Source organism: Antennarius striatus, chromosome 16 (assembly GCF_040054535.1).
Source record: "Antennarius striatus isolate MH-2024 chromosome 16, ASM4005453v1, whole genome shotgun sequence".
Taxonomy (NCBI): Eukaryota; Metazoa; Chordata; class Actinopteri; order Lophiiformes; family Antennariidae; genus Antennarius; species Antennarius striatus.
The window spans coordinates 4,152,933-4,292,260 of record NC_090791.1 but is presented as its reverse complement, the minus strand read 5'-3'; the positions used below and the strand labels follow the sequence as shown (position 1 = coordinate 4,292,260).

Below are 139,328 nucleotides of genomic sequence, written 5' to 3'. Positions count from 1 at the left end.
GTTGAGTGCATTAGTGACCTTTAAAAGTGCTGCTTCCCCTCGTGCTTCACGCACACACACCCCCCCCCCCAAAAGAAGAACAAACGACTAATAGGGCTGCAAAAGCTGACACACTTTAAACACAGATCAAACCATTTCTTTGCTATGAGGCACCACTTTAACCGCATTAATGGGATTCACTTATGTAGCCAAGACAAACAAACATCTTTCCAGGCCAGGTGTGTGTGTGTGTGTGTGTGTGTGTGTGTGTGTGTGTGTGTGTGTGTGTGTGTGTGTGTGTGTGTGTGTGTGTGTGTGTGTGTGTGTGTGCAGGGGGGCCTGAAAGCCGCATCATCTCAAAAATGAACGGGGATTCACGTTAAAACGTACGAAGAGGATGAAAGGGAACCGCTTCTGAAGATACAGACGGAAAGACGGCGAAGGGGGGGGTGGGGGGAAGCAAAATGTTCAATCTATAGCGCTGGTTCAAGGAAACACACGTGGAAAGCAGAGAACTTGCAGAATTTGAAGCATTTGTTTTCTTCATCTACCAAAATGACCCCATTGGTTAGCATCGTGGGAGGCGCTCGGCTCGCACAACATATGACTCTAATTGCGGCAGATCTGCGTGTGCGTGTGTGTGTGTGTGTGTGTGTGTGTGTGTGTGTGCCGAACGCGCTGCCGTTTTGCGTGAGCGGACATCAGACGGAGCTACAGGGCCTCCAGCGGGGGAACCGCAGCGAGGTATACGAGGTCAGGGTTGCAGAGGACAAATGTCAAAGAGGAGATATTATCGTCTACATCACTCCCACTCTGGGTCTCTCGGTGTATTTCAGACATTGGAATGCAGATAAAATAGATATCGATGAGAGAAGTAGCCGCTTTCGCCCGGCAAATGAAGACATAGTTAACCGCCGGATGTCTGAGGAAGACGAGGCAGGAAGAAAAGCAATCGCAAGCATGCTGCTAATAAATATAAATAAATACATTTAAAAAAGCACCATCCTCCTGATTCTTTCATAACTCCGAGCAGCCGGCGCGGTTCTGAGTAATAACTCCCCCAAATTTAGCTCCGTTTTGCTCCTTCACGCTGCTTCTCGGATGCGTGTCTGAAGCTAGTCACGCCGACCGCGCTCGCGTTTGGCGTTTGGCTGTGGGCAGGGAGAGCAATGGGAGGTCGGGTAGGAGGCCGGAGAGTGGGAGAAATTTTTTAAAAAAAAGAAAAGAAAAAAGTCTGTGATTAACACGTACAGACGTGTGTCAGTATGGACCGTTTTGTTTGGGAGGCGCGCCAGGAGACGCTCGCGTATAACCTGCTACTCAACAGAAGTTTGCCCAAAATAAAGACACGGATAAAAGGATTCGGAAGCCCACCTACACCAGTGGAAATGTATTAATCGATATGTGGAACGCACGCCGGGGAGAAAGTCGAGCAGCTGCCTGAGCCGTCGCCATTCCTCGACACGTGCGGTGATTTTCGTGGGAAAATTGCGAAAGAATCTTTAATGGTCAATTAAAGGCAGTTCCATTACTCTTCATGTGATACCATATGTTCACAATCATCTCGCGCAATGTGTGGCTTTGAAAGCCGCCATCGACGCCACGCGCGAGAGGGAGGGATGAACGTAAGTGGTGAAAATCAATGATGTAGATCAAACTCAAGGCCCCCGAGGCGGGGGGCAAATGTGGCCCTCCACGTCATTTTATGTTTTAAACAAAGTTAACGTCCTAACTTGTGTTTTGATGTTTGTTTTTTTCTTTGTTCACTTGAATAATTTGATCCTTGATTGATGGATTTCTGTGGGTTTAATAACTTGATAAATTAAAAAGGATTTAATTTGCAACCAACAAACTTTTTTCTTTTTTTTCTGTGCAACAAATTCAGCATTATTTAACATTGAGGAGTAGTTTACATTTAATGTAACTACTCCAATATAATGTAGCATTTATGTTACATACATTACATGGGGTATTAAATCACATGTTACATAATGTAACATCTTACATTACATTGAGTTACACTGACTTACATTTATAAGTTACATCGGGCCCTCTGAGGACAGCCCTTACGCTGATGTGACCCACGGTGTAAATTGGTTTTGACACCCCTGATGTAGATAAACAGGAAGTACTTTTTGTGAGCTGGTGGTTTTAGGAAACCGCAAACCCAAAATGCAAGTTGTAAACATTTTAAAAGCATCCTTGAACCTCTACTAACACATCTCTCACCAAACATTGTGCACAAAAAACCCCCAAACCAAAACAGAGTTTAAACACAAGAGCAGAGCTGAACAAGAGGATGAGGTTGAATCGGTGGAAGTAATCCACCAAGATGACGGCCGCCCGCTTCGCTGGATCGATTCGCAGACGACAAGCGTTTAACATCTCCCCTATGTAAATACATTAACGCGACGATTAGCAGGGAATAAGACATTTCAAGACGTTTCAAATAAACAGAGGAAGTAATGAGCCTGTGCAAGGTGAAGGAGACCGCCTGGGACGACAGAAGGACGAAGGAAGCCTGAGAGAGGAGGAGAAGCAAAATAAAGAAAAAAAAAAAACCCCAATACCCTCGTCTGCGTCTGCCTCGCAGCCTCCCATTCTGATCCTGATTGTTTGGAGGATGCACGAGAGTCTTTGTACAAGGAGGTGCGCAAGTAGAGACACACACACACACACACACACACACACACACACACACACACTCTCACTTGAGGGAATGGTTGCACAGAGAGATTCACTGAGCCATCTGCCAAATTAGGCCATGAGCCACGAGCTCGCAAAACTTCATTCTTCTATTCATTTTCCAATTACTGAGCTAGAGGCTGAAGCACACAAGGTCTGCATAGATGTATTAACACACACACACACACACACACACACACACACACACACACACACACACACACACACACACACACACACACACACACACACACACACATTAGGAGAATATATGTTTTGTCAATTACGAGACGAGACAAGTGATGCAAACGGACTTCTGTCTGTCTCTTTGTTAGTTTCTGGGTTTCACTTACATTTTCTCGGGTGGCCTTCGCTCTACCGGGAAGAGGCGACTAGATTTGATGAAGACGCTCGAGGTCAAAGTCCAAACCCACACTTATGTTTGTTTGTTTTTTTTGAATTCTGCTTTCCATAACAAGATATAGAATTTCCACAATACACGCATCTGTATTCAACAAATAATTAAAAGGTCACTTGAAGAGTACAAGGCTGCGAATGATTTCCACGTCTTGATCCAGTTCTGCCTCAAATTCTAACAACCTGCACTCGTTTCAAAGGTTCTGGTCCCTCTGGCTCGTGTCTGGCCTCCTATGGCTTCCATTTAAATGACAATAGGTAGGTGTACATTCCAAAAAATAAAAATAAAACTCTTTAACGGCCAAAATGACCTGATTTTAAAAGGGGGGGGGGCACAATCTGACCACAAAACTCCGTAACTTATGTTCCTGTTCAGGTTCTCACCACCCCCTGTTATCTGATATTCTATTGGTGATATAACCTGATACACATCTGTGAGCTAACATCCTGCTATCAGATTGGGATCTCTGTGTGTTTGTGTGTGTGTGTTGGGGGGTGGGGGGGTGGCGGCGTCCGCGGTGGAGTTTCAGGGGCCTTACCTCATCCATTAGCTGCCTCCGCCCTGCTCCGTGATGTCCTTCCTCTCCTGCTGCTCCTCCACCCGTATCCGGCCTTTAAGTTGCTCCACATCCGCCGAGGAGGAGCTCCAGGGGGTCGCCTGGACCCCCCACCACCACCAACACCACCCGACACTATCCTTGAGCTCCTGTTCCATTGAGATCTTTGGCAAGGTGACGCTCTGAAACCCAATACTCCTCATCCAAATTGCAAGCTGTCGGAGAAAACACACAAGACTGGGTTCAACAACACTTAGAAATGCAATAAAACATTAATAATGATGGAATAAAAATACATCCTGCACCGGACACACATTTACGTCTTGTCTTGCATGAACAATGGAAGACAACTTCTCTTTATTTCTATTATAGATAGTGTGGAACCAAGTCCTTCTATCTCAGGTGATGCTAACCTCCGACTGCAGAGGAGCACGCTGAATAAAGACGTCAGTACTGCCGGACCCCTCCAGGAACGTTGGCCCCTGGCGACGACGCATTGTGTCCAGACCCCATACAGTATACAGCGTTATTATTTCCAACAATGCAATCATTCTATTTCAGTCAGGTTATAGGTTCTCACAACACAGAAACAAACTAAGAGGGTATTAGTTATTATTTAAAAGTTTATGTCCTGGGTGGGTGGGTGGGGGGCAATTCAGTGAGGGATGCAACAGCTTGAGTGAGAAATGAAATCCTGAGGTGAAATAACACGGATAGTCTGTTCACAAACATGCAAAGACGCCTCTGTTGGTGGAAGCGTCTCCCCACACACACACACACACACACACACACACACACACACACACACACACACACTAATTCTAGAATGTCAGAGGCATATATAGCAGGGAAGGGCGTGAGGTGATAAATGCACCCGACTGAAAATGTCAGAGTGTCACCCGCTGCCATGACAGCCGGCAAAGTTTGGCAAAGACTGGAATTCTCCAAAGGCCACGTTAGCTGTTCTGGCTAATTGAGCCGTGAGGTTTTTGGTTCGACTGCAGGAGCCGTAGAAAGAAAAAGGTGCTACACTTATAATTAGGAAAAAAATAGTTTTTAAAATGTTCTAAGCAGCTCATGCCGGAGAGCGAGGATGTCGGAGAGGATTAGAGAGTCACCTGAGGGGAGGAAGAGGGGGTGGAAAGAGGTGAGGGCGGGTGACATTTGGGGTATCTGCGGTCATTGTTGATCAGTTGTCAGTAAGCCCGATGCAAAGGTCGCAGCCACATGCCGGAACTTTTAATGCGGCTTATGTTAGCCAGACGGAGTCAAATCGTTTAATTGAAGAAACGGTTGAGTAGAAAAAGACAATATTTTACAAAATAAGAGAACAGTTTGAGAAAGGAGGAAAACCGAGTCAGAATAAGATCTTCATTCATTTTTTTTACATTCAATGGATTAAAGCTCTTTTCATTGGATGAGATTTTTGTTCAAATGCAACTAAAGCGGGCTGTCGGTTGGTCAACCAATCAGAAGCAAGGAATGAAACTATGATTTTTTTTTTTCCTTTTCTGGAACAAATAAAACACATTTTTATTCACTTTCAATTTGTTGGATAAGACCCAAATTAGTCAAAGGCAAAACAGAGAAAATCACTAAATAAAGAAGAAATGTTGTCGCACTAAAACGTTTTTAAAATTAAATGGAGCAGTACCACCAGAGACCACCGGGGGCAAGGTATGTCAAGGAAGACATAGCAAAAAGTCAGCGAACAATGAATAAGAAATAAAAGAAGAGAATCGGGAATAATTTATTGTTGTGTAGCGTGAAGGCGAGGCTTCACCTGTGCAGGTAGCGGGTACTCAGCTGTAAAACTCTACAGGATATATGGTGGTAGTTAAGGTTTTTACTGCCACACGGAAGTGAGGCTCTTCGTCGTGTGACGCTCCCACAGATATTCTCCTGTCAGTGACAGTAATTACAAACTGCTCCTCCAGTTTAACATCCGACGCCATCCATCCACACTCAGGTGGGGGAGAACTCGCTTTGCTGTCAGCGCACGCCCCGCAGGGCCCGTGTAGGATCGTCCTTATTTTCCCCTTGTTGCTTTGTGCAAGAAGAAATATAAGAGAAAAATTAGAATGCACCAATCTGTGAGGCTTGTTGTTGTGAAACAGGTGTTAAAAAAAAAAAAAAAAAACACCTATAGGAATTCTTCCTCCTATTCATGGAGACGCCTCAGGCTGCGGCGTTTCTATGTGTTTTTTCTTTATTATTCATTTTAAAAGATTGCCTGCACTTTTTTCCCGCTAATTAAATTACACAGGGGCAACACATCCCATAATATGCAACTGCCATGTGATGTGGATGGTTGTCACGGGAACACAACAAGTTTTTGACAGCCACAGACAATTAAAGGGGAGAACCCTTCCTTCCTTCCTTCCTTCCTTCCTTCCTACGCGTGTCGGTGTTTGTTTTTTCTTTATTCTTATAATATGGCTGATTCATAAAAACTAAAAGATCACATGATCTCTATTTACAGAGTCAAGAATGAAAGTGATCCTAAAATTTCAGAAAATCTGTCAAATAAATCTGAAATAAGATCTTTCTGAGCCCGCCTTGAACAAGCTCCACATAAAGTTTACATGAAAATCCCATTAAATCCGTAATTTCTTTCTTTTTCTGTTTTTTAATTGTAGGAATACAAACCAACTTTGCGCTGCAGCTCCTGTTGGATTTCTCCAACAGGAAGAAGCCGACTACTTTTTAAAGTTTTAACCGTTGACACCTGTCATCCCTCCTGACGTCAGCCTGGAGCGCCAGAGTCGACCTGAATGACGCGACTTTAACATCTGTCCCGCCTGATCCGATCACACCACATTTTGGAAGTGGTCCGGCATGCATATGGCCACCCCATTGGGTCCTGAGAAGGACTGCCCACTCAACTGATGTCCTCTGCAAAAACAACAGCGCGCCACCTGACTTCCATTTGGTTTCCTGTCATGCAAATGAAGTCTTTGGACTCTGGTACCTGTCAGGATAGGCAGCAGGTGTTTGTGAACACAGAAGCATCTTTATTCTGATTTAACTACTGAACACGGAACCACAAAATCCCCTGACTGCTTGTTACGATTCTGAGTGTTGCAAAACAAAAAACAAAGTTGGCAAAAAAGCTGTAAATTTATCGTATATTTGACATTCTATAATTCCGTTTACACTTATAAGTGAAAGATTAAGAAGATAAGCACGTCAGCAAATGTCATCTATTTATTTGTCATCTGTGAAGAAAATCCTCAGAATCCCAGGAGAATTATAAAATATGTGACAAATTTCTTGATTATTTTTAGTAAATTTGACATAATAAATGGATTATGTTCATTCTGAGGAGCGTCGCTGCCTTTGCTTTCTTCACTTAAGCTCAGCTCAAACATATTTTTGAGTCCTGTCGGGATATTTTTTTTTGTGATATTGAGGCTTAACAGCTGAAATTTTACACCAAAATTTTTTTCCGGAAAACGATGTTTTCCTCCCTTTTCAGAAATAAAACACAAGCAACACAAAACACGCTTGACGCCTGTCAAGATGCTTGCCTCGGTCACATGACTACGTTCTTAAAGGGGCCGCTCCTGCTGCTAACACAGAATACATTACCGCTAAATTCAAACTCGAACAAGAGCAAACAAACAAAAAAAATTCTGACGCAAAGTTAAGAGGATGCTGCTAATAAAGGTGATACACATTAGATTCACATTTATTATTATATTCAGATATGCTTGGTTGCATCATTTTATTTTGTCGCATTTACACCTTAAAGGTCAGTCTGTGAAAATATTGCTGGCCCCAAAACTGTTTGTGGTGCAAGAAGGCTTCTGGAACACTGACTTAGTGTATAAAAACCCAGTTTGGATCAGGTTTTATCAAATTAGAAGTCAGTTTATTGCTAAATTTCCCTTTGTGGAAGTCAAAAAAAAGCTTTTTCTTTAATAATTCAGTGGAAAGGACAGCATAAGATATAGCAGGGAGGTCCTTTGTCTGTTTAGTAACACACAGATATGAAGTGAATTTAGAGGTGGTTTGAACATCAGGAGCTAGAAAACGGTGCCGAACTGATCATAAAGGGTTTCTTTAAATTGCTTTTAGACGCTGTGTGGGCTTTACATTTATTCTGCTGCTCAGGGGAGAGCAGTCTGAACGTCTGACAGCACGGGGATGGGTATTTTTCTCCTGATTTATGTTTATTTCAGCAATATCTTGCAAAAGTTGTGAGCAGTGTCAGCACATTGACTCAACCTTTACACGTATCAACAAATGCTTGCACCCCCGCCCCTTCCCCCACCTCCATCCAGCCTTCAGTTCTCCAGGTAGTCAGTCCAGAAACACATTTTCAGTAAGAATCCTTCACGAAGTGGAAGAATAATTCTGGACACATTCATTTCATGAAAAACACTTTTCTCCACTCGTACCGCTGCTGTAAAGTCATCCTGACAAGATGTCCATAAAAAAAAAAGAAAAAAAAGCACATCTTCTATCCTAGGTCGGCGTCACCGTGGAGACGAGGAAACTGATGACCGTTATTTTAACGCTGCAGATGTCTCGGGAACACGCCGACAACACTTTAACTCTCCTAACACGACCACCTCCCAAAAGGCCAGGAGTCGACTTTGACAAAGGCCAAATCTCTTTTTCACTCTCCTCTTCGTCTTCCTCTTCTCATTCAGCGCCTCTCTCAACCTGCTACCTGTGTTATCCATCATCTGGAATCTAATTATTTTCACACATAATCACTCCTTAATGTATGAATGAAGGTACGCCGCTTCAACTTTTGTGCGTCTCCAACAGCTACTGATCTAATAAAGATAATATAGATATATAATAATGAATGAATCTATACAGGTATCTGTAGATTTTCATGGTTTGTTGCGTTTAGGTGCAGCGATATAACGTGGGAAAACTGAGTTGCCTCAGTGGAAGTTTATAAAAGTACCAAATTGTTTCAGGCAGTCGAAAACCTAAAGATGATAAAAAATAAATTTAAAAAAAATATATATATATATATATATATATATATATATATATATATATATATATATATATATATATATATATATATATATATATAATATGACATAAATGATTTCTCAGGGTTAAAAATCTTTATCTTTGAGGGTTTTGTTTTTTTTGCTTTAAATATGTAAATTATTCCTGTGATTAAATGAATTTCCCTCCTCTCCTCTGACATCTCATATTTTTGCCCCTCGCTGAGGTTTTGGCGCCGTGTGTGGGCTCCTCCACCGAAGGACATCCAGCGGTGAGACGAGATGAAAACATGTGCTGGCATCAAACTCTCCGGGGACATAAATGTACGACACACCTGAGGCTCTCACTCTGTCTGGTTTTTTTTACCAGCTTGTGTTTCTGTCCAGGCCACTGGGTTCCTCCCAGATAAGAAATCTTTTTCCCTCTCTTCTCTCAGTTTCTCCCGGGATGCTTCTCGGTGGCGCCGCGGGGGGAACCGTGGGACCAAGAGCGAGCCTCCGAGAGCAAATTATGTACATTTAAATGAACCGTTTCCTTGAGTCTGCTCAGCTCAGCGCCGAGAAAGAGTTCAGACGGAACGGAGCTGGAGCGGGAGGATGTGTGTGTGTGTGTGTGTGTGTGTGTGTGTGTGTGTGTGTGTGTGTGTGTGTGTGTGTGTGTGTGTGAGAGAGAGAGAGTTAGAGATACATACAGTGCAGCCCTGAGTAGGAGTGTAAAACTTAAGTGGACCCAAGGCCCTCGCTTAGCCTTAATAGCTTTCCTGTCCACCTCCTCCTGCTGCATTAGAGTTACATTTCCACTCTGGGGGCACGTTCCTACCCTTATATATTTATTTATTCTCTCCCTCTATTTGTGCCCCAAATGCGCCGACTCCAACCGCACACTCACTTCACAGAGGTGGTGCTGCAGGGCTCACTTCAAAAGCCGCTTAAACGCTCCGGCAGGGGTCTGACGGCATCGGAGAGACAAGGGAAATTTCCACAACCATCAGTCCTACACACACACACACACACACACACACACACACACACACACACACACACACACACACACACACAGACACACACCTGTGGCTTTGTTTCGCATTCAGACAATGCATCACGGAGCCTCCTTTCTTTGTCAGGCTGTTCCATTATTTACCTCCCCTCCCTCTCCCGTCCACCTGGGCCTTCCAGTGCCATTTATCATCCCCGAGAATCCTTGAGTTTCCTTCCGCCAGAACTTGAGAACCTGATGAATAAGTAAAGTAGTTCCTCCACACTGCCACACACACTTCCTGTCCTTTTCGCAGAAACAAGAGACAGAGAGAGCTTCGGGTTGGAGTGTTCCGCGGCCCCTGAGTGGACGAGGAGCAACCGCCGGGTTTCTCTATTTTCCCTCTGACTCCCGGGGGCATCTGGCTGCTTTGTGAATGTTTAAACGAGTCATTAAAGCCATTAAGCTACGCGATAAAGCCAACTCAGGAGCGGCGGCCCTGAATTGGCCCCCTCTGGATTTCGCCGCGGCTTCTCGCCTTCTCAGCTCAACTCTCCGTCAGCTTCACTTTTCAGCTTCCGCGTTTTCGCGAGAGCATCCATGCGGTTTCTCCACTCGCTGGCTAAGCATTCCTGTCCGTCCGACGAGCTGGAGTCAGCCAAACAGAGATCCGAAGGTAGTTATTCAATTACTCCACCCGGGCCGACCCCCCCCACCCCCCCAGCTCCCTGGGGGCCACCTGGTGACGGCTGAAGAGACGTAGAGACCTCCCTCCGGCCGGCGCCACCCCTCGAATCACCCCCCCTGGCCACCGCCGCAGATGGAACCGCATCGGATCGGATTTAATCAATTAGAAAACAAGAGTTAGTTGTCGTGTCATTTCCCCCCGTTTCCTGTGCGTTCCGTCTCCCGGTGAATGTGCGCGTAAATCCCCCAATCCCAGCGAGCGCCTGTCGGTGTTTCAAGTAATTGATATTGTGGAAGTATTCCCACCAGGACTGTAAGCTTCCAACAACTTTTAGGCGCACTAATACCAACAAGGGTCTAAGCCGCAGGCATACCCTGGATGAAATATCTGCTGTGTCTGCCAGGAGACAAATCTATTCTCTCGCTCGGGGTAAAATACTGTCTATGCGGCAATATCTTATTTGTAGGCAGAGGCTGGAGTCTCATTGGGACCAATTGAAGCTAGCGCCTTCCATCCCTGTGCTTTGTGTGCTAATTACAAGGGTCAGGAAGACTGATGGCTTAACAGAGAGGGTTAGAAGATGAGGTTATCCCTGCCAAACTTCCTCTTCTTCCTCTATTCCGACATTATTCCACCTCTTTTTCACCCCCCTGTCTATCTGTATACTGGATTTTTTATTTTTTTTTGTGCTCCTCCACGTGGATAAATAGATGAAAGATGACATGCCATGATGATGTTTGCACTGCGTGTCACGCTGGTGGGTGTACTGTATACACCATAGAAAGGTCATTTGAGGATTCACTTTGCAGCTTCTCTCTCTCTCTCTCTGTGTTTTTGGGAATCTCTCCATCATTCTGTGTTGATACCGGATTCAACTATCCTCCTTTCGCAGGTCCAGCTCCGTATGAATAACAGATAAAAGCCTGAAGATTCACCTCATGCGACGACTCATGCGACGACTCAATTAACACATATTATTAAGTGATAAAATACCCTCCTCTCCCCAACACATCACCTATTCAAACAAACCGTCGCATTACAGCTACCTTAAATTTAGAACATCTTAACCTTGTCATTTCTATACGAGAGGAGAGTCGAAGAGACTCGCTTTTTTTTTTTTTCCCCTCCCCATCATCATCATCATCATCACACTTCAGGCTTCACATTTTTCTGCCTCTCCTGTCTGGATGCATTTCACAGTCTTTTTTTTTTTCTTCTTCTTCTTCTTCTTCCCTTCCATCTTTGAGAAACATGCAGTCAGGCAGTCCACCAATTACATAGTGGGAATTTAAAAGCTGAGATGTGCATTCTGCAGAACATTTACCTTACATGCATGACGTCAATCATTTGTTTTCAGCATGAATATGGATTATAAACATTCATCATCCCAAAGATTGTCGATATTGGAGCGTCTGACCTCGTCAGCGCTAAATAGTCTTCGAGTGAGATGTCAGGTGGTTTCCAATACTGTGTCATTTCAACAGAAATCAGTGAGGCATCCGCCGAGACGAGACCCGATAGCGTTAGCGGGCCTTCGCTACGTGACGATCCGCTCGGATCAGCCTGCAACTGCGTGCACGCACCAAAACGACGAAGATGCTGATAAAAATGCATGACTTGAGAACAAATGTGAGCAAACATGCAGCCGAACGCGTGAAGGCTTCTCGCTCCAGCTCCGACAGGCACAGGCTGGGGAGGGATTCCCCTGTCCCTGGAGAAAAGCTAGAAGCCGCGGGTGATAATTAGCACCGCTAGCCGAGTGACCTAGCCCAGGCATGATTTCGAGTACTTTAAAGTTTATTTTTCATCTATTTTTACACATCAGCATCGTGGTTGGTTGCGGCGTGAACTTTAACACTTCATGTCGGCGAAAACTGAAAGCGTGGACGAATCGAGCAACATCAGTCGGGAGTCTTGGTGGACATTTTCCACCACGTAAAAGCAATTAATAGATGAATGATGATGTTGTGTTACAAAAGAAATACATAAAGAATACTGATTGATAATAAAAATAACGATTATTAGGATTAGAGTTATAATAATTGCCCATATAATCCTGGTTACATCAAATTTGCTTATCTGTAGCTCATGGATTTGAGAATACGAGGCTATTTTGGGATCGCTCTCTCTCTATGTATGTATACATTCACACACACACGTGTGTGCAAACACACATGTATAAAAATAGATTTTCCTCCTCTGTGAATCAATGGCCGTATAGCGTGCACAGACCGGCTGGATGATCAGGCATCAGAAAGCATCATTATCAGTGGAGATCGCTGGCGTCCATCGCTGCGACTGAACATGTGTGCCTCCCAACACCCCGAGTCCCTCAGGGTCACCTCCACACACCTCGTCTCCCCTCCTCTCCACCGGAGCGGTGGCTGTTGTGACAGCCCCCGCTGCCATGGGAGCATCTATTACGGTGCAGACCTTGATCCTGGCTGACTTTTCCTTCGACTCCCGGTTCTCTGATCGGATGTGTCACACATGAACTCGGAGTGGATCAGCTTCAGGACCTTGAGTGGGTGTAGGTCTGGAGGTAGGGGGCTGCATGTGTGTGGGGGTCTCTAATGGGGAGAAGAAGAACCGCTTCTTTTTGGGAAAGCTCAAACCGAGGAACCGGATCGCCGATAATGACCCTCTCCTGTTCTGAGTGAGTCACCGCCATCTTCCGAACACACACCATCAAACTCTGGTGTTATTGCAGATGTCCCCCCCCTCTACAAGCAGATAATTACAGTGTTAGTGATGGGGTGAGGCGGACGGGTTGAGGTGTGGGTGGGTGGGTGAGTTGGGTTGGGGTGTGTGTGACAGACTGGGGATGAGGGGGTTTGGAGAGCCGGAGAGGCGAGATGATTCATCGCCACGGCGCTCCACGAGCAACCCTCCTCGCCAACATGCCTGCTCCAACCCCCGCCAGCAGTTTGGCAGAGCGCCCGAGAGTGACAAGGTGACACCGACTTCCTTTTTTTTTTTTTTTCTCCACGTGATGCAGCTCCACGCCATCCCAAGTCAAACCGCGAGCGGCGGCGCGTCAGTCGGCTTCACAACAAGACGCCGGGGCCGCTGACTGACAGGAGGACAGGCGAACCGGAGCTGGGATCGGACATAAATCATTCGCCGCTTGACATCTGCCGCCACATGTTGATTGCTTTCCGGTTATCTTTCAAACCCCTTGTTTCATTGTCTCCGTTTTTGCGGCGGCATATGTTAAGAGTAAGAACAGGATTGCGTGTCCGTGTTGCAAATGAATAAATATCCATCCACGCCTCGCGAAATTGTGCACAATAAGCACGTATTGTCGCGTTGCTCCTACTACTTTCACCAGAGAGGCGGTTTTAGGAACCAAAGCGGCGTACAACAAAAGAAGCAACGCAATTAATTCCTATTTTATCTGAAATAGGATATGAAACCCGGAGCCGTCCGTGCTATCAGAATAAGCATTCATTACCTCACACGCTATTCCACGGCTGTTGAAAACATTCGACAATGACCTTCATGGGCAGTTTCAATTTGCGTTTATTGTTGTTGGGTGTTTGTTTATGCCTGTTTGACAATAAAAGCCTGAAGAGCTGGCCTCTTTATTCCCATAATTCAACACGGGACAGCTGGATATTCATTAACGCTCCACAGTATACGGACACGCCAGTTAATCAGCTCCAAGGTTTGCGAGGAAGGGGAATTTTTTACAAGACAAAAAGATAGGCTTTTTTTTTTTTTTTTCCAACCACACTGTTTGGTAATTGGAATCAAAAAGGCGATTAAAAACGAGCGTCTCAAAGTAGACCACGACTCAGCAAGAATAAACACGACGCGAGGGGATTGTTCACCCTGACGCCCCAAAGATTCGCTCTAATTTGTCTCTGGGAGGAAGCGATCGACGGTAGCGCTGTCACTTCGTCGTGAATTGTTTCGGGGTTGACCCGGTTCTGAACTTGGCTTCTCCATTTGGCCTCTTGACAGCTGCATCTCTCCAGACGTGCATCACCATAATGGTCAAACAACGCCGAGCGCATCTCGCGTAAAGAGCCGTCGCTTCATGCTCCGAGGATCATCTCCGTCGCCCAGCGCGACCGAATCACTCACGTGAATTAGCGAGGCTGCGGCTAACGCAGCGCGACGCATCCAACATCATCGAGAGGTGAGGGTTCCGGCGTTCAGTCGGCCATGAACCGCGTGAACCAGGCACGTTTTGTTCAGGGCCTTTCATTAAAAGGATTTAATCTTGTAATACCAGATTATCTGAGATTATATTTCTGCCCCACTGATGTGAAAGCGGTATTTCCTGCAGCTTCACGTCATTATCGTACGATACTGGACAACGACGCCACATCTGTCCCGTTCCGTCCTGCAGAAACACAAATGTTACCTCAGTGAGTTAAATTCATTGTTTTGCCCTTGGAGTCTACATAAATCTATTAATTGACTATTTTTTTTTGCTTGAATCAGCTTCTTTTTTACATTGCACAACTTACAGTAAATGTATTACAGTATTTTCCGCAAAATAGGATGCACAATCAATGAATGGCCTATTTTTTTATTGATTAAAACTTTTAAATATATAAGGCGCACTGGATTATAAGCAGTTTTTGAGAAAATTAAAGGCTTTTAGGTGCGCCTTATAGTGCAGTAAATTACTTTATTTGACTTTTACAGATCAAACTAACACAACGGAAACAAAAAAATGGGTTGAAGTAAGTCCAATGTCAGTGCATGAACTACTTTTATCACTTTAGAAAACCTGTGTGTGTGTGTGTGTGTGTGTGTGTGTGTGTGTGTGTGTGTGTGTGTGTGTGTGTGTGTGTGTGTGTGTGTGTGTGTGTGTGTGTGTGTGTGTGTGTGTGTGTGTGTGTGTGTGTGTGTGTGTGTGTGTGTGTGTGTGTGCAAACACATGTCCAACCACGTCACTCTCTCCCAGAGTCACGCCCTGACAAAGAGTCGCGGCCTTCTGCAGCCTCCAGATACGGCGGCTGCCGGGCGCCGCAGCGATGCGAGACGGATTGATTTCGATGTATGGGGAAAAACAAACTGGCGTCACCTGGTGGGAGGCTTTGTTTTTCTTCAGGTTGATGTTGATTAAAACGTGTAGAAAAAGAGAAAATCAATTTTGCATCTGACAACCCAGAGGTAAGCAGAAAACGATAATGAAGGCTATAATTGAACTCCTGTGCGCGGGGAAATAGACGAGGGGTGACGAACGAGCGCCGTTCAGTAACGGCGTGCCGAAATCTCAACGCGGAGCATTTGTTTTTAGAATTAATACAACGATACTGTGTGGAGTTGTAGCATCTAAATGACATGACAAAGCTTTGTGAGTGGGCTTTTTAATTATGGTTTGGCTAAATGAGGACGGCTACCACACACACACACACACACACACACACACACAGAAACACACACCTTAGAAAGTCATAACTGTGGGAGGTGTTGTCACAGTTTGCCAACTGGAGACATTCACGCTTTGGTGCCTCTGGAAGGGTGCTAGCTCGCGCCCATGACTTCCTATCCCAATTGAGGATCGTGGATGACTCTGTTCGTCATTAGCCATTCGCGCAAAGCGCCAGCTCTGCAGGTGAGCCACCGCACCTCCGTCTCCCACCGAGATCTTACCTCTCTCTCTCTCTTGTCTAGACTTTTCTCTCTCTGTCTCTTGTCAAACCCACACCTCGTGACACGGTGTGCGACCACATGATATGTCATCCACGGATATACCTCTGTTGTCACTGGCAGCAGGTGCTGATTACCGAGGATGTCACCCATTGTGCCCCGTGTTATCAGACGGAGCTATGTGATCCTGCCGAACCGTGTCTGACGAATCCAAGCGGGTAACAATGATTGGTAATTTGCAGCCCTCCTCACACTCTCTGATAATGTCGTGAGCTGATAATTTTCCCCTCGCCGTGTCTGTTGAGAGCCGGTGTCACAATGCAGGGAAAGTTTCTTTTATTAAAAAGCAGCTGAGAGTTTGTGCACCGACGCACAAAAATGAAGTGACACACGTCATCCATCCTGGCAAAAGAAAAAAAAAAACAGAAGCTGGCGCAGAGGTTAGTCGAGGACGAGCAGCAGACGACTGTGATGTGAAAAGATGTGTTCAAGCTGGAGATGCTTCTAAAATAAAAATATAACAAGGCAGGTTGGTTCTTGATTGGTCAGTGGGCGCCAATTTGAACGGTAAATTTGTCACCGCATCCAGCAATTATGTTAAAAACAAAAGTCATGTGGGGAAATCTTACTAGAAATACTTGCATCAAAGCTGTTGGAGGTACTCTGTTCAGTCCGGTACCAGGTCGCTAAGTTTTAAGAGATCAACAGCCCAGAATTGTAGCATACGATTAAAAACCAACAGCAACAACTTAAAGGTTGGATTGAAAAATTATATTTAGGAAAAATAAGGTGTCCAAATCAAGTCTCAAGACTACCAAGGCTGTAATGATAGTCTTCCTGTTGCTCAAGACTATCTGACATCGCCCATGACGGTATGGAGCAGCACCTCCAGCCGAAGGCGAGATGGAGGTTTCACGGCGTAGCAGTTAAGAAGCTGAGAGAACGAATGGAACAGAGCCAAGCGACCTTAAACGAGACATTCGATAAAGACTGAGTCACCCAGACAAAACAGGAGATGGTGCAGACACAAGCGACGATAATGAAAATCACAGCAAAGCCCTCTTTGCAAACAAACACTCATCTACTCATCAAAAGCAAATCTACTCAACTTAATTCCTTAGTTGCGAAACAAAAAAGCGCAGATGGATGACGCTAACGCTGGCGTTTCATGCCGCAGTGACTCATCTATACGGTCAAGTGCGATTCCGCTGTTGTTTACTGTGACACCCCAGAGTTCCTGTGTGATAACGCCGCAGTCAAAGGTTATGACGAATGCCACAGCAGCTGCAGGAGTCCTCGCCACGGTGCTGCTGCAGCTCTAAATCATCCGTGGCTGTGAGCGCCAGATGCCTAATGATCGAAAGGGAGGGAGCGGCGCTCGCTTCGTGCTGATCAGGACATTTTCTTAATGCTAATGCACCGCAAAAAAAAACATTAATAAAATAAAACTTCAGTTAAAGTTAAGCCACAAGTCTCGCATCCTAAATCCAAGTACGATTGTGGAGTCTTCTGAGGACAAGAGTCAAGGGTAGTCATCAGACATTAACATAAAGTTCCATCAGCTATTATGCTGTCATTTAAAGTTCTTTACAGAGGAGGGATCCGACTCAGCTCGCTGGATGTGAGCAAACTTTTTTTTGCCAAAGCAGGTAAGTGAGGAAGTTGTGCAACACGACCGAAGGTGCGTTCAGCACCGTCGCACACAAAGCAGCCAGCGGTCCGTGCAGTCAATGTTAGCAAAGAGACGAAGAACTCCGACGTGAAGAAGCTGTCTGACTGTTCTCCCTTTACGAGGGCGGCGGCCTGAAGGCTCGGAGACTCCCCAAGACTCCCCAACTCCCCAAGCGTGAACAAAAACCAACAAAGACCAAGATTCATTCACAGGTTTTTCTGTCATTGCTCTAAAACCATGCATTGATTGTTTTTTTATGTGGCCCTTTGGTGAACTGGCGATTTGCGTGGGGTGTATCCCACCTCCTGTCCAAAATCAGCTAGGATAGGCTCCAAACTCCACGAATTGACACATAAAAAGCAGAAATAATTAGTGATAATCCACTTTAATGAACCTGTAATCCAACAATCTGTATTATACGTGTATTATACTCATCACCTTCTCTTGCAGTTAAGTCTTGGATGAGCTCAAATCTCACGAACGGCCCAACATCCACAGAATCATTACATGATAAGAAGTTTTATTCAAAGTGACCGAGCTGCGGTTTGATTCTCAACGCTGTGGTTGCGGCGCACCTCCCTCAGCAGAGCAGGAGACGGAAATAGACGACCAATACTGAGCTTCCCGTTTTCATTTCAATCAGTCGGCTTGTTGGTTCAGTTGGCGATGAGCGCTCCGCAAACAAAACCAAATGGCAGATCCAGGCGCCGGCGGAGGCGCAGAAACTTCGGGTAGAGAGCTCGAGAGGAGAATCATACACTGAGGGAGTTTGGGAAATCAAGGGTTTCATCAAAGTGGCCAAACACAGGGTAACTCGTCTTGTCTTTTTGAGCCCCTACAGCGTCTCCGACAAAGACCGAACACACTGTTAAAGAACAGACCTGGCAGACAGGAAGTGCTTTACTGGCTGGAATGGAGCGCTCAGATAAGGTTCTTCACTGCCTATTTAAAAATGGTCCACACGTTTAATAACAGGGGCGTAACCACTCTATGAATGACATGTTTAGACTCATAATGAAGATGAATGGACTCCTCCGACTATTACCCATGCCTGGAACCCTTCTAGTATTGATAACGGATTCATTATCTTTTCTCCTCTTCTTCCCTCGGCTCATCTTTCTAAATGCAGCTACAGGTCTTCCTTCACATGTGTGGGTGTCCAACTGGAAACTCAACGAAAACGCCATGAAGGCGGCCCAGAGGGGGGATGTCGGCGTCAATCACAGCGCTGTGATCTACAGCACGCGTGTGCGGGTCACGCTACTCGCCTGTTCGACTACACGCTAAACAATTAGGGAGGAAGTCTGCCTCGGCACCCCGTGCTTAATTGGGAAAACGTCAAGCTTGCCAGCTGAAGGCGGCCTGACATATTACCCAGATTACTGTCTCGTTCGAAGGCTTTTCTATTACCCAAGGCCCGTCTTCCGATATCTCCATCCCCTTCCTCTCACCTCCTTCTCCATCTTTCTCTCGCCGTCTCACTCCGAGATCACTCTCTGTTCCCTGGTGTCAGGATGGCTGCCCTTTTATCTGAGAGGCCAGAGCAGCGAAGTGAAATGAATCCAGACGGCGGTAGAAAACCTTCAATAGAGAACCTCATCTGGTAGATTTGAAATCTATTGCCTTTCAATCAGTGCTTTCACATTTCATTTCAAGTTGTTAGCCCCATATAATAAGATGCAAATATATTTTAAAAGCACGTAAATTGATCACTAATATAAAAAGACATTGAAGATCTCTTTGGGTAATCCAACCGTATATGTCCTCCACATAGTCCTAGTCCTCCAAAACACCACTGAGGCCTTCGTCTCTGAGCTCGATTCTCTCTAACCGCTTCATCCGCTTGCGCGGGTCACGGGGAGCTGGAGCCAATCCCAGCTGTCTTAGGGCGTGAGGCGGGGGAAACTCCAGGCACGACGCCAGTGCACCGCGGAGCCATTTCCTGTCAAAAGAGGTCAATAAAACAACCATCTGCCACCTTTCGGAAAAAGTAAGGATTCTTAAGTGGGAGTTGAAGTAAGCATAGTGTGTGAGGATTCACATCACAGACCACAGCTCGACCAATCACACGCGAGGATGCTCAGTCTCATCCCGATCAGTTCTCACATTGGGAACAAATAAACCTGCACCGGTTTTAAACTGCTTTAACAAAACCTTTACAGACAGAAATTGGGAAAACTAGAAGCTCTCGTTCTTCCATCTCTTTTCTTTTAGTCTCATTGCTCGTCTTCTTTTCCACTTCCCTGTTATGTTTAACCTACTTCCTGTCTACTACACTCTTTGGGCTCACACCTTAACTCAGCTAAGTGGAGCCTGGGCATCATTGATTATCCAGCGGGGGCGCTCTGTGTGGGAGTAGGTAGCGGCAAAAAAAAGCAATATGGGATTCGATTGATGAGAGCGCTCTCCAAAGCAAGCTGAATGGATTTGATAATGAAGCACCGGATAGGTCAATAAATTTCCGACTCCAGGCTTCGACCGCGTTCTCATCTGGCCCAAATAAGCCCCTCGAAAGCGATGCCAAATAAAACAAAGTCTTAAAGCTGCCCATACATAAAAATATATAATTTTATCTACACAGTGGATAAGGTCTGAACATATCTACTCTCACGACAAACAAAAAAACTTGAGGAATTTTACCTAATTTTCTCTTCAATTTGACAAATTTGACAAGTTGTGGAATAAAATATACCACTTTCTTATTGTGATTAAAAATATGTTTCATAAGATTCATGTTGGCTGCATGTGACTCGTTTTGTTCTAGCTCTCATTTATGTGACACTTTAATTGGTTAACAGTTTAATTAAGCCTCCGATGTGTCAAAATATGAATTACTTGCAGACGCAAGTGTGGAAAAAAACTTTACACGCCATCAATCAGAGAAATATGAGCAAATCCAATGCGTTGAGCTAAGAACTCTTCCCTTCTTTTCTTCATCCGGACCAGCTTTAATCATCATCTACGTATATACGTAGGAGATGATCCCAGATACCAGTGAAGGGAAATGACCCCTTATCCCCTGCAGTTCAAACCTCACAGATGCAACAAACCGACTCTGAACGAGATGGATTTAAGTGGAAAAAGAGCCGTTACGTCTCCATTAATCAGAATCTCTGTAACACAACCTGGCATAACCTAATAACTGTCGCTTCCTGGGTGTGTATGTCGACAAATAAACGTCCAAACCCACTCTACCATCTTCATAAAGTACCAATATAGTTTATGGCTGAATGTCATGGTGCTTAATCTGTTTTCAAAGCATCTGTTTTCAGTTCTCAAGGCTTCGACTCAAAGACTCAAATGCATGAGACTGAGGACAAATAAAGCCCACAGAGAACAGGCGGCATAATGAAGTGCTTACTTCTGCTGAGGTCTCAGATGAGCCCACCTGGGCTGGACGGACGGACGGACGAACCTTGAGGCTCTGACCTTGTTCAAGTGAAGGGTCTTTTCATATCCCCGGTAACCAGTAAATAGTTTTTTTCATTTAGGCCTCTAAACTTTCAAGAAATTAAATGACATAAGGAAATCCTTACCTGGCTAAGCTTCAATTATTTGAAATCAACCTTTTAAAATGATTGTCATTCCCCTCAAACTATTGTTTTAAATGATGAAAAAAAGTCTGGAATACATTAACTGGACATGTGTTGTTTTTATGCATTAAATATCAAATCTTGTGTGAAAAATGTGGCAAATATTAATAGGAAACCGTCAATATAGTAGAATGCAGTCCTGAAGTTGCAAGAGAACATCTAATATTTGGAAGATAAATGCTTCAATTATTCATAATTTTTCTGGGTCAAGACTTTTCCTCATTAATTCTAAATTAGGTGATAAAACAATTCCATTTCTCAAATCTTCTATAATCTTCTACTTTTCCTCTCATCTTTTTCTTCTCCATTGGGCAAAAACAAACAGCACCATTTAATAAATTTTCCTCAAGGCTACCGCTGCACTCGCTCAGTAAACTTTTCAACCGACTTGACACTTTGAAGGAAGGCCAGTTGATGGGAGATAAGGAAAGCTGGAGGCTGAGGCGGACAGCTGACGGACGCTTCCAGACCTCTCGAGGACTCCGTGCATTTGTCTGCTTCAGCTTGTTGTACAAGTCGTTGCTGTTTAATGAAGATGTTACACCTAATGCAATTTCCGTCAATCGCAAGTACAACAGTATTAAATGTTTCCATGCATGGCTGCTGCTTTATATACCGGATTGGACTCAAGGGAGATTAGAATTCGAATTTAGAAGCTTTTACTTAAAAAGAAATGCAATTTTTGTGGGGAGTCATTTAACTTCATCGTCCTGATTGTGAATTCTGAGTTCATTTGTCGAGGTTATTTTGCTGCACCAAACATTTATTCCAAATTTTAAATGTTCCAGATTTGCATTTCTGGCACCTCTGATAAATAAATAAACAAACAAATAATGCCGGTTTAGCAGTTTCACATTAAATAATATCTAGCGGTTCATTCTTCGCGTGTCGCAGCAGCCTGTTATTTCCTTCTTTCAGCAGGTGCCAACCAGATTCTCGTTCAACAAATCAGAACGTAATGTCAGGCCGCTGTTCGGACCTCCGAGGAGAAAATCAATGAAAAAAGGGCACAAGAGCCTCGCGGGAAAAGTAAGATTAAATTCACACAGAAGAAAAAAAGACCCTGTAACAGTTTGGTGAGACTGGATTTAGTACAAAGTGAGACATCTGTCTTCACTCCAAGCATTTAGCATCTTTGATTTAAAAAAAGCACAATTTTCTTCTCATCATTGAAGTATTTTTCACTCTCTTTTTTTTAATGTTTTTTTTTTCAAGCTGTTTTAACATTCTCTTTCTGGTTGTAAGAAGTTTGTTTAATCCTCTGAGCTTCACAATGCAGCAGGAACTCAACTGGTATCCAGACTTTAAGCAGCCATTTGTTCTATACACGCGTAAGTATAGTAGAATCTTCCTGCTACGCTGGAAGTTACAGTTTAATTTACATCATTTTCTGCAACAATCCACAATCCAATTGGAAAAAAATCCAATGGTGACTGTAATTCAGGGTTGATACTGTCATCCCTACAGCTCTCTGTATTTTCCCTGTCAACCTCCTCCTACACAAATTCTGTCTATTAGCCCGTGATGAAGCAGAGCTTACTAATACCAAACCTCCGGCAACAACAAATGGTCCCGTTTAAACTGATTAAGGTAACTCAGAATTCACACAGCTGACTTCTCAATCAAAATATTAAACTATTATAGATGTTCTGTCAGTAAAAACATCCTCGGTCACTCCTTAAATTTGAAACCTGTACAAGATTTAGATGGTTTTTGCAAAGCCTGTGCTGGTTCGGTCTGCTGGATCCTATACATATATTCTTTCCTGTGCAGTTCTATCGATATTAAAAGCAGCCCATGGTGTTTACATATCTTATTATCCCTTCTATTTCTATATATCAATGTTACATTTGATGATTTTTATGTTTAAATAAGCCATGGAGCGTGAAATATTTATTAACCTATAAACCAGGCCAGGAGCAACATTATTTCTAGTAACCTGAGAAAAATAAAAGGAAAGCAAAGGCAAAAATTTCTCATTTAGCTCAAACATGGAATTAAAAGAAAGCGAAGTTGTTCCAAGGTGTCTGAACGTTTCAAAGCCGTTAACCGCGTGGCCTATGCTATGTCAATTAACAAACATTTCAGCACGAAAAAAAAAACCCTCCAACACTGTTCCTCCACTTAGCGTCTGCCATGTTTGGCTCATTGCACACATTCTTGCAGAATTAGCCTTGTAATACCCACAGTATACATTCATCACATCTTAAAGGAAAATGCAGCCGAGGCAATTTAATATGCCCCCGTCCTCTATAGATAAATTTGAATACGTGTTGCAGGACCAGAGGGTTTTTTTTTTAAAGCATATGGAGCATTCAGAGGAGAAGACAAGCCCCGAATAAAAGTCAAATGCTGAATATTTTCTTGGCATCGTTCACTGACCCGTGAAGAAGCTCCTCTCCCAAACATTTTCCTGTAATGTACTGCTCAACTCACAGGAGCCGCCTTTGGAGAGCGGGACCGCTAACATGAGGGAATGAACATCAAATTCCTTTTAGGGAGTTAAAACCTCTAGCGGTCCCATAAAGGATTGCCCTGTTTAAATCTGAGTTCTAAGTATTATTTTCACAGGTAGGATTGAAAACGTAATAAATTACATGGAGTACCAAAAAAAAACGCCCCATATTACCATATTATTACCCATATTATGATCCAATCCAATCAAACAGCTTCTTGTTCACGATGGAGAAAACCTCCATCTTTCTCCTCTCCTGATCTCCTTGTTGAGTGTCAGATTGGCAGAGTAACCCTCAGCAGTGAGTTTGTTTGCACACTGGCATTACTGTAAAATGAATACGTCGATATTTGCATGGCGGGTAACGAGGGATTCGCACAAGTGCACGTTCCTCTTTAGCCGACAACTTTTGTTCGCTTTGGCAACCAACCAACCAGGAGCAAACACTCTACGGTTCACGGTCAGCGTGGAGCTACTTTTATTCAGAAGGGCCTAATTCATTGGCTGGCTTCCCTTTGCTGATCTACTTCCTGTCGGAGTTGAAGCGTCAAAGTCTACGCTCGTGTTCAAAATGAAAATTACCTCCTTAAAGTCTCTACTTATTGAATCGGCCAATACTGAGTCCAATGAAAACCACTCTTCAGGCATCGGCGACTAAAATCTCTTACTATGAGTTGTTCTTGAACAGCGAAGATGAATTTCATGAATTTAATGTGGGTGCCTGGCAGCAAGCGGAGCAACCGATAATCAAAGTGAAGTCAACGCTGTAGACTACAGACTGACATTGTTGTAAATATAGCCAATGTGTAGGTGGTCAAAACTGCTTGCAAATGAATAACAAGCACAGACATGACCCAGGAGAATGAGAGGAACAGCATGAAGCTGCTACAGCATGAAAGATGGTATTGGAACCATTCGCGGGTCTCATCTGCCAACGTACTGGGGGGGACGTCGTGTTTATCGAGTGTCTCCCGCAAATGAAAAGACAACAGGAAACATGGCCGATAACAAAGACGGAACTTTATTTGTGGGAATCCCTCGTGGACAACGCCATCAAGTATATAATTGGATGGGATCGAAATTTGCAAAACAGGGGTGTCGTAGCATTTGTGTCGACTTACTAACCCCACATGTTAACACGCCCCCCCCAACAAATCCGTGGGCACGGTTATTTCTCAGAAAGGAAAACTCAGTCACGCTCACATTTCAGCTAATGGGTAACTTTAAGGGACGTGGAGGAGCGGCTCAGATAGAAATCGATAAGCGCGATCAATCTGTTCCGCATTTACATCTGCCAATGTTTAAAGACATTCTCGACTATCAACCTCGCACAAATGCCACGAGGCCCATTAATCAACTTAAATAGGTATTTAAGTGCCCTTGAATTATCTGCGGCGTCGTTCTGTAATTAGAATATTTGCATTCAAGATGAGAGAGCAGAAGAAAAAGGCAAATGTTCGCGATCTAAACGATCGTGATCGGTTACGCAGACAGGCCTTTACTGCAATACATTGAAAGATTCAAGTCGACATTTGCTCCATAAGTCAGGGGTAGATCGTTCCCCATAGCGCCGATTAAAAAATAATGCATGGACAACATAAATTCCTGCCTCCCCACATACATGATGATGCCTCTATAATAGATGGAAACAAGAAAACGACCAACGGAGACGCAAAGACAAGAAACATTTTTCCTGACGGAAAGTGTGTCTGACAGGATTTGTTGTGCACTAACATCATGATCTTTCATCAGAGATAGGAAAAATATACCATAATGCTTTGTTTTAGTGTTTACATCCATTCTTTACTGAACCTTTTACACTTTTAGGGTTGCAGGAAGTTGAAGTTGATCCCATTGACACCTGCAGATGTGAAGCAGATCTTTTCAAGCTGGAAGGCCGAACAGAGTTGTGACATTTTGACTCTATGTGGGGTAACTTACATCTGAGGAATTTCAAGGGCAGGTAGCAGCAGTTAGCGGCTAACTCAAAGGAGAAAATCAATCATGTTATTGTTAAAAAAATATTTTTTAAAAATCACACTACAAGAAGTGTTGATTTACACAATTTTTCCACTGAAAGTGTGTGGGTGTGCATTTTTTAAAAGTTCTGCCTTCACGCAGCATCGATTGCGGAAATGATCCACATGCGTACACACACACACACACAAAAACAAGGTAAAGCCTCGCTGTGACGGCCATATAAGGTCAACAGCACCATTAGCAGGTCAAATAAAGTCCAATATAAATATTTATGACTCGGTATCAGCAAAGCTATTTGTATTCGCATCAGTCTCAGACGGTACCTTGTCTCTAATGCTAATGCTATCAGTAACATCAGCATGCTCTGGACGTTTTATTGTGAATGTGCCAGAATGCTAATGTTAGCTCAGATTTCATCATCATCTGTTGGTTACAGTGTGTAACTCTGACACGACGGTTTTGCTTGCTGAATAGACTTTTAGTTTATGTGACAAACATCCATCTTTACTGTAACCGGATGATACAGTAATAGGCTGCAATCCTTTATTGAGGTGGACACACTTGCTGATGCAGGTTATGAATATTATTTGTGAGAAAGTGAGCGTTTGCATCGACTGTCTCAGGCGGTGCGATTACATAAAGTCTCCTCGACAGCTGTAACAAACATCGCTTTATGCCTGGATCTAATAAAGACGAGCTCATGGGCTCAGCGTGTTTCCTCTAGCATGCAGTGAACCAGAGTGTGTATAATACCTTATTCACAAGCACCAAATGCCGTTCCTTCGCTCACTGATCCCACATTACCTCACCTCAACTTCCCAACTCCGGGAAAAGTTGGATCTGTGCGAGGCGAGGCGATGATGAGGCGAGAGGCGAGGGTGGAAATGAGCGGTGAAAAAACATACGGGGTCAGCAGCCAGGAATTCAGACATTAAAAAGGTCACGGGTTTGACGCGTTCAGTGATTGGTCGTTCAGGTAGAAGAAAGTCTGAAGCTAGAACTAGGTTTTTTACTAACCAGGCTTTAACTACTTTTTAACTAGTTTTTTTTTACTAACTAAGTTGTAACTAGTTTTAAACAGCTTTTTTACTAACTAGGATTTGAACTGACTAGGTTTGAAACTAACAAGTTTTTGAACCAACTAGGTTTTTAATTAACCAGGTTTTGAAATAACTATATTTTAAACTAACTAGTTTTTGAACTAACTAGGTTTTTAAATTTACTCGGCTTTGAAATAACTAGGTTTTAAACCAACTAGTTTCTGAACTGACTAATGCAGTAGGTTTTGAACAAATTAGGTTCTAAACTAACTGGGTTTTGTACTAACTAGGTTTTGAATTATTATTTAACATAAACATCGTATTTATATTCATGTTATAATTTAAGTATTATTTATGTTTGTTGTTTACGTTTACGTTTACACTTGTATGTTTGCACTTTTACAAACATACATTTTGTATCCTGCTTTATGTACTTCCAATTGCCCCTTGGGGACAATTCAAATTCAAAAACTTTATTTTTGAATTTGAAGAAATGAACGAACAAGAGGAAGAACATATGTGTGACATGACTTCATGGTCTGGTGATCTGACTATTCTTCCATCGCCGACCTCGACATCCAGCAGTTTCCTTCCCTGTAATTATCTCCTCAGTTCTCCTGGTGGTCTCAGCATCCTTTGACTCCTTCGCTCCTCCTGCAGCTTGAACATCTGAGGTGGAGATGATGCTGGTAGAGGGATGACGGACAGCTTCCCTCCTCCAAACAACCAGGCTGCTCATCGCTTGTAATGAAGCGTGACCTGCAGCCGTGCCGAACATGATACACTCCATTCTTAAGAAAGGTCGGTGTTTTGTATATGCGGGTGAAGACACGCCATGTGTGCTCACTTTACGAAATAAACAAGACTTTAGTGAAAGAAAATACGTCGACGTTCTTCTCACAAAGCAACAGAAGACGCCGGGAAGGAAAAGCAGATGAATCGTGCTCTTATTGTGAAGGAACTGCCCGAGGGAGAGAAAAGCGAGGTCCATAATTTATGCATAAAGATGTGTAGCTTCTCATATCCTAAAAAGAGAAACTTCATCCCTCCCTAGACACAGAGTTTCACTCAGCTCACACGTGTGGAGTCGCCTCTGTGGTCACTGCGATGCACCGATGGAGATAAACCGAAGCGACATCCTTATCCTCTCTCCGTCTTCTCAAAGCAAACGTCTCCATTGTTGTTCTCCCGCCTCCCTCCTTCTCCTTCCTCCCATCTCCTGGGATTATCAGTCCAACACCTCCAACAAGACCCATCAACATACCAACTGTCGGGCTCACTTCATTCACACGGGGAGGGAAAATTAGATTTAAAGACGTTGAGGTTCTCAAAGGTGCTCAATTAGACTATAAAACAAAATAATTACCATCGAGGATGAGATGGACAGTTCGCAGTCGTTTGATGAACACGCTACGGACATTCGATCAAAGAACAAGACACAAACGAGGGAATGTCACGTTTTATTTATTAACGTGTGCAGCAGTCCATCTTGTGACCCTCGTACCACATCGCATCATTAAATCTGGGGTTGTTTTATTTCTGTCTTCCCAACAATAGAGCAGACTGTCTTCTTTTAAAAATAGTCCCATCATCAAGGACAACTTCTCTATCCTTTCACCCGAAGTCAAGAATTAGCATACGACAAGTGGACGACAAACAAGATTCTTCTCCTCTCTATAAATGGAAAGACGGGAGGGTTCCAACTCTGGAGCTGACCCCCCCACCTCCCCAAAAAAATAAAATAAAATAAAATGACACGGCATGATGGCTCACTGTCCACCCCCCACCCCCACCCCCCCCAGGTGAGGCTATTTTTACCACAGGGTGGCAAGCATTGAGTCGTTCCTGAGAGTTCTCCTCCTGTAACATCACCGTTTTTATAAATAAAGGGAATAAAGTGCGACTGTGGCAACTTAACTCCGCTCCCTTTGTACGAATGCATCGATGATGTTGTGTAGCCATTAAGAAATGTCTCAAAATCTGGACTCCTTTACCAAATCGATACCCCCATTGTTCTTATTCTGCAGCCTATATATGAAAAAAGAAAAAATCTTTCACATCTCCGGCTAATTCGGTCTCAGTCTTTACAAAACAAAAGTCAAACCGGCGCTACAGCGGCGGACGGGAATCATTTGATCTCCGAGCTTTTTTTTGCAGATGACTCACAAAAAGTGTCGGATCCAGCTTCAGTCGGCGCTAATAGCGCCGTGACAAGACGAAAGGCACAACCTCTCTGTACCTCATCCTCACGGGGTTTCGAGATGAGCCTGAGGGCCTGTATGACACAACCGGCGTCGGAGCTGGAGGGAAACCTGCCTTTATGTGCTCCTTTGCACGCATGGGAGGTTGAGCAAATAAATAATGCACTTGTAAAATGAGTCTCATCACAAATACTGTAGGATGACTGTCGGGACTCGTCTGTTGTGACGGGTCCCGCGGCGAAAAGTGCACCCCCAACTCCCCCCCCCCCCCACACACACACACACACACAAAACCACCACTAGGACATGTGACATGGAAAACTGCAGCAGGGCTGTCCCCGGCAATCACATCTCCCAACAAAAAGGTCAGGGTGATAAAAAACACACACACACACACAGAGTACAGCTTAAAAATAATTACAGAGCCCGTAGAGGTTCCCACTTGTGATTCATCCGCCGAGGCTCCGGATGCAGCGACATACATCCAAACCGGATCCGTTTCTAGCGTGTTTTACCCCTTTCCTTGTCGAGCCTCCTTCACCTCCACAGCGTCGGTTGTCTAAGCAGGAGAAAAGTTTCTCCTTAATTAGAAACACAGTTTTAAGTTTTCGAGTTGTCTGGATCAGTCGTGGAAGACAAAAAAAACCACACACACACACACACACACTATTGTATCCCTGCACCCTCCTATGGGCCTCGCTCTCTATTTTAATTTCTCTTGCATCCCTACTTGCTTGACATCATCCCAACACACACACACACACACACACACACACACACACACACACACACACACACACACACACACACACAATCTGAAACCCGTGTTTGCCCCTGGACACTTATCATCGATGCACACAACATCTTTTCCTGCATCTCCATCGATCCCCTTATTGAAACAAGCTTCATTTGCAGTCTCCTCCTTGACATTTTTTTTTTCTTCCCCTCTCCTGTCTCTTTCTCTTCCAAACTCTGACAGGCTGTGCAGATTTTGGCAGTTTGCTGTTCTCCCCTAATCCTTTGCCAGACTTTCCTCCTTCACAAACACACAAGGATTTCAGAGGAAATGCAGTCAGTCATCAGATGGCCACAAAAACATTCCAGCTTGTGATATACGGTTTTTTTAAAAATCCTGCCGCAAAAAAAAAAGAAAAGAAAAAGTCAGCAACTTCTCTCAAGGTTAGCGAGTTGTTGTATAAATGACGACGGACATCAAGACGTCTTGATATTAAAGAGTGTATTGTGTGTTGTATTGTCACTCAGAGCCGGAGAGTCCTTTTAAAACTGTGACTCTATTCGTTATGAGAACTTTGGCAGCCAGTATTTCCGTTATTTCACATTATAAATTATAATGGAGTGTTTCGCAACTTGGGGAGAAAAACGACACCCAGATTTTAACATTTAAAAGGTCATGTGATTATTAAAATGCATCTGTTTTTGCATAAAATGGCAGGTTTTGGAGACGTTTTTAAATGTCCAACGATGCAAAAAAAACCATAAAATGGGAAAAAAACAAAACAAAACCAGTTTTGTTTTAATTGAAACGACGTCGCCGTGCGAGTTCTGACTACTGGAGCCGCGCCGCCGCGCTCACAATACTCACATGACACGCATCATTCACGTCAATCGTCGCTGAGCACACAATCCTGATTTGTGTGCAACAATCTCCCATCTCCCCATCTGCCTGTCAGCGCTGCCACCGCACACAAAACCCAGCATCCATCCCAGCATCCCAACCAGCATCAAACCCAGCATCCAGCTCAGCATCCAACCCAGCATCAAACCCAGCATCCAGCCCAGCATCCAGCCCAGCATCCAGCTCAGCATCCAGCCCAGCATCCACCTGTAGGTTCCCATTTGGGGAGTTTGTAAAGTTCTGCTCATCACCCACTATCTCTATGCAAACACACCAGCAGGGGGCGATGAGGTCAGCAGAGCCTGGACACCGAAACCCAGACGATGTTCTTCTTCTGCTGCGATGAAAAATATTTCCGAACTGCGAGTTGCGTGACTACAAAAGAGAGAAGTGTGCAAAACAGTGACGAGAAGCTACGGAGCCAAAGGGGTTGAAAAGGGGTGCAGAGATGAGGAAGAGGAGAGGAGACAATAAGATCCATAAAGGTGCGTCTATCTGTGCTTGAAGCAGCCTCCGAATAAATACAGGTCAACATGGTCTTTCATTCATCATCACTGGTGGGTCGGTGGGTTTTAGCTGTTAGCAACGGCATCTGAGACTAAGACAGACGTTGCCGTCTTCACCTTTGCCTCTTCTTTAGAGTTAAAGATAACTTTTTCATCCCCTGTTGGGGAATCATTCCCCCCCCCCGCGGAGCAAACTGGGGGTTCAGGTATAGTTCAAGGACACTTCGCCACTTAAAACTGCAGGGGTGAAGCTGCTGAACCCTCCGAACCACATGTTTTGATTTTATTGGACGTTGTGACTATGTTAAGTTACTAGAACACAACAGGATACACTGGGTGAGACACAATAGTAAACTCTCTCCCTCCTCTGATCATAAGCTACAGCTTCCCGGATACAAGAGAGGAACACTGGCAGTCTGCAAGCTGACACACATTGTCTAACATCTTAAGCTGTAATGCCAAGTCGACCAAGATCCTCCCTCTGAGAATTAAGGTTTTATTTTCCTTCACAGTTGAGAGCCCATATCCACTGAAGAGCAATGTCCTCGCTTCTCCTTTCCTGCCTCGCCTTCACTCTAATCCAGAAAATGCATATTCAGCCAGAGGAAACAAAGGATCCGAAGAGGAGACGAGGAGAGAGAGAGGGAGAGAGAGGAGTCCTGAATCTCCTGCCCTCCGGAGATCAATTGTACAAACTTCTCCATGAGTGCTCTTTCTTGCCCCCCGTGCACTCTGAACCGGACAAATCAATGCCCAGGCATGTGGGTTCGCGTGTGCATGTTATTAAAACAGGCGGATGGGGGGTGGAGGGGGTGAATAAGGGGGGGGGGGGGACAGATACGACGGTAGAAGAGAAAGAAAGAAAACAGAGGGAATGAGAGAAGCCATTTCCTTCCTAAACAATAGGAAACACCTTAGATCAGATGTTCTTAAATGTCACCAAGCTGAAGTGTGTGTGTGTGTGTGTGTGTGTGTGTGTGTGTGTGTATGGGGGTTGGTTTCACGCCGCCCGTCACACTTCTTCCTATTTCATTGATCGTGTCCCAGTTTGAGAAATCCTCCTTTATAATCTATATATTCAGAAACATCGTGTCAAGATTCTGCGTCGAGCCTCCAACGTCGTGAACATTTCAAGGCGCGCTCACGTTCCTCCTTCAACAAAGACGTCTTGTGTGTGTTTTTAATGACAATTGGGAATGTTTATTTCTGCTGAATTGTATTTCTCAGCCCCTAAACGTCTCTCTTTGGTTAAATACGGCCAAGAATGAAGCCGATGACAGAGCGGAGCGCCTCTTTTATTCAGGCCCTCTCTCTGGATCTGACTCTGAGATTTCGGTTCCAGCCTCTCTGCCACGGTTTCAGCAAATCGGCTTTCCGCGACCACGACAGTCATTAGCCTTACCCCTGGAGGTAATCCTCTGGTTTCTATCTCTAATGGAGGCAGGAATGGTTCATCGCATTCACTGCCAGGCCACACAGGGATCCTACAAACGGCTCATCGTCAGAACCTCCTGCTCCTCCTGCTCCACAGCGAGACAAACCGGTGGACGTCAAGACATTCTCCGCTGCAGAATAAGTGCTTTAACTCTTTAAATGTTTAATATACTTTGCGGATAATTTTGAGCAGGACTGCAAAAAAAAAAAAAAGTATTTGAGACAGATTCCTTTTCTTTAAATGAATCTGACTTTGACGAATCAAAAAATAGGATGACCTCAAGCTAGATGGCGGGAAATGTTCGAGGAGAGCTGCACGCGGGCTAGCAGGTTGTTTATTAGCTACGGATGAAGCGCTGACTGGAGAAATGTCAACGGGCGTCACCGTCAGAGTCGGACGCTGATTACATTCAAGCATCATATCCATCAGAGCTGCGGCCGGAGGCTATCCGATGTCGGCGACTGACAGAACCTTGTCTGCGATGTCCAAGCGAGTACACCAGCTGTCCGTGAAAACTCGGTGACAAAGTGCAAATGGTGTAGCGGGAGGGGCCAAGGCCACCGCCGCCGCCGCCGCCGTCCACACTTCATTCCAACCAGGAAGACAAAAGCCGATTGACTTCTCGGAACTGGAAACTTTGAAGTTAAGTATGGGTAAAATCTGAAGCAGCTTGACCTTTTGCCGAACGTACAAAGCTTATAGACATTTGTGCACCAATCAGGATTTAGCTAAATTTAATTAAAAGGAGAGGACGGCTGCTGTCCGCCCACACCCCCCCGGGGCCTGACGGAGTGGGCGTTGGCCTCTGAATTAATAAAACCTGACACTTTTGACTGTGTTTTTTTTTTTTTAATTTTCAAGATGCTTGAAAACCTAACAATGAGCTATATTGACTAGTTCAATTGCTAGCTGGTTTGCCCGTAATTTAAAAATTTTTTTTTTTTTAAATTGTTGTTTACTTCAGAGACGGGAGAGTTACAGCTGGACGCCTAAACAACATACCTGAGAGTCTCTGTAAAGCTCAATGGGACCACATTAAGAAGATCGTATCGCGGGGTACCATGAGTGCTCGGTTTTCATGATGTCATTGAATGCATCGTGTGTGTGTGTGTGTGTGTGTGTGTGTGCGTGTGTGTGTGTGTGTGTGTGTGTGTGTGTGACCTTCATCTCCCGCTCCGTCTACAGTTCAGGATCTACAAATGTCGGTAACTTCATATCTACCACAATAACATCCACCGCAGTTGGGAGCATCATGTGTTGACGGATGATGACGTGACGTGCAGCCCGTTCACGCATCTCGGGACACGGGGGGGGGGAGCAGACAGCAACAGGACGTCCAGATGGAAGGGTGTAAACCTTTCTGACCTCTGCTGAGTCGAGTTGGAGGAGTTCGGAGTGTGTCAAGAACGATTCCTCACCGCACTCGACACATAAACAATCAGATCCTCCCCGCTCAACTTTCACGGCGTATTTACCATTAGCTGTCTCACCATCTGTCAAAAGAATTCAAAGAAAACTTCTGAAAAGTCGGAGAAAAACACGGGTGTGTTTCCATCAGCTGGATGGGAATGTGTAACCGAGATAAAGGCTGTTATCTGAGGATGGAATCGATACGGTGGAGGAAACAGAAGCTGCAAATCTCACGACTTTAAAGGAAAGGGGAACAAAGCCAGTCACCTTTGTCATCTGTGAGAGGATGTGGAGGCTAATCTGGGATTGGGAATCTTATGGGAATATTTATCAGATTAGACAAAAGCCTTTAGTTGTCAAGATGCTCATCGTTTTTCCTTTAAGCTACCCGAATGTGGAGACAGAACTTTTATTTTGTCTGGAGATTCCTTCAAGGGAGATTACAGATTGGAACCGACACAATCACACCAGTGTGTGTGTGTGTGTGTGTGTGTGTGTGTGTGTGTGTGTGTGTGTCTCGTACGCTCACTAATTGATTCGCTCGTTCAGTTTGTTTCCTTTTTTGCGAGTTGAATTGTTCGTTTAGTCTGTAATTCGTTCATCTGTTTATCTGACAAACAAAAGGAAATTGAAGACTTTTTTTCTGTGATGCGTGTAAAAACGTTCACAGCGACCCAACCGTCTCCAATCCTAATCTCATCAAACAAAAGATTTTTCCACATCGGCCCCACGGGACAAAGTTCTATTATTAAGAATGGCATGTCAACCAGTTTCCACTGTCTGTACTTCCTGTTTTAAGATTGATGATTTCTTTCCATCCTCCTTGTCATCCTCCTTTTGTTCTTTTTCATCATCTGAGAGTCTTTTCCGAGGAAGGGGGTCACTCGTTCCTTTTTCATTCTCTTGACGTTTGAACTCTCAATTTGCGTTTGCTCCAAAAGCCATCAAGGTTTGCTTTTTTTCCCGAGGAGCTATTTTGTTTGTATCCGCTGAACGGCACAACCTGACTTTAGTGAATACACTTCTGGCAAGAACAGGACATACGGCGCTCCAGGCTACGCCACATGTGAACCGGGAAAACAAGCTCCAGGGAGGCGACCGGGGCAAGGACACAAGAGCGACCGGACCCGGCATTATGGATGAAAGAAGCAAAGGAACAAGCATAGTATGGAAGCCTCAAGAGCTCACCTGTCACCCTCTTGGCTTTGACAGCCCGACTCCGAACCACTGCTGACCACTCATAATCAATCACATCTTACCCCGGACGCACAATTAATCAATCAATTAAAAACCCACACAAAGCCACAGTGGAGCGATCAATCAATCCAGTCTCTTGTGGACGGCTGTTATTGAGAACCGACACAACCTGATCCATAGCGGCTTGTCCCCGGATGTTACCGGCCTCAGTCGCTTCAATGTGCATGGAAGGGAAAAGGGTGAGGAAATAGAGAGGTGAGACAAAATTCCACGGGTGTGATCCGCTATACCGGGTTGAGAAGAGGCTCTTAGCGCTCCCACGATACACCGCCAGCGCTTGAATATTCATGCTGAGGAATCGGGTTCCATGGAGGCGCTCAGTTATTCATTATGCCTCTGCAAAAAGAAACACACCATTGTCCCACTATGATGGAATATTAATAGTTCCCATTAATAAAATATCCCCCCCCCCCCATTTTTCCTCATCTTAAGTCTTCAACTTTCTCGGCCATCGCGAATATCCAGGACGTTTGGGATGTGGCCATCAAAAGTAAGTAGGGATAAATGGTCATCAGTAATATCTGTAAAGAGAAAAAAAAAATATTTTTCCTCACCTGTTCGACCAGCGAGAGAAAGTTTGTCTAATTTGACTGAAGCCATTCATGTGAAAATATAAAAAAAAATAGTGTGGGAGGGGATGGCGGGAACAGCTCTATTTGCCGTATACTCAGAGGAGATGAATGTTTAATTTAGAGCAGCCTGAAAGTCTGCTGACATTTCGCCATTGTTAGGAGAGATGAATACATGGGACGCTGTCTGTTGCTGGAATGGAAATGTGGATAAAGGATGTTAAAAATGCAGCCGTCTTCCTCACCCCGACAGAGCCGGGCTGGGGATACAGTCGCTAACACAACATGTTTGCCTCTGTAAGTGTCTTTTGATTCGGCCGGGGGGATGCTGCTGTAAATGTCATAATGTTCATGTAGCTCCACATCGGGGGGGAAAAAAAAAAAAAAAAAGACACATATTTATTCCAGGATTCCCACCCCTCCTGCCTTTGTTTTTGTCGAACCCGTGAGCCGGCGAATCCGTCTCTCATCTCTGACCTTCGACATCAACTCGCCTGCATCTACTGCGAAGACCCTGGAACCTTCACCTCCAGCGGGGCCGGCGAAACAGAAAGGGCTTCCCACTTCGCTTTATCTTCGGTGAATACAGCTAATGTAGGTGTGCTTACAACCCGGGGGAGGAGTGGGGGGCCGGGGGTGGGGTGAGACAAAAGAGTGAGAGAAAAAACACCAAAGAGAAGGTCGAGTACCTGCCATTTCTGTCAAACACTTCTTATAACAGCTGAGCAGCGTCCAGCCGGATTTGGGGGGGGATGCTCTCGGGGGGCCTTTTATCTGGTGGAGGTGACAGCCGATGAGATTTCCTCTTCTTCACATTTTTAAGTCTGTAACAATACACCCTTGATTCTGGTAACTTCAAGACGCCGTTAGAACCCTGCAGGTGGTGGGGGGGATGGAGGGGTTGGGGCACCACAAAGGGCATGAGAGATGCTTAACAAGCCACTGTCCATCTCTTTGAAGGATGCAGTTGTACAAACGATGGCCTCATCTCGCACTGGAGAGTTTTTCTGTGCGCGAATCAAAAGGCGATCTTTAGCTCTTAAGCTCAAGCCGATACTTGGTTTGAAAGTTTGTGGAAGCAGAACTATCACCCGGCACACAGGCCTCACCTGGAGAAAGGAGGAGCAGCTGGACCGCCGGCGTGACCGGTAAAGCAAGGAGTCACAGCCCTGGATCGGAAACAGAGGGACAGTCTCCGTCTGAGGTTTCAGAGTTGAAAGAAGCATCTGGCAAGTCAGAGAAACATTCAGACAAAGACACCAGAAAGAGGATGAACCCCTGCCTGACCGCTGGAGCAACGGACCAGCCGACTGTGACTGACTGACAGAATCTGAGCCGAAGATGGCAACCAAGTCGCCGCATCGTGCCGAGCCAACTGGCTCTCTGAAACAGGAACTGCTTTTTTTTCCAACCCCATGGGGCTCGCTAAAGAACTCCCTGCCATCCCCATATCTGAACCCCACTGGGGGCTTCGAAAAGACAGAATTAGGGGCAGCGTTTAGTTTGGGGAGAGTTGTGTTTTCGCCACATGTGAGCCAAATTAATTTCAGGGAAAGCAGTTCTTTTAGAGGTCTGCTCCAGACGGCCTCATCTTTTACGCTCTTTCCACACCTTCCCGGTGGCCCCCCGTCCCCAAGACGAGAGTGTCAAACGACATTTGGTTGAGCCAGAAGCACCTGGCAACCCCTTAAAACCGCCGGGCAGACTGAAATTGCCACAACGGGGGATCGGGAACATGAAGAAAGGCTGGAGATATCTCCAGAGGATGGTTTGGAATTCACAGGCTCGTGGCCAGAGAACACGGACGACAAGGTAGGACGGGTGGAAGGGAAACAAGAATCAGGTGGGAGGGAATGGCAGCTTCAGGGACGACGGACTGATACCGAGGGAGCTCATTTTATAATTTAGATGTAGATTTAGATTTATAGAACGGTCCTCTCTCGACATAGACACATTTCCATCTGAAAAGGGCACATGCATTGAGGATTCTGAAATGTCGTGGGCAACATCAAGGACTGTTCTTCACTGCGGTTGGATGTTTGCCACGTATCCATGGCAATATTCGCCACTTCCTTAAAAAAAAAAAAGAAAAAATCAAGTATAAAACAAACAAGAAAGAAACCAAAGAGAAGCAGAAGGAAAAAAATGATTGAATGATTCTGAGATCGTACTGCTTGGTCTGATGTAATGTCACAACACGACGACATATGTACGTTCTATCGATGTTGGCAAACTGTGATTCCTGAGCCGCAAAAGGGTTGAACTCAATCAATGATATTTTTGTTTTGGTTGCAGCTCCTTCTTTCTGTAACTAAACCTCCCGTCGAGCCTTGACAGATCAATATACAATAAGACATTTGGCGTATTTGCTTCATTACTTATTTCAGCGATACATGCAGCCGATTGTTTTCCGACTAACAAGATGGATGTCGGCTAAATGGACTTTGTTAGACGCATTTCCACCGCCATGTTTCAATTTAGCCCTTTACCAGTTTCTTCGCAAATTACAAACAGCGAGACACATCGATACGGAAAACCACAAAGCGTATTATTCACCGAGTTTAAATTCCGAAACACAAAGTGGCTCTTGGAAGAAGAAAAAAAAATTGCGTTGGTTAAAATGAAGGTAATTGATTATCAATATGCACAGCGCCCGTGAGTGTTTACCGTACCCTCTTCTGCCATGCATCATCAGCATCATTCCCCGCTGTTTAAAACAGATTAATGTGTGCACTTGTCATAAATGATGGATTGTCATGAACTGGATCCATACTCTCAACGACCATTCCGAAGGATGAGCAGCGAACAACGGAGGGGAAGATAAACACAGCGACGCAAACGGAGGCAATTTCTGTTTTCACAAGCGGGATAAGGTAGGTTACACATTGGAAACCGTGAAAAACGGGAAACACATTCAACATCCTGCATGATGAGTATTCTAATTCTTGACAGGTGATAAATGACACCGTTCACATGGGATTTCATTGTTAGTTGAATGGATCGATGAGATCAGTCGATGGTGAAACGAATAGCTATTGTTTACTTGTAATGGATTGAGGGAATCAGTGAAGGAGGGTCAGATGCACCAGTGTCCAAACATGCCCATTATGAACTTAAACTATGTAAGAATGGTATAAAATGACCAAATCAGAGATAAAAGCAGAGTAACGAAGAGTATGTCCAACAGCGTGAGGCATCCAACCAGGCCAGGGTCAACCGGTTGTGACCAGTATGGCAGTCCAGCAATGATGAATTGAATCTCTCTGGGTTAAAATTAGTATTTACCTTGGCACAGGTACAATCTACACAGATCAGTCAGTTTTTAATCAGCTCACAAAATGACCCAAATCAAACACAGGCTCCACGCTGAGCCTGGCCAGCAGGCGGAATGTTGAAATCCTCTTCGTCTTTCCTTCTGCAGTCACTCGGAAATTTTTAGTGAGGCCTCTGTGTTGTTTATGACAATAATCCCCGTCACAGTTGTGACTGCAGATCCTCAATCAGCTGGCAGTGTTTGGAAAAGTTTGAGGACAGAAAGAAGGCAAACGAGGAAGAAGAAGAGAAGACTGATTATAGTGGAACAGAGGTAGAGGAGACTGGTTATAGTGGAACAGAGGTAGAGGAGACTGGTTATAGTGGAACAGAGGGAGAGGACACTGGTAATAGTGGAACAGAGGTAGAGGAGACTGGTTATAGTAGAACAGAGGTAGAGGAGGCTCGTTACAGTGGAACAGAGGTAGAGGAGAATGGTTATAGTGGAACAGAGGTAGAGGAGACTGGTTATAGTGGAACAGAGGTAGAGGAGGCTGGTTATAGTAGAACAGAGGTAGAGGAGACTGGTTATAGTAGAACAGAGGTAGAGGAGACTGGTTATAGTAGAACAGAGGTAGAGGAGGCTGGTTATAGTAGAACAGAGGTAGAGGAGACTGGTTATAGTAGAACAGAGGTAGAGGGGACTGGTTATAGTAGAACAGAGGTAGAGGAGGCTGGTTATAGTAGAACAGAGGTAGAGGAGACTGGTTATAGTAGAACAGAGGTAGAGGGGACTGGTTATAGTGGAACTCTTGCTCTCAATCCTGTTAGGCTTCTCCTCATCCCAGTCCACATCATGCTGGAAGGAGGAGTCAAACCCTCACAGAACCTTTCAGAACTGTTAAATGGCGGTCTGCCCCTTTCCTCTGATCCACATACTTATCAGGAAACATCCCTGTGAAGCTGTGCCTATTCCCACGCACAGATTTTACTCTGACTGTTCCTTCCCAGTGCACAGGGTTGCATCCCGAGCTTCCACGGTGACGGCATTTCCAAACTGTGTGACAAAAAGCCTACGGAAGTCTTCAGACTGGAACGTTTAAAAAAAAAAAAAAAAGGAAAAACCCTTGTTGGTAGAAATCTGTTCCTCCATTTCTTAAAAAAAAACAACAAAACGCTTCACTTGTCACCGCAGACTCCGGAGCTCCTTTAATAAAAGCTCAGAACGGAGATGCTTTGAGTGGCAGAGTGTGAACGTTAAAACCATTGGGATTTTAGAGTAATCCTGAGGAAGACATGGGCATAACCCGACTTTAAAGTCGACTTGTCGCTCCACATCCAAGGGACAAACCTGGAGAGGGACAGCTGAGGGCTGTGAAGTTCTTGTCTTAGAGAGAGTCAAGAGTGAATGTTGGATTTCCAGGGATCCAGACTCTATTTGATGAGCATCGGATTGAGAGACCCGTATGTTTTGGTAAGGTATCGCATCTGACATTAAGCTGAAAATAGAGTGAAATGTGGGTTACATCCACCGAGGAGGTCCCATGGATGAAACTTTGAGGACTGTCAGTCAGTAGTTGCAGCAAACATCAAGTCAGAAAGGCTGTTTGGGATCCAATCAGGGAAGAGATCCCCATTATCAGCGCAATCCTGCCTTCGCACAGCGGGCTCGATCTTTACAGACGGTGTTTTTAAAAGTTGGGAGGAGACGCAAGACTTGAAGGTCGGTTTTAACTGGATACACTTGCTAATAATTACTAGTAAATTCCATCCATTTAAGTTGTTTATCACGTGAAACCAGGGGGGGAAGAAAAAAACAACTCGACCGAACTTTCCCCGGCTGTTTTTCTTTATTTTATTTCTTTCCTCGTTGTCTTTTTAGCAGACAGCTGTCTGAGACGAGATGCTGCTTCCACTGGAGACCTCGCTCTTTTTCACTCACGCTCTCTCTGGCTCCTCGATGCCATGAAGAAGGGGGCGGGGGGGGGGCCCAGAAATGGGGCAGATAACAGTTCAATGAGGGAGCAGAGACTTTGGAGGGTCTGGAGGGAGGTAGCAAGTTTCCAGGGCCTGTGCTGTCAAACTATCAAGATCTTTTGATGCGAAAAAAGAAAGCCTGAGTGAGACGGGGAGAGTGAAACAGAAAATTAGAGGGGAGTATAAAAATGGGAGGAGATGTTGACTGAAGTGAGGGAGTTAACAGCATTTTTTAAAAATTATGCATGAGAATAAAAAGGAAGATCTATCTGTGTTGGGATTATTGCCGCCACCAGAGGTAATTTTAAGCAAAAAAAAAAGAAAAAAAAGGATTGAAACGCTGATGAGTTATGATCAAGACAGTCAATATCTTGCTGGCAGAGAATGACTCACTGAAACACAGAGGGAATCAGCACGATATCTTGTCTCTGATGTAAGAATTAATTGTCTATTTTTAAGACATTAATAGTTTCGTAAGCGCCGCGCTGATGATTAATTACAACACAGTCAGTCAGAGCAAGTGCAAATGATTCTGGCTGGCACCGAAGGCCTATTCATCAAACCGACAAATCAAAACGCAATCATCAAAACCAGACGAAGACTGCATTTTCAGAGGAAGACTGGAGTGTTCTCGCTGGTGGGGGCCTCGATAAATTCAGAGGTCAAAGTGCCTTGAAACGTGAAACAGCCGTACCAGGATGGAATTTAGGATCTTCCGACTTAATTTACGGAAACAAATTGAAAATTAACTGCCGCTTCCTGAGGAATGACTTGAAAACGATGACTTCTGAAGTAGCAGAAGGAAAAAAAGGGTCCGGAGTGGAACGTCTGTCTGGAATCAGATTCTCTGTCGTTGACTCGCCTTCAGAAAGAACAGAGCAAAGATACGGGACTCTGTTACAACACGCGCCCTCCCCAACTGTTTCCCCCAATCTCACCCCAACTGGTCAAAGCAGAGGCTCCGCCCACCTGGAGTCTTGGCTCTGCTGGAGGTTTCTGCCTGTTAAAAGGTAGTTTTTCCTCCCTGTTGTCTCAATATTGTTGCTCATAGGGAATTGTTGGGTAGTGCTATATATGGATAAATCAAATTGAATTCAGATAAAAAATTTCTCTCGATCACAATAATGAGGATATTTAGCTCTCTTATGTCTTTCTTCTTTGTGTCAGTGTGTAATTTCATTCGTCACTCCTTAAAGTCATTGATTGGTTGGTTGATTGATTGGTTGATTAAACTTTCCTTGGTCCACAAAACTGCATTCATCCCTCCTTCCTCCGCTAGCCAACCAGACGCCGTGACTCACATCATTCCTCCATCACTGTGATTACAGCATGCCTTCTATTTCAGACTCTCACCGACTGCTGGAACTCTTCTGCTTGTCTCCGTCCAAGCATCAAGAGACTTGGAAAAGGAAGGGATACGAACAATCCGCCGGTGACACGGAGCCTCACCGTCAGGTTGTCACAAACGCTTGCCTACGCCCACCTCGCCGTCCGCGACAGCTCACGCCACCTCAAAGATGGCGCCAGCTGTTATCAAACTCCTTCGCTCTCCCCTCTGTTTCACTATTTAAAACAAGTGGGAGGCCCTCAGGTGATGATGATGGTGGAAAGCTCGGGGAGACAGAAGGGGAGAAAGAGAAAGTCTGATGAAAGGCCACGGATGAGAAGACGTGGCAAGACACAGATGAAAGAAATATGTCATTCTGGGATGCCATGGGATCATCAAACAGGCACTGCGTGTCCAGCAGGCTTGGTGTTACATGTGAGAAGATGATGGATTACACGGCAGAGGCCTCTGAGGAGCAGCCATGTTCTGAGAAGCAGCAAGGAAGCCCAATTCCAACCATGCTAAACAACACAGCTGCCCTCAGGACGTCAGGATTTTCATGCCATTTGAGCATCCAAATAAATCCTGTCACGCGTGCAGGGCATGAAATAGAGAGAATAAAATACATAAAGATGTCTGCCCCACTGGGATTATATAATTCTTTCTCATTCTGATTTTTCAGTGGGCATGTCTTTTAATTGAATAAGATTTGAAATGATGTTAGGTCCTGCTGAGGCCCAAATCTGTTTGTTCTAACTCCAAATAACCGACGAAAAACGACAATCCAAGTTTGAATCTGCGCAATTTTTATAAAGAAAGAAAAATCTGTGTTTTTCTGAATAAGGTTTTTCGAGCTTGGTGCTGCAGGGAGCATCAACGCTGACATCATCCTCAGCAGAAGGTGCATTCAGGGACACTCGGTGAATGGAGCGTTGAAATCCTGCACAAGAAGCAGCGATGAGAGTCTGATGTTAATATTTTAACTTTGAGACAAAGATGTTGATATTCCAGGTATTTAAAAAGCTTCAAGTTCTCTCTTCCTGTGACATCTGCATGGAAACATCAGGAATTTTCTTCACTGTAATACTTTGTTATTTAGGAGTTTAGAGACTCCTTGTTCTTCACTGTTTCTTAATGTGCAATGAGAGTAATTACCAGCATCTTGAGGAGCCAAAGGAAATTTTACACTAAAGTTATCCTTAATTACAGGTGACATTTCTCTCTGTTGTTACCTCTCTGAAGTAAAGGACGGTTACAGATGGGAAAACAACATAAACGGGAGATTGTAAGCGTTAACGATATGTTTGGAGGTACAATCCAAATCAACGCGCAAATGAGGACTAAACTTTCATCGGAGCAGCGCAAACACAAATACGACAACAATGGAATAAGTCACAAGTCGTCGGGGTGTCATGAAGTCGGATGAATTTGTAGAGGCATTTGTACAGGCTTTGTTTCCAGACCCAAGCAATAGCCGTCTCTTCCTGTTTCCATACCGGGAGAAAAGCCTTGAGAAACTGCTTTTAATTCAGGGATTTAAAAAAAAAGAAAAAACTAGACAAGGGAAAAAAGTTTTGGGGTAAAAATGCTGCCTGTTTCACCTGACTTTGTGAGGCTTTCCTCTCTGCCACATGTAAATGGAAGATTCAGCACTGTACTGCAACACTTCGACTGAAATATGACACATATATTTCTGAACACCATCTGGGTGTTCTTAACATAACCCCAACCATCTGTGTCAGCACACAAGTCCCTGACAAAAAAAAAAAAAAAAAACAGCTTAAAGTGGTAAATATGAGGTAAATTTGAACCTTAAAAAAACAGCAGAGGAACTCAGAGACAGGAGACAGGTGCTCCTTTAGGGATAATAATATATTTACAGTATTGAGCTGCTGTTTCACACAATAATTACCAGAATTAAACAACATAATAGCACAAAATATAAAAATCAGTTTTCTTTTAAAACCATTTTAAGGCGACTTCCCTTCTTTGAGAGGTGTGTCCCATTACTTTTGGCCAAATTGTCTTTTCTATCCCTTCTTTTCCAAGTGATCGAAGCTTTTCCTAAAGGTAGCAATGTACCTCAGTCTCTAAGCTTTTAAGGAGGACGACTGAAATCAAATAGTGAGTCTGATCGACCTTCTCTTACGTCCACGTCCTCCTCCGACCTCCTCTGGGTTCTGGTTCATAGATGTAAATAGACTTTTAAATTGTTTTGCTTCTACTTTCTTTTTTTTTTTAAGTGCGTTACCGCAATCGAGTCTTCTTGAAATAAACACATTAATTAGTTTTCGCTTTCGGAATGCCGGTGCTCGTCTCAGAGTGTTTTGTCGCCTTATTAATGTGGGACTAGAATTAGAATCTACGGTGACTCCAAGACTTGTAAACTCAGATTTAATTCAGGGAGTTCATTTCCCCAGATTACTAAACAGCACTGCCAATGAATAGGATTTCACATATTATTATTATTATTACAGACGTATGCATGAAGATAATGTGAATATCCTTATTCACCTTCAGTCGGAGAGTCGTAGGAGCTCGCCGGCAGTCGGACAAACCTCATCCATTGACTTGTTTGTTGTTTAATCCATCCTATAAGCAAAGTGTCAACCCCAATATGTGTCATTTTTCACAATTTGTTGGACACCTCCTTCTTCTAAACCATCTTTCAGACAGGAGGTGCGTTTCCCGAAAACGTGGAACGACTCCTTTCGCATCGTCGCGCGCCACCGAGCTCTCAATGCGGCGTCGGCGCAGGACGATAACGGCCGACTCCTGAAAATATGACCATCATTCTCTCTGATGGTGCGAAGACAGACGCGCAACTCGATGGAGATTCACGACGCTGCTGAGGAAAAAAGACCTCAGCGCACCGATGATGTCATACCGCCGCCATCCGTTGTGAGTGGATATCTCAAAAAGCAGCCCAATTAGAAAAGTAAAGATTCCGATAACGATGAGTCGGGGTCACTGGCTGGGGCCCATTTGTCTGTCTGATTGTCTCCTGAGCTGCTGCCTTCTGGTGTCTCCCTCTCGCTCATGCTGTTCACTTCTTAATTTAGCTTTCACTAAAGCCAGACTGATTAAAGCGGCCTACAGCCGACCGTGGTCGCACTCCGACGCAGTCAGGAGGGGGGAGGGGGGGAATTGGGATGCATCCCCGGGTTGATAGATGCTGAACGGACCCGATAGAGAACACATGGGGGGCAAGGTCGACATCCGTTAGCCGTGCCTTGAACTCGCAGATGGATAACCCCACAACCGTAAAGCCGTCCCGCGCCAGCGTCGGTGTTGTTATCACCTTTGTCTCACGCTGCATATTTTACGGCGTCTGGTGGCGTAACGTGACAACACACACACGCGTACACACACACACACACACACACGTGCAACAAATACTGTATATATGTGCAGCAGAAATGGGCTGGCCTGCTTTCCTGCATGGATGCCAATGTGTTTGAGTCGCCTGTCCTGGTGTGAAAAACAAACGCCACCAAACACACATAGCGGCAAATCAAGCGTGAAGTCATAAGAGGTAAAAAAAAAAAAGAGACTATATATATATATATACAGGCATATATGCATCACAGGAGGGAAAACTCAACAGCATGATATGGCGTGATCTTTATCAACGCCCGCTCCCCAAAGATGTCATGTGTCGCAATTGGGATAAAACATGTTCACAAGCAAAAGCCATTACTTCACGCATGCAGATATTAACTGCCACTCAGACAATAAGACAAGACCGTGATTATCTCGGGCGAAGAACAAGCCGGCACTCTTTCTTCCCCAAGATAATCCATCCACCTGACAGGTGTGGCACATCGAGATGCCGAACAAACAACGTGATGATTGCTCTGGGGTGTGGAGGATCATCGTCTGACTGATGTCACGCTCCGCTAGCTATGCAAGATGGGATAGGAAAGGGTAAGGGTGGGTTTAACAAATTTGTGCATAAAATCAGAGAAATAAATCTTCCGTTTGGGAGGGAAGAAGTAGAAAAGAGTGTTCCATCTTTTATGTCGGCATAAATACTAGTGCAGGGGAGCGAGGAGTGAACCCAGGGGGAGGCGAGGAATGACCTCTGCATTTAAAGCACTGGCAGGAAGGGCAACTCAGCCGCCGGGCGTGAGGAAGTTTCTGCTTCCAACTAGTCAGCCCCTCCCTGCATGTTGATTGATTTGCTTGTGATTTTTAAACGAAAACATGCAAATAAGATTTATTCGCCTTTAGACCTCAGATAAAGCTCCTCCCCGTCCGCCTGAGGCCCCGATACAACAAGAGATGGACGCTCGGGTTCATACAAGTCAGATCTGGCCATTTTCGCTGCCACAGTCCTCCAGGACCCCCTGGTCCTGTGTGACAATGACGGCGCCAATGTCACGCTGTCACCTGAGCTGAGCCATTATTACACATGCATTCTTAATAGCCCTATAGATTAAAGTCCAGAGGAACAAGACACCAACAGATTAAAAAAAGAAAGATAGGAAAGAGGATGATGAATTGCCTCAGATTGCCAGGCAATCATGCATAAATTAGTAGGATGTGCTTGGGTATAATAACCAGTGCTGTTTTAAGTGATCGCTCACTCTCGGGGAGCTATTGTGTAAGCGGGTGGGGGGGTAAAGAAAGGAGCGGGTCGCTGCTGTCTACTCAATCACATCACCGTCAAGGGTATCGTCCTGACACTGTCTCCACTCCGTGCCCCCAGCATCCACCACAAATCTCCTGATAGACAGATACAGCAGTCAAACAGCACCCTTGCCAACCCCCCCTCGACTCAAGCCGGGCCCCCCCCCCCATGCTTCTCTGGGCATGTCACTGTGCCCCCACCCAGGATGATCGCTGGGAGCCCCAGAAACAAGTGATTATTCAGAATCCAGGCTAAGAAGAATCTGCCATGTGGATCTCAAAAACAACGTTGTGGATGTGAATGCTAGGGGAGTAGATTGGGGGTGGGGGGTGGGGAGTTCTCCTCGGTTTCTATGGAAGCAGCGTTCCTTCAGATGCTGGGGGAGCAGCTTCAGGTGGGGGGGACTCAAACCAGACCGGAAAACGTGGATCTCGGAGTGCACAACCCCAACGCCGGAGATAAAACAGCACATGTAGAGTCTTATCTCTTAGTTCTCTTTAAGTCCGCCCATTTCATGACCCAACAGCAACGTTATCTCCTCCTTTGGTACCATCTGTCCCCTCCTGTGCTGTAACGTTCGCCCTGCCGCATCAGTACAACCGCCATCTGTAGCAATGAAAACGTTTTGGTGGGCACCTCTCCACAGTTGGGGGTTCCTCGCCTGGACCATCTCTCCGACACGGTGTAACACTTCACGGGGCCAGGCATTCATCTACGTTCGCCGCATTTCCTCCCTCATCGCCGTGGCTCGCCGTGCTCCTCGCTTAAAAACATGATGGTGCAATCTTTGAAATCTCTCTCTTAGCGTTTCCAGCCCAGACGCTGTGGTGTTAGTCGACGCAGGAAGCAGCTGGGGAACAAAGCAAAACTTAGCTCGCTTAAACTCGATAGTATTCACAATGGTAAATTAGGGGGAAAGACTAAAGCTGTTGCCAACAGTCCGACCCAATCAAGCATGTGCCCACATAGGACGAGCAGGGGAGCGCGTTTCCCCTCTGTGACTCATTACGGGTCTTATAATAAGCAGAAAAAGGGAGTATGAATGGGCAAACCTGCGAAAACGATAGGCTAGTTAATATTTATATGGCACTTTGTCTCCATACGTCATCTATCATATCCTATAGTCGCAGCGCAGATTGAGAAAAGAGGATTAATAGTCTCGCTTTTCCCTCATTAATCCAGGAAGACACTACAGAGCTACTGCTCCTCCTCTTCGCTCTCCTGTGCTTCTTTTTTTTTCCTTCCTCGCCTTTAGATCTCCAATGACCCTGAGTTCAAAGTAGAACTCCAGAGAGGCGTTTCGCGTCGGTACAGATGGGGTCCCCTCTCCAGCCGTATCTGAAGGAAATGAGAAGGCAGAGTTGACGTCTGTCAGCTCTTGTCTCTAAATAGCAGGTGGTGAAGAAGCAGACAGAACAACGGAGGAAGTGAGGGTTGTTATGCCAGGACAGCTGGGCCTCGGGGATTGCTGGGAGAGATGGCGACAGAGCGTCCACATGAAAAACAACACACTCCACAGCTCCAAGCGCCGCCAATGCGAACGCTCGTGCGCGAGTAAAACCCAAAAGATGCGGAGCGTTCGTTTGGCGACCGTGAACTTAAACCGCTGCCCCCGGGGTTTATCTTAACCCAGCTGCAGTCAGTTATCCAGGCTTTGCTCCCCTGGACGGAGCTCTAAAGGCTAACCGTTAGCAGAAGCCGCTAACCAAAAGAGTCAGCCGCCAAATCACGGATGGATTAAACGCTGTGGTGTGCGATCCAGGCTTGGCAACGCGTACGTCAGGTGCAGCCTGCGACATCACAAATACACCAGACAGGCGTTCAAAGCGTGCGACACACGCTTACTAGCGTCACACAACGAAGTACACACCAGGAGACCCACAGAGGACAAACCCAGCCCAGGTCGGTTTTTAAGTGGAAGCTTGCTATCGAGCCATCAACTCATAAAAGTGTGGGGTTTTTTCCACCATTTGCTTGTCTCTATTTAATTTGCCCTTTAAATTAATTTCCCCGAGGTGCCGTCTGAGAGCCGACCTCAGAATAATGTCGGAATAACACGAGAATTTTCCACCGGAGTTGTACGTAACATTTGCAGGAGTGGATTTTCAAGGTTTTTTTGTTTTTAAAAAAAATAAAATCAGGTTTAAAAAAAAAACAAACTCTACACACACAGACAGCTGTGCCTGAAAACTGCAATTCGTTGCACTTTAAGAGAGGTATTGTTGACAGGAATGTACTGTAACAGCAAAGCATCATGGGTAAAAGGAAAGCCAGCTGAAAAATTTCAAATTTAGAGACAGCCTGTTGAAGCTTTTGGCACAAATGGTGTGAGCAGAATAATTAGGACGCCATTTTTATTCCCACTAAAACATAAATATTATCCTTTCATAATGTTATTATTAGCATTATTAGCACGGTAGCCTCTGTGTGTAAATGGGTTAATGCTGTTTTTTTGTGAAACAGTAAAATAACAGCAATTATCTGTATATTTATTCCTAGTAATAAACTGTAAATGTAAAATACATCAGATTTTTTTTCTCCAGGATAATTATTATAAATTCAAGTTTTTACAGTGCATCTCCGGAGCTCATGAATATTCATGTGTTTTTGTAATGATTACGATCAAAAGGGCCGAATCGATGAAACCGCGGAACAACCAAAAGGCGTCGTCTCTACTTTAGCAGAAGGACGAGTGATAAAAGAGACGAGGGCAACAAGGAGGAGGGCAGGGATGAGAGGGTGAGTTTGTTACTAGGAGACAACAGAGACAGAGGCGCCTGAACCAAAGCGCCGACACTCATGCGTGGACACGAACACGTACGATAACACGTATGTTCCCGTGAAGAACGGCCGTCCAACGTTTCTGCAACGACAATCCGATAGACTGAGCAGCGTAAGTCTGCTTATGGAAGAACAAGGGTGTGTGTGTGTGTTGGGGGGGGGTGCGGTAGAAGGAAAGAAAAACAAAAGCGATTGATATAAATGATCTGCCGGGCCCCGAGAGGCCCCCCAGGCAGGGAGTGAGCAGAGGTCCGTTCGATACCAATTGATCGTGGGAGGCCCAGGCATTCGTCTTAATTCTGACTAATTAGGGCGGCGGCTGACGAGGAGAGAGAGAGAGGGTTTATGGGGAGGGAATTGTTGGTGCGTCTGCATCGCTGAGACCTCCCAGATTACAAAAAAAAAAAAAAATCAAGCTTACGCTTTTTGCGAAAAGAAATAAATAAAAAAAATACGCGGAACGGTTGCAGGATTAAGGAAAATCAGTTTGGGAAACAACAACCGTCGCCGCATTAGTGCTGCTGCCAGAAGAATTCGGCTGTCTGCTGTGGGCTGGGAGTAAATCCGTTCACTTTTTTTTGTTGTTGTTGTTTTTTTTATCTTGTTTGTGTGAGAACTGTCAGCACACACGTCTGGCCTCAGGTAGCCGAGAAGCGGCGGCGGCGGCGGCGATGGGAGGGGAAAGGCTTTGCTTCCCTCGCTCCGATCGCACTGATAAACATCAGAGTCTTTTAATTGGTTGGGAGGAAAAGTTGGGGAACAATTGGGGGGGGGGGGTGTTTGATTAGGGGCCGGATGGTTACGCAGTGTGAAGACGATGCTTGGGGGAGGGGGGGCAGAAGTGGCGTCTCGCCATTTAGAAGCGAAAGCCCTTTCAAAAATCTGAGCAGCTCGAGAGCCTCGGGTTGAGGCTCAGATTTCTATCTGTCAACCCTCCCAGGACGTCAGCGGTGGAAAGTGGAAGATGGCATCGAGGGAGGGAGGGCGGCGGCGGGGGGGGGGGGTTAACGGCGCCAACAGCTGGGACGATTCCACCTGAGTGGAGATAACATTCTGACGACGCAAACAAACACAGACACCATGTGGGACGGCCGGCCGCCGTCCAGGACCGGGCCCGCCAGACAAAAGTGACAAAATATCAGGGAGGAAAAGTGACGGACAGGCGGCGTGTCGGGATCAGACAAGCCTCCATTGTGGAGGAGACACAAAGAGACTCGGACAGAACCGGGCTGACCCTCGCCCCCTTTGTCGCCCGTTCTCAAAAAGGTCAGCAGAGACCGGCGAGATATCACCTCCTCTCGCTCTTTGGAACAAAAAAATAAATTAAAAAAAATCGTTCCCCACCAGCTATTCACATCCCTTTTTTTTCTTTTCTTTTTTTTTTTGCACCGACCCCCCCTCCCCCCTCCCCCCCCCACCCCTTGGGCATCTAGGATATCTTCGTCCGGGGCTGTAAATATCTCACCGGCTCCAGATGCGGTGTCAATTCGCTCAAATCAAAACGAACCAATCGGGGCGGACACGTCCCCTGAATTCTCTACTCGTCACCTCCAGTGTGATGTCCTAATGACTGCCTGCCGCTCGATGGCGATCCACGCAACCGTCGACCCTGAGGGGGGCAATTAGACAGAGGAGGAGATGCCTTCCTTGGTAAATGTTGTCACTGCTGCTATTGGTACTAATAAGCTGTAATTTGCTGTTGTGGAGTCTGATGACACGCCGCAGCAGCACAACCGTTGACAGATGGGTGAGCCCTAAAAGGCTTTACATTAAAGTGACACAAATGCCTTCATTAACTCAGAAGGGTTGGATCCACGGGTATGCATGCAGCGTTTATGAGATTAGGCCTGTGTGACACTCTGGAAAGTCACCAAATGTGCAGTATTGTGCAGAAGAAGAGCGAGGAAGACAAATGTCAGCCCCACCAGGAGGTTGGTTATGTGATTATTAAAAGCCAGAAGTGCTGCAGTTTCTCTGCAAGACCGTGTAAAGGAAGTGGAAGCGGTTGGGGAGGAAGTGGCGCTGTTTAAAAGAGCATTGTTTAAAATGTTACAGGAGCTGCATTCTCCTTTATTCTCCGTTTGATTAGAATAAAATGTATTGTGATGAAAGCTTTTTGTGTTTTTTGATGGATTCATCTAGAATACGTTTGGTTTGTTAAGTATGGCGGGTGACATATATGTATTTAATTATTAAGTACGCAAGAATGTAGAGTCACAAGAAGTAAAACAAGAAGAGTAAGAAAAAGAAAGAGGAGGAAGAAGATGGAGGAGGAGGAGAAAAACAAGAACAAAAGCGAGAAAATGAAATAGGATGAAAGAAGATAAAAGAAGAAATAATCGTGGCGAAGCTATTCAGCAGATTTTGGATGAAGGGATGAATTCCCATCCCTCATAATTAAACCTGAACATTCCAGAAACACGATCCATGATCTGACGCCGGTCAGAGAAAACTCCCACAGCCATGAAGTTTAAAAAGAAGACGGACTTTTCACCTTAAAGAATAAGAACTGTTTATCATGACGGATTATCTGCTGATCAATAACTCGCCTCCTGGTGTCGATTGGCTGCTGCTGATCTTCCTTCGCCTCCTTCTTCTGTGTTCACCAACATCTGCTGTCGAACGAAACAAGCGCTCCTCATCGGCTGGGAGCCGAGGGACCGGATGAAGAATAGCAAGACAGATCATAATAAAGACGCTGTGAGGAAACAGGTGGTGTGTGTGTGTGTGTGTGTGTGTGTGTGTGTGTGTGTGTGTGTGTGTGTGTGTGTGTGTGTGTGTGTGTGTGTGTGTGTGACTGACGACTTCCAATAGAGCGGGGTTGCCTCGGCCCATCAGCAGACGCCAGCCTACGATCAGTGGGAACATCTGAGCATCTGATCTGGACGCCCTCCCCACTCACCCACCCCTGCCCCCACCTCGGTGACACAGCTCTGCTGGAGCGGCGCTGGGAATTGCGTGTTGCTGTCACCGTGACGACGTGACGCCTTCCTAATCTGTCACACGCTCGTTCGCTCGGGGTCAGAATTCATCTCTGACTCCAGGAGTCATGTGTGTGTGTGTGTGGGGGGGTCACCTGACAGAAGCCAACCAGGTGGGTGTGTGTGTGTGTGTGTAGGGAAACATCTGAGCTGGAATCAACATCCAAGACCCCCCCCACCCCCCACCCCCGGAGCTGTTTTGTTAGGAAGAGGCGGGAAGCTGCATTTATCCCTCTCTTTAAAAAGAAGGAGGTGATGCTGCGTCACCGTGACGACAAAGCGCAGTTCCATTCACACCGACCGGCGTGCAGCAGGAAAAATCTACAGTATCTGCTTTCCTTTTTTCATGTCATCTTCTCAGAGAAGCCCCCCCCTCCCATACTACCACCCCCACCACCACCATCATCCTCAAATAAATAAATAAATAAAAACCATCCTTTGTGCCGATACAGAGTCAGGTCTTCAATTTAATTCCCCCATCTGTGGCCAGCTTGAAATATTATCCAAGAAATGAGATCCGTGCCCCTGAATACAGAGTGTGGAGCAGAGAGGAGAGCCGGGTGGAGACATGGCCTGATTCAAAGGCTGAGAGGAGGAGGAGGAGGAGCAGGAGGAGGAGGAAGAGGAGTGGATCCTCTTCCCGAGTGGCACGGCTAAATGTTTGCCCTCCACCACTTGGCTGTAGACGCATCCACTCAGCTTCACCCTCCTCCTCTTCCTCTTCCTCCCCTTCAGATCGCCGATCCGCTCGGAGCTCGGCCGCGGTCATCCAGGCTGGGCGCCAAACCCGCCACCAAAAAAAAAAAAAAAAAGTTTCTCCTCGCCGCCAGAGGTCACAGAAGTTCAACAACCTGGAAAGACGGGGCTTTGAATTTTTAAAACCTCGGGGCCCGACGCGTTCACACCGAGTAAGGGACCGGTGGATGGGGGGTGGTGGTGGGGGGGCTGTCAAATGGTCTTTGTGCTTCGCAATGATTGGTAGAAAGGAACCCTCAGAACTTGACGAACAGTCTCTGCAGACGCCGCTGAGTAGGTGTTCCATATTCATTACCGTTTTTTTTCCTCCACCCCCCCCACCCCCTTCCCCACCACCCCCCCCCACCCTCAAACGCTGGGGTTTTTAATTGCCCACGATTCAGACTAAAAAGCCAGATGAGTGGAGTGAAGGCGGCGCGCCTCCTGAGAGGGCGATGTGGGAAGTCCAGCGACGGCACATTCAACCTGATAAACACATAACCGCTAATAAGAGCCCTCATTAGACGCCGCTAGATTATTACCCAACCCCCCCGGCTCCGGGCCCAGCTTCATTTTTACTCCACCATAGAAAACTCCAATAGGAAATAGGAAAATGGAAAAAATAAAGTTGGGATTTTTTTTTTTTTTTTTAAATTTAGTGATCTGCTTTTTTTGTCGATCACATGTCAGCTTAAATCCGATCTCTGATCTCAAATCTGGTGATTTCACATCAGTAGGACAATCTGGCTTTCTGACATCGCCATGACAACAAGAAACTTGGGTCAATTTTGACATTTGATATTGGATGTACGCTCATCTTTCCATGGAAAACTCAACCTAGAAAATTAAAAACGTTTAAAAAAAAAAAAAAAAAAAAAAGGGAACAGCTTCTAAAAAAATGGCCGACGTCAGGATCGGTGTCAAGGACGTCAAAATCCGAACGGCTGGGCGAGCATTCTGACGACTGGCGCCCCCTTCCTCCCCCCACTGTCATTTTTGTGTCACCTGGTCGGACGCGTCGGTTGCCAACCCTCTAATAATGTCAGCTTAATCAGGAAGCTGTTAAATCAGTCATTCAATCAGCGTGAAAATGAATCGCAAAGCATTTTAAATAGTTTAAGATGTGAAGAAATCATTTTCCCGAGCTTAAATGTCAGCCGTGGTGTTTTGTGCAGCGGTAACGGTGCACAGGTGTGTGTGTGTGTGTGTGTGTGTGTCTCTACAATAGTACCATCAATTTTATAACATTTAAAACCACATTAGCTGAAATGTGACTCCGCCTCTCCGCTTTACATCTCGCCTGATCCAAAAAGCTCCTTCAAAATCACTTCCATATTTCTTTTTTAAGTGTTTTAGCATCTCTACTGCAAACTTTACCCCACCCACCCCCACCCACCACCACCACCACTAGCCATCGCTAGGAGAAGCAAAGCAAACCGTCAGAGGATATGGAGGACGCGTGTCGGTTTGCACACGCCGCCTCTCGTGGCTCCGCAACGCCTGGTTGTTCCGGGGCCCCGGTTATATTCTGTCACATTAACGGCTGGGGTAGAGGATATGTTGACAGAGAGAGGACATTGCACATTGAGACTGTAGGGCTTTTCTAGGGCTGGTGGCATTGGGACATGAAGACAAGTGTGTATTTGTGTGTGTGTGTGTGTGTGTGTGTGTGCAGGGTTTGCCTGTGGAGCGGAGCATGTGGATGCCCACCCACTCAGCAGCCCTCGCGGCCCTCGTCATTTCGCATCAATCCACAGCCCCTCAATATAAATAGGACAGGCGTCCTAAAGCCATGCAGTACTAATAGAGGCAGTGGCATTATGCACCAACCCTGAGACCCCCTCAGCCTGAAATATGACTGTGTCAGCCCGCTGCAATGGCAGCAAGCTCAGAGTGCACACCACTCCGTTAACAGGAAGCTACTGTGGCAGTTAGTATAAATTAAATTAAGGCAAACGTCAGGGCGAGTCAACCCAAACGAACATCAATGTAAGAGAAAAACTCTAAATTTTTATATTTGAAACCAGCAGAATTTGTTTAACAGCTTTTCTGTTGCTGTTGCTTCATTAATTCCTTGATTTTATTTGTTTATTTTTGTTTAAATCGAGGGAACATTCGTGTCCATCAGCATCTTCTTTTTTTGGGGGGGGGGTGGTGGTGGTATGTTTTCCATTTTTGCCTGCGGTATGTTGCAAAAAGAAAGTTAACTCGACACGCAAAGACAATGCACGGCATGATGGGAGAATTTAAGGAGGTGCACGGAAATAGAGAGTACAGTTCCACGCGGTAGCTTCCCTGTGGCGTCACCGAGGCTTCACACTTCATTACTGCGAGGCCAGCGACGTGTGAAGCCATTATGGAGGAGCAGTAGGAAGTGGTGTGGGGTGGGTGTTTTTTTTTGTTGGATTTTTTTTTTTTTTTTTTTTTTTTTAGGAGTGTCTACTAACTCCTCCCTCAGAAAGATTTCTGGAAGCAAGATCAACACAATTTTATTTTATTTTATTTTTTTTTAATTTATGCAAACAGCTGGGAGGTGTTGTCTGTTGTCCCAGTGTCAAATAAAAGAGGACAAACAAACAGCTGGTGGGGCATTTGCTTACTCCACAGCTCCAGAACTTAATAAAACAGAGTCTGGTCTGCATGTGTGAAGCTATTTGCAATGAAACGCGGGTTAAATAAACTCCTAACTACTTTCATTCCGTAGATGTCAAGACTCAGCTGAATTCTGTCTTCTAAGGAGAAATAAGCAAATCTGTGTCCTCTACCGCCACCCGCAGGCCAGAGGCGGAATTACACACAATTCTAAATTCAAACAACTCGTCTTTTTAGCCTTTATTCCATTTGTGCAGACCAGCTGTAGCATAAAAGTTACTGGCTAAAAGTTTCCTCAAGATTAATGCCAGTTTAAGCAGATTATAATATTTGCTCAACCTCTGAGCCAATTATGCCTGCAGCTACCTTCTTATAAATTATTAAATCTGTCCTGACTGGAGGTTAAAAAAAAGTCTTTTTTAATATGTTTACATAACTATTATATTCTGCAAAATATTATTCGACTGCCAGATGCCCGCTGACTTCAAGAAGAGCAGCTGATTGATCTTAAAGCAGCATTTCAATTAGACCAGCGCTGGCACGTCTACCACTGAGAGCATTTCTGAAAAACTGTGGGACAATCGGAAATTAATTTTCAAGTGGAAATGTTGGAATTTGTGGCAGTGTCCCAGGGCACTTAAGAGGAGGTGACTGCCAACGCTGAGCCTTTTGCTCTGATTGAAATTAATTCAACAAGCCAGGCAAGCAGCTTGAGAGTTATCACAGCCATCCTGGTTCAAATGGACGGTTGACAAGTCCTGCCCTCAGGCTGTAATTCAACCGTGAAGGTGGAACTCAAAATCTTTAGTGCCCAGATGCTTACACTGACTTCTTGTCAATGTTGGTCCTTGTATGTGTGTGTGTGTGTGTGTGTGTGTGTGTGTGTGTGTGTGTGTGTGTGTGTGTGTGTGTGTGTGTGTGTGTGTGCGTGTATGTGTAAACAATATATTATTACAAGGCTTTTTCTTCATCTGATGACTACCACATTCTCAAAATTATTCAGAATCCTGAACTGCATCTTTGATAAGAGCTGCATTTGCAAATTGGGGGTTTAAAATCAGTGTCTACGCTTCATTGATTTTTTTTTTCTAGCAGTAGAATCCCAAAGTTGTTGGGGGGGTTTTTTCTAAGACCTTAAATTCTTCAAGTGATCCAAGCCTGAACTCAAAGAAAAATCTTTCCCAGCAGCTAAACTCCATCTAGACAATAGTTTAGGGATGGTGTTACATGAAGTGAGCATGTGAGGAATGGGCTAAGAGTCCCCTGGAATGCTGACCGAAGCTGTGCCTGAAGGACCTCTTATCACTTCTAGGGTCTCAACAAGGTTCGAGACTCCAGTAGTCAGTGAAAGACACGTTTTGTGTTATATTTACGAGAAATACTTGTAATGTCTGTTTCTATTTTTTTTTAAAAAGTAAATCCATTCCTATTTTATCTACATCTGACAAAAAGCTAATAACATTTTTTTGATAAAAGTATTAAAACTTGACTTACACAGCATCGATGCGAGTACATAACTACCACGGAATATGAATACTTTAAATACATCAACTATTAAATATGTATATTACATAATAACAGACATAATTAACTCACTCGTGTCGGAGCGCTCAAACTCGTCGCTGTCTTTTTAGACAGGCAGGGTGGATGGACAGCCGGGAGTCACCGCAGGACCCCAAGGAGCCAAGATGGCCGCGCCCGCGTCAGACGCCGGGGAGTTTGAAAGCTGGCTCAACTGTCGTCTAGACTCGCTGGAGGTGGACCGGGAGGTGTACGGGGCGTACATTCTGGGGGTCCTGCAGGAGGAGGAGGCCGACGAGGAGAAGGAGGACGCGCTGCAGGGGATTCTGGCCGCCTTTTTGGTGAATATTAAAAAAAAACGGCGTGTCGTGTTCAACCGCCGGGGGTGGGGTGGGGTGGGGGGGGATGCATATGTTGCTGTCTGTCTTGTGGACGCAGGGCGGCACCGAGCGACAGCGGTGATGTCAACCAGCATCAGCGGTCTTCTTTTAGCTGCCGTCCCGGTGGCACCGGGGCGCCTCCCGGGCCGTTGTCACGCCCGAACCCCGGTTAAAAAGACGGAACTTCTACCGTTAGTTCTTGTGTGGATCAGCAGGACGTAGAGTGAAGCATAACTCAGTGCTTCGTACAGTTATTTAAGCTGTTATAAAAAAAATAAAAAATCGACTACTCAAAATAAGCCTCCCACCCCCCAAATTTCAATTAAATTGTTATTTCTCTGCAGGATGAAGACGCCGTTGAAGATGTCTGTAAACAGATCATCAGGCAGTGGACGGACTGCTGCAGCCGATCTGCAGCCAAAAGAGACACCGGTGATGGTAAATAATCAATATATAATAATAATAGTAGTAAATAATCAACTGGGGAACAGCTGATCGGTTTGCAAGGGATTGTGGACTCTGTAGTCCTGTGGCTCCTGCTGGTTCTGTTGTGAATTCGTTTTTGACACTGAAAAGTAGTCATTCTTTATTATGTCTCATCCTCATCTCATGTTGTTGTTGTTGTTGTTGTTGTTTGCTTTTATTTAGCTGAGGTCCAAGCCATCGCCAGCATGATAGAAAAACAAGCCCAGATTGTGGTGAAACACAAGGAGGTGTCGGGGGAGTCAACGAAGAGGAAGGAGGCGCTCCTGGCTCAATACGCCAACGTCACCGATGAGGAGGAATATCCTTGAGTTTGTGGAATTGTAGTTGTTTTAATTTGTTCCTTTTGATTTGTTTTGATTATTTCCTTTTAGAAGGTATGGGATATTTAATGTTTATCATCTATCGATTGCTTCCCATAAGTTGTTTCCTTGACATACATCACTGAAGTTGAAGAAGAGGACACGACAGGTGGAATTTGCCTGCCTGGAAATGATAAATGTATCCTTTCTGGGGCTGATTTTTAAAAATCACATGGGATTTCACGTTGAGGTATTGCAGTGTGAAAGAATGATGCAAGATTGTGTCGCTCTCACCTCCGACGTGTGACCTTTACTCAACGTGTCAGCTCTGTTCAAGAACACCAACGTGGAGGAGGTGTTGAACAGACAGAAGCAGAAACGAGCCCAGACTCGTGAAGACGCCCAGAAGAAAAAGGAGATGGACAAGATGCAGCGGGAGAAGGACAAACTAGCCAAACAGGACAGGAAGGAGAGGGAAAAGAAGCGCACACAGAAAGGCGAACGCAAAAGATAAAACGCCGGACTCACTCTAAGATGTTGCTACAGGACAAAATTAAACAACAATCGCCTCTTTTTAGCGTAACCTCATCGACACCTTTGTCACCCTCCTCAGTGTTGAATGTGGTTCTTCCTGTGCGGAACGATCAAATGAGTCGGGAATTTGTCGGATGCGCATGTGTTGATGCAAATAAGTTGTAATCACATCCGTTTTTTTTTCATTGATCAAACGAGACAAAAATCTTATTTGTGAAACAAAACATGGAAGAAATGGGTCGTTTCTTTCAAACTGAAGTATTGAAAACAGTTATTTGACAGTCTATGCATTTTGTCTGAAAAATTAAGGAGTGGTTTCAAAATGATACCTCAAACAATGTACCGTAAATGTTGACAAGGTGCTTCTTTTTAAATAAAAACATCTTGACAGTTTTTATTTATTTTTATAGGAACATGAAAAGGAAAAACATCGGCAGAAAACACAACTGAACATCTTTACAAAAATTAGTATGGATATGAGAAATATAAAATTGATGAGTATGAATGCATTTGGAATTAAAATGCTGAACTGTTTATCTTTTGTTATGCTTAAAAACTTTCAACCACATTACAGATGAAACTTTGTTAGAAAGATAAACAAGCAGGAAGTTGGAACATTTCAGGAAACAGTTTAAATACCACATTCATATCAAACTCCTGACACAGAAGGGAGTTCCATTTTAACTGATTACAACAAACCAAGAGCAAAGACATTTGCAATTACGGTCTAGTTTTAACGTTAATGTAAAACATTAAAACAGCCATTTATTTAAACAATTTGGTTCACTGTACAAACTGTAGAACTTTTTCTGATAATATATTAAGATTATAAAACTCTTGGGTAAAGGTCCAGAACTTACTGAGATCATTTCAGAACACATTTCAATACATAGCGGGTTCATTTTGCCATAATAATTCAATTATCGTTGGGGATGTCCAAAATTAAAGTCGTTTTGTTTCAATAAATAAGTAAAACACTGAAGAATTCAGTGAATCTTCCTCATAAATAGTGGCTTTAAATACAACAGTGATGGAGCAAAATGTACATTAATTTGGAGATGACACTAATTGAAGGAAATGACGTCATGATGCAGCAGGGCGAATCGCATTTCATGCAGTTCTTATGGATGTCGTCCAGCTGAAGCTCCTGGGTGCCAGAAAGCGCCGTCATTATCAAGCTTCAAGTGACAAATCTGATATTCTGGAGTGATCGATATTAGAGGTAGGATGTTTATCATTTTGTTTTTTTTACAATGCCCTGCTACATGTGGTTAATGGACAGATTTTAATTTAATGATGAACTTTTGCTGGTTTCTAGCTAAATTATACAATAAAAGAGAATCCCCAGATGGGAGACTCTGTCACCGCTTCCTCCCTGTTAACATGTTGGTCCTGCCTCCTGACAGGACGCGGTAGAGTCATATGGAGGGCGCTCCACAGGGCTGTGCGGAGTCTCCTCGTGGTCACGGACAGGTCCTTCAGCGCCACGACTACAAGCAGGGTTTCTGTGAAATGACAACCAGTTAGGACCGAGAGCGACTGAGAGGGAGGAGCATCTATTAATGCAGGTGGAGTTACCTCGGTCGTCCTTGAAGCGGGCTCTCCTCTGCTGGTGCTTGAGCATGTTGTCCTTCTGTGTCACCCAGTTGATAAGCAGAGAGGTGATTGCTATGCGCTGCTTGTTCAGCACCATGTGGATGTTGATGTGCAAGGGAACTTTGCTCAGAATCTCCATTCTATGCAGAAGATTTTCAACCTACACCACACACAGGCATAAAAAAGCACTCCATTAGAGATGGGATTCTTATTATGATACTAAAATGACTTTTTGTTATTACAAGTCAACACAAAATCACTTTTAAACAAGATTGCACGAGTTTTCTAACATTTGTTCAAAAGAAGGCAGCAAGTAAACCACTGAAGAACGCTACTGTACCAGTAGATGGCGGTATGGAACCTGTTTTTGGTTTTTTTCTCCCTCACCTTTCCACGTTCTCTCATCTGATTCGCAATAAGGTGGTCGACTACAGTGGCATTTGGTGGAACTCTGGGGAGGCCTGGATCGATCTCTGCCATGGGTCTTTGATTGGGAAACTCTTTATTGAGAATGGCCTCCACCTGACCAAAAGCAAGAGAAAACATATCACACAGCGCCTAACACCGCTCATGTGTTTCAAATTCAGACAAATAGAAGCCCAAAGGGTGCAAAATATTATTTTCATTACTTATCTAAAATTGAATGTAATACCAACTGCAACATCCCACGACACCCCTGAATCAAAAATTTACCCTGACCCACTTGCATAGGTCAAAGATCAAAGCTGGTGCTCTGACCTACTGTCATTGATCAAAGCAATAGCTTTGATCTATGGTCTTACACTGGCCTTCTCCCTCATCTTTCTATCTTATCCGGTTTTTGAGTGTAAAAAGTTTAAATATGACCTTTACCTAGTTTTCTCCAGGTCAAGGTCATCTCATTTTCAGCCCCTTTGCCGCCCGAGTAACATGCTTTTTGTTTCATCTTTCTATCTGCAACGGTTGCGAAGATATTTGGTGGACTAACAGACGAACGAGTGGACCAACACTGACAATTACAATACATCACCGCTTTGAAGCAGGATGTAAAAACAGACTTTGAAAACTTACCCTTTGTCGCTCCTTCTCCAAACATGTCCACTGATCATTGCACTCATTCAGGTAGGAGTAAAACTGGACGCCGGGTCTCCCTCCATTGAGCCACGTTGAAGATTTTAAAGCTGAAAACTCATTGGCTGACATGCCACCTCTGTCCATGCTGGGAACGAAGCCTCCATTGGGAGGTGTGGACCTGCAGTTGAAGTTTGTGTGGCCGTTGGTCACGTTGGAGTGCTTTCTGGGGTCACCTGCTGAATGCTGTGTATTCACAACCTTTTTCATCCCGTTTTCACTCAGGATTTTCTGGGACTGCATGCTCCAGAAGTGATCGAATCTCTGCAAGGGAGCCTGTGTTTTATGTCTTGTGGGGAATTCTTCAACAAAGCCGGGCATATTGGTCCTCTTTTCTTTCTGTATCTGAGGCAGGAATTTGCTCTGGATCTGGCCCTGCTGGATGTGATTCTTTGAATACTGGTTAGTGACCATGCTTGCTGGGAGTGAATGAGTCCCTCTGTGCATCTTCATCTTGTTTTGGTACTGGTTTGGGAAGCCGTTAGATTCAGGAAATGACTTTGGTTGCTGGAAGTACTCGGGTACAACTGGAAAGCCATCACGGGTATGTTCTTGGTTCCTCAATCCTCCGTTTTTTTTAATCTGCACCAGCCCTAACTTACCCGTCAGCTGTGTTGGTGTATGCACGGCAGGGTTCATTTGCGATGGACTCGCAGGGTTGGTGGCCTTCCATTGTTCAGCCATGATGTCTTGGTGGTACAAATCTGTCTTTTTGTGCGGGTCTGAAAAGTCTCCGTCACAGAAGTTATGATGCCCATTTGCCCTGTACGACTGAAAAGCCTTGACCAGTTTGTCAATGTCTTGTGACTCTTGCTGCTCTGTACTGATGGGCTCTGCGCTACTCTGGTTGTAGTGGCTTTCATAATAAGGATTAAAGTAAGAGCTGCTCATTGCACCTTGAGGTTGGAAGACATAAATTGGATCAGGGGAATTCTTCATAGGCCGACTACTCCTTCCATCCTGATTAGCTGACATGCTGTCGTGGTTTTGTACGGTTTGTGACAGGAAGGTATTTCCTGTGTTAGGTACTGGTAAGCCTGGTGGCAGTTTCTGTGGACGGAGGGTGTAGCTATATCCATCTCCATTTGGCAAGTTATAAGGCCACTGCCGACTGGAAAAAATGCCACTGGGCTTTTGATCAACGTTTTCAACGCGTTGATCTGTTGACTCTCCTTGTCCATTACTTATATCTTTAGAATATAAATGGTTTACAGGAAAGTTCTGGTTATACTGCGTTTTAACATCCGATTGAAAAGACTGGAGCAGCTCTTCTCTCAGTGTCTTCAGCGACCACAAAGGATTACATGTAGGTAGGTTCCTGAAAGTACAATTTGGGACTGACTTTAATGTGGGTCCAACTAAAACATGTATTAAATCAATACTTATAAATTAACATTAAAAACTTAAATTAATTTGCTCAAAGCATATAAACCCAACAATCTGAACACATTAACCCTTTACATACCTATTATTCAAGTAGCTGTCCTGTGAATCTGCTTCATCTACAATATTTGACACTAGACCCTGAAGATCTGCCTCCCCATCACAAGTACCATTATTATTGTTAGGATTCCTGCAAATAAAAAATTCCATGTTATAATACTCCATAACCTACCAATGGTAATTAAGCTGAAGTCTTTTGATGCACCATCCCAAATTTATAACTTTGTTGAGGGGTAGGTTTTAATTGTATTCTCTGTTCACTGATCAATAATCACACAATTACCCTTGACACTGGTTAAGATGGATACCTGTTTTCAGTACTGCTCTGGGAGCAGCTGATGAAACCATTAGGATCGTCTTGAGCATTAGACCAGGACAAGTAGGATGTTGTGTCCTGTTCCTGCAGGGAGACACTGGGGGCAGAAAAGGGCAACGCCCCATGGTTGCCCCCACCACCTCCACTTACCTTGGCCTGAAAGAGAGAGTGGCAAAAGTTTAAAGCCCGAAGTTCGTAAAACTATCAAGAGCACTTCTAACACAATGATGCTATAGACCTGTTGGACAATTGTTGAAACTTCACACTATTAACCACGTTGTTGAAAGAGAATGCAAAACCACTGATGAGGCTATTGAAGCAATTACAACAAGAATGGGATGATAGATGATGGAATTTTAGTAACACAAAAATCTAGTGAAGTTAATGCATTTCAGGGCGTTTACATGTCATGTAACTACGTCCTGAATACCAATGGGAGGAAATGAACATTTCTGATATTACTTATTCTCCTGATTATGAATTATCCATTTAATTATCGTCGATTTAACGGTATATTTCAGCCGTGAGCTCTGACAACTTAATGACAAATATTTGACAATTATAGATAATTAAAGTTTCACACAATTTAAATGTCCTGAACGTTTAACTTCGGGCCAACGGCTGCTTTCGGGACACCAAGCTAACTAGCACGGCAGCTTACCTGATGCTGGGATGCGGGAAAGAGGGAGTACGCCAGTGTCGTCTGATGCCCGTTGAACGCCATTCTGACCTCCAGCACCTGATTCTTTACACTATTACGAACCAGGAAAAACATAAACGACCCATTCATATTTGATATTACGTCATAATGGAGTCACACATAAACTACTAGCCACCATTGCTGCCGATTAAAGACAGCGCAACAACTAAGCAACCCAAGTTAATGGCGAAGTTAGCAAGTAAGCTAGCAAGTTCGATTCGGGTCCCTGGCTAAAATGGACCAAACTTCGGTAAAAAAAACTATTAAAGTTACATAACTTCACCAAAACGAGTAAATTTTAAAAAAAATAAATAAATGAAATAAATCGCGTTTTTATCCTACCTCAGTCATTCAACGGTCGGGGACTGCACTTGTTCGATGGTGTTCTTCCCCAAATCGGGCCATTGCCCTCAAATGCCCTCGTGCCCCAGTTTTTTCACAGTGGTCTCGTGACCTGATCGCATTGGCTGAAGCTGATTTTTATTTTTGGTCCAATTAACACCAGGCAGAAGATCCGGGCGCCTAGCAACACCTCCATCAACCTTTACAATGGTGGTCTCAAGCTGGGGTCCGGGGAACCCTGAGGGTCCCGGAGAGACTGCCGGGGGTCGTCATAAAAAAAATATTAATTTATTTGTATTTAGTTAAGTTATATGATAATTAAATTAAATGAATGTCCGTGGAATAGTTTTGTGTTCAATAATCCTTGATGAAAAATGTTTTAAAAACTTTTTGACGTGGATAAATAGATCGACTGGTTTACTTATTGATCGGATTTTGCTGTGTAGTATATAGAAACGCACACACACTCACACACATACTCACACACACACGCATACACGCACACGTACGCGCGCACACACGCACCGTCTCTCCACCTCATGATCGTCTGGTTGGGCCACGCCGTCCAGATGTGGAGTCAAGTTCTACAACGGAAGCACACAAAGCGACTGGAACAAGTGACGTCACCTTCAACATAAAAGCATACATTGCCATGACGATGAGACAGGAAATACTTTTCGCTTATAATAAAAATTAAAAAAAAAAAAAAAGGTTATTTTTTGGTAATGCCTAGTGTTATTAATAAGGAAAAAAATGATTGATTGATTTATATGTGAATGCATTCATTTTAAAACATTTGCGTCAATTTACTATTTTATAAGTTTTTGATGGAATTTAGAAAAGCAAAGCGAAATATTTCTTTTTTATTATGCAATTCCTTTATATTATTTGTTGGAAAATAATGATAATAATAATAATAAAATGTAATTGGGTAATTATTCTGAAGGATAAACCGGAAAACATAATTCCCATCACAGCTGTTTCTGCTGTGCGCGTCGAGTTGTCGAACGGGGGGGGAAAGGAGGAAAAAAAAAAAAAAAAAAAAACGTCACCCAGCAGTGTTCAGATCGGAGTCTAAAGGAGAGAGAGAGAAACTTTCTGCTCCGCTTCAGGGATTTTCAGAAAAGTTTCTTTCGCTCATTTATTCCTCTTGGGACTGAAACGTATGAAATAAGTCGCGATCTAAAAACTTGTGAGGATGACTCTCTGCAAAACTTGGCTTGTTGCGCTCCTGCTGCCTGTGTTGATCTCAGCGCAGTACCAGGGGGATAATGGAATAGTCGTCCCGGAGCATGGATTTTGTCAGCCCATTTCCATCCCTCTATGCACGGACATCGCCTACAACCAAACCATCATGCCGAACCTGGTGGGGCATTACAACCAGGAGGACGCGGGGCTGGAGGTGCACCAGTTTTACCCCCTCGTAAAGGTACAGTGCTCTCCGGAGCTGAAATTCTTCCTGTGTTCCATGTATGCGCCCGTGTGCACGGTCCTGGAGAAGGCCATCCCTCCCTGCAGGTCCATCTGCGAGCGCGCAAAGCAGGGCTGCGAGGCGCTCATGAACAAGTTCGGCTTCCAGTGGCCGGACCGCCTGCGCTGCGAGAACTTCCCCGTGTTGGGTGACGGACAGATCTGCGTGGGCCAAAACGACTCATCCGCAGCCACCGTCCCCACCATCGTGGCCGTACCGGACACCTCCCCCACGCTGGAGAGGCCTTTCCACTGCCCGGCTGTCCTCAAAGTGCCCCCGTATTTGAATTATAAATTCCTGGATGAGAAGGATTGCGCAGCGCCCTGTGAGCCATCCAGGAGTGGGGGGAACATGTTTTTCAGCGATAAGGAGATCCACTTTTCTCGCATTTGGATTCTAGTCTGGTCCGTGTTGTGTTGCGCGTCCACTTTATTCACAGTCACCACCTATTTGGTGGACATGCAGCGCTTCAGGTACCCGGAGCGGCCCATCATCTTCCTGTCTGGCTGCTACACCATGGTCTCCATCGCCTACATCGCCGGATACTTCCTAGGGGACAGAGTTGTGTGTAACGACAGCTTCAGCCCGGACGGCTATAAAACCATCGTCCAAGGCACCAAGAAGGAAGGCTGCACCATCCTCTTCATGATGCTCTACTTCTTCAGCATGGCCAGCTCCATCTGGTGGGTCATCCTGTCCCTCACCTGGTTCCTAGCGGCGGGGATGAAGTGGGGCCACGAGGCCATCGAGGCCAACTCGCAGTACTTCCATCTGGCAGCCTGGGCGGTCCCGGCGGTGAAGACCATCAGCATCCTCGCCATCGGTCAAATCGAAGGCGACGTTCTCAGCGGCATCTGTTTCGTCAGCCTCAGCAACCTGGACCCCCTCCGAGGCTTCGTTCTGGCACCGCTCTTCATCTACCTCTTCATCGGCACCTCCTTCCTCTTGGCGGGTTTCGTCTCGCTGTTTCGCATCCGCACCATCATGAAGCACGACGGCACCAAGACGGAGAAGCTGGAGCGCCTGATGGTGCGCATCGGGGTGTTCAGCGTGCTCTACACCGTCCCGGCCACCATCGTCATCGCCTGTTTCTTCTACGAACAGGCTTTCCGCGCCCATTGGGAGCGCAGCTGGGTCAGCCACAACTGCAGGGGCCTGGCCATCCCTTGTCCCGCGCAGGCCGGGCCCCGCATGACCCCTGACTTCACCGTTTACATGATCAAGTACCTGATGACGCTGATCGTCGGGATCACCTCCGGCTTCTGGATCTGGTCTGGGAAGACGCTTCACTCCTGGCACAAGTTCTACACCAGGCTGACGAACGGCAAACACGGAGAGACCACCGTGTAGAAGCCATGCCGGAAGACTCGTGTGTGTGTGTGTGTGTGTGTGTGTGTGTATGTGTTATTACCTGTTACTCAAGCAACAGGTGAGATCCTGACATCATCTGCGTAAGCCAAACGCATCCAAACTGAGGGTCAGGGGTTCGACAAAAGGGGCAAGCTGGATAAACAAAGACTGAACCTGAACGTCTGAACAAATAACAACGGCGGCTGCAGGCGCCATGTGCTTAAACCCCCCCACCACCACCAGACCAAACTCCCCCCCCCCAACCCTCCCTCACTGGATCTTCACTTAAAGCCACCATAAACTTCAAGGGGGAGTGATGATCCTGCAGTCGAAGAATGTCTCCTTCTTCTTCTCTCTTTCTCTTTCACCAATGAATCTGTAAATAATATTTGTAAAAAAAAACAACCAAAAAACCAACAACAACAACAACAACATAAAATTATATATTTGTATTTAAACCTCTTCGCTCACCTGCTTTACCTTTGCACTGTAAGAAAAGCCACGTAAAAGCCATGCTTTTTTTTTTTTTTTTTTTTAAATGCTTGCTGGTCGTAAATTTCTCATGGGATTAAAAAGAATGTCTACATTTCACATCTGTTGGTCGACGCCCGAGAGAATTCTTTTTGTATAAATCAATCCAAAAAAACCTGATGATGAAATTCCTTCGCTTTGGTTGTGTTTTTTTTTGTGTTTTTTTTTCTTTCAAAACCTTCGGCCTACTCCCAATTGGCAGCGTTCCTTAAATAATGTCTGGATGAAGAGTTATTCCAGTTTATTGAAGAAGAAGAAGAAGAAGAACCAAAACCTTTTTATCTGAACCTGGTTGAGATTCGTCTCGCACCTGAACATCTGCCGCCTCAGATTATCAGGCAGGAACGTTAAAAAGGAATTCCAAATGGGACTGAACTCCCATTTGGGAAAACGTTTTCAACCCTAATTCCAAATCCAATTTGTCATTTTATTCTGGAATAATATCTAACACATGTACGTGTTTAAAGTGTGAGAAATCCCCCTCAGGCGCCGAGAAACCTGTAGTGAGGAAGAGCCAAAAAAAAAGAAAAAAAAAGTGCTGTTTCCTGTTTGTCAGGTGTGAAGATGCTCATTGAGGGGGGAAGTGGGGAGCGAGGAGAGGAGGATTCTGGGAGAACAAGAATGTTCCGTTTTTGGGTGGGTTTTTTTTGTTCATATAGTGGAACTTCTCCTTGTTTCCAAAGCTGGAATCCCCCCAAAGCCATGCCTGGCTGAAACCGAGCCGTGTGTGCGGTGATGTCATGAAGCTGATGGGTGTGTTGGGGGAAAGCTGATCCCTTTTTTTTTTTTTTTCGCTTCAGAGCGGAGGCTCAGGGCGAGGACGAGGCTTGGCACGCACACACACTGAGCAGCGGCGGCGTGCAAGCGTGTACACATTGTTGAGAATGGAGGTGTGGGTGGTGGGGTGGGGGTGGGGGATTGAACGCTTCTTCTTGGGGGTTTGAGTTGTAAATACTGACATCATCATCATAACGTGACATCGGCGGACTCGTCTCGTCTCTTGATGTTTGTCTCCTGTCTCCTGTTGGCGCTGGTGGTAATAATATACAGGTAAGAGTGATTAAAGGCAGGAGCAGATACCCTTTCATGGTAGAGGGGGGGTGGGGGTGTGAGGAGCGGGGGAGGGGGCATAAATCTATCTTTTGCGCCTCCTCTGATTCCACCCTCCTTCCCAGATGAATGAGGAGGAGGAGAGGGTGGGAGGAAGAGGAGAGGCGCTTGGGCCTTCGCCCAGTGACAGACAGTCTCCTGTGCGCCGCTCTGCTTCAAAGCGCCGCTGAAACCTGACTAGCTCCTTGTAAACAGCACCGCCCGGCTCCAAAGGCCCCACTTCCTGCGCTTAACTCAGCTTAATGGCTGGCTTGTTTGGTTTTGCACCGAAGCAGAGAAACGAAACGGAGAGAGAGAGAGAGAATGAAGACAAGCGGCGGCGGCGGTGGCGGGGACGGGCCTGGCCTTGGGGTTGGGGGTGGGGGGTGGGGGGGCTGGCGATGTGTTTTAGGGTCAAGTTGGAGAAAGGAAGTTTTTTTGGAGCGCTCGATGGAAAAATCAGCATTATTTCGTTTGCTTTTGTCTCCCTCCAGGGAAAAACAACAAAGAAAGGAGGAAGGAGGGGTTCTAAATGAAGAGAGACGTTCCTGTGATTTTTTTTTTTTTTTTTTTTTTTTTTTGGGTGAATATTTTTCGACGTCGGATCTCAGGAAATAAATGGAATCAGATGGTTCCCATTTAACCTGTGCCAGGAAAAAAAAAAAAAAAAAAGAAGAAAATAAGTCTTTTCACAAAGACTTTCCTTTCTTATAGCACAAACTTGATTTACGCAGTTACATGACCCATCTGGTGGAGTTTTATATAGACGTCCAGCCTTAATCTGACTGCATGGTTTTGGTGGTGGCTTTGCAGGGTAGATTATATTCCCTTTTAAATCTGTTGCCCGGTGTTTTTAGTGGTTCTCCTGTGCTGCTGAATGCAGGTCTTTTTTTTTTTTTTTTCTCCTGCTTGCTGGAAGGCAAGAACGGACAAGCCAAAGGATCGAGGGGGAAGATGGGAAGAATCCTCCACAAACTGATATTATGGTGTCGCCGTGCCAGAAACAGGCTCACATTGTTAGTCACGGGAAGATTCCAAGGCTCCAGGAAGAGCCTTTGTTTTTTTTTGTTTTTTTTTTAAAAAAAGGTGCAAAACGCACAAATCGGGATTAATTTATTGCATAAGAAGTAAAAGCAGGCGTTTAAAAAACAAAGGGGATAATGATGGAGGGAGAATGTAAAAATAAAATAAAGGTTGCTCAGACATGTAAGGCTGTTTCTAATCAAATCTTGGCTCGGACTCAAGATGAACTCATGCTCCGAAAGGCTAACGCTGGATTAGTTGCAGTCATGCATTATTCGAACCATAGGAGAGCGGCTAAGATTTTCCAGAGCGCGTTCTACATCCATCCGTCTGCGTTTGAAATCTCAACAGGGATTCCAGCTTGTTCTCTCCCCTTCTCTCTCCTCCTACAGCTGCTTTCATTTCCTCCCGTCACCGAGTCGGTCGGAGTCTAACATGTTGACAGGAGACTGTTTAATTTTGCATTTTAGGTTGCGTCTGTGGTTTCGCCCCCCTCCGGGCCATAAATACTGGTCTTGACAGTCACCAGGCCTTTTTTTTTCTTTTTTTTTTGCTGCATTTATCTTGTCAGTAAAATCATCAACCTGACGTCGTCTCGGTCTTGTTAAATTCAGGGGTGTAATTTTCTCTGAAAAACATACGATCGATGCCCGTAAACCTGTAAATGTTCTTTAAACATCAGAGCGCATGGAAAAAAATGCAGCTGCAAGACAAAAAATGATCATCCCAGACTTAAAGTGAAATATTTCTTACATTTTTCTCTTAGTTTTTTTTAGAAATAAATTTGACCTTTTGACCTCGCTTGACGCGCCTTTTGGAGCTCTTAAATCTTTTACGCGTCCTCTTGCGCCTGATGAACTCGGTCAACATACGCGTCTTTTTTCTTTTGTGCGTCAGACGCAAATATAAAGAGAAATTGGGGCGTGGAGCTCAGACCGCCGGGCTTTTCCAGCGTCTTCACGCCTCACGGACACCATTTGTCTGGGATTTTATGGCTCACGAGTGCGTAAAGGCCTCTCTGGGGGGTGACGAGAAAACAAACACGGCGAGACCCGGCGGAGGAGGACGGTGATGTAAGGGGGGTGTTTGTTTCACTCACCGCCTCAGAGGACGAGGGTGGTAGTGGTGGTGTGGTGGTGGTAGTGGTGGTGGTGGTGGGGTGTGGGGGGGCTGCGTGAGGACGAAAAAGCGAGGGAGTGTCCCGGAGAGGCGCTCCAGCTGCTCGGCAGAGAGGTGCCAACAGCTGGGCGACAGATATTTCGGGAGCCCGCAACACGCCTGGGATAATAATGGGCTTTATTGGGAGCAGTGTGTGTGTGTGTGTGTGTGTGTGTGTCCAGACACCACTGTGTGTACACAACCTTGTCACTTTCATAAACTTTCAGGGGTGATCTAGCAGGAGGATGGAGGGGGGGGGGAAAGAGGTGTCTGGGGGTTTTTTATTTTTTTTATGACATGGTGTCAAGTCGTTAATTTCCACGTGTTTAACGGAACTTTTAATTGATCTGACAAAGTACATCTTATCTGAAACATAATGTCATGTATTTTTTTTATTATTATTTTTTTGGTTGTTTGTTTAAACTGTTGCACCCGGATGCGTTGTCTCACCTCCTGTGAGTTTCATTCTGACTCGTAAAACCGCGTCTTGGCCTCCGAACAAAGCCTTTTTACGATCCAAACATCCTTGCGAATCCATGTTAGAGATATTAAACACAATATTTAATTTTTTTCGGACGTGACAACAGGTCGAGTGAAATCTGTGTTCCCAGGAGGTAATTGCTAAAAAAAAAAAAAAGAAAAAAAAAAAAGAAAAAGCGAGTCTAAAGAGAGACAGTTTGACACCTTTGGAAAATAATGACTGTGCTTTTTAATCGATGACTCAATCAACCTCCCTCCCTTTTAAAAAAAACAAAATCATTACTTTTTGGCTGGTGAATCCAACCATCCTGCCTCCGTCTGCAGGTAAACAGGGCGTGTTAGAGACTGAGGCGGCTCCTACCCAGCCTGTGTCTATATTCGCTCTCCTGCGGGCCCCAGAAAGGCTTCAGGCTTCCACGATGACTTATTGAATCGGCTCCTCTCTGGCGAGCGTTGCCCCCCCCCCCACCCCACCCACCCTCCTCCTGTTTTAATGGAGGCGCTCTTAACAGCTCTTTCTAAGGAATTTACAGCCCTGGCCCCATCCCACACCCGTCCAGGAGAGAGAGAGAGAGGGAAGGCAGGGAGGGAAGCACACTGCAGCCTTGTCCCAACAGACCCGAGCAGTGGAAATGTACAGCTTCAGGCAAGGTGGCAGCAGAGCTCCTGTGTGAGCATGTGTGTGTCCATATGTCTCTCTACGACTGTGTGTGTGTGTGTGTGTGTGTGTGTGTGTGTGTAAATCTTACTGAATGAGTAGCAGGGCTCCGGTTCTGTAAGTTTTCTCTGTAATTTAACTCTCTGCACGGCGTAATCGCTTCCATGTGGGCCCTCACCAACAACAAAGTGCTCGGCGGAGAGCGTTGCAAAAGATGGGGAGTTGAACACATGCACACATACGGAGACATACATGCACTCTGATGGAAAAGGGCTGCGGAGGCTAATCATTTGTGTGTGGGAATTAAATCAGACATGATGTTGTAGGGCTGGATTTATGAACAGAAATAGATGTAAATGTTATTTTTTTGCGTGTCAACACACAAAGATTAAATCTATGACATGCAAGAAGAAAAAAAAAATTATTACAAGACTGTCTCTAAACAGGAGGAAGTCCAATACGCCTCATTTGTGTTCATTAGTAGTTTCCCTCTGAGGTATTGTGCGGTTTTCCTGTGTTTTTGCACTCCGGCTCCCGCCTCGTACTTTGAACCACGGACCTGGGCCCCCCCACCCACCCCCCGTCACCCAGGACCTCTGGCCCAGACAGTCACAGTCAATGTGCGAAACCAATAGAGCGAATAACAGCCTGACCTTTCCGCTCAACGGGGTCATCAGCGTTTAAAAGACAACCTCCGCAGAGCTCCCCCGCTATTTGAGCTGCGGGGAAGAGAAATTATGAGGTGCGAGAAATACTTATAGGACAAATGCTATTTTAGGAAGAAAGGAAAAATGCAAAGACATAATAAAAGTGTGATCTGAACCGAGACATCAGCATTTTGAGCTCCAAATATTTCATTGAAACGTCTGATGGACTGAAAGGCTGTATTTAGTATAGTTTTGGTGAACAGCACCCCCTGTTGGTTGGTTCGAGTACTGATAAAATACACATGTTACCAATCAGTCATATAAATCAGGACAGAATTGTCCACCAGAAATAAAGTTCAGCTTGCTGGCGTTCTGGTCGTTGTGACCATGAGAACGAAAAAAAATAAAAATGTGAGTTCCAGAAACACATCAACTTTTGTGAGAACAGCGAGTTTTAAGGTCAGGACGCTTCGCGCTGGTTTGGCCTCTCACTTCTGCAGCCAGCGGGGATTTATGACTGTTTTTCCTGCCGGCATGGGAACTGCTGGGAGAGGTCAAGGGTCACCGGTCAGCTGGTAAGTGTTACATTTATCACTGCACCTTGAAAACTTCGTAACCTTTTCACCTAAAAACTGTCTATTTGTGTGCTTTGTTTTAAATGTGAACATAGATGGTGGAGAGGTTTGTAAGAACATAAAGTCTTCAAATTTTCTCTGATCATTTTGCGAGTCTTTTTTTTTTCCCAAGACAGAAGGCTGGAATTAAATTAGGAAAATGAAAAAATAAATTCAGCGTCAATGCAACAACTACATACAAAAATGCAAAGACTCATTTTGAATGAACAGAATGGTGATTTCTGGTTGCTGTGACTGATCAATGGAGATCCTGTATCTATAAATTTTAAGCATGAAATTAAAATTAATCTTAATTCATCTTTAAGTCTGAGGACAATTTTAATACCTTTGACAGAAAGCAATAAAATATATTTACGGAGGCTCCATATTTTTAACTCATTGACTGCCAGACACTTTCAGAGCGGACAGCTCCCCAGTGCCAGAGATTTTGAGCATTTTCACTGAATTTTGAAGGCCCACCAAATATTCATTTATTAAGCTACATAAACATTCCACCTGAAACTTTAGACTGTCTTCTTTCATCAGAAAACAAGTTTGTTTTCTAGCATCTATGTGTGTTTAGTTATTGCCCGTAGAACACAGGGTGGTTTCAGCAAAAACAGCTGATTTTGACCAGAAAACGGAGATAAATGACGTTTTACTGCAGAGAAGCAAATTCAAGCAAAACTCCAACGTCAAACTTCTGAAAACACTTTTATTTATTGAAACAATATGAGAAAAAACATTTTTTGATGAACAAATGATTTTATAACAATTTTGAAAATCAGACAAAACATAACAGAGAGTACATTCATTTCTCTCGCAACCGGCAGAACTATTTACAGGTGAGTGTATGTATGGGTGAGTGTGCGTGTGGGTGTGTGTGTTCTCAATAATATTTTTTTTGCGTGTGATACGCAGTGAAGCATTCTCCTGCATGCAGGGGAATACGACAGGCCTTGCACCACATCCTGGTCTCACTCCTCCCACCCCTTCTAGCACACACCCGACATTTCCTTGAGGGATGTGCTTTCTTTGTGGTGGCCCTCAAATGTTCCAGCTTGTGCCTGGACATCAGGCCATCGAGTCTGTCGTCTGGGTCTGTGTTTCTGTGTGATCTAATTTGCAGCACGTCTTCCACCTCCATCTCCTCGCCCTCCTCATGTGACACGTACCCCTTTTCAGTCCAGGACCTGGCAATATCCTTCATGAACTCCAGGTGTGTTTTGTTGATCCCTGGGTTCCTGGACCTGAACAACACATAGGCGTTGTACACACAAATCTGGAACAAATACGCGACAAACTTTTTTGTCCAGTTTTGAGTTTTCCTAATGAAGGGGTAGTACGCAATGTTCTGGTCTAGTTTGTCCACCCCATTCATGCAGGAATTGTACTCCACCACACACCCCGGTTTGAGCTGTGCCACTTTGTCCCGCTGACCCTTCTGCCACACCTCCACCCTCTGCATCCCGTCGTTGTGGCAGGTTGTAATCCTTCGCACCAGGCGCTCGTCCTGGCAGGCCAAGACCAGTCCCCGGCCGTTGGTCTGCACCACCTTCCCCTCCTCCCCCAAGTCCGTGTTTGACGGCTCTCTGATGATCTGTGGTTCGCCACGGTTTTTCCTCAGAGTTCCACAGACATTAGTTTTCCTTTTAAATAACTGCTCACACAGTTGGACGGAGTTATAAAAATTGTCCATGAATACTGTGTACCCCTGCTCGGTCAGGCGGTCAAGGAGGGAGAACACAATGTCTGGGAGTGGGCTCGGCTGGCCAACATAAGGCAACATATTATAACAATAACCAGTCTGCGAGTCACACACAATATAAGATTTGATGCCATTCTTGACTGGCTTCTGAGGGTTGTAAACCCTGAAGTTCAAGCGGCCACGCCACTGCAACATCCCCTCATCTATACAAATGTTTTCATGAGGCTGATACAGCTCTTTGAATTTAGAAATAATAAAATCAAGGACAGGACGCACTTTATAAAGTTTATCTCCAGCATCCTGTGAGGCATTGTCATTGAAGTGGAGAAACTTCCCAATTAGCTTGAACCTTTTGCGTGGCATGGTGTTGTTGAAGTACGCAATGGCTTCCATTGGATCCTCACTCCAGTACATGCTGAGGCTGGGCTTCTTTATGTAGCCGGTGAGGAACGAAAGACCCAAGTACTTTTTGAGCTCTGGAACGTTCACCGGTTTCCACACCCTCTCTCTGGAGTGTGGCAGATGTGCCTGTATAAACTGCCGTGCATACAGGTTGGTCTGAGACGCAATGTGACCCAGCAGCTCGTCAGTCAGAAACAGCTCCATGAAGTCAACCGGCTGGTCCGAATCCAGGTCTGCAGCCGCATTCTGGGGACCAGGGGTTGCCACGAATGGGAACTTGGTGGGTTCCGAGCCACCATGACCCCAAACACCTGCATCCACCTCCAGTGATGGACGTCTCCTCGCACTGCTCCCTCTTGCAGGTGCACGTCCTCTACTCGTGTTAGGGACTGTAAAATATAGAAATATACAATTTTACACAACATATATATATATATATATATATATATATATATATATATACACATGCCTGAAATATGTACCATTTTACACAAAAGAGTAATACATTCATGGATGGGGAACAACTTATGCGGGATGGAGGGCCGACACGTGGTTTTTACATCATGCAACAATGGCAAAATAGTGACCTTTGCTCCTCAGCTCCTCCGTGGGCTCCCACGGGTCTGGGGAGGACTCCCTGCTGCTTTCTGACGGAATCCACTCAGATGAAGAATCCGGGTCCGGTTCTGAATCAGACCTGACGCCGGACAGACGCGGCGGGGGGGCCCCGCTACAACCCGCCACGTTTTCCTCGCCTCCGCTCCGGTTTTCGACCTCCTCGGGTGCATCTCCTGCACCTCCCCGCTCCTCACTGCTCTCTCTCGTTTCCCCAGCAGCTACACCGCCAGAAGACGAGCTCTGTGCCAGTGTTCGCTGCTTGAATCGGCCTCCTCCACATGCTTTCGCCTTGCGCTTCGCCATTTTGCTCTCCTCTACGCCTACGCTTCTTCTTCTTCTTCTTCGCTTTATCCGGTGCTCTAGGGTGTGAAACACTGCCCCCTGGCTGGAATAAATAGAATACAACGCTGAAAATCACACAGAGTGTGCGAAAACGCTTTCATCTAACGTTCCCTATAAAATAAGCCTAAGACGAAATATTTCGTCCTTAGCATTAATTTTACTGATTTTTTTTTATTTTTGTAATAACAGTTTGTATTTTTTTTTACATCCTATGTATAATGTGCTTCAATAATTTTGCAGTTTTAGCAACAAAAAAAACAACCTTTTAGCTTAGAAAACAGAATAGAAAAGCACACAAAAGTATATCTGAAGCTGTTATTAAACAGTAACTTTATGTGTAATAATTAAAAATTTTGCATCAAAGGCTGGACAAAGGAATGTGAAAGGTCTCACTTGCAGTCTTTGGTTTATTGTGATTATACTCTTCAATTTTTAAAATTATTCAATATAATTAAAAATGACTTCCTCCTCAGTACAATCCTCAGTACAATCTTTTTACTTATGTGTAATCACAGTGATATATGACACTATTTACAATTTACCGTTGTTTCATAGCTTTCATCATCAAAGATTTAAAAGAATTGTTTTTGACAGTTGAATATAGATGTTGTCACCCGCAGCGCTCTGTAGTAAACTTTTACTGCCGTAAAACGGATCGTGTAACTATCAACGCTGCCACTTACGTCACAACATTTTACAACAATTTAAAACAATTTTTTTAAAAATGTTAATGGGTTGAAATTAATTTTTAAAACACATTTTTTTATCGCACATAAAACGACAGTTTATGGAGTTTTATTTTATTTATTCCATCGTAAACGTTTTAATTTCGGAGCTTCATTTTGGGTTACCGCACGGAGCGCCCGGTGACGTACGCGGAAGTGATGAATGGAGCAGATCCACCACTGATGGAATATGAACACCGCCTGCGATTACACTTCTGCCCTCTGGATGGCGCCAGCATCGTTATTCAAAGGAGATGACTGACATCTGCTAGCAGCTGTTCAGAAGATGTGTAATTATTTTAGAATGCAGTTTATCACCAAGAGGCCATGATGAGTCACAGTTTGACCTTTCCACAACTTTTATACCGAGGTGGATGATTGAATTCCATTCATATTCACCCAACCTGACTCAACCTGTTTGTTGCAGCAGATTGGCATCACTTGTGGTAACACGCTTATTTTGGGGGGGGTGAAATAAATAAATAAAATACAACAAATCCCCAGTTTTTTTGTTTCCTTGGTTTTTAACTTCTGACTCTACTGACCTTAATGTTAAGGCTTTTTTTTAAAATAACAATAATCAGCTTCCTTGTCTTTATATAAATCTTACAATTCAGGAGCCATAATAGAGATTTTCTTTTTACTAATTATTTCAGGATGTGCAATTTTCCAATCATTCAATACCGTTTTCCACAGTTTTTCTGTTAAATAATTAACTGCAAATTTCATACTTTTCATAATCTTACTTTTTAGCTTATCTGTACGTATAGAAACATCCGCAAACATACATGAAAAGCATGCTGACACATTTTTCAAAAGTAGGAAATAATGGTCTGGCAGCACCATCTCTATGCTATTGCAAAATATGTTTTGCATGCAGCATTATAAAACAAATAGTTTGTTTTTTTTAAAATCCTCTTGCTCTGTTAAAGTCAATGTTAATTCAAATTAATGGTATATCATTTTTACTACTCGTGCGCTGCAGAGAACTCTTTCTTCCATCCATTCCCTTACTTTAAACTGTGGTGTCTTGTTTTCTGAAGCCAAAGACTTTTTAATTTTATCACAGCAGTCAGTCCAGGACAAAAACTACACTCGTGACATTAAGTGGGAAAAGCTGCAGCATGAGGAGGGGCTGGTAGATTAATGGGTCAGTCAGGATGTCCCCCTCCCTCCTCTAGAGTCTATTGTGTGCAGTAAGTGGACCTGTGCTGAAATTACATTAATTATGCTCCTATAATTTCGGGCTTTGTGGGAAAAATGCAGTGTTATCTGTCTGCAGCTCTCCAGGTTTGGAGTCTCTGCATGTTTTCCGCTCCCCCCGCAGGAAGCTGTTGGGTCCAATTCAAAGCTCAGACTCAGTCGGTATTATGCACGGTGTCTGTCATGTTGTGTCTCATGTGTGAAACGGTGGTCTGTTCCTGGGCTGAGACGCTCTTGTGAAAGACATCAACATCAACAGTTGCTGCATCAGCTTCACTTGCGTCATCCGTCCTGCAGGTTTGTGAGCCTACGGGATGTAAGATGTAAATGATCTGACAGATTTTGTAGATTTTTTTTCATCTGAGGTAGTTTTGGCTTGTTGGAGCTTGTTGCTATGAGGTAACCCCAAATGTTCTGCTCCTACCAACATTTTTGATCTTATTCTGTGGTTATTCATTTTAGATTTCTCAAATATAGACCGAAACTAGCCTAATTTAAGATTTCTTGACAGTGCAGTGTCGGCAATTAATTTCTCTCATATTTAACCTTCTCTTTTCCTGCAAGTCAACTTAAGGAAGGTAAAAGTATTTATAGATGAGTTTGGCAACATAACCTGTTAAGCGACAAGTCGCTATTGGGTTGATCCTCGCCTGATCTACACACGAGAATGCTAGAATAGCCGCACAATTATCAGGTGTATAAGTGTAATCTTCTAGTTTGTGGAAAGGTAAGACCTCAAAGAATTGATTCCATGAGTCAGAGACATCGTACCTGTCGTGACTCCAGAGGCAACTTCAAATAGAGAAAGAAGAATTAATGATTTTCATCCTTGCCTACTTTTTTTTTCATGATAAAACAAGTTATAACTTCCTTATAACAAAAAAAAATCCGTGGTTAGCATTTAATCCACTGATTCAGCAGCAAATATGACAAATTAGATTAGATTAGAACAAAGGACGTAGATTCTGGAAAGGCTTTAGGGAATTTTCGATTGGGCAGATTCTCCGTTTGGCACATTTTAACAGTCAAAGCAACCAAAGTGTGCCAAATGGGGGTTTTCTGGTTCTAAAGAGTGGATCCTACATGATCTACATTTGCCTGCGGCCTCTTGGTGAATGTTTGATTAGAGAATTCTTCTCCCTCACTGTTTTATTCTGTGTGGTCACTGATGTGGAATTGAGGAAGTTCAGCTGGGAAAGCTGTGGGAAAATCCTCCCACTCAGCTTCAACTGTGTTCACCCGATCAGATCGGACCCCCTTCAGCGGCACATGTATGAACACAACTGCAGGCACACCTCAAGGCGTGATCTGTGTATGTGTGTGTGTTTGTGTGTGGGTCAGGTGCTCACAGGATTTATGAGGCTGTAGATCACGATCGTGGCTTTACGATCCGCAGGCGTGACAGAAACCTTTGCTGTTTTGGCATCACGGGCATCACAAAGTTCACCTGCAGCATTGATAAGCAAGAGGACAAAGAGTAAAACCAATAAAGGGCAATGAGCATCACACAATAGGACCTTTGGCTGGATAGGGAGATAAGCTCAGCCCCTTCCTCCTGTTACCCCTCTTTGCTTTACTACTGTATGTAATGCGTGTCTATTAGGCGTGAGAATAAAGGGGTTGAGCAGAGGGAGAGGCTGAAGCAAAGGACACTAGATTTGTGCTGGAGGTGGAGTTAGTTCACATCGGAGCGTAAAGGAAAGAACATGTGCAGAAATGTGAAGCTTCACCGGAGTGACAAATGAGGAGCGTTGGTTTTAGAGACGGATCAGGGCTGCAGAGGCCCCCCACCCCCCCTCCACGCAGTCGCATCAACCAAAGGAAGTGTGACAATCAGTTTGGGGAAATGACTGTGTGGCGTCTGTGTTGTCGCTAGAGTGATAGAAATGAGCGGCGATGGAAGCAAACAGCGTTACGTGTCCACCTTCTGGATGCACATCAAACCGCACCGGGCATCACCTGCCTCAGAATCCATCACAGGTGGAACTCCAGGTGAAAACACAGGTAAAGGTTGATGGACAGAGTGTGTCGCTGCTATTTGGGGGGTGTTTTTGTTAGAAAAATGTGTGTTGTGTGTGTGTGTGTGTCAGGGTTAGAACTGACAAGTCTAGACAGGGTCATGCCTCCTGGCCACAGATTGCTGCTCATGTGTTATTTGAAACTGATGTCACTTTTTGTGTTCAGCACTTTTCAAGTACATATTTGGTTTTTATGTTGGCCATTTTTTGGACATGTGTGTGTTTTTTGTTTTTGAGCACGCTTCCCTTTATTGTCTTCTTTTCTTTTTTTTTTGGTACTGATAATAACCTGTGACTTTTTTTCTTTATTTATATTTTTGGCTGGTGAGGCGTGATGCGTCAAGTTGTCTGTATGGCGAAATTATTTCAGTGTTTGTTGTTGTTGGGCACAAGCACACACATATACACACACACACACACACAAATGAACACACAAAACAAGCGTTGAAACATCACGAACCTCGTGAAAACAGACTCGCAGCCACTTCGCCACAATGCAGCAGATGAATGTCTTTAACTTCCTGTTTGCATTCATTTCAGCCGAGTCGTTACTAACAAGCCGGGTTCTCTGTGACTGTTGAGAGAGTCAGATAACGTGAAGCAAATGATGATGCTAATGCCGTTTCCTTGGCGACGGTGACCTGACCTGAGGAAATGAAGAACAAATAAAAGAAGGGAAAAAGAGTTGCAGCATTTTTACTTCAAGATGAGGCCACAGAATTTAACTTTAATAAATTAATTTATTCTGAGGCAGACATGTTATTCTTGCTCCTGTTCGCCTCTGACTCCTCACCTCTTTCCATCGCTCCTCTCAGGGACTGCAAATTTCTCCTCTTCTAATCGTCTGGACCCACCCGTCTTCATAAAACCCCTGCAGGACTGCTGCGTGGACGAAGGAAATGACATCACACTGCGGGGAGTTGTTACCGGTGGTCAGCCGATGAAGGTGTCGTGGTTGCACAATGGTGAGCTGAGGGTCTAACACCGGAGCACTGCCGAGGCCCCCTTGAGCGAGGCGCCCTTGAGCGAGGCGCCCTTGAGCGAGGCGCCCTTGAGCAAGGCGCCGTGTGTGTGTTTGTTTGTTTGTTCAGAGCCTGTACACACTAACATATGCATGTGATTGGATTTGACTAACTCGAGTATAATCTTAATTTCCCTTCGGGGATTACTAAAGTATACAAAATTTAAAAAAAAAAAAATCCAAATATTAAGGGAAGGAATCCGCCCGTCTCTTTTAGTTTTTAATGCATCCTTCTAGCAGACCAGAGGTTTTCTAGTGTTTGCTCCTGTTGGCAGGTGAAGCGGCCCGTTTTGGGAATCCGACCCTTAATGGCCGGGAGGTGGGTTTGGTGGTGAGGGAGGCCTTGCCGGAGGATGCCGGTGCTTACACCTGCCTGGTGGAGAACAGCGCCGGGAAGACGTCCTGCTGTGCCGTCGTGTTTGTCAAAGGTAAGGAAGTCGCTGGGACTTCAATAATGAGTGAAAGAGGACATCTATTAACTATATCTTTGTTTGATCCAGGACATAATTACAAAACCAAAGCGTGAGGTCCCTCAGTTTCAGTTCTAATGTTCTGTGGTCTCCTATTCTCCTTTTCTGAAACCCACTCAAGACTTCGAAACCATCTACAGGAAGCGGAACCGTGCCTCAGATATTCTGCCTTCTTCATCAAAGAGAATTATGGAGAACGGAAAGTCGTCCCAATCCCCCCCAACGGGGTCTCCTGCATGCAGCCCGGTCACAACTCCAAGAGGTAAGGAAATAATGATTAATTCCACATATGCATAAAGAATTTGATCAATTTACTGGTGAATTTATCCCCTGTGACAACGTCAAGCCTTCAGGTCATGATTATTTCAAACCTTCTGCTGATGTACATTTGTACATTTTTAAAGGAGCAGGAAATGCATCAGTTCCTGTCTTTGTGGGATTGGTTGTCAAACACAATGATGTAGCTATTTAACACACAGACACCAACAGTTCTTGGTCCCAAATGAAGGCCATGTAGGGGAGTGGAGGGTGCGCTGAAGAGAGACTGTAAACTGATAGCTATAGGACAGAAGAGCACGGCCACACCTCTGTCACTGGCTGCTTAAACCAACCTGCGCTTCAACTGTCTCTGCAGAAGTCATCCCGAAGAAGAGGGCCGATTCAGGGACAGGTGAGACACAGAAGCTTTTTTTCTGAACACCCTTAGGTATGGTGAAGCACCTGCTTCTTATTAGAGCTGCTGCATTGTCTGAATCAGCTCCTGTTAATATACCACATCCATTAGAGTCTGTTTCATCAATGTCAGTGGCTTCTGATGCTTTTGCAGTTTTACCCTGGAGCTTTTTAACCTTTTGTTCTTATTACTATGTTGTTATGAAGGCTTTTGTGCTCCTATGTAAAAGGAAACTTTACCTGAGGGTGTAGGCTGCTACAGACTAAAAGCTTAGACAATATGCTCCTGAGGATGGGGTATTAATGCTGTATTTTATGACTGTTATGCTGTTTATGGTTTTATGAATAAGTAAGTGATGATAGCTGGAGAGGCAGATGAAGGCATTAGCATCAGGCTGCTATGTTCACAAGGTAAACTGGAGACACTAACGCTGTTGAATCACCATTCTGTCGCATTTACGATTCAAATTCATCGTCCTGTCATTTGAATAATGAGCGTTGGAGGCTGCAGCTCATGTATGAAATTTTCTTGTGCATATTAAACATGTTTGCCTTGCTGATTCCTTTGAGGCAATTCATGAAGTCAATAGTCTGAAATTTATTCCGTATGCAAGTCGTCTTCTGAAAAAGCAACGAGTGTCATCGTTCAACACAGTTGATGACACAAGGACTGGTTGAACCTGTGCGAGTAGGTCAGTCGTGTTTTGCATTTGCTTCCATTTGGTCCACCCTATGCTGCAATAATAAGGGTCCCGGGGAAAAAGGATGTCCTTTAAGTCGGCAAAGCTAAAAACCACAGATCGTCCCATCCTGCGTCCGTTTTCTGTCTTTATCTCACAAACCACATTCAGTAATTTCCTCCCACTGCGTTTTAAAACCTTCAACCTAGAAGGAGCAAACACAAGTCAGAACACTTTGTTATGTCTTCGCAGGTCAAGCGTTGCATTTTGAAAATCCTCCACAGCATGTGAAGGTGGAGTCGGGACAAACGGCCCGGTTGGAGTGTTGTTTCACCGCCAGTCCTCCTGCCGTGTCGTGTTGGATCAGAAACAAAGAGCAGGTGCTTTTAAAGGCTGGCTAAAAAAATAAATGTTGTTTTTTTAAAATTTTCTTTTACATTCACTGTTTCTTACCCACTTCATCTCTGCAGGTGGTGGACGGTCTAGAGCTGTGGGTGGAGAACACAGACGTGAGCAGTACGCTGGTTATAGCAGAGGCGAAACCACAGCACACAGGCCGCTACACGGTTGTGGTGCGAGATCGCAAGAATTCCGCCCAACACGCGCTCACCCTTTCGGTCATAGGTGACACATCTCACACCGTGTGGTCATTTCCCAAAATGCTTGAGCACTTTTTTGAACTTCTTTTTCCCGCCAGAGAGGCCACAACCTCCCGTCTCGTGTCCCGTGATCTCCCTCATCACCGCTACCAGTCTCGTGCTGTCCTGGTCGGGCCCTTGCTATGACGGAGGCAGCGCCATTCTGGGTTATGTGGTCGAGGTAAAGAATCAAAGTCGTATCAAACCTGGGGATTGGCGTAAACTTACCGACGACTGCAAGAGCACCTCGTACAGAGCGAGTTCCGGCCTGCAGCCTGAACAGGAATACTGCTTCAGAGTGAGAGCCTACAACGAAGTGGGAGCGAGCGAGCCTGGACCGGCGTCACGAGTGGTTAGGATGGAGCAGAAAGGTGAGAGGATGTGGGTTCTTGGTGGCGCAGGTATAATGAGGCCCGGATATAACAGGTGTTGCATCCTTGTGTGTGCAGATTTAGATCAAGAAGAAGAGGCTTCTCAAGCCTGTACCCATGTTTCTCTTGACTCTACGCACAAAGTTACAGATCACTACGACTTGCAGGAGAAGCTGGGAATGTGAGTACCTGTCAGGAGCAAATCCCATTTTCTAAGCAAATTCAGATTTAAAAAAAAAACCTCATAAATCTCATTCATTCATCAGGGGAAAGTTTGGTTTGGTGTTCAAGCTAACGCACAAGGAGACGAGACGGGTGTGCGCTGGGAAGTTCTACAAAGGCCGACGTGCCAAGGAGAGAGAGGCTGCCCGCCGAGAGATAGAGCTGATGAACTACCTCCACCACCCCAAACTGGTTAGATGCCTCGCAGCGTACGACCACAAGCCCGAGATGGTCATGGTCATGGAGTAGTGAGTACCGTTAAACGAGAGCCACGGACGCAGTGGTAGACGAAAGGAAACCGATATCCATTTGTTCACAGCATCGCTGGAGGGGAACTGTTCGAACGGATTGTCGACGACAGCTTTGAGCACACGGAGCCTACTAGCGTTCACTACATGCAGCAGATCCTGGAGGGGATCGCCTACATGCACCGGCAGAAAATGATCCATCTGGACCTCAAGCCTGAAAACATTGTGTGCGTCGACACCACCGGCACCTCCATCAAGATCATCGATTTTGGATTAGCCATGAGGCTAGGTATGCGAAATAAGATACTCTCTTCATGTTGATTCGTTTTGTTCTGCTGGCAACCATCGGTGCAAAAATGATGTGCTTTATGATTGACAGATGCCAACACGTCACTGAAGGTGATGCAAGGGACTCCAGAGTTTGTAGCGCCAGAAGTGATCAACTACGAACCCGTGTGTTTGGCCACCGACATGTGGAGCATTGGGGTCATCTGCTATATTTTGTGAGTGCAGCCAGTTTTACATGAAAGGAATTGTCTGAGTCACTCCTTCTTCGTATGAAAACAACCCTCTCTTATTTGTCTAGTAAATATGAACTAGCAGCCAATTAGCTTAGCACAAACCTTGGGGTAATGTGGGTTTCACACTGACAGACTAAACAAATAAGATACCAAAGTGTTGAGAAGATTGCAGGTATTGCTAAGTAGAATTTAGACATTTTTTTCATCAAGACTGCCAACTGTATCTCCGCTTTTCAAGCCTTCAAGCTAAGCTAATTTAGCATCTGCGTCAGAATTTCTGCACATGGATAAATGAGCAGAATCATTATTCTTCTACATTTTTTGCCGTTCCAACTCCCAACTTGGTGGATGGATACATCTGCTGAGATCCCATCTCGTTCTCTCCCATGTGTTGGCGGATGGATACAGAATCAGACCGGCTCACATTCTATTTTTTTGCGGAGTAAAGACCTTGTGTGTGTGTGTGTGTGTGTGTGTGTGTGTGTGTGTGTGTGTGTGTGTGTGTGTGTGTGTGTGTGTGTGTGCTCGTGGCTTTTGTTTTTCTTTTCATGCTTTATAATAGTTTATGTAATTTACATATATATAATTAATTATGCACAGACAAAGTATGCATGTCTATTGGTTGATAAAAATGTGTTGTTTTTTCTCATAATCTACGGGGTTTGGGGCTTTTTTATAAGGCTGGAACAGATTAAAATGAGTTTAGTTATTTTAAATAGGGAAATATTTGACTTACGAGTTGTTTGACTTAAAAGTTGTTTGACTTATGAGCTCAGTCACGTAATGGGTTAAACACGTATCTTAGGGTACTACTGTACAGTTTTTCATGTTTTTTTTTCTACCAAAAAATTCGGGGTCCCAGAAAAAAGACTTTAAAAAAAATATTTTATGTCTTTTGCTTTTTCCACCTATCAGAATGTCCTATGAAGCACAGTTCAGATTTGAGGCTTAATTGACAGCGCCAGCGACCCACAGTCCACACCCACTTTTGTTAGGGGGCGTGGTTATGCTCAGCTCATTTACATTTAAAGTCATACACATGTATTGTTGGTTATACCTGTTCCAAGCAGTGTTTTAAGCAAGAAATTGTAAAATATATTTTGTGGACTTTGGGGTTAAATTTAAAGTTATTAAGTGGTATTAAAATGTGCTTTTAACAAAACAGAATTGACAGTCAGTTGTTTGATGTTTCCTATCTTTGATGCCACCTGGTGGATATACCTGTAGGTTGAAACAGTCACATGACACTGCTGTCCTTCTCTACAGACTAAGTGGTGAGTCCCCATTCCAGGGTAACAGCGATGTGGAGACCCTGGCTTTGGTCACGGCTGCCGAGTGGGAGTTTGATGAGGAGAGCTTTGACGAGATTACAGACGAGGCAAAAAATTTCATCAGCTCCTTGCTTAACAAGAACACCAGGTATGTAGGCATGTAGGTTTAGTCCCCAGACAATATCTTCACTAAACCACCCATAACGCTGTATGCTTCCCAGGCGGAGGATGTCCTGTGAGGAGGCACTTGCCCATCCTTGGATGGCAGCATTTGACTCTGGAGATCTGGAGACCAAGAATCTGTCTAAGGAGAAGATGAAGAGGTTTCTAGCCAGGCAGAAGTGGAAGGTAATATCTTCATATATCATTTTTTTTAAGTGCTGGGTTTTAGGTCTTGTTTTTTGTGTCTTAAATAGAACTTGACTGTTTTTCCTGGTTATAGAAAGCTGGTAAGGCCTTGTTGGCCCTAAAGAGAATGGCTCTGTTGTCTAAAGGTGACAGTTCTGCATCCCCCACCAGCCCAGGAGATGGTGAGAAACTTGAATTCTTAAATGTCTCATCAGGTCCATTTTAGGATTCTGGTTTAAAGTTGCTGCACAGCAATCCCATTCTCCTTCGTTCACTGCTTCCTTCCTCCTTCGCCTTCTAAGTTGTGGACTCACCCCTGAGCCCGGAGGCAGAGCACGCCCTGCAATCTCTGGAGCGCAAGATGCAAGGCCCACCCCATTTTACTCAGAGCCTGAAGGACCTGACGGTACCACAGGGATCTAGCGCCCATCTTTCTTGCCACCTCACAGGTACACCGCACTCCTTACTTCATGTTTTTGGTCTCTCAACTTTGTCCCTCTCCTCAACACCTCCCATCAATCTTGGTAGGATACCCTGACCCAGAGGTGGTGTGGCTGTGTGGGCAGGAGCCTGTAGTGGAATCCCCCACAGTACAGATAGAGTATGAAGAAGACGGTCGTTGTACATTGGTCATATGCAAAGTTTGCCCAGATGACACCAACGTTTACACCTGTAGAGCCACCAATGACCACGGGGAGACGTTCTGCTCCGCCAAACTCATCATTCAAGAGTAGACTTGGTGTATTTATGACTGTAATGTTTTATAAATATGTCATTGAGTGCCTTGTTTTAATATACTAGGACTGAACTGTATGTCCTCTATCCTATTATTAGTGTGCAAAAAGAAAACAATCCTTGAATTCAATTCTTCCTTTTTTAAAAGACAAGATGTGATTAATGGTTGTGCTTGTTGTGACGATCTCTGTCTGTCTTGTTTTGTCTTTTATTTATTGGTTTTCTTTCTATGTATATTTCTGGTTTTCTGCAACTGCCATCTTATGGAATTGTTGCACCTGGTCTTGTTTTCCCTGATCGCCTCATTTAATGTTCAACCAGTCTGTGTTTAGTAATTACCATTGTTCACGCCCAGGCAGTGTGCTGATGATTACTTTCACCTGAACCTAATTTAGCACTCTGGTCTGTGTACTTGACAGCCTTCACTTCAGTTTAGCCCTGTCGAGGTGCTATTCAGTATTTGTTTGTGCAGAGAGCCATGTGTCATTCGTTATTGTTGTTTCCTTGGCTGTTTCTGTCTGATCACGAGTTTGCCTATCCTAATCTGTGTTTTCCTGGATTTTGACCTTTGCGTGTTCTCACCATGGTTTTTGCCTTTTGCTTCTCTGTGGATGACATCGGCCTGTTTTTTGGATTACGGTGTTGCCTGCCTCCTGTATACCGTCCAGATTATGATTCTTTGGTTTTGACCCCTGCCTGGTTTTTCACTTCGAGCTTTGGTTATCCCTCTGGTGCTGGAATTCCTGTGATTTTCTGGTTTTGAAACGGACTGATTAAAGGCTAATTTTTTGACACCTCAACTCCTGCGAATGATTAATTTGGAGACCGTAACACTTGTCTATTAAAAAATAACAACTGCTGCTTGCCACATAACTCCAACAGTCTTATTTTCAGTTTGGTGGATAATATTATAGAGTGCTTTTATTTTATATGGGACTCAACAAATTAGGGAAGTGTACTTATAGGCGATAGGCTGAATCTAACATTAATTTCCATAGTTTTAATGGTGCTCAAAAAGAAGACCATGAGAAGTAATTCCCTACACATGGATTCATTATTACAATATAGGACATGTGCAAAGGAAGACGAATCTATGTTTATGTTAACGTCTGTTGACATAGACGTCCCTCCAGGCAGGGGGAAAGGTACACCTTACTAAATTACCCCATTATGACTGTTTAACAAGAAACATACATTTCTAACTACGTTTGTTTCATTTTGGCTAATTATAAGTCTAGAGAGATGAAAGGCCTGTCAAAAAGTTCCAAATTACTTTCTACAGTCAATTATTATTAAAGGTACATTATGTACATGTAACCAAAACAAGAGCATCTATAATGTGTATTAAACCAGAAATTTTATTTTTCATTTTTTAATTATACAGCTACACACATTTTTACTTCCAGGTCAAAACAGAGATGAAGTCACTTCATATGAAATACACATTCGCATTTGATGTCACAAATATAAATGAATTGAATAAAAGTGTCCAACACCTTTTAAAACAAATTAACTCCAAATGATTAAACTAATAGCTGTGACAAATTTGATCATTTATTAATTTATAGTTTATGGGGCTCTTGTTTGCAAGACATGAATCCCTGAAGGCAAAATTCTCTTTCTGATAGGTTTCCTCCAAGCACAAGGTTCAGGAGTCAAAGGTCACATAAAGACAGCTCATGTTTTCCTTCATCTCAGATAATTCAGTCTTCATGGATGGAGGGGCTCTTCCTAACGATGGTGTAGTTGGCTGAGAAACTGTCTTTGGTGAGGACTCTGTTGGGGGTGACGGTCATGGACAGATTGCCGCTAGTGGCGACAAGGCTTGGTTCGTTATGGACTCATGGGTATTATCGATGCAGTACTGCTCAATTTGGGTATCAACTGAGGGAAAAAGAGGAGATGGGGAGAAGAAAATGAGAGGAAATCAGGACAGACGAGAACAAAATATCAGACGACACAGAAGTAGGGCACAAGTAGTGAAGGAGTGGGACGATGTCAGCATCATCACTTTGCTACAGACTGCTTTCGCTACTTCCCTTTTTTGCCCTCCTTGTCCTGGGAATGATTGAAATATTTTTTAGCAAAAACACACCGCGGAGCACTAATGGAAAGGTAAACAACAAATAAAAAGGTGAAGTAAGTAAAACATACACAGTAGTATTTGTCGTAGAACAGTAATGTTTACAGGTTAATATCTCGTTTCAAGCTAAAATAATTTAGTGTACTTTTTTCAGTTGCCCTTTAGTGAGACGTTGTGACGACATCATGGTGTTAGCAGGAGGCAGAACACTGGAAAAGTAGTACAGTAATTACTGATTTTGTAGTTCCCTGTGTTTTGAACGTGTTTCTGAAATTTGACAGCAAACAAAACACTTTTCAAATTGAAATCAGGTAAGAATTATAAGATTTTTAGTTTTGTCTTCTTTGAACTAAACCATTAAAGTTTTCTTCTTACACAGTGTCATTCATTCATGCTTAGCAGCCAAATTATAGTCTAACTTGTGTTTTCAGTGCAATGATTAGGGAATGTAAGTTGGCATTATAGCGTCATGTGCTCTTTTTGGCTAGAAGTTATTTTAAAAAGAATATTTTGACAGGAAGAGACTTCCTGCAGTATTTAAACTCATGTCTGGTCACCTGAAGGGAAGCCATCCCAGATCTCTACAAAATCGTAGTGACAAAAGGTGTGAAATTCCAAATCCTTGCCAACGTCAACTATGATGTCAGACCCGTTTGTGGCTAAGATCATGAAGGTGCAGTGCTGTGGGGTGGAATGATACTTGGGGACATCTGGTATCGTGTTTCAGCCATGATTTTATCAAACCACACACCTTTCTCCTCTGTCTTGTACGTGACAGAAAACCCCGCTCCCTCTTTATTTTTGTCCGTGATGAACTTGATGAGGACACTGTTGCCCGTGGAGATGATCTGAGGTGGTGCAACCGTCCCACAAAACCTTCCCAAGACAGGTGACTGCTCACTCCCCCCATCGTAAACCTCCAGGTAGTCCTGCCTGCAGGAGGACAAAGGTCCAGGCTTGGGATTGCAAATGGGTGCCAGATAAACTCATTTCCCTCCTCCCAATAAAACCAACATTTCTTGATTCATGAAAAGAACAAACTCCATCGGTACAAACAGGAGATATCAAGTTTCACCAGCATCCAGGCAGGACTGAAAGGAAGGAGGGAGGAGAATCGTACCTGCAGTCAGTGTCCGCTATCTCAAAATATGCATTGAAGTTGACAACAATCTTCTGATCGGATTCAGGAGCTGTTAAAACCCACACACACTCCATGGAGGACTCGTAGTTTGAAGGATATCCAGGGGAGGTCAGGTAGCTCGGAGAATTTATGGTCATGTTCCCTCCACAGACTTCACCAAGAGAGAGAAATGAAAGTTGGTATTGTTGGTATTGAGTCTGTTTACTCTTCTAAATCACCATGTTTCAATAGTTAGAACAACAAACCACACACAAATTTTCCCAGAGCTCTGAAGAGAGAACCCCATTCCCTCCGTCTCGTTGTCTGTGACGAACTTTATGAGGAGAATGCTCGAAGTCGAGATGAGCTGAGGAGGTGCAACCGTCCCACAAAACCTTCCCAATGAGGTAGACATCTCGCTGTTGCCGTCGAAAACCTCCACATAGTCATACCTGGAGGAGGAGATAGCAGACCCAGGTATAGGTGTGTGAATCCTGTGAGAAGATCATTACTGATCTCCTGATCATCTAGTCTGTTGCTGGGTGTTCTAAAACCTATTTACTTGGAGGGAGAGGGACGAAGGGGTGGAGGATAGGTGAGGAGAAAAATCTTACTTGCAGTCAGTGCCTCCCACATGAAAATTCTCATTGAAATCAAGGATAACCTTCTGCCTGGGACTAGGGGCTGATATCTCCCACACACAATGCTGGGAGGGTGGCATGGTCATGGGATATCCTGGGGAGGTCAGGTAGTTCTGGGAATCTAGGTCTATTTTCCCTCCACAGTTAACTGTGGACAGAATAGACAGTTGTGGTTAGTGGGTAGAAAATGGAACCCAAGCACCCGAGGTGACGTGAGTCACACCCTGGAGCAGTGCTGCCGTGTTTCACCAGATCAAACCACGTACTAGATTTCTTTAAGATGTCGTACTGAAGAGAGAACCCAACGCCGGCTGTCTCATTGTCCGTGACAAACTTGATGAGGACTTTGCCGCCTCTGGAGACGAACCGGGATGGATTATCCGACCCACAAAACCTCCCAAATAAGTGTGACGTCTCGTCCCCACCATCAAAAATCTCCATATAGTCATGTCTGTAGGAGGACAAGAACCATTAAGGTCAAGGGGAGCTTAGAGAGCGAGAGACGAGGTGAATAGAAAAACCTTACTTGCAGTCACTATTCGCAAGATAAAACTTGCCAATGAATTTGATGGCAATCTTATATTTGGGTTCAGGGGCTGTTAACACCCACATACAATGCTGGTTGGGTCGGTAAGTCATAGGATATCCTTCAGTGGTCAGGTGGCCAAGAGGCTCTATCGCTATATTACCTCCGCACTCAACTGCATCACAAGAGGGAAGCAAAGATGCAGTTAGCAAAATGTTAACTCCGACCTAAGCCAGTTTTGGCAACAACTACTTGCAATTGACTCAGCATCCATAACTGACACTTGTAAGGCTAAAGAAAATTAGAAAGTTGCTTCTACATGTAGGAGGTAGCACTGCCCCCCACTGTCTGCCAGGGGAAGCGCAGAAGCCTCCAGCTACCATCAAAACTTCCAGTCATCCAGGGACTCACTCACTCCTCCTCCTATGGCATTCAGGACTGGCAGAGGTCAAAGTGCCGATCAGTCAACAACAGGTTGTTTGTACAACCTCAGATAACAGTGTGGAAACATTTTTAGCCAGATTCCCCGAAACTGGGAATCTAGGTCACCTTATCTCGTTTGACTCTTTCTCAACAGAAATGTGTGTGGTTTTTTAATTGTACTGAAATCTAACTATTTCTTTAATTTGGCAAGCATCCATTTCAACTTTTCTTTTATCAAACCACGCACCTTTCTCTTGTATCCTGTATTTAATGTTGAATCTCCTTGGTATGAACCCGTTGACAAATTTGATGAGGACCTTGTTGCCACTGGAGATGACTGGAAGCGGATCCCTTTGGCAAAACCTTCCCAACAAGGGTGCCTGCTCACTCCCCCCATCGTAAATCTCAAAATACTCCTCCCTGCAGGGAGACAAAGATACAGACTTGGGTTTGCAATGGTGCAACTTCCCCAGGAGAGGATTTGGAAGCTTTGTGACCAACGGGGATACATCAGGCAGGATGGACATGTAGGAGAAAGGAAGGGAGAGGGAAAGACTCGAGAAAAATCTTACTTGCAGGTTGTTTCAAAAAAATTATACAGCCGCTTGATACCGACAACAATCTTCTGATTGGGTTCAGGGGTTGTTAAAACCCACACACAACGCTGACAGGGCAGGACCCCGAAGGGAGGGGCAGGATGGGTAATGGAGCCTTCGGGTTCTATCACTATATGGTCTCCACATACAGCTGCATCGCAATAGAAAAGAAAAAACATGCAGTTACCGGCCAGAAAATGTATTTTTAAGCATTGACCGGATGTTGGATGCAGCACGTGGTCTCGTCAAGGTGATGGTTCACCTGGATTACGTCACAATGTTAAAAACAAGTCAAATCAAACGTAAAGAACCCACGCACCAAATTCCTCCGACCTCTCGTACTGAAGAGAGAACCCCGCTCCCTCGTTCTCGTTGTCGGTGACAAACTTGATGAGGACCACGTTGCGAGTGGGGACGAGCTGCTGGGGCGCGACCGTCCCACAAAACCTTCCCAACTTGGGTGATGTCTCTTCCCCTCCATCGTAAACCTCCACATAGTCGTGGCTGGAGGAAAGAAGACACTGGGTTAGTGTTGATTCCCAGTCTGTTATTGTGTCAGGACTTTATTGGTAAGAAAAGGAAAAGACTCTTACGTGCAGTTGGTGTCCATCAGCATAAAATATGCATTGAATTCTACAATAATCTTCTTATTGATGGTTTTTAATATCCACACACAATTCTGGGAGGGAGGGTAGGTTGTGGGGTATCCTGGGGAGGTCAGGTAGTTTGGGGATTCGACCATTATGCTGTCTCCACATTGAGCTGCATCACAAGAGGTAAAAGAAAATCACTGTTTGGAATTTCTACAGAATTACATCACAGAAAGAAAAAAGAAGAAGATGTAATTCTTTGCAAATCACTTCAAAATTTTTATGATCCGCTCAGTGGTTCAATAACCGCATGTTTTCTATGTAAAACTAATAAAAATGTGTCTTTGAAGATATAAAGACATTTTGAAGTGTGGAGACTGCGAGTTTCTTATATTGTCAATGCATCCTGCAGGCAGGATGTCGGTTCGACACTTACCGTTCAGCGGAGCCCCCGAAGCAACTTGAGTGAAAAGGAACAACAACGACACGAGAAACATGCTGGATTCTAAACACACTCTGCAGCTGTGCACACAAACTTCTGCGGGCGCTGAACGGCTTCTGTCCACATTTGGTGTCCTGGATGACTGACGGCCTCAGCAGAAATGTTAGGATATAAAGTATATAACATGAAGTCAGCAGAATTTCCGCCCCTATCGTTCCTGCTGCCAGACGACCCGACCTGGAGGGGTCTGGAACCGTTGCGCCCTCTGTGTGCACCCACGCAAACTTGTTATCAGTCCGAATACCTGGCCTCAATTTGGATCGAATGATTTGTTTTTTGTATTTAGCTGCATTGCAATTCATCACTGTATATTAAATAAATATGTAGTCCGAAGACCTGTAATTATTTTAGAAATTTATTCCATATTATTCTGAGGTATTCCTCCTGAAACCTGACCCTGTCCCCGATCTGGATCATAATAATGATCCACATCTGGAACACTTAAGTGACCCTGCTGCATATATTGAGTATGTATTTGGTCACATACTGTATGTTCATAGGTATAAGTTGAAGTTACTAATGGTTGCATTTGTGTTTGCTCATTTTAGTCCACGTTTCAGTGGTTCTTCCATGTATGACTTCCATTACTATCTATAAACTGCTTTAAATAATGTGAGTGGTGTGTCAGGAAAACTGACTGGATACAAGGAAAACAATTCAAGACATTAAATAATCTTTCCCAACTTTACTTCATTGTGTGATGCATCAGTTTTGTAAAAATAGAAATGAACTGAATGAAAGTGTTCAATTCCAAAACAAATTAATGGCAAGCAATTAAACTGTAATAGCTGTGACAACAATTGATTGGGTTTGTTGATGACAAAATAATTGTACAAATTTGATTATTGATTAATTTATAGTTTATGTGGCTCTTTATTGCAAGACATGAATCCCTGAAGGCAAAATTCTCTTTCTGATAGGTTTCCTCCAAGCACGAGGTTCAGGAGTCAAAGGTCACATACAGACAGCTCATGTTTTCCTTCATCTCAGATAATTCAGTCTTCATGGATGGAGGGGCTCTTCCTAACGATGGTGTAGTTGGCTGAGAAACTGTCTTTGGTGAGGACTCTGTTGGGGGTGACAGTCATGGACAGAATGCCGCTAGTGGCGACGACTCGTCTCGGTGTCTTATGGACTTCACTCGGCATGTTATTGACACAGTATTCCCCAATTTGGGTACCAACTGAGGGAAAAAGAGGAGATGAGGAGAATAAATTGAGAGGAAATGAGGACAGACAAGAACAAAATATCAGACGACACAGAAGTAGGGCACAAGTAGTGAAGAAGTGGGACAATGTCAGCATCATCACTTTGCTACAGACTGCTTTCGCTACTTCCCTTTTTTGCCCTCCTTGTCCTGGGAATGATTGAACTTTTTTTTAGCAAAAACACACAAGTATGGGAACTATGTTGTTGTATCCATGAAGGAATCAACTACTTTTTATCCATTTCAGGAACCTAAAAATGCCTTTCTGTCACCTCTATTGTGAAATATATATTCGTTTTTTCGTTAAAACAATCTTCTGGCGTTTGTATAGTTATGCTTTTACTTTGAAGGACACTCCCAGGTACAAGTATGGATTTCCTGCGACATCAAGCACTAATGGAACAGTAAACAACAAATAAAACGGTAAAGTAAGTACACATAAACAGTAGTATTTGTTGTAGAACAGTAATGTTTACAGATTTATATCTCGTTTCTAGCTAAAATAATTTAGTGTACTTTTTAGTGTACTTTTCAAATTGAAATCAGGTAAAAATTACAAGATTTTTACCTAGTTTTGTCTTCTCTGAACTAAACCATTAAAGTTTTCTTCTTACACAGTGTCATTCATTCATGCTTAGCAGCCAAATTATAGTCCCACTTGTGTTTTCAGTGCAATGATTAGGGAATGTAAGTTGGCATTATAGCGTCATCTTGTGCTCTTTTTGGCTAGAAGTTATTTTAAAAAGAATATTTTGACAGGAAGAGACTTCCTGCAGTATTTAAACTCATGTCTGGTCACCTGAAGGGAAGCCATCCCAGATCTCTACAAAATCGTAGTGACAAAAGGTGTGAAATTTCCAATCCTTGCCAACGTCAACTATGATGTCAGACCCGTTTGTGGCTAAGATCATGAAGGTGCAGTGCCGTGGGGTGGAATGATACTTGGGGACATCTGGTATCGTGATGTTGCCTGTAGGAGCCGTAAAGTTCCTGGAACAGTCCCCAACTGCAAGGAGGGAAAATACAGATAACTTCTTACAGTAAAGACAAAAAATCTTAATCGCAGAAAGTATATATTGACCAGTCAGAATACCACTGTGGGGAATGTTCACACCTGCTACACAAACGCATTTAGCTTTGCTTTGCAATTACAGATTTTCCACAGTCTGAAACGTAAGCCCCATCCCAAAACCTAAAATTGGGTATCAATGGTTTGCTCCCTTCTCCTCCAATGACATTCTGGGTTGTAAAGTTTCTTGACCTTGATATTGTAACCTCAGTTATTTTTCAATGTCTAACCCTTACCATGTTTCAGCCATGATTTTATCAAACCACACACCTTTCTCCTCTATCTTGTACGTGACAGAAAACCCTGCTCCCTCTTTATTTTTGTCCGTGATGAACTTGATGAGGACACTGTTGCCCGTGGAGATGATCTGAGGAGGTGCAACTGTCCCACAAAACCTTCCCAAGACAGGTGACTGCTCACTCCCCCCATCGTAAACCTCCAGGTAGTCCTGCCTGCAGGAGGACAAAGATCCAGGCTTGGGATTACAAATAGGTGCCAGATACACTCATTTCCCTCCTCTCAATAAAACCAACATTTCTTGATTCGTGAAAAGAACAAACTCCATCAGTACAAACAGGAGATATCAAAGTTTCACTAGTGTCCACCAGTGGCAGGACTGAAAAGAAGGAGGGAGGAGAATCGTACCTGCAGTCAGTGTCCGCTATCTCAAAATATGCATTGAAGTTGACGACAATCTTCTGATCAGATTCAGGGGCTGTTAAAACCCACACACACTCCATGGAGGGCTCGTAGTTTGAAGGAAATCCTAGGGAGGACAGGTAGCTCGGAGAATTTATGGTCATGTTCCTTCCACAGACTTCACCAAGAGAGAGAAATGAAAGTTGGTATTGAGTCTGTTTACTCTTCTAAATCACCATGTTTCAATAGTTATAACAACAAACCACACACAAATTTTCCCAGAGCTCCGAAGGGAGAACCCCATTCCCTCCGTCTCGCTGTCTGTGACGAACTTTATGAGGAGAATACTCGAAGTCGAGATGAGCTGAGGAGGTGCAACCGTCCCACAAAACCTTCCCAAAGAGGGAAAAATCTCGCTGTTGCCGTCGAAAACCTCCACATAGTCATACCTGGAGGAGGAGATAGCAGACCCAGGTATAGGTGTGTGAATCCTGTGAGAAGATCATTACTGATCTCCTGATCATCTAGTCTGTTGCTGGGTGTTCTAAAACGTATTTACTTGGAGGGAAAGGGACGAAGGGGTGGAGGATAAGTGAGGAGAAAAATCTTACATGCAGTCAGTGCCTCCCACATGAAAATTCTCATTGAAATCAAGGATAACCTTCTGCCTGGGACTAGGGGCCGATATCTCCCACACACAATGCTGGGAGGGCGGCATGGTCATGGGATATCCTGGGGAGGTCAGGTAGTTCTGGGAATCTAGGTCTATTTTCCCTCCACAGTTAACTGTGGACAGAATAGACAGTTGTGGTTAGTGGGTAGAAAATGGAACCCAAGCACCCGAGGTGACGTGAGTCACACCCTGGAGCAGTGCTGCCGTGTTTCATCAGATCAAACCACGTACTAGATTTCTTTAAGATGTCGTACTGAAGAGAGAACCCAACGCCGGCTGTCTCGTTGTCCGTGACAAACTTGATGAGGACTTTGCCGCCTCTGGAGACGAACATTGGTGGATTATCTGACCTACAAAACCTCCCAAATAAGTGTGACGTCTCATTCCCGCCATCAAAAATCTCCATGTAGTCATGTCTGTAGGAGGACAAGAACTTTTAGGGTCAAGGGGAGTTTAGAGAGCGAGAGATAAGGTGAATAGAAAAATCTTACTTGCAGTCAGTGCCCTCCAGATAAAACTTGCCAATGAATTTGATGGCAATCTTATATTCGGGTTCAGGGGCTGTTAACACCCACACACAATGCTGGTTGGGTCGGTAAGTCATAGGATATCCTTCGGTGGTCAGGTGGCCAAGAGGCTCTATTGCTATGTTCCCACCACACTCAACTGCATCACAAGAGAGAAGCAAAGGCTGCAGTTAGCTAAACATTAACTCTGACCTAAGCCAGTTTTGGTAACGAATAATTAGGGTTAATTGCGATAATAATTGTGATTAATGCAGCACCCAAAATGTACACTTTTCAAATTTGCAAAAAAAGGGTCTTGTCAGGCTGAAGAAAATTTGGAAGCTGTGTCTGCAAGTAGGAGGCAGCACTGCCTCCTGTTGTCTGCCAGGGGAAATGCAAAAGCTTCCAGCTCCCATCCAAACTTCCGGTCATCCTTGGACTCACTCCTCCTCCAATGAAATTGAGGGCTGTTGGGTTTATTTACCCTTGCAGAGGTTAAAGCGGCAGTCATTCAGCGTCAGACTGTTTGTACAACCTCAGACAATAGTGTGGAAACATTTTTACCCACATTCTATGAATGGTTATTTTGGGAATCAGGTCACCTTATCTTGTTTGACGCCTTGCCAACAGAGATGTGTGATTTTTTGATTGTCAAATTGAAAGGAATCACTTTGCACTAAATTCTAATTATTTCTACATTTGGAAAGAATCCATTTTAAACCATTCTTTTATCAACCCACGCACCTTTCTCTTGTATCCTGTACTGAATTTTGAATCTCGCTGATACTAAGTCGTTGACAAATTTGATGAGGACCTTGTTGCCACTGGAGATGACTGGTTGTGGCTCCCTTTCGCAAAACTTTGCCAACAAGGGTGCCTGCTCACTTCCCCCATCGTAAATCTCAAAATACTCTTCCCTGCAGGGAGACAAAGATACAGACTTAGGTTTGCAATGGTACAAGAATCTCCTCCTTCCCCAGGAGACGATTTAGAAGCTCCGTGACTAACAGGGATTTATCAGGCTGGATGGACATGTAGGAGAAAGGGAGAGAGAGAGAAAGACTCGAGAAAAATCTTACTCGCAGGTTGTTTGAAAAATTTTATACAGCTGCTCGATACCGACAACAATCTTCTGGTGAGTTTCGGGGGTTGTTAAGACCCATGCACAACGCTGGTTTGGCAGGGAAACGAAGGGAGGGGCAGGATGGGTTATGGAGCCTTCAGTCTCTATCACTATATTGTCTCCACATACAGCTGCATCACAAGAGAAAAGAAATAAATGCAATTAGCGGCCACAAAATGTGTTTTTAAGCACCAACTGGATGCTGACTGCAGCAGGTGGTCTCGTCAAGATGATGGTGAGAAAGCTAGATAGATAGACAGACAGACAGACAGACAGACAGACAGACAGACAGACAGACAGACAGACAGACAGACAGACAGACAGACAGACAGACAGACAGATAAATACATACTTTATTGATCCAGAGGGAAATTCAGTTCACTTGGATTACGTCACAATGTAAAAAAAAAGTCAAATTAAACTTAAAAAACCCACGCACCAAATTCCTCCGACCTCTCGTACTGAAGAGAGAACCCCGCTCCCTCGTTCTCGTTGTCGGTGACAAACTTGATGAGGACCACGTTACGCGTGGAGACGAGCTGCTGGGGCGCGACCGTTCCACAAAACCTTCCCAACTTGGGTGATGTCTCTTCCCCTCCATCGTAAACCTCCACATAGTCGTGGCTGGAGGAAAGAAGACACTGGGTTAGTGTTGATTCCCAGTCTGTTATTGGGTCAGGACTTTATTGGTAAGAAAAGGAAAAGACTCTTACGTGCAGTTGGTGTCCATCAGCATAAAATATGCATTGAATTCCACAATAATTCTCTTATTGACAGTTTTTAATATCCATTCACAATTCTGGGAGGGAGGGTAGGTTGTGGGGTATCCTGGGGAGGTCAGGTAGTTTGGGGATTCGACCGTTATGCTGTCTCCACATTGAGCTGCATCAGAAGAGAGAGTAAAGTCACAGTTATGAATTACATCGCAGGAAGAAAAAAGAAGATGTAATGCTTTGTAAATCACTCCAAAATTACTTCTATGATTTGCTTATCGGTTCAATATGTTAATAACCGCCTGTCTTCTATTTCAAAGTAAAGAAAATACGACTTTGAAGATATAAAGACATTTTGATGTTTAACAGTTTGGAGACTGAGATTTTCTTGAGTTGCCTGTAGATCCTGCAGCCATGTCGTCGGTTCGAAGCCTACCATTCGGCGAAGCCCCCGAGGCGACTCGAGTGAAAAGGAACAACAACAGCACGCGAAACATGCTGGACTCTAAACACACTCTGCAGCTGTGCACACAAACTTCTGCTGTTGCTGAGCGGCTTCTGTCCAGATTTGTCGTCCTGAATGACTGACGACCTCAACAGAAATGGTAGAAATATAAAGCCAGCAGAATTTCCACCCCTCTCGTTCCTGCTGCCAGACGCCAACGCGTCCCGACCCGACCTGGAGGGCTCTGGAACCACTATGCCCTCTGAGTGCACCCACGCAAAATTCTGTTATCAGACCGAATATATGGCCTCAATTTGTGTTGAAGGATTTATTTTCTGTATTTAGCTTTGTTACAATTCATCACTGTATGTTAAATAAATCTATAGTTTTAATTTACTGTATTTATTTTCGAAATTTATTCCATATTATTCCTGAAAACTGGCCACAATAACTCGCAATCATGATCAGGATCTGCTGCATATGTATTTGGTCACATATGTTCACAGGTGTAGAGAGATGTCACAGTCACCGTTATGTACCTGAGCTCTGCAGTTATGATGATGATGATGATGATGATTTCAGAGGGTATCAACCATCATCCCAGCAGAAGATCCAATCCCATTTCACAGCAAGTTCTTTAAGAAGTCAGTTTTGTATTGTGCATTAAAGAGTCATGAAAGCAGAAGGAGAGGGAAGGGCGTAAGAGGTGCTAACAGTCTGCTAACAGTCTAAACGCAGAGGTGCTATAAGCCATCTTAAAAAGGAACCTATTCAGGCTAATCTTAACGTACAGACGTTATAATCAGGGTCTTGCTCTCCTTCTATTCATGGAGACTCTTGAGTGACCCTGAGTGACCCAAACTGCTCCCGGGGGGTAAATGGGCTACAACAAGTTCTTTCACGTATGTTGATGCCATACCTATTTGTAAGGAGAAGGATTTATTCCAAATATAAGATGAAAAACATTCATGTTAAACTTCACGGCGTCACAAATGCTAAAGTGAGACCAGAGGGTTCTATTTTTCTAGTTTCAGGCAATGTGCTTCAAGGTATTTCGACCTATGAATAACAGTTTAATAAAAGTCCAACGTCCCAATAAATCGATTTAATCTTGGCCCGGGCTCATTAGATATCAAGAGTGTATTTGTTCTCGGACGAACTTTGGCGTTCGGGGGCAGAAAGCGACGTATACAGATGTGAATGGTGATTCAGGACTGCCTCCCTCTTTATGATGTGAAAGGAAAGAAGAGCATTTAAAAACTCAAACTATTTTCTTGAAGCAGCAATTTTCTTAAAATTTTGTTTCCTTCGTTTAGATATGGGGCAAGGTTTTATTTCCTTTGACTTACCCACACTATATCTCAATGATACATCTCAAAATAAAGATTAAATATGTGAAATAACAATAATGCTAGCCAGGCAGTTAGCTTAGCATTAATGTGGTTTTACGCCACTGTCCTTGCAACATACCAGAGACATTGGACCATACAGACTGGAGTGTTTCTTAGGGGTACATCTACACTTTCCGCTCTTTTCTAGCATTTATGCTAAGCTACTTTAGCTGTCTGCTACTGGCAGCTTCATATTCTCTGTTCATACATTCATGAAAATAATCAAACTTGACCTGAGAAAGCTAAAAATAAAAAGCATTTGCCAAAATGAACTTTTTTATTCACCCACTTTTTTGCATCACAGTCGGAATATCTATTCCCATTAATGAGGTGTTTAGATGCAGGCAAGATGACATAGATGTCCCTTCAGACGAGAATATATATTTTCTTATTACTTGTGTTTAATTGAAGGTTATTACCCTCGAGATAGTTGACATAAAAATGTGACTTTCTGTCAAGCCAGCTATGATTTAAAGATGGCTCCTCCATCCAAACACAACACATGATTTTACTATAATATCTTCACGAGTTCCATTCAACTCTTCTTTGAATCAAGCGGTGAAAAGCAGAAATCCACTGAAGGTGTTGTAGTTCATGCCGTCATCGTAGACGACCCTATTAGTGCCCAGCTCCACGAAGACGCTGTCTCCCACCTCGAGATGGATGACAACAGCGTTGCTGCCCATATCGTTGCCGTCCGGCCCTGACGTGTCCCAGACCGACGCCAGACGCTCGCCGTTCTTCATAAGGCTGACGACGGAGTTAGCTGTAGGATTGAGGTTGTTGAACATGGAGAACCGAAAGAAGTACACCCCTTTGACCAATGCAGTGAAAATGCCTGCCGGAAGAAGGGGAATGGTTAAAACCTGATAAGTCGTTTGTCCTTACCCTGTCTCCCAAACATTTGCTACCTGTTGAAGGATTGTAGTTACTGCCGATGTTGGAGAAGATCCTCTTGTACCGGAGTGGAGTGGGGGTGTTGAAAGGCCCGATGTTTCCAGAGCCGGAGTCTCTCAGGGCAGCAGAGAAGGCCACCTGAGGCTTACCTGAGAGTCACAAAGAACCATGAGAGGACAAAACTTGTTACATCCCATAAAAACATTTGTGGTTACCTCCCGTCAGACTCCGCAGCTCCAGGATACTGTTTTCCGCATTTTGGAGTTTGGACTCCAATAAGGTTATTTTTTCTGCCATGTTTGCAACTTTTTCTCCAATGGCGCCAACGTTTTGAGTTACAGAAGCAAGGGAGCAGCCATCATTGACTTTACCGCTGTTGTCATTGCTCTGCCCTTCGCATAGATATACAAACACAAGAATCAGAACTGCAACGATCTTCATGCTTGCCCTTATAGGTACTCACTGCCTTTTCAGCCGTGCTGTGAAACCTCTTCCCTTTTATACCAAAAGAAATTCCGCTTTCAGGAAACTCCCGAGTTGTGTAAATGAAATCCATAGAGATCAAAGTACATTATAGTCTTAATGGGCAACGTTTTACAGCCAGGAAAGAATAACAATGATAATGATCAATTGACACATAACACTATACACAATCCCAGATTACAGCAGGAAATGATTATCGCAATTTTGTGAAATGTCTTCACCGAGTGTCCCGGCTTGTTCTTGTTTTTCCAAGGTGAGTGATCAGATAACAGATGGTGAGAATAGGAATGAAATGCCAACATTATAACCTCTAAGTTTACGATTAGAGTACAGTCGCTGGCAGGATTTTGAACTAACAGCATCCGGGTCGGTATCAAATGTGAGGTTGTCAATTATTGTCCAAAGATATTTAAAGTGCTTGCTGACGTCAACAGCCTGACTATGAAGGTCAGAGGAGACTTCGTCCTGAAGTCAGTTCTTGAACTCTGTGGCTCCCAGCCATTTTGAGTTGAGGGAAGACATTTTTGGGTTTACTGTACTTAAAACATGATCTTATCATCAAGGACACATTTGCAGCAAAGGCCATTGGCTACTTTGCTGTTATTAAAAACAAGACTGACATAGATTGACCAAAAAAATGTTTTTAATTTCACTGAAATAAAAAAAAAGAGAACATATTACAAAATATAATTAACATGTGTAGATGTTTTGACACTGAGCAGGAGTCATTGATCTGTAAACATTTATGTTGAACATATTCATTTAAAACCATGCATTTATTCCGGTACTTAAAATAAATACATCTGTACAAGAAAATAAATTAGCCTGTTGTTTTCTGATAAATAGTGGCGTTCCATGTCCATGTCAACTCAAACAGAATATGCTAGTGTGTGCAAAAACGTCCGGCCTCTCGTGTGAGGGATCGGACCGTCACGCCGACCGCCGCTTCATCGGGGCGTCCTGCTGGTTCCAGTAGAGCGTCGCCGCCCGCGACTCAAAGGCACCGACCATCTGCTTCACCACTTCGTCGAAGAAGAGGTTGGCCAACTGAGAGTGCAGCAGAGACTTGAACTCAAAGGATACCTACGGAGGACAGAATTCGTAGGTTATTTTGTCTGCAAAACCAGTAATTCAGAATTTCCTTTAAATCATCCCAATGGACAAAAGGGTCTGCCGGCAGCTCCTGAGATACCGCCAGATAACTTTGTGTAATGAGATTTTGCTCTACACCTTCACTTAATCCATTCACAACACAACGGCAACCACTTGGAATAATCTGGTCTCTGTAATCCCATGAAGGAGGTCACGGATTCACTGGTGCGTCCGTTTTATCCTGTTCATTGTTAAATCATAAACACTCGTCACCCAGCTCAAATTCATCGGCCGAGACTGCCAAACAACATGACCAAAAATAATCATTTCAGTTTTATATACTTACAAAGAATTCTACTTTGCAGGAGTCCGGCTGGTCTTCGTCTCCAGGGGCAAACTTCCATACTGTTTCGAGATGGCTGAAGAGAGATCCATCAGTGCAAACGGCCTGTTTCCAAAGAGAAATGAGTGAGTACATCAATGAAACGATTACTTGTTGTGAACCCAACAAAATTTAGGTGGTTATTTTCTGCCATTACAAGGAAAAGGACTTACTCTAACTTTGTGGTTTGGGACAAGGGTGACCTCTGAGGTGTAGCGCTCCACAATGGGTGGAAAACCGATTTCAAGTTCTGCCAGGAAGTCAGTTTCTCGTTTCTTGATGATCCGAGACTTCTTGCACCAGGGAACGAAGTGGCAGTACTGGTCAACTCTGGACACCACATTGTAAATCTGCTCTGGAGTAAACCTGAAAATAATCACAGCCAATGAGATTTCAGGTCTACTTTGATCCATTTACTTTACTCAATGAGTTTGGATAAAAATCAGTCAGCAATGCCAAATGAACCGAGTCCATGGCCACATAAGCCTTGTAAATGATTACTATGACCTAACAAACAAAGCAAATGTCGATGAATAGCGATGACTGAACTTCAGGAAACTAAACTGAACATGCCAGCAACTGCGTGATGGTTTGAAATCCACTATTCCAAACCAGCGTCAGTTACCACATATTTTTTTTAATCCAAGTTATTCTTTTCAGCTCAGTTCCCAACTCTCAAGTCATAAATTAAACCTCGATAAATTTTTCATTATCTGTGATTTTTAACACATATCTCAGAAAACTCACCCCATCGTCCGGGATTCCCTGTATTCCATCCTGCGGGTGTTGATGGAGGCAGCCAGGTTAATGAAGCTGCGGCTCGGCGTCAGGATGGTGTCGGAGGGGGAGTGAGGTAGGCTGGTCCTTCTCGCCATCAAGGCCGCAAAAGAGCCCAGGTGTCTGGACGGATGTAAAATCACCATGTTGTATTAATGGGAGAGATCAAGGTTAAATCTGACGTCACTGAACAACACGACGTCACTAGGAGGAACAAGAGCGTCGAGTTGCTCGGTTACGATCGCCACCGAGAACACCCCCCCCCCGATCGCTAGGCAACGGTATCGATTACGTCACAGCTTCTGGGTGGTCACGCGAGGCAATTGGGGTCATTGTTCCCTTCACACACGAGCCTGGAAATGAACTCCACGGAGCAGAAGAGCGATTCTTCTGGAATGCTGCGCAAGTAAGTACGTTTGAAATGAAACAAAAAGATCAGAATTTGAGTTATTTCCGTAATGAGTGTTATCTAGAATCACTTACGCAACACGCCGGCGCTCCGAGGCGAAAAGGAAAATTCTCCAGAAGCGCCACAATGGAGGCTCATGACCACCGCTCGGTTGAAAATTCCGTTTAAAAATCCCAACTCTCGAATGGGAAACACGAACACGGATAAAAGCCACGTTTCGGTACCAGCTCGACCGATTTGAAAACGCGAAGTTAAAACGTTCCGCCCTGTTAGCTTAAAAAAACTCGAAGCGTCCACTCACTCACTCACTCACCTGAAAGTTGTTCGTTTCGTGTTTCCACGCAGAACTTTTGAAGAATGAGCTTCCGACATGTCCAGCAGCGCCTTACAGATGAGAGGAGTCTTTTTGCAGGCCATATTTTTAAGTTTACGGTACGTATAAAACTAGTCCGGGTTCTAAAGAGGTAAGTCTGCGGCTACCGGCAGAGTAGGAGCGGAAGCTAGGCGGCGATCCGCTCCGGCTATACTTAAACACCGCGTGACGTCATGGGCGGAGCTATGCGTGACTCTGACCAATCACAGAGAAGCGCTGAGTAAGTTTAAAAATTATGTTTAAATTTCGAGCGATTGAGATTCGTGTATTAACCTGTATTTGCTTGTTTGGTTCGATTGCACAATTACTGTTCAATATATTTATTTGAATTCGGGAGTCAGAATTTGGGTGTATATCCGGTTTAAAAGGCGGAACCAGATTTTATCTTCTAATTTTAGCGAGTCCCCTCCCCCACCCCTTACATTTTCTAAGAATTCTAAGGTATTAGAGTAGTTGTTGATGATAAAAATGGCATAACTGTTGTGTTGATCGCATCATGGATTATAAATTATCATTATATAAATTATAAACCAGATCCAACTGATTTAAATGGGTTTCATGGGGAACAGCATTTAACAGAGCCTTAAACCATCTGCATCTAGGAACAATGTGAAGTTTAGACGTGAGGTTTTCTTGTTCCAAATAATAAATTAATTTGTTGATCTGTGAGTGAGAATCCTAAACTCATCAGCCTTGTTTTGATGATCTAATAGAATTCTGATGGACATGCAGTGACCTTAACCTCAGGTCACAATCTTACAAGCTAGATTCTAGATAAAGCTTGATTAAATTAAAAAAAACAACAAAAAAACAGCTGCAAGCCTTTGATTTATGAACTCCACTGGGTTTTACTTTGAAAACTGCAAAGGTTTCATTCCAACACAGAACTTCTATTTACACTTTCACCCTTGTAGCACACACAGACAAAAGAAAATGCTAATTATCACCCTATTCAGTGTTTGAATCACAAACAAAAAGGGTTGAAAGGAATTTGAGACACTTACATAAGCGAGCCAAAGTACACCACGCTGTGTGGTTGAGCTCGTGAACAAGTGAAATAAGGACATGCTGTACATGTGACACAACTGGACTTTGGTGTCATATGATTAAAGGTCATCGTGTAACCTACATTCAAATCAGCTGTACAAATGTTTAAAGTAGAGCAGTGATGAAAGGATCACCAAAAAGCAGCATTCTAATGCAAGGGCAAATATAAAAGGAGTATTTAATAATAGAGCAATGCTTCTTTTAATTTAATACAAGTTTCTGCAGCTGTTTTTCTTAACCCTTATTATACCGATCTTCATAAAACTCTCTACACTGAAGGGATGACACCTTTAAGTGCATCTGGATTCTTTTAAAGCTGTTAGGTAACAAAGCTGGTGGAGGACGATCCATGTCAGGATCTTTGCATGAGAAAGAAGCTATGTGATTAGCAGGGGATTAAATGACCTACATCTACCCTGTCAAAGATAGGTTGGAAACACAATCCGCAGACGTAGAGACAAGCTAACCCGTCTCAGGGAATACAACAGCACACTCAAGTTTTTTGCTAAAATTACAAATGCATTTATTTATACAATCCACAAAACTAGACAACAATGGCATTGTGATGTTACTGTAGCTCAAGAAGATGTTCGTTCACCTGCTGAGATCAGACATATTAATGACTGACAGGCTTTTCACTCAGTCAAAACACTTGCTGGGAAAAAAGGCTTTCAAATCTCCATAAAAGGTTGCATCAGGTTTCATGTTAGTCGCTATGGGTGAAAACTGAGCTGTAACTGAAAATATGACATCATCTATTCATGAGAGAACAGCTGACCAGAAGGAGAAGTGATATTTCCAAAATAAACAGGCTGTTGTAATCTCTGCTTTCCCCTTCTAACCTTTTTGTAAAACAAGTGACTATTGGTCAGCTTTAAGTTATATCAGCTGAATTTGGAGGTCGGAATAACAAAGGAAACAAACCCTGCAGCAGTTAACCTTTATTTTGAAATGTCAGCAATATTTCTCACAGTAATTAAGTTAGAACTGCAAAATGGGAATCAAAGGTAATTTACATTACTTCAAAAACTCTTGTGTCACTGTTATTTTAAATTTCAGGTTTTAAAGAAGTACAAATAAGCTTTTTTCATTACACATTTCAAACACTCTGACTGGTCTGCATCAACTTATATAAAGAAGCAACTGGAGAGAAAAAATGGTGAGTCTGGATGAGAACCAGTGAGCTGATAAAAAGCAAGATGTGAAAAATTACTGTTCCTCATCAGAGAAAATTATTTTGCTCATTGCGCTGATGTACTGCGAGCCATCTGGTTCGTTCAACTTCAGCTTGGTGAGAGGTGGTACCACGCCACTGGTGAAGTATCTGAGTGCCGGGTTGGGTGAACGGATGGCATCCAAAAATACCTTGGAGGCAACGACAGACACACCATTGTGGTTAGACGCAAACCAGTGTCTGCATTACGAATAGTACTATATGAAAATACTATATTAAAAAGAAAATCGTTTTCAAATACTGAATTGTCTAGATTAAGTTTAAAATATTAAGAAAGGGTCATTTACTTTATTTTTATGCTTAAATTTGGTCTGCAGTTTACAATCGGGCCTTACAATGGTACTTCTAGTGAGACTTTTTTGGCTTCCTTGTGCCAGAATTTATCAGAAAGATTCCTATTTCTACATAAAAAGTTCAGACATGTGTAACAATTGAGGGTTTGAGTGCAATGTATTGTGCAAAAATTGAAAATACATTGAACTCACACTGAATTTAGCTTCTGATTGCGGAAAAAAATGTAACGCTGACTGATCCCAGGAAAGTTCAAGGTTTTGTGAATATTCAAAACAAGTAAAAGTTTCTAACTGCAGGTATGGAAAAACTATTAAAAAAATGTGAAATTTTGCACTTTTTATCAAAATCTTTTGAAAGGCAATGTTTTGGAAAGATTTGCTGATTATTTCTGAATCTATAAAAGTATGGAGACAGTGGAGAGCACTGCTAGCCAGGCTTCAGGAACAAAATATTAATTAATGTCAAGGACAATCATTAAAAATAACTGATACCCATCTCTAATGTGGTTGTCATCTTCAGTAAATATAAAACATACTTTTACGATATCCTCAGTGTCCTGCGCCGCATTTTGGAAAACGGATCCACAGTGCTGCAGGTATTTTTCATAGAGGTTGAGCGTTTGGGTATCGACCAGTTGAAGAGACGCATCCCCAACCTCTGCTTTTTGCAGGTTGACGAGGAAGTCGGTGTTGACGGGACCGCATTCAATGAGACTCACGCTGTAGACGGAAACACTGACTCAATAGTCTCTCCAAATCAACATTCACAGCATCTTCTCTATAAAACATTCAACAAACTTTAAAAACTCACTGGATGTTGAAGTGTTGCAAAAGGATAGCCAGACTTTCACAGGCTCCCTCTATCGCAAATTTGCTGGCGCAGTACACCTCATTAAAAGGGAGGCCTGCAAGGGAGGGTGAAATATTGAGATGGGTTATTATGGCAATTCTACGCATGGCAGGAAGCGTAAACATGATTTTGTGGAATCCTGACAAAAAACTGCACGTGTGGAAAGTTCATCAACCGCTTTGCTCATCTCACCGTGAAGCCCTCCGGTGCTGCCCGTGACCAGGATTCGGCCCTTGCCCTGAGCTTTCATATCTGGCAGGAAAGCCTGAATGGTCTGGATGGTGCCTAGGAGATTGACCTCCAAAATCCGCCTCATGGAGTCCAGGGACTGGCCCTCCAGCGGCCCCATCAAACCCACGCCGGCGTTGCACACTGCAAGTGGTGAGCGATTCCATTAACACACACGTTCCACATTTTACCAGAGTGACAGACTTTCAGGGCATACCCAGAATATCCACGTGTTTCTCTGCAAGCCTGTCCTTGGCATCCAGGATGGACTGCCGGCAGGTCACATCCATTTGGAGAATGTCCAAGGTGTCCCTGTGCAGACCTTTGACACTCTCTAAAAGACGCTCCTTCTTGGCCAGGTTCCTCATGGTGGCGTAGACTGAACAGAAAGCACTGCTTAGTGTTTTAATATAGATAAAGAAACCTGATGACTGGTCAGAGGCGGCTGCGGTTACCTTTGAACATTTTGTTGGGGTCGGAGGCAAGCCGGACGGCCAGGCTGAGACCGATCCCCGAGGAGCAGCCCGTGATCAGCACCACCTTCTTGTCCATGGAGATTGGTTTGCTGCCCCTCTGCTTCAGGAAGACAGCAGCCGGAGGAAGGAGGATGAGACAAACCCTTGTGAGATCCTTCCAGTGTTTTCATATATCACAAGGCCAGTCGATCCTAAACATCATCTCGTTATCAGACACCTGCAGTACTCCCATGTTTTTTCTCATGTCCTTGTTAGCGATATTTGATGTTGTCTATGGAGACGTGGGAAACATCTCCAGCTTTATGTCTCCATTGATATGGGTGAAAATGACGTTTCTTGTCATTTTCTTCTGTCAGGTTGCCTGACCTTTTTTCCTTGAATGTTTTAGATCAGAAGAAAACAGACTGGACCCTTCCTTTGTGTTGTGCCACTAATACGAGCACCAGATGGCAGCAAAATATAATATCACTCCTCATACACACCATTGGTTCAGTCACACTGACCTCTTTCTGCTCCATCCACTACATTGTGGTAACGAAGCTGGGAACGACCACAAGGGAAGGGAATCTTTTTTTCCTAGGATTATGTTGTAAGAAATTCTTATTTTTAAGTTTTGTGATTCAGGTTTTGCCAGACGAACATCCGAATAATGCCCAGAATACTTTTTATGACTATGTGTCAAAGTAATCTTGATTCAAAGATGTGCCATACTTAGTTTTCAACTGCATCTCAACTAATGAAATCACAGAACAATCTAGATGACCTTTGGAGTTTGATGTATTTTCCGAGCACAGACTAAGGAAGACCTTTCCTTTTAAGACATTCATTAACGTTAAAATTGGAACAAATCAATATTTCCAAGAAACTCAAGAGCAGAACTAAGGTATTTTGTAACGTTCAAATTTGTTTCTATTAAAATCGCCATCTGAGGTTTGAGGCGTGTTGAGTGAAGATTACATATATCTAAAGGGGAAGCTCATTTCAAGGCAAGAAATTCCAACCACAGACCAGATTCAGACGTAAAGCATGTATTATTATTCTGTTCAAGTGATCCATCATGGTTCAGAGCAGTGACTGGAAAATATGTGGTGTGATTTCAAGATTATGTCTCTCACTAGGTGGCGACAAATCCTGGAGAACAAACGAACGCTCATCTGTCCATTCTAATTTGAATACATTTAACATGGCTCTCTGTTGGTGTGTATCTAGCTATCTATCATCCGTCTGTCTTTCTAGCCCATCCATCCATCTACCTATTGTCTCTCTGTCTGTCTATGATTTTTTTGGCAGTAGAGTAAAGTGCAGATTGGGGGAGTCGAAGGCAGCAGGCTGGCCTTGTGCTCATACAGTGGTGGTGGTTGTGGTAGATAGTGTGTGGTGGTGGTGGGGGATAGGGGTGGAGGCACAGATGGAGTCACGTTGGGACAGGCGGTCCCAAACAAACACACACAACAAGCGCATGGAGCTCTCAAAGAGCAACTGTCTGTGGCGGGACGTCCCATGTGAGAGAGAGGTGGACAGAAGTGAAGCAGCTGAAAACGTGTTGCGGTGCATGTGTGAGTGTGTGAGTGTGTGTGTGTGTGTGTGTGTGTGTGTGTGTGTGTGTTATGCTGAATAAAGTGCAACTGATTCTCTCAATATCTTGCCAGCGCAGGAAACAAAAATCAAAAGAAATCGGTTTCATGGCATTTTGCAGCTGAGACGATCAAAGGTGCTGCCTCAAACATAAACTGATTAGGAAAATAAATCCCCTTTTTGTTTAAGATATCAGATAAAGGAGTGCAATTTCTCTAAAAAAAATTGCATTATTTACTTTTGCATGAAAAGTGAAGCCATTGTAGAAATAAATGGTTGAAATCAGCGTCTAGATTCATCCCCGTAAACAAACTAAAGTGAACACGGTCAGAAAGGATATAAAACTTTACAAACCTTTTAACTAAAAATACCGGCAGCAGGAAGGGAAAAGCATTGGGAAAACCGACATTTTTATGAGTGTTTCTGCCTCCAAATAAGTCCATTTTATAGCGTTTTCACCTGACAGGATATTAATTCCTCTCTGCCCGTCTCACAGGTTTATGTTTTACTTTATAAAGCTCAGTTGGACCGTTCTGGTCGTGGTCCAGTGGATTTTATCACAATAAGTCCACGTCTGTGTGATCAGATCAAGTTACCATGTCTATGACCTTTCTCAATAGACCACAGAGACATTTAATGCTGTCTTCAAATATAACTTTTATAACTTAGTGAAGTCTACAGCCTCTCAACTGTTTTTATATTTCCCTGGAGGCCGAACTATTTCTGGAGTCACTCCAGAGTGTCTCCTGTTTTCATGTGTAAGTGGGTACTTAAGCTCATTGCTCACAGTTAAAATAAAAATCTTAAAGTAAGCTGTCGATTTTCTAGAGATGATTTGTGCTTGAGTGCCGGAGATGAGGGCTTTAATGTTGGATGCTGCATCAGGGACGTGTGGTAAAAATAGAAAGCATCCTCCCCCCTCGGTTCTGTGAAACCCATCCAGCCTACAGGACAACAGGCAGCACATTGAGACGGAAAAGGAATTCCCTCCTCTGAGAACGTGATCCAGGGTGTTAGAAACTCCAACCCGAGAGCTATAACTCCATAAAACCTACTTCTGAACTCCTGACTGACACCGTCAGTCAAATCCGGTTTCTGTTCCAATGATCTATGGTGAGTTTGTTTTACTGCAAGAGAGAGAGAGAGAGAAAGGCTAATATAGCATTAGCGAGACTCACTCCTCTCTGGTTAAGTCATCATGACTGCAAAAAAAAAAAAAGGAAAGCGTGTGCGGAAAGTATGAATGGTTTGAAACACGTAGAAGCCCGGTCAGCACATTTCCAACTTCTAATCGAGCGAGTGGAATTTCCTGAGCCCCCTTTAAAAGAGCACAAATGTAATTATTGTGGAGCTCGATGATTCTTGCCTAATTGTTTCGCTGGTTGTGTTTACACCAAAGTGAGAAATTTAGCCTGTCCAGAAGTTATTAATGAGAAAAATGCCAAAGCGTGACGCCAGCAGGTTTCTAAAAGAACAAAGAGAAATTTTTATTTTATTTTATTCAACATTTATTTATCCAGGTTAGCCTCATTGAGATTAAGAATCTCTTTTTCAAAAGGGACCTGGAAAAACAATTTATAGTTGTATTTCAAATGGCCTATCAAACTTTCCCCCCGGGTAAAGTCAGGGTTAAAGGTCAAATGTAACTCAGGTCGTCATATACATATGTTCTCCCAGAGTTTTTGTTCATAGGGTGATGCAGGACTTAGGGTCGCCTACTAGATTTGAGGTTTTACGTCAACTTTAACCCTCATGGCCGCCATCTGAGCTGCATTCCTTAAGACCAGTTTGAGCACAAAACCCCCAGGAAATGTCAGGAATGGTGTCATGGGAAATGTCCGCTCGGTCTTTAACCGGCTGTTTCGCTCATATTGGTCGGGGACATCCTGTTCTGTACTTTGGTCTCGAACCAGATCTGACCTTTAATTAATTTAAGAGCACTGATACCTCCGTCAAAGCTTGCGTTTCCATATGTGTGGTGACAGACAAACACATCTGATCTCTACTTTGGAGACTCAAATCAAGCTCGAAAAACACAGAAAACACAGCTGAAGACTGTTGACTATGTGTGACACAAAGAGTTAAATGCATGATGTATTTATCTCCTCCATCCTGGCAGTCACCCTGTTTTCTCTCGGTGCAGCCGGCGGGAACACGAAGTGCTCCATCATGGTGGAATGAAGGGATGGGTGGTGTGTCTGGGCACGACTCATGACTCATCAATGCAATATATGAACACTTTTTAGCTGTACATGCAGGCATGTTTCTTCCCCCTTGCTGCTGTACCTTGGCACAGCTTAATGCTAAATAATCTCTTCTTTTTCCTTAAGGCCTCACCGTCTCATCCTCACAGCTACACCGATGCGATCAGCGTCACCCTCCACCTGTCACCTGGTTACCGTACTCTGTTGACTGTTGAGTCTGGATTTGCTGTTGCTAAGCGTGATGACAAAACATGATGCAACTCGTTAGCATGTGTGCCTTCCCACCAAAGTAGACGCGTTTCATGCCCGATTTTTGAAGAAGCTGCAGATATCTTTAGCTTTTTTGAATGCTTGATTTTTTTTCTGAAGCTCCTCTCTGCATTCTCATGTGCATGTGTCAACCAAATACACTTACTGTGGCTCAAACATGCTTACAAATCACACAAAAGTAGATTAGCATGCTCTGTAGGTGAGATATATGCAGCTCGCTGGTCCCATAATGACTTATTGTCCTGGTATGTTCCTGTTTTTCCTTTTGTTTTTTAGCTTGTCAATGATACCCCACCTATTTTATTAGGAATGCCTGTATGACAAAGCAAGACATTTTGCCACCTCCAGCCAAGAACATAGTGTTAAAAAGATTTACACCTGTATTATGCAAACCTGTTTCAAGCTCATTAATGCTATGCTGAGTATATCAGATGTCCTCAGTGTGCTTTTTCACCTGATCGCAGGAACACAGCGTCCCTCTCCCAAAGCAGAGCCATAATCTTTAATACTTCCACAAATACTTCTCTCACATGCCTGAGTAGACAGAAATGTCGCCCGCCTTCATTTCTGTCATACCTCTTCCTGTTTCTCATCGGCTGACGGTTATTGTTCAGGCTAGTGTGAGAAAGAATTCCCCCTCAATCAATGCTCCACCTGGTATTGGTGGAACTGTTTCAAGTTTCTGGGCGACACGTTTGTTTTTCCGCCCCACCTCCTGCTGTCATTTCAATTAGTCTCTGTGTGTTTATAGTAAACTAAACTATGTCTACCTCCACCCAATCTCGCTTAGCATCCTACAGGTTGGTACGAGTTGAGTACGCGTTTGAAAAAGTGAGGATGCAAAAGATGGGAGCATCATTTAAACTACATTTATACACCTTTTTACCCCAAATATACAGTATGAATAGAAAGGTAACAAACACGCACCAGTGCAATCACTCTGGTGTGTCCTGAATTAAGTGGTGGCTTATGTGTCCTTGCTCGAAGTTTTCATTCCTTTAGCGCCAAAGAAGTGATGTATTATCGCAAGGAGGTTGTTTTTTTTTAAGTTCCAAGCAAACAGAACATTATGTAACATATTTTACATACACAACATGTCAGTTTGAGCTAATAATAATGATGCAAATTGTTCCCAGGGACCATCTGGATGTTATCGGCTCTCAGCATCACATCCTCCACATTAACTGACTGAGACCAGAAGCCAAGTCCCTGAAGTGTGTTTGTTCTCCCTCACGCGAAAAGTCGGCGACACTTCACTTTATTGCTTTATAAAGATGAGAAATTCTCCATCTCCTCATATCCTTCGTGCTTTTATGCTGCTGTCTTTTCACAGGGATTAGAGGGAAGGCTAAAGGTCAAGGTACATTTCGACAGTGATAGAGGAGGTCGCCGTGCCACGGTGAGTTTCTCAGACGTCCTTTTGGTGAATGGTGTTTAAATCTGTCTTGTAGTTATAGTAATGAGATGATGGTGCAAAGGCCAGCAGAGGTCTCTGGGAATCGTGCTGCACCGCACAATCTCGTAGAAGTTGGCCAACGTAACTAGATCATTGCATCGGGAGGGCGGACATTTCTGCGACTGCTTATCACACCAGTTATTATATAAGAACATCTCAGGCTGTAATTTGTTTGGACTCCTGTGGAGGCAGCAGATAGTACACAGGAGGAGGCCAGATTACGATCTGTTGGTTCCGTACGGCAATTTTTATGTGGAGTCAGAATGAATTCTACGAGTGTCGTGTAAAATGACAGTGGCCAGGAATTTCACCTCATGCGAAGTCGATGCGCCAGTTTGATATTCCGGATTCCATCTCCTTTAAGTCCAGTTATGAACTCACCTTTGCAGTCCTTCCTTGTTTATGTCTAATTTCAGGAAGCCGACAGGATTAGAATGGGCGGCGCCCGTTCCCTCACAATAGACTTGAGCGGTTTGATTTAAACTGTTGTTTTATCCCCACTTGAGAAGTTCCTGTGAAGTTGAAGTTCCTGCTGTATGCAAAAAATGAACATAAGGTTTTATAATTTATAATGCCTTTGATGGTGTGACTTAACATTTTTTTATGTATTATACATTGGCGATTAGCCATGTACCCTTAGCCGTTTCATCCAAAACTAAATTCCTCCAGTGCCCAGTGATCAAGGGAGTATTAAGATGAATGAGATGAGATGAGATAAGATAAGATAACCCTTTATTCATCCCACAGTGGGGAAATTATTAAGGTCATGTTCATGAATAAAAAGCGAAAAGTACTTGGTGTCTCGAACTACTCATAAAATGAGTATGACAAGAATGTCATACATAATAATGACATGTCACAACAGGAAGACATGTCCAAGTTTATACGGGGATACCAAGAAAAAGAAGACACCAAGCTTTGGGGTTGTGCAAATTTTTTGAAAGAGCATAGGGATGTGTTCTTTGTAGATAACTCATCAGTCCCAGTGCTGGGATCCTAGTATTGTATGGTTTAACAAGGATGTGGTAGCAGATTCCACCGGCCTGACGTTGCGTCATTCGGAGGATTCTTTGAAATCCGACATTCGAGTGCTGCTGCATTCCTGCCATCCCTACGTTCCCGTGATCTCGGCGCTCACGAGACATGAGTGTCCAACGGCCTAGACAGAGTTGTTTCCTGTCCCCCCAGCCGGGGTGAGGGGTGTGAGAAACATCCTCACCAAGGTCACATTTCCCCAACCCACACTGGCGATGTCGCCTCTTCGACGAACAGTCAATAGACAAGGAAGAGGAACAAAGGGATTCAGTGTCTGTTAACACAAGAGGCGCTGTCTATAATAAATAGGCTATGAATGAAAGATGTGGAGCTTTTTGACCAATCTTGAATGTCCGTCAGTTGTTCCACAGGCAAATTGTTTGAAGCAATCAGGAGGATTATAGTTAAACCTAGCAGATGGCGCAAACGCTAGCCTTTATTTGTGGTGGTGTTGGGGTTTTGAAGGGCAGGTGTCCCTCAGGCTGGCGACACGCCTCCGCTGGGCCAGTGGGCGATCTAGTCAATCTGAATTCCTGCCAGAGTGTTTTATGTGACCCTTCACCCTAAGACGGAACTGTGGAGAAATTAATTTTTTTCCCACCAGTGCAGAATTACAGAACATGTTCGCTAAGAATATATCACGACGTGTTAAAAAGCAGCGTAAAACGATAGCTAGTGTTTCAAGGCTGCCTGACGAATTCCTTCTTGTGGAAAGCGTTGAGAAATGTTTGGTTCACTGGCGGCTGTGGGTCACTCGCCTGATTTGTGATGCGATCATCTGAAAAGCTGACGGGTGCGATAAAGAAGGCCATTTTAGCGCAGAGGCCTGCAGAGTCGCATGAATAACCGGCTGTCGACAGAGCTATAAGTCATAGCTTCAGGGTCCTCAAGTACTAAGCTAGTGGAAACACAAACATACGTATAAGTGCATACACTTATGTCTGGGTGTCTCCCTGGGAGGTCTTGTAGGGGTAAAAGCAAAAGTGCTAAAGAAAAGGGGGGAACGGGATTTAAAATTGTGGGAGTTGGGTTCTTTTTTTAAGTTCATGGGCGTCTCTGGCCGGCCTCCGGATTTATTATGGCCCGAGAAGTTTGGAGATGTTTATGTGAAAGAAAACAAAGCACAGGAAAACAGTTGCAGTCTTCCGGACCACAACCAGCACTCTTCAGAATGTAATGGATGGTAGAGGGGCAAAGGTCCAAACCATTCTCATCATTATCTCACCTTTCTGCGGAAGTTGAGGATGTAGATTTGTGAGTCGTGGATCAGATTTAGGACTCACGTGGGAGTACGGAAAGTATTATTCTAACTACATTCTTAGTTTGTTGGTTTCTGTCCAACTCTTGCACCTCGTACAAATATATTTCACCTAATTTCCTCCAAAACAACACATCACAACTAGGGTGTGTCAAAATACTGTCATGACAGTGTGAAACCATTTGCGTAGTTGTCGGAATGCTGTCGGATGGGTCCTCTCACATTGACGACGGGATCTAATATTTACATAGTATTATTTGAGATATTTTATAAAGATTCATTTTAATGGATAATGAACAACTTTAAAAAAAACAACACAAAAATAGGTTCTAATCCCACTGGCTTCCAACCTAATTAGTCTGTTAGCTAGTGTACTTTAGCACAAAGACTGGAAACATGAATAAATTAGCTTAGCTCTGTCAAAGGATATAAAATTCAACATTCTAGCACCTCTGTTACCCACAGGAAACTTTATTACTGGCATTATTGTGTTGTGTTCAGGCAGAGTCATTTTAGCAGCTTCCCTGTTTCTGGTAGTTGTGCTTTTAGCTTAGCAGCTACTCTATTCATGATAAGGTCTCTACTGTTTAACAAAGGCTTGGAAAAAAAAGAGAGAATAGATTGGCCATGAAGTGTGACAGTTGCGAGTAAAAAAGAACGTTACCCACCCTGTCTGACCTTTGACATTTTCCACCTCTCACCTCGTTCCTCATGGAAGTCACAAAGGGCCACACAGCAGCAAGCTGCCCACTCATCGCATGTAGTCAAACACACACCCAGCAACACAAATCAAACACACACACACACACACACACACACACACACACACACACACACACACACACACACACACACACACACACACACACACACACACACACACACACACACACACACACACACACACACACAACTACAAGCATTGATCAACACTCAGAGGATGTTAGCATGGATGAGTCTTGTCTTGTCTAATTTTTCACACTTAAATAGCATTTTGGCTACTTCTAATCCAACTTTTGAGAAGTACCGCTCTATGAATGAGCTAAAATCTACAAATGAAGCGTGAAATATTAGCAAATTCTTTCTGTGATAGCCGGAGAATAGCCATGGAAAGGCGTGTGTGTGTGTTTCTTGTTGCCCTATCACCACAGCGACACGCAACAGCACAGCGAATTGAAATGGCACGCTTCAGCAGGTAATCATTAGCAGCGAGCTGACCTTTGACCCCTGCCCCAACTCGAATGACATATGACCGCGTCTACCTGCTGTTACCAGAGTTGCTGGGGTGTGTTAGCCAGTGTGATGTAAACGCAGTGACCTGCAGGAAGTTAGATATGCTGCCAGTGGATCGTTGACATAAGTTGCAGGAGCAGCACAACTCGTACTAGATCTATCTGCATTTTTCCTCACATGCACAGTGTGTCCAGCTGTTATCTCCAACAGCTATGCGGGGGATTATTTCATTTCTTAAAATTATTTAATTAATAGGGAAGCTTTCTTGGCGTTCGACCACAAATACCATAAAAATGTTCATAATGTTGACTCTTAATCGACTCCTGATTTCCCTGCAGTCTTTCATGTGGTTTGAGGGTGCGTTCAAGTACTGCCTTGTAATTCTAAATGAAATCTTATAAGGGGATTTTATTTTTTTCCTCTTTTATTCTGTCTTCATCTTGACATTTTTTACACTAATGCCACCATCTTTCCAAATGCTTCCCATCCCACATGCCCAGATGCCAACTGAAATATTTTCTTTTCCATTTCTATAATTTCTGTCTTTTCATTTCTTCATCTTTCTCCTATCTGGTTCTGCATCTTTTTGTCAGAACGCCTCGGAATGGTGATAAAAGTCAAATTCCCTTTATGGTCTGTAAGTTGTAGTCAGGAAAATTGTGTTGCAAAGGCTATCTTTTACAACATTATTTTTACGTGTCATCAAGCTCCAACTGAGGCAACAGCAATTTGGTCGGTCAACAAACTCCACAGATAAGCTCATGACGGATGGCGACGGGTGTGGGGAGGTATCGACCAGTAGTTTTCATCAGCTCTTTTCATCTGTCTTTTAAATCCCCAAAAGTTGTGTTTAATCCCATCTGAAACCATCTGAATAACACCATCATTGTGCTGGCGTGGAGTATGTACAGTGAGCTGAGCTGACGAGAGGTTTGGTGTCGCCCTTTGTTGGGTCAATGATGTGGCTGTTTGGAGGGGGGGTGGGAGACAGAAGCAACAGCTGAAAAAGCTCTTTCGGTTTTTAAGTCATTCTGTCTGGGTCGTGTGTCTTTCCACGGCTAAGCCTAGCTGCAACTGTTAGCACCCACACCCCAGCAGCTTTACAGGGTGGTGTAACATCTAAATCCGATGCGGTTACTTTGGCCAATCCTGACAAGCTTGGTCAAGTTGGTTGGAGACTTCTTGCAGGTGTCAGCGGATCAACACTCTATACTTTACTAGATGATTTAATACCTTTAATCCTATGTGAATACCGGCGCTGCATGACCAGATTTTGTCATGATATGATTTATACAAGTCTTCACTAAGTCATTTGCCTGCCTGTTTATGTTCTGCCCCATTTGCCTGAAGGAAATAAGCAGCCGACCACAATCACCGCTGTTACGTCTGTCAGATGTGTGCATGGCCACGGTTATGAATTCCTCCTGTCTGGGATGTCACGTTGTCTGAGTACCAGGCAGGATGTGGCGAAACGTCTCTTCTGCTTTTACCTAAAGGCTGCTGTTTCGCTCCAACCCACACAGTGTGATCGTCAAGAAAGAAAACTGTTGCTGCAACTGGGATATATAATTAAAGGCAAATAGATATCATGTTCGTTTGCCAAAAAAGAAAAGGTGTTAGCTACGCCTTCAGGCTCCAATTAATCGGTCGGAAATTCGGCCTTCAAACTTCCCTCTCTCCTCTGAGTTTTCCCCTTCTGTTGCATTTATAATGGAACTCAAATAAATTTCTCCTTGTTGGTTTTACGGTTGGGAGATGGTGCACTAAAAACAGCAGCTCAAAAATTATGGCCTCTTTGAAAAGGTTAATGGCTGACCTTGCTCATGCTAAAGTTTGTAGGACCTGTCGTGTCAAACAAGGCCAACTTTTTGGCTGATTTATGACCGAGGTGCGACCAGAGGTGCACGTGCACCACAGATGTGACCTAAAAATATGTTTAGTTGCTTGAAGCATCAGGATTCAGGGTACCTGTGATGATGAAAGTCAAACGACGCGGTAAATTCATAAACAGGTAGCTTAAAAAATGAGCTGAAAATCACTGAAAGGCTTCAGATTTTGATGATGAAGGAGTTTCAGGGCTCTTTACCTATAGAGGAAGCAAACGACCGTCAAATAACAGAGCAGGTAGACTTTAAAATGTGCGTCTTTTGCTTGTAGAATGCTGACATGCCAGGACTTGAATTTGGCCCATCTCTGAGGCAGAAATCATACAGAAGAGCTCAGGGGCTGCACCTCGGTCCGACCAATCATCGTACCAGTTATGATGGTGGGGCAACCAAAATTTTTATGGCAGATGAGCCAACCATTGAGACACCAAGAATGAGGTATCCTTATACGTCTTACTATTGTTTTCAGTCATTAGTTCTAGTTGTTGAAATATAAATGTTACTTGAAATGACGTAATATGAATACGTCAGCAAGTGTTTGGTGTCAGAAGGTCTTTGGCATTAAAAAGTCTTTGGTAACAAGAAGTCTTGGGTGTCAGAAAGTCTTTAGTGTCAGAAAGTCTTAGGTATTACAAAGTCTTTGGTGCCAGCTTCATTTAATGAAGCTGAAATAAATAACTTCATTAATTATAACGCATTGCGAAAGTATTGCCCCCCCCCCAGAACTTTTTGACATTTTGCAACATTTCAGGCTTCAAACTTAAAGATAACAAACTGAAAATATTTTTCAAGAATCAGCAACATGTGAGACACAATCGTGAAGTGGAAACAAATTTATTCAACATTTTATATTGTTTTTTCAAATAAAAACTGAAAAGTAGGACGTGCAAAAATATTGGCCCCCTGTTCTCTCAGCTCAGCTAACCGACTCCAGAAGTTCCCTGATGACTTCTGAATGATCCAGTGTTGACCTAAATGACTAACAATGACAAACAGAGTGACCCGGTGTCATTTGGTCTCACATTTGCACATCCTACTTATGAGTTTTTTATTAAGTATTTATTTTTATTTAAGTTCTTTGGGGGGCCAATACTTTCAAGGCACTGTAGGGATTTGTCATCAATCCAAGAAAATTTGAATCAAAGTATTGACAAAAACACTGTCACATTGTTCCCTTACATGTATGAACACAACATAAGACATAGTCGGTCACATCATGGGGGACTGGTCTGATTCTGAAGCTCATGATAGAATAATGTGACTGAAATTCAAGTGACCACACTCGGCTTCCTCCCTGGTGCCGTCTGCCTCGCTCCGTCTTCAGCTTACTAACCAGACAGTGACATCTCAAGCCTATTCTCATCTCAGCCTTATTTTAATCCTGACTTCAGTGTTTCTTTCTCTGTTGCCAAAAGGCTTAGGAACTTATCTTTTAATACCATTCGAGCGTCAGTCCCACGCGTCACCCTGCTGTCCTGGAGGCAAATGACTTCCAGCAGTTTTGGAACTCCCGTCACAAAGACGATGTCTGTCCTTTTCTTTTGAGAGCTGCTGTAGTCAATGTGGCATAAATAGCTGTATATAATGGGATAAAGAAAGGGATGTGGGTGGCGTGTTAAGCATTTAAATCAGCCGGGGCTATTGGGCTGTTTAGTTTTATGAGGTGGAAGACCTTTGCCTCTCCATTCAGACTTCTTTACGCTGAGGTCACCCCAAACAGTTTAGAGATCACACTTGTGTGTGACCTCGGTTCACCACTGCAAGAGTGACTTATGGAGTTGATGAGAGTGTGACATCATGTATTAAATCCTGCCTGCAGTTATTCTTCTCTAACACCATAAGTGGCAACATGCACGCTATCTGCCCGAGCAAATTAGGGTCTGCCCATGCAGAGACATGGAGCTTTACTACCAAAGCATCACTTGTTTGTTAATTACAAATTGCAAAACACATGGTAGATATGGTATACATTAAATCCTTATATAAGCAGTTAAGAATGCAAGGAACACTTATCGACTGAGGTGAGATTACCGAGTAGCCCTCCCGAGTCTAAACCCTTTCATTAGAAGGAATCCTCTCTCCGCATAAACAATCGTTTACAACCAAGAACCATAAACAGATCATTTACGCAGCGTGCAATCAGGCCTTGTAAGGATCCAGTTTTTTGCAGTTTTGCAGATGTTGTGTTTTGAGCTTTGTTAACAAGGCAAATTTCTGAAAAAAGGTTAACGGATTCTACATTCTCACGGAATCAGAAGCTATGAGGTGCAAATCAATAACACCAGGAGAACTATTCCTATGAGTTTGACATCAGTCTGACATTTTTCGGTGTGCTTCCTCTGTCATAGTTCTTTATCAAGGGTTGCAAACGGGTCATTGTGGTGGGTTTGTTTCGAACGGAAACAAAAAGTCTGAGATGTTATCGGAGCGAAACATCTTAACACAACTGTACGAATCGCCAAGCAGCCTCGTAAAGAAACCAGCATTTAAAAGCAGTGTCACAAAGTCAGGAAGAGAAAAAATACTTATGTAATAAGACCCCCTCACCTCACCTGTTTTTACACAACCATTGGTGACAAAAACGGGCGGGGAGAAAGGACATCTGTGAAAATGCGTACAAAAGACTTTTACATTTACCTAAGGGAGTCAAAAGTGAGTATCGGTTACCGTTATCCTCAAACGTCGCCTCTTTAACTCCGAATTTCTTTTGTCTCTCGATCCTGAACTCCTCTGACTGTCCTGCGGCTCTTTGTAGGACGAACTAACAAAGGATGAGATGCCTACCCTGTGATTTATAGTCAAAAAATTACTGGGAACTCCAGATGGGCTTACGTCAATCAGGCCCACATCGGACATTTTTTTTTTCCAGGGGACTGACCTAAATATTGCTCTACAGCCCGGGGTCTTATAAAAACAGGGGGCCGTGTTTTCCAACCCAGAAACTACAAGGCCTGTTTGTTCCAGTGACTCCAAGAAATTTTGTCTTCCCGAGGTCACGACTCCACTCCTCATATTTACGCTAGCTAAACTGCAGGTTGGCAGGCTAATTCGCTGGTATGCGTTTTCATTAGTTCTCTGGGGCCCGATATGGCTCCCCTTCGCTAACGTGGCTCCTCACGAACTCCGACCCCGGCTTTAATGGGAAGACTGGCAGTGAAACAGGGTCAAGGCTTTAGAACAAGCTCACTTAGACTTAAGGTAACAATTTGAAGAGGCGTAACATGTTATGTAACTGTGTCAGTGGACACTAATGACTGCGATGGGCCTGAAGAATGTCCCTCCTCACTCAATAGGTGTCTTTTACATCAGTTGCTGTTTGTAGCAACAAAATTAGCTTTGGTATGGAGAGGCCGGACAAATCCTACTCTGTGCGCTACATGGCAGCAATGCAGGGCATGTGACTAACTGCTAGCAATGTGCTCAGCCATGGGTCATAAAACCTGTAGAGGGTAACCTGTCATCCTGTCAGCCCTGCCCCACTCCTTCCACTCACTGAAGACAGCAAAAAAACAATTACAAGCACAAGGAACATCGGTGGTAAGAGTAGATTCCTCGATAGGGAAGATAAGGTGACCACTTTTACTGAATTTAAACAACACGTGACTCATTGATAGGTGTCTAAAAACCAGTGATTAAACAGTTTTCTCCTTGATATCATAAATTTAAAGAGTTGGTCCATCAGAAGGAAGCAATTTGAAGACACCATCACATTTTACAGAATAACAGATTAAAAAAACACAACAATGAAAATGTCTGACTTGTTGGACTCTTCTATTTCCTGAGTGTTTTTTGAACCGAGGCAGAAACCAATACAAGTTCTTTGAGTGTCTGAGATTGACTCTCAGCCCAGGGGGTTTCCTGTGTGTGTGTGTGCATGTGTGTGTCTTTGTGTGTGTGTTTGCTTTGGGTCAGTCCAGGCTTGGTCTTTCTAACAACTTCACCATCTCACAGTTTTATCTCCAGTAGGCCCCTGGAGCGTAGGTGACACATTTCCCATGGAGTACACGTCATCGTCACATTCGTCCGCTGCTCAGGCTGTAAATATCTTCTTCCCTCATGGGCTTTGTGTGCGCTCTGCATACAGGGTGACTTGTGTCCACAGTCTATTTTTGTCTGGGATATCAAACCTGAATCGTCTCTAAATGAGCCGGACTTTCCATTTCCAGCTTCTCCTGGCTGTGGCATGCATGCTTGATGGCTTGACTAATGGAATGCTTTGAATTCTTCTCTAACCACACACACAGGTTCAATTGGCAGACAAACACGTCTCCCCACAGATAAGACAAGAAAGCTCTTATGCCTCAAAGGCATTTTCACATTCATGACCAAGACCCTCATGAGAAATTGTCTGTACCTGTGAGGCACCTGAGCCTGGAAGCTTCTGCAGGTAAACACATACCGACAATAACTTTCATACATGCCTGAAGCATGTGTGTCGGTTCACACGCGAATGGATTCAGGCCTGAATGTAAACACGCTGTTTTAAAGCAAGTAAACTCGGTAAAGTGGGCAAAATTAGAGGTCGAGTTAATCCGATACAGAATTTGCAGATTGCAAACACATTTTTAGGGCAGCACAACATGCGAGCTCCGGGTTCAGGTCCAGGCTTTCACGTCTCCATGTCTGCATGGGTTGCCTGTGGATTAGCCCACTTCCTCCCACAGGCCCAAAATATGCAATACATTGGTGGGGAATTGGTGACCTGAAATTGCCCCTTAGGTGTGAATAGTTGTTTGTTTCTACATGATTTGGCCCCTGAGAGAAACTGACATCCTGTCTGGGCGAACTGCAGCTCTCCGAGTCGACTCAGTCTGGTCACGGATGTGAAAATAGATGAATGGGAACACATAAACCCGACTGTATGTATTTTTATTTTTCTATATGTCAAGGCTGACAAATCTAAACTTATTATGGAGTTCAGAATTTAAAGACTGCTGTAAAATCTAGGGGAAGTACACAAGATTAAATTTATTTACCCTCGTGTTAATGTTTTTACGGTTAATTCCAGCTTGATAATTGTTTATTTTAAATGGTTTCATTAGTTTGTGACCTGAGAGCCACTGAGCTGAAACTAATGATTAAAATCCAATCATATTTGTGTACCTGCCTCAGGGAGCTCCAGATACTTGAACGCACCACTACCCAGCTGGCTCGCACCTTTGGTCCGTCCTCTGCAGCTCATTCATTGGCTGCTACCAGAACGCGTCACCGGTCAGGGGGGGCGGGCCCGGGCCCCTACCGGGAGTTTATTGTCAGGAATGTGTAGTAGCGCTTAAACCAATTTATCACAGCGTCCGTGTCTCACACTCCCGCAGGACAGCCTCATCGTTCGGGACGGTTTTTACTGGATTAACCGACGCTACGGCTGAACCTTTTCTAGGATGCGCGTTTTTTAACTGAGCGCGTTAGGAAAAAAAAATCATTTTTGTCGTATTATTCTTATAATTTTTTTTTTAATTTTTTTTTTTGAGGGGGGGTGGGAGAAGGAAGATTATTTCATTTTTTAAATTTGACATCCATGCCAGACGCAGCAAAGATGAACAGAAACGGAATGGTGACACAAATCCACACTCGGATAAGAGCCGACGCGTTCACGGCCAATTACGAGCTGGTCGGCAGAGAGTTGGGCAGGTGAGTGGATGCGTGGCGTGGACGCGTTCCAACCGCCACCGGGGGGGGGGGAGGAAACTAATCTGTTCAGCTGGCAGGGGTGGAATATGAGTCAGTGTCGGGGTAATCTGATAACCACCTTCGGTTTCTGCTCTTCACGGGTGTTAATAAGAGGCTGGTTAATTGAATGTTTCCATTCTTTCTGTACATCCTTAGAGAAATCCACAGACGGACGCGCTCTGAGGGGTCCGAGCGCGTCTTGGAAGAGCTTTTTCTTTCTTTCTGGAATGTTTTAATTTATATGTTGGGACAGTTTGGTTAAGAGAGTTATTTTCCAGACATAAATTTTGCACTTGACGCGTTCCTGCGCGTTTCGGATCTCCGCACCCTGCGTTATTGCGCCTGTTGACGCTCACTTGCGCGTCGCGCTGTAAAGTTTCACTAGAATGAAAGGAGAAAGCAGCAGATGCGCATAAAAAAAAGCGATTCATACAGTCTCTGGAGACATTTTTCACATCTTTATAAACCTAATTAGAACCCATTTGGTGTCTGACCTACTCTCCTGTCCCCTTTACTTGTTTTCCCAGGCATATACTGTATATATTTATAATATATCATCAACCGCTCTTCATGGAAATGCACTTCGTGGTCACGCTCTGATTCGTGGATCCCAGACACAGGGATGCATTCCAGTGGTATTTAAACACGGATTTCCCTAATGATCCAGACGGTAATAACTATGTTCAAAAAAAGCATCTTGAAATAACCCAAGGGGCTGCAGTCGGCTGCTTGAGTTTCACTCAAGTCGACAGCTGTTTGATTTCTGCATCTGCTGCTGCGCCTCGGTCCTCGCTGTAGGTTTGCTCATCTGTGGTGGAGTTCTAAATAAAGAGTCTCTTGGTTTTCCTCTCCAGGGCATCTCGATGGAGGGATGTGTTTGAGGCTACCTACGAACCTTCATGCTCGCACCTTGACCTATACCCACCCTCTACCCCCCCCACTTGCCTAAACTTCCTACCATGTCCCACCACTTCCCACGCGTTCGAGCAAACAGCATCCGGAGATCGACTCTCATAATCGCATTAAGTACAGGAATGTTCATAGCGCTGCATGCCAGAATCATTTACGGCTGCAAGCAATGTCGCTCATAGTCGCTACGGTATCCGGAGGTACGCTGTGGTCGACTTGAAAGCAGGAAGAGGAACTTGTGTCACTTGTCATTTCTCATGTCTCCTCAGAGGTGAGTCAATCGGACTCCACAGGAAACCCATTTCTTAATCAAATCATCTCCGTCTCCAGCGATGGAGAAGAATCTGTCTTGCGCATGGCGGTGAGGTTGATGACGGATGACAGCTGGGACGGGAGAGGATAATGAGATACTTGCATTTCTGTTTTTTGACCAGAAGGTTCTGCGCATCTGCCAGTGCAACATGGAGTGTGAACGTCGCCGGCTGCGAGATGGCCTTGTTTACTGACCCCTGACCCGCTGTCAGCCTTTGAAAAGACCTCCCGTTGCTCCTTTCTGTGGCCACCAGTGTTTCCTTTTCTTTCCATATGTAGTTCCCAGCCCACACTGAGGTCCTCTGAACTTGGCTAATTAAGGATGAAAAGGCTCTAAGGGCTTTTGCCTTTCCACGCTGAACAATGAGTTCGTCGCCCTTCTGCGAGACCGGAGGAGGCGGCGGCGGGGGGGAGAGGGGGAGGAACTGGCCTCACAGTGGCCACGATGGCAGCCAAAACTAAACTGGGCTTTGACTGGAGCGGTTGCTGTTTTGGGCTCTGGTATAAACGGGTTTTGAGTGTGGGAAAACGACCAGCACCATGCTGATTGGACCTCTAGCGGCATGGCTGCTTCATTTACATTCCATCCACTCTGCAGCCGTCAATTCACATCCGGCGGTCACTTTCTCTCAGCCCTCTGCTGCCTGTCTGAATTGCGCATAAACACTTCTGACTGCTTCGGATGTCCAAGTTCCAGAGTCTCTTAAAATGCCGATTTGGCTCCAGCCTGACTGTAACAACAGTGACACCCCCACCCCCGCCCAGCCCTCCTTCTGGTGGTCAGGTGGGTGGTCCTGGTTACAGGGATGCCTTGTTTGCAGGCTGATCATCTTTTGTAGGCCAGTCAAAGAAGAAGCCACCTCCGGCCAAAGGGGTCTGGCAAAGGTGTCAACACAGTCCCATTTGTCCCCCATTGCTGTCAGCTTTGGAGAAAAAGGGGTCGTGAATGAGACCTCATTATCGATCTGGGAGGGGTTGGCATGTGATTAAAGGCGCCTGGACACCGACAAACAATTGGACGTCCCGTCCGGACCCAGGCCTGACCCCTGACACCACCAGTGGACACGCATCGAAATGAATAGGAGTGATTTCTTGTGTTGCGACGTACGCCGTTGTGTTTGCATGACCCATAAAGTAGTGTTAGCATTATCAGGTCCCCCCACCCTCTATTCAGCAGCTCCTGCCAGAACCGTCAGTCTTATCTGCCTCCTGTCAGCCTCTCCTCAAGGCTGGAGGAAGACGAGCAGAAAGCAGGAAACATCTATCGAATGTCTGACCCCCTACTCAAACAGAGAGACGCAATTTCAAACGATGCCTCTTAACCTTCTTATCTCGGACTGGTTTTATAACCTCGCCCAGTGCTTACAGTCGGCGGTTTGTCCGATATCCTGGAACTGGGATCTAGACTCCACTTCAGAGCAGCTGAACCGTCAAGACTGTGTCCAGTAACTTCAGCCTTTCATTTGCTGTAGCAGAGATGAACTAAATTTACTCCAGTGGTCCAGTTGGTCCGTCTGTGACCGAATATTTCTGAAACACCAGTAATGTGGTTGTGTCTCTGCTCACCAATCGTTTTCTCTCTCTCTCTCCCAACGCTTTATCTCTCAGGGGAAAGTTTGCAGTGGTCAAAAAGTGTATGGAGAAGGCAACGGGGAAGCAGTATGCCGCCAAGTTTCTGCGAAAGCGACGGAAGGGCGAGGACTGCCGCATGGACATCTTAAATGAGATCGCCGTGCTGGAGCTGGCCAAGGCAAACCCCTATGTGGTCGCGCTGCACGAGGTCTACGAAACCAACACCGAAATCATCCTCGTCCTGGAGTGGTAAGACAACACGGTTATATTTAAGCACAGGACAATAGTCCTTAAATGTTCACTGGAAAAAATTAAGCGGCTTTCGAATTGTTGCACACTGTGGCGGTAGCTTTAACGGCCTTTTTAAACCATCCATGCCAGGAAAATGGGGATAAAACTATTAAGCGCTGGGCAATTAGAAGATGCAAATCTTTTAATGGTCGTTCCCTAAAAACTTTTCCGTGAGTTCTTCTTAAGACTGCCTCTAGACGTCATCTTTTCTCTTGCTAAATGCATTACACACACACACACATTATGCAACATCTTGTGTATTGCGTGGCGTGAATATCACCGCTTTGGCATTTTTATGTAAATGGTTTGCTTTTACATGTGGATGAGATTTAAAAAACAAGACAAAACTAGAATAAATGCTTACATAACAAATGAGTAGCCTTGTGCTTTTGTTGCACGAGCTGGAAATGGAAACGCTTTCTCTCTCTCCGTGGTTTCTTGTTTCTTCGTAACTTCGACACTTTTGTTTCCTGTTAAACAACATGGCTGTCAGGAAACAACACTTTAAACACCAACATCGCACCGTCTGCTTGTGTCAAACCCAACCCTGGAAGTGTATCGCAGGTGAAGTGGGCAGCAGCAGAGTCGACCAATGACCCCAAAAGAGTCAACTTGTCTGTTGTGGTGGGGTGTTAACAGACATGATGCATGAACAGTCAGTGCTCTCTGCCTCCTTTAATGAGGACATGAAACATCTTAATTACGTCGCACGCCTCATTACAGCGAGATGACACTGCCGGACCATTACGCTTGAACCGCTTTCCCCCAACCCTGACCCCATTCCTGGACCGCTCGCCGCTCAGACAGGAAGCCCTCAGCCGCACATTCCTCGGTCACCATCCCCATCGCAGACGTGGAATGCATCTACAGAACAAAAGCCTCTCTGTGGGGGGGGGTGTCGTGTTTGACCTCTGACTGAAGTGCGAAAGGGGAAACAGCGCCACGGTTCACCCCTGCATGCCTGCAGAGAAAACATAGCAGGAAGTCAGTGGGATCTGTTTCCCAGTTCCTCTGTTACTGAATGCTACTGTGCTGCTAATCTCTGCATGTATTGTTCATGCATAACATGTTGAAGAACGCTTTTGATGCACGGAATCTATTGTGCTGCATATTTGACCCAAAAGATGCAGGAGCACTCTCAGTGAAGCCACTGCGAGCGACCACTGAAAAACTTCTAACTGTCTGCTAACTGTCTGACCTCAGCATGGCAACTCATTTTTCATTTCCTGTAACTTTAAATGTAAATGACAAGAAGCGCTCCCAAAAGTAGCACAACACCGCGCTGGTATAAGCATTGTGTAGACACTTCTCATAGCCACAACCACATCCTTGGTAATGTCAGAGAAGTCGAAGCGAAGAAGTTGAATGCAAATCATCTTAGCGAGTGTGTGTCAGTACCGCAGAAACCTTAATCATAATGAGAAAGAGATGCTTGCTTTGTAAGAAATGAATGCATTTTCTCTGAGAGGAGTGTTTTTGTGTACGATTGCTAAAACGGTCATGGTGGTGAATCTTCTAGGAAAAGACTTGTTTTGTTTTGTGGAGAAAAAAAAGAGGGATTCACTTGAAGTGTGTTGGGCTACAAATCTGGTTCAGGCAATTTAACAAGGGGACGCTACTTCAACTTTGTGATCACCCAAGAGATTTGATCTTAGAGATTCTGGAAGGAGGTTGTCTCGTCATTACCTTGACCTGGATGAATGAGATTGCAAGCTCAAGAGTTTTTTCTTCGTGTCTTCATATTGTTAGTGAGCGTCTCCTTGTTTTACATGTTGGCCGTGGTTGGTTTTTAGTGCAGAACTGTGCAAGACTGTGTTACGCACTTCAAACGTTGCTAACCTTATCAATTTCTTTTTCACAACAAACGTTGTACCCAAAAACAAACTTTTTTTGGTTATTGGCCATCTCCTTACTGGCTGGGACTAAAAACATAAATTTCTGAGAAAGACATCCAGCCATTGTCTTGTAAATGTCACAGCACCAACTACTGGCCTGGCATGTGTACTGCAGCATCTTCAGTCATTGTCTTGTAGATCTGTGTGAGATCATTTCTAGGTGTTCGTCCAGACGGTTGAGTCTAAAAGGTCTTCATCAGCATTTCAATTTTCATTTGGCTGTCGCCTCCATGAGATGATTGTCAAGCCTTCAGTTGTTCAGAAAATTGTGTTGTAGGTCAACTCTCTCAAATTGACAGACTCAAGTTCACTTTTTTTACCGCCGACTTTATGAGAGGCATCTTTATTATTTTATCACAGTGTTCAACAGCTCAACATTAAATTGGTATTTAATTTCCTCCAAGTGAAAAAACTAATCCCAGGCTTGCGTGCATTTAGTATAAATGTGCAGATCAGTGTGAGCACATCGAATGCAGAGTTTAATTGCATGCATCCACAGCTTTATAAACACTTTGTGGGTTGTTAAGTGGGACCGAGCATGTTTGCAACAAGCGGGGTAGGTGGCAAGCCAAGTATTTGATGCTGGAAGCAAAAGAAAAAGAAAGAGGGTGGGGGGGAAGAGATTATATGGACCAATGGCGGATATCCTCAGAATCCGAAAAACATGGTTCCTATTTTCACAGCTGAGGACAGTAAAGAATCGAGGGTTACGAAGCTAACTGGGGATTGGCCGACGGTGGTTATGTAACAATCGTGCCCAAGGCCTGCCCCCTGTTTTCCTCTCTGAAGATGAAAAGCATGTGTGTCATATAAATCCCCCACACATGGTTCTGGTTTTTTGAGTAAACTGTCAGCTTGAGGCATTGATCATAGTGATGGAGCATCCAGCGTAAATCCGCCATGTCTCCACTTCACTTAACGTTGTTAGACAAGCGCACCAAGGCCAATCCAGAATCCAGACTATTCTTTCCACGATGATGTGAGAGGTCCCCGTTTTGAGTCGTCTAATTGGTTAAATCCAAAGACAGATAATCCCACATATGCAGCTCATTTTGCGCGAACAAGCAAAAAGCAGCACGAGTTGAGGCTCCAAAAGTATCTAAGCTACCAATTTAACAACTTCTCTGCTTCAAGAGAATATTTTATTTCCTGTTTCCTGGTTTGCTTAGTTTTGATTTTGAACCTGTTGTATAAGGCCTTATCTGAACCTGCTTAAAAGTGATATTCTTATCTGCTGTAATGTCCCCAGGAAGGGAAGGCTATATAGGGAAGCTGTAACTGTAATTATGTTGGTTCACGTCAGGCATGCAGGAGGCAGATTGGGATGGACTTTTTGCCTCTGAGCCAAAGTACGCTGACAAGGAGGCCGGGTGTTATGTAATTTTAAATTAAGTGGAAACGACTTTGGGTTTATTCATTTCAATTAAGATAAAGGGGTTGAGGTGATTTTGAGCAGAGAGGAAGGGCAATATTTTTACTGTTTACAACTGATTATGACTAAAAACGGGAATTAAAACTAATTGTAAGCCAAACAAAACTCGACTGGGTGGTCAAATTTGTGTTCAGGATGTTTCTTCTCATCTTATCCCAGTTTTCCTTCCTGTATTTTCTTTCCAGCGCGGCAGGTGGCGAAATCTTCAACCAATGCGTCGCCGATAACGACGAGGCCTTCACGGAGAAAGACGTGATCCGGCTGGCCAAGCAGATCCTGTCTGGCGTGGCCTTCCTTCACCGGAACAATGTGGTGCACCTGGATCTGAAAGTGAGTACACCGAAGAATCAAATCAAAATATAGGACAGTCCCCACCCTCCAGTAACAGACTGAAGGAAGTAAGATATATCTTATGTAACCACGACTCATTGTTGGTGTCATGACCCACAATCCGATTCCTGTATCCGCCAGCAAATAAAGGATCATGAGTACCATTACGCCCTGAACCCTGAGGTAACAGGGCAGACAGGACAGGGATAGTCTTTCCAGCCAACGCGGCTCTTGAATTAACCAATTATCTGGTGTGTCATTGCAAAAAATCACCTTTTACACAGGAATTTTTATATGAGCAGAACAGATGTCCTTTATTTAATTAACAGTGTTTTTAGAGGTCAAATTTGTCCAAAAGCTTGAGTCTTGACACTCTTGAGAGATCATCATGGCTCAGGACCTCTAGTCGGCCTGCCTTCTCTACAGGTTTGAATGAACTCTGGTGGTCAGTCTGACCAGGATTAACTTAAGTAGCATGTACGCATGCATTGGTCCTTGGCAGGATTCCATAACCTCTTACGGTTTCCTCTGATAGTCTTAGAGGATGATCTCAGCCGAGTGGCTCAATGCTGACTGACGAAATGGACCTCAAATAGTCAACCTCAAATACTCGCTCTGATGTATAATTAATGGCCTCCAAGGCAAGACCTCATTGGTCCTCATGTTGCGTACGTCCCTCTGCAGCCTCAGAATATCTTGCTGACTAGTGCCAGACCTTTGGGGGACATTCGCATTGTGGACTTTGGCTTGTCGAGACATATGGACAACATCACAGAAGTCAGGGAGATCCTGGGGACCCCGGAGTATGTTGGTGAGTCCAGACACCCCAAAACACCTGTGCCTTTTCAACCAGAGGTGCCGTTCAACGCAACTAATCGTAAACATGTGTTCATGTTGCAGCGCCGGAGATCCTGAACTATGAACCCATTAGCACTGCAACAGACATGTGGTAAGTATGTGACTGTGTACAGGTAGCGGCTTACGTAACCAATGTTGATGACCAATTGCTTCATAACCTCCTGCCCTTTGCTAACAGGAGTATCGGAGTCTTGACATATGTCATGCTGACGGGCGAGTCTCCTTTCTTGGGTGACGACAAGCAGGAGACGTTCCTCAACATCTCCCAAGTCAACATAGACTACTCCCAAGACACGTTTGAGGGGATCTCCTCGATGGCGGTGGACTTCATCAAGTCCTTGCTGGTTAAAAACCCCAGGTGAGGCATTTTGCAGTCAAGATTCTGACTCGATAAAACTTCTGAAAGTAGTTCAACATATAAAAATTTCCACCAGCATCACATTGCATGTAGACAGGATGTGAGTAAGATTCAAAGTAGTGTGGAAGTGCATCCGCACAATGAGGGTATGTGGTAACAAGATGTCATTCGTGATGTCATTTCTTGTTTTGCAGCCAGTTGCAAGTTTATCTTGAACGATAAGATCTTTTTACTCAGGATTGTATTTCGATATGATACCAAACACCGGCGCATTTAGAAAAATAGCTGAACTAAGGGGGTTTTCAAGGAAAGCTACGCAAACATTTCTGATGAGCTTAACGCTAACCTCAACTCTGAGGTAAAGCTCCGACTCCAAGCCCTTAATTTGTCACCGCAATATGTTGATGAAACGCAGCAGCAGCTCCAGTGGCGGGACGGAGAGGAAAAAGTCTTTAGAGCAGCAAGTCTAGAGCAAAGCTTTTTTTTTTTTTTTGTGGTTCTCCAAAGCAAATATTGAAAATTAATATGGCCGACGTCTGGGAGAGAATGGATTGAGTGAATCGGAAGATCCAGGCAATCCATCGGTTATGTAAACTCTTCTGGAATTTCCACTCATCCGTCGTGTTATTGCATTTGTGTGCACAGGAAGAGAGCCACGGCAGAAGAAGGCCTCAACCACCCCTGGCTGAACCCGCTCCCCAATCCCCACTCCCACCAACATCTCCACGCCGTGCCAGCCGCCTGCCTGGACGAACCGGAGACGAGCCAGTCGGAGTCGGAGCCCGAGAGCCCGGCGCCTTCGCCCGAACTGGACTTGATTGGGTCGTACCTCCTGTGCCCGGGCAAGGGCGAGTTGAAGGCGGGCCGCGACGCCTTCTCCTTCAGCGAGCCTCCCTATCCGACGAGGCCTGAGATCCAGCAGGAGCTGATCTGTTGAGTTGACGTTTCGCAGGTGGAGAAACGTTTTCAAACCAGTTCAAACTCGACAGACGCTAAAAAGCAGCTTCTCGGTCAGGGCCGTGCTTTATGAATGCTGTATGCTGCAGACTGCTATGACTGCTGAAGGCATCTGTGCGAGGTTTTAAACCTCCGTCCGTCTGTCTGTGTGTTTGAATCACACACACCGCTCCACGCTCATCTATAATTGCATGGAGGGATTGTTTGAAGTAGCAGGAGAAGACCTAGAGGGGCTGAACCAATGTGGACTCAACTTCACACTGTGGCTAGGTCAACCCTGCATGCACACTGGTTTCTCTTATTACCCAATTAGCCTTTTGAACTGGTTTTCAGAAGAGGGGAAGCTACCCGGTTCCTCTGGAAATGACGCCACTCGCTGTGCCCATTCATGAAAACAGAAGCGGCGCTCCGGCCAACCCAGACGCACCTTTTGCGTCGACTTTAGTCAAAGGACTGAAAAGGTTTTGACAGACTGTTGTACTTATAGAGAAATAAAGCAAAGGACAGCGTCTACGCTGAAACCAGACCGTTAACCGTTCCACTGTTGTGTGTTTATTTATATTTGTCTTACCACTTCACCCCTTAAGTATACAAAGCCACCTCAATGCCTGAGTTTAAATGGAAATGGATGTTTTTATTTTTTAAGAACAATCTGAAGCACTTTTTTTTTTTTGTACTTCCACATAATAGAAAGAAACCAAAGGCTCATCCGGCACAGTCTCACAATGTACACGTGAATCATTTCCCACTGTTTTAATCACATTAGCCTTTTTTCACAAAGTGCCACATTTGCAGCCTCAATCATGTGTCATTGTTAAACTCGTTTTTTTGTTTTTTGTGTCGTTGGCCTTTGCACAAGTTGCACAGTTGTTGTTTTTTTACCAGTATACTTCACGCTCTTTAAATTTTGTACAAACAGCAATCTAGAGGCATTGGTTGAAAACAGCAATTCAGTTTTGCCTTGTTTTTTTGTTTTTTTTTTAGGATTGTAATGGATGAAGAACGAAAGAACAGAATATTTGTATAAATATGTCATGATGGCATTCCCATGCTCGGGAGCAAAGAATATGGGAAGAATTTATTAAAAAAAAAAAAAGTACTGAGATGTATATTGTGAGTTAGTCTTAAAATTAATCTGAAAAGATAACTTTTTTTTTTAATTTTACCAATGTATGATGACGTCATTATATCATGTCTGATTTTGTATGTTTTACTTATTCCTGTTTGTTTCCTGCTCGTAAATTTCAGGCGTGTTTGCACTTGTCCCTGTGGACGTCATGTTTAAACAAATAAATGTTGATGGTATATGCATTGCAGAATGTATTGAAGAAAAAAAAAAATACATGTGCGTTTTGTACAAAAGTCTGGCTTCCGTTTGTTTCATTGCAATAAGAGAAAACGGCTCTGGAAAACTTTTTCCTGAGCCATTTAATGCGGATAGTCAATTTATTATATAACTGGATAATTTAAGATCTGTCTGGATTTTATGCAAGGCTCATTTACATCCAAAATATAAGAGTATACCTGAACATAATCCAACGAAATCCAGGTTTTTCCATTCACCAAATCCGTGCCAGGATTTTTAGGAAGGAAGTCAATTATTGACCTCTTCACATAAAAATCATTTTGTCATTTTTCTGATTTCGGATTAGAATTGTATGTACGGTAATTTAAATGCACTCATTGGCATTTAATGATGAAATAAATCCAACAAATCTTTAGGGCAGTGGTTTTCAACTTTTTCGGGGTAAGGTTTTTAAAACAATACCAGGAATACCAGCAATATCTTGTCAATAAATATGATTGGCTAATAAATTGAGATTGAAAATCCACAGTAAGCCTGGTTTTTAGAGGCTTGATTCTATTTGTCTTCACCTGCAAATCTTTCCTTGGCAGTGGGGCAGGAAGCTGTGCCAGCTTATACGGGGCAAGAGGCGGGGCAGGAGGGCGGGGCAGACATTCCACAGGTTCACCACAGCTGTGACACATGAACATACAAACGATCATCGGCGCTAGATTAATTCCTGCCCTCACCCGTTAACCTACATTGCATGTTTTCGTGAGCAGGAATAAACGACGACGTGGGGGGGGAAAGACTCCGGGTTCTGACCTACTTGTGTTCTCATGGTAAGGAAGACCATTCAGTGTGTCTCTTGTCTGGTGTTTATAGTAAACCTGCATGTGCAGACGGAGGGAAAGCAGATTTCCAAACAGATTATTCGTGTTTGTACCAATCGCATGTGAAGCATCTGCTTTTCCTCTCAGTAAATCTATTTGGAGAAACAGACATGAAAAGTCCCGCCTCTCCGAAAAGGAAATACCGGCATCCTTAGAGGAACACAGGGTAAAGTTTTTGGTCTGGGCTCAAACAATATCCCTGCCTGCGAATGCCCTGGATTCCTGCTTTAATGTGCTCTTCCTATTGTGTTCGGATCGCGGCCAGTTTGGCTCTACTGTTGGTCCAATGAGGAGAAAACTCCCTGCAGGGTCCTGCTCCGGTGGCCCTTGGCTTGAACGTCAGCTTCCCCTATAGAAAATCCTTCTGCTGCTGCTGCATGGAGCTGAGGAATGCCAGAAATGTTCATAACTGGCCTCCATTCTTTCTTCTTTTTTTTTCAAACTTTGTCCTTTATGCCTCGCTTCCCTCTTGACTTCCTAATGGGGTTTGTTGTCTCAGTGGGTGGCGGCGTTATTCCCATACGGCACACACACACACACACACACAAACAAAGACAGATTCTGAAGAGGTCGTCTTCCACACAGAGGCCCTCAGGATCGGTCGACTTTGATATTTAACTGCAGGATGGTTTTCCTGACTGGGGAGTCTTGCATCGTAACAACAGACCACTTGTTGACTCCTTCAGGTGCTCAAAAAACCCAAAGTGGACTAAAATCTTCTCGTGTCATCCAGATAACAATCGACAATCTCAAAGGGTTGAATTTAAGGTCCCGCCTAATGGTTTTTGAAGGTTATCTGGCGGCAAACGCTGCTTTTAGGAGGTCCATTTACCCTGCAGCTCATTTATCTCTCTTCAGTCTGTGTAACAACAGTCAGAACAGATAAAGCTAATGTGGCAAATATTGGTTTTAACTGGAACTTCATGAATCCCAGCAGCCCTTGAGGGGGCATGGTGTTACCTCATATCCAGAAGGTCCTC

At 44.2% G+C, this 139,328-nt stretch overlaps 11 protein-coding genes and 1 long non-coding RNA gene across 16 annotated transcripts; 4 read left to right on the top strand and 8 right to left on the bottom strand.

The window, feature by feature from the left end:
* Positions 1 to 57,593: 57,593 nt before the first annotated feature.
* Positions 57,594 to 59,533, top strand: ccdc43 (coiled-coil domain containing 43). Its single transcript, XM_068337345.1, has 5 exons — positions 57,594 to 57,782; positions 58,166 to 58,259; positions 58,470 to 58,605; positions 58,750 to 58,805; positions 58,933 to 59,533. Exons 1-5 carry the CDS (start codon positions 57,609 to 57,611, stop codon positions 59,118 to 59,120), a joined length of 648 nt encoding a protein of 215 aa, XP_068193446.1. The 5' UTR covers positions 57,594 to 57,608; the 3' UTR covers positions 59,121 to 59,533.
* Positions 59,534 to 59,618: 85 nt separating this feature from the next.
* On the bottom strand, positions 59,619 to 62,638 carry moto (minamoto). The gene is made up of 4 exons (XM_068337899.1): positions 61,787 to 62,638; positions 61,124 to 61,258; positions 60,719 to 60,896; positions 59,619 to 60,645 (listed from the first exon to the last, which is right to left on the bottom strand). The coding sequence occupies exons 1-4, from the start codon at positions 62,528 to 62,530 to the stop codon at positions 60,464 to 60,466; spliced, it is 1,239 nt and encodes a 412-aa protein (XP_068194000.1). The 5' UTR covers positions 62,531 to 62,638; the 3' UTR covers positions 59,619 to 60,463.
* Positions 62,639 to 63,310: 672 nt separating this feature from the next.
* Positions 63,311 to 64,697, bottom strand: LOC137609141 (uncharacterized). The gene is made up of 4 exons (XR_011038302.1): positions 64,648 to 64,697; positions 64,267 to 64,357; positions 63,598 to 63,761; positions 63,311 to 63,419 (listed from the first exon to the last, which is right to left on the bottom strand). It is a non-coding gene; the product is annotated as an uncharacterized lncRNA (long non-coding RNA).
* A 606-nt stretch (positions 64,698 to 65,303) lies between these two features.
* LOC137610323 (frizzled-2-like) lies at positions 65,304 to 68,442 on the top strand. Its single transcript, XM_068337898.1, has one exon. It carries the CDS (start codon positions 65,846 to 65,848, stop codon positions 67,466 to 67,468), a length of 1,623 nt encoding a protein of 540 aa, XP_068193999.1. The 5' UTR covers positions 65,304 to 65,845; the 3' UTR covers positions 67,469 to 68,442.
* Positions 68,443 to 74,491: 6,049 nt separating this feature from the next.
* LOC137610018 (piggyBac transposable element-derived protein 4-like) lies at positions 74,492 to 76,707 on the bottom strand. Its single transcript, XM_068337411.1, has 2 exons — positions 76,366 to 76,707; positions 74,492 to 76,167 (listed from the first exon to the last, which is right to left on the bottom strand). Exons 1-2 carry the CDS (start codon positions 76,697 to 76,699, stop codon positions 74,558 to 74,560), a joined length of 1,944 nt encoding a protein of 647 aa, XP_068193512.1. The 5' UTR covers positions 76,700 to 76,707; the 3' UTR covers positions 74,492 to 74,557.
* Positions 76,708 to 78,824: 2,117 nt separating this feature from the next.
* Positions 78,825 to 89,070, top strand: mylk5 (myosin, light chain kinase 5). Of its 2 annotated transcripts, none has more exons than XM_068337190.1 (17): positions 78,825 to 78,963; positions 81,500 to 81,649; positions 81,981 to 82,133; positions 82,297 to 82,437; positions 82,810 to 82,845; positions 83,780 to 83,907; positions 83,998 to 84,151; positions 84,225 to 84,536; positions 84,615 to 84,717; positions 84,803 to 85,006; positions 85,078 to 85,295; positions 85,386 to 85,509; positions 86,794 to 86,946; positions 87,020 to 87,146; positions 87,241 to 87,328; positions 87,449 to 87,595; positions 87,675 to 89,070. In XM_068337190.1, exons 2-17 carry the CDS (start codon positions 81,625 to 81,627, stop codon positions 87,878 to 87,880), a joined length of 2,319 nt encoding a protein of 772 aa, XP_068193291.1. In that variant the 5' UTR covers positions 78,825 to 78,963; positions 81,500 to 81,624; the 3' UTR covers positions 87,881 to 89,070. The 2 variants fall into 2 exon arrangements, with proteins under 2 accessions (XP_068193291.1, XP_068193290.1); XM_068337189.1 differs by lacking the exon at positions 78,825 to 78,963 and adding an exon at positions 80,371 to 80,670.
* Positions 89,071 to 89,219: 149 nt separating this feature from the next.
* LOC137609854 (tolloid-like protein 1) lies at positions 89,220 to 94,451 on the bottom strand. Its single transcript, XM_068337193.1, has 12 exons — positions 94,297 to 94,451; positions 93,864 to 94,032; positions 93,590 to 93,774; positions 93,247 to 93,421; positions 92,922 to 93,094; positions 92,252 to 92,426; positions 91,992 to 92,176; positions 91,699 to 91,873; positions 91,358 to 91,536; positions 91,085 to 91,256; positions 90,716 to 90,897; positions 89,220 to 89,765 (listed from the first exon to the last, which is right to left on the bottom strand). The coding sequence occupies exons 1-12, from the start codon at positions 94,355 to 94,357 to the stop codon at positions 89,674 to 89,676; spliced, it is 1,923 nt and encodes a 640-aa protein (XP_068193294.1). The 5' UTR covers positions 94,358 to 94,451; the 3' UTR covers positions 89,220 to 89,673.
* A 581-nt stretch (positions 94,452 to 95,032) lies between these two features.
* LOC137609853 (tolloid-like protein 1) lies at positions 95,033 to 100,898 on the bottom strand. 2 transcript variants are annotated; one of them, XM_068337191.1, is made up of 13 exons: positions 100,690 to 100,898; positions 100,293 to 100,461; positions 100,019 to 100,203; positions 99,536 to 99,710; positions 99,201 to 99,373; positions 98,442 to 98,616; positions 98,182 to 98,366; positions 97,889 to 98,063; positions 97,548 to 97,726; positions 97,284 to 97,455; positions 96,909 to 97,090; positions 96,369 to 96,575; positions 95,033 to 95,545 (listed from the first exon to the last, which is right to left on the bottom strand). In XM_068337191.1, exons 1-13 carry the CDS (start codon positions 100,787 to 100,789, stop codon positions 95,358 to 95,360), a joined length of 2,265 nt encoding a protein of 754 aa, XP_068193292.1. In that variant the 5' UTR covers positions 100,790 to 100,898; the 3' UTR covers positions 95,033 to 95,357. The 2 variants fall into 2 exon arrangements, with proteins under 2 accessions (XP_068193292.1, XP_068193293.1); XM_068337192.1 differs by having other exon boundaries at positions 100,729 to 100,897.
* A 1,497-nt stretch (positions 100,899 to 102,395) lies between these two features.
* LOC137610068 (complement C1q-like protein 2) lies at positions 102,396 to 103,995 on the bottom strand. The gene is made up of 3 exons (XM_068337496.1): positions 103,241 to 103,995; positions 103,040 to 103,174; positions 102,396 to 102,966 (listed from the first exon to the last, which is right to left on the bottom strand). Exons 1-3 carry the CDS (start codon positions 103,464 to 103,466, stop codon positions 102,680 to 102,682), a joined length of 648 nt encoding a protein of 215 aa, XP_068193597.1. The 5' UTR covers positions 103,467 to 103,995; the 3' UTR covers positions 102,396 to 102,679.
* Positions 103,996 to 104,133: 138 nt separating this feature from the next.
* On the bottom strand, positions 104,134 to 106,681 carry si:ch73-141c7.1 (coenzyme Q-binding protein COQ10 homolog, mitochondrial). The gene is made up of 5 exons (XM_068336753.1): positions 106,482 to 106,681; positions 105,730 to 105,882; positions 105,156 to 105,348; positions 104,947 to 105,048; positions 104,134 to 104,591 (listed from the first exon to the last, which is right to left on the bottom strand). Exons 1-5 carry the CDS (start codon positions 106,583 to 106,585, stop codon positions 104,439 to 104,441), a joined length of 705 nt encoding a protein of 234 aa, XP_068192854.1. The 5' UTR covers positions 106,586 to 106,681; the 3' UTR covers positions 104,134 to 104,438.
* A 1,840-nt stretch (positions 106,682 to 108,521) lies between these two features.
* hsd17b1 (hydroxysteroid (17-beta) dehydrogenase 1) lies at positions 108,522 to 110,673 on the bottom strand. Of its 2 annotated transcripts, XM_068336220.1 has the most exons (6): positions 110,649 to 110,673; positions 110,411 to 110,572; positions 110,158 to 110,337; positions 109,927 to 110,020; positions 109,652 to 109,835; positions 108,522 to 108,953 (listed from the first exon to the last, which is right to left on the bottom strand). In XM_068336220.1, exons 1-6 carry the CDS (start codon positions 110,656 to 110,658, stop codon positions 108,798 to 108,800), a joined length of 786 nt encoding a protein of 261 aa, XP_068192321.1. In that variant the 5' UTR covers positions 110,659 to 110,673; the 3' UTR covers positions 108,522 to 108,797. The 2 variants fall into 2 exon arrangements, with proteins under 2 accessions (XP_068192321.1, XP_068192320.1); XM_068336219.1 differs by lacking the exon at positions 110,649 to 110,673 and having other exon boundaries at positions 110,411 to 110,568.
* stk17al (serine/threonine kinase 17a like) lies at positions 110,328 to 136,676 on the top strand. 2 transcript variants are annotated; one of them, XM_068336217.1, is made up of 7 exons: positions 110,328 to 110,346; positions 130,086 to 130,298; positions 133,853 to 133,997; positions 134,682 to 134,808; positions 134,898 to 134,946; positions 135,034 to 135,213; positions 135,859 to 136,676. In XM_068336217.1, the coding sequence occupies exons 2-7, from the start codon at positions 130,114 to 130,116 to the stop codon at positions 136,148 to 136,150; spliced, it is 978 nt and encodes a 325-aa protein (XP_068192318.1). In that variant the 5' UTR covers positions 110,328 to 110,346; positions 130,086 to 130,113; the 3' UTR covers positions 136,151 to 136,676. The 2 variants fall into 2 exon arrangements, with proteins under 2 accessions (XP_068192318.1, XP_068192317.1); XM_068336216.1 differs by lacking the exon at positions 110,328 to 110,346 and adding an exon at positions 126,881 to 127,217.
* Positions 136,677 to 139,328: the final 2,652 nt, after the last annotated feature.

Excerpts from the sequence above, each read along its gene's own strand:
- si:ch73-141c7.1 (XM_068336753.1), bottom strand. The coding sequence starts at position 106,585 with ATGGCCTGCAAAAAGACTCCTCTCATCTGTAAGGCGCTGCTGGACATG. Across the intron at positions 105,049-105,155 it reads TCCCAAACCACAAAGTTAGA|GCCGTTTGCACTGATGGATC; the intron begins GTAAGTCCTTTT and ends CTTTGGAAACAG. Across the intron at positions 104,592-104,946 it reads CCTGCAAAGTAGAATTCTTT|GTATCCTTTGAGTTCAAGTC; the intron begins GTAAGTATATAA and ends TGTCCTCCGTAG.
- LOC137610323 (XM_068337898.1), top strand. The coding sequence starts at position 65,846 with ATGACTCTCTGCAAAACTTGGCTTGTTGCGCTCCTGCTGCCTGTGTTG.
- LOC137609853 (XM_068337191.1), bottom strand. The coding sequence starts at position 100,789 with ATGTTTCGCGTGCTGTTGTTGTTCCTTTTCACTCGAGTCGCCTCGGGG. Across the intron at positions 97,727-97,888 it reads GTGGGAGGCACTGACTGCAT|GTATGACTATGTGGAGGTTT; the intron begins GTAAGATTTTTC and ends CTCCTCCTCCAG. Across the intron at positions 96,576-96,908 it reads GTACAAGATAGAGGAGAAAG|TTGGGGACTGTTCCAGGAAC; the intron begins GTGTGTGGTTTG and ends CCCTCCTTGCAG.
- LOC137609854 (XM_068337193.1), bottom strand. The coding sequence starts at position 94,357 with ATGTTTCTCGTGTCGTTGTTGTTCCTTTTCACTCAAGTTGCTTCGGGG. Across the intron at positions 92,427-92,921 it reads ATACAGGATACAAGAGAAAG|TTGAGTGCGGAGGTAATATA; the intron begins GTGCGTGGTTTG and ends CTTGTGATGCAG. Across the intron at positions 90,898-91,084 it reads ATAGCGGACACTGACTGCAG|GCAGGACTACCTGGAGGTTT; the intron begins GTACGATTCTCC and ends GTCCTCCTGCAG.
- moto (XM_068337899.1), bottom strand. The coding sequence starts at position 62,530 with ATGGCTGAACAATGGAAGGCCACCAACCCTGCGAGTCCATCGCAAATG. Across the intron at positions 61,259-61,786 it reads TGGAGAAGGAGCGACAAAGG|GTGGAGGCCATTCTCAATAA; the intron begins GTAAGTTTTCAA and ends GCTTTTGGTCAG. Across the intron at positions 60,897-61,123 it reads AGATGAGAGAACGTGGAAAG|GTTGAAAATCTTCTGCATAG; the intron begins GTGAGGGAGAAA and ends TGTGTGGTGTAG.
- stk17al (XM_068336216.1), top strand. The coding sequence starts at position 127,105 with ATGCCAGACGCAGCAAAGATGAACAGAAACGGAATGGTGACACAAATC. Across the intron at positions 133,998-134,681 it reads TGGTGCACCTGGATCTGAAA|CCTCAGAATATCTTGCTGAC; the intron begins GTGAGTACACCG and ends GTCCCTCTGCAG. Across the intron at positions 134,809-134,897 it reads GGGGACCCCGGAGTATGTTG|CGCCGGAGATCCTGAACTAT; the intron begins GTGAGTCCAGAC and ends TTCATGTTGCAG.
- ccdc43 (XM_068337345.1), top strand. The coding sequence starts at position 57,609 with ATGGCCGCGCCCGCGTCAGACGCCGGGGAGTTTGAAAGCTGGCTCAAC. Across the intron at positions 58,260-58,469 it reads CAAAAGAGACACCGGTGATG|CTGAGGTCCAAGCCATCGCC; the intron begins GTAAATAATCAA and ends GCTTTTATTTAG. Across the intron at positions 58,806-58,932 it reads CCTGCCTGGAAATGATAAAT|CTCTGTTCAAGAACACCAAC; the intron begins GTATCCTTTCTG and ends TCAACGTGTCAG.
- hsd17b1 (XM_068336220.1), bottom strand. Across the intron at positions 110,338-110,410 it reads GAAACACGTGGATATTCTGG|TGTGCAACGCCGGCGTGGGT; the intron begins GTATGCCCTGAA and ends CACCACTTGCAG. Across the intron at positions 109,836-109,926 it reads TTGCAACACTTCAACATCCA|CGTGAGTCTCATTGAATGCG; the intron begins GTGAGTTTTTAA and ends TTCCGTCTACAG.
- LOC137610068 (XM_068337496.1), bottom strand. The coding sequence starts at position 103,466 with ATGAAGATCGTTGCAGTTCTGATTCTTGTGTTTGTATATCTATGCGAA. Across the intron at positions 103,175-103,240 it reads GCTGCGGAGTCTGACGGGAG|GTAAGCCTCAGGTGGCCTTC; the intron begins GTAACCACAAAT and ends TGTGACTCTCAG. Across the intron at positions 102,967-103,039 it reads TAACTACAATCCTTCAACAG|GCATTTTCACTGCATTGGTC; the intron begins GTAGCAAATGTT and ends TTCTTCCGGCAG.
- LOC137610018 (XM_068337411.1), bottom strand. The coding sequence starts at position 76,699 with ATGGCGAAGCGCAAGGCGAAAGCATGTGGAGGAGGCCGATTCAAGCAG. Across the intron at positions 76,168-76,365 it reads GGAGGAGCTGAGGAGCAAAG|TCCCTAACACGAGTAGAGGA; the intron begins GTCACTATTTTG and ends TATATTTTACAG.
- mylk5 (XM_068337189.1), top strand. The coding sequence starts at position 80,553 with ATGAGCGGCGATGGAAGCAAACAGCGTTACGTGTCCACCTTCTGGATG. Across the intron at positions 82,846-83,779 it reads GAGGGCCGATTCAGGGACAG|GTCAAGCGTTGCATTTTGAA; the intron begins GTGAGACACAGA and ends ATGTCTTCGCAG. Across the intron at positions 87,147-87,240 it reads TAGCCAGGCAGAAGTGGAAG|AAAGCTGGTAAGGCCTTGTT; the intron begins GTAATATCTTCA and ends TCCTGGTTATAG.